General features: G+C 44.8%; 1 protein-coding gene across 3 annotated transcripts; it reads left to right on the top strand.

The window, feature by feature from the left end:
* The first annotated feature begins 26,318 nt into the window (after positions 1-26,318).
* On the top strand, positions 26,319-94,281 carry LOC139394473 (zinc finger protein 516-like). 3 transcript variants are annotated; one of them, XM_071142554.1, is made up of 6 exons: positions 26,319-26,490; positions 57,054-59,404; positions 68,795-70,144; positions 73,606-73,710; positions 76,416-76,483; positions 77,907-81,482. In XM_071142554.1, the coding sequence occupies exons 2-6, from the start codon at positions 57,604-57,606 to the stop codon at positions 77,964-77,966; spliced, it is 3,384 nt and encodes a 1,127-aa protein (XP_070998655.1). In that variant the 5' UTR covers positions 26,319-26,490; positions 57,054-57,603; the 3' UTR covers positions 77,967-81,482. The 3 variants fall into 3 exon arrangements, with proteins under 3 accessions (XP_070998655.1, XP_070998664.1, XP_070998647.1); XM_071142563.1 differs by lacking the exon at positions 77,907-81,482 and adding an exon at positions 94,215-94,281 and having other exon boundaries at positions 26,375-26,490; XM_071142546.1 differs by lacking the exon at positions 76,416-76,483 and having other exon boundaries at positions 26,375-26,490; positions 77,907-79,876.
* Positions 94,282-129,880: the final 35,599 nt, after the last annotated feature.

The following is a 129,880-nucleotide window of genomic DNA, read 5'->3' as shown; positions in this document are numbered from 1 at the left end:
GTGACCACGGCCTCCATACTCTTACAGTTGGTGTTGGGTGACCACGGCCTCCATACTCTTACAGTTGTTGTGGGGTGACAATGGCCTCCATACTCTTACAGTTGGTGTTGGGTGACCACGGCCTCCATACTCTTACAGTTGGTGTTGGGTGACCATTGCCTCCATACTCTTACAGGTGGTGTTGGGTGACCATGGTCTCCATACTCTTACAGTTGGTGTTGGGTGACCATGGCCTCCATACTCTTACAGTTGGTGTTGGGTGACCATGGCCTCCATACTCTTACAGTGGTGTTGGGTGACCATGGCCTCCATACTCTTACAGTTGGTGTTGGGTGACCACGGCCTCCATACTCTTACAGTTGGTGTTGGGTGACCACGGCCTCCATACTCTTACAGTTGGTGTTGGGTGACCACGTCCTCCATACTCTTACAGTTGGTGTTGGGTGACCACGGCCTCCATACTCTTACAGTTGTTGTGGGGTGACCACGGCCTCCATACTCTTACAGTTGTTGTTGGGTGACCACGGCCTCCATACTCTTACAGTTGGTGTTGGGTGACCACGGCCTCCATACTCTTACAGTTGGTGTTGGGTGACCACGGCCTCCATACTCTTACAGTTGGTGTTGGGTGACCACGGCCTCCATACTCTTACAGTTGGTGTTGGGTGACCACGACCTCCATACTCTTACAGTTGTTGTGGGGTGACAATGGCCTCCATACTCTTACAGTTGGTGTTGGGTGACCATGGCCTCCATACTCTTACAGTTGGTGTTGGGTGACCATGGCCTTCATACTCTTACAGTTGGTGTTGGGTGACCATGGCCTTCATACTCTTACAGTCGGTGTTGGGTGACCACGGCCTCCATACTCTTACAGTTGGTGTTGGGTGACCATGGCCTCCATACTCTTACAGTTGGTGTTGGGTGACCACGGCCTCCATACTCTTACAGTTGGTGTTGGGTGACCACGGCCTCAATACACTTACAGTTGTTGTGGGGTGACAATGGCCTCCATACTCTTACAGTTGGTGTTGGGTGACCACGGCCTTCATACTCTTACAGTTGGTGTTGGGTGACCATGGCCTTCATACTCTTACAGTTGGTGTTGGGTGACCACGGCCTCCATACTCTTACAGTTGGTGTTGGGTGACCACGGCCTCCATACTCTTACAGTTGGTGTTGGGTGACCACGGCCTCCATACTCTTACAGTTGGTGTTGGGTGACCACGGCCTCCATACTCTTACAGTTGGTGTTGGGTGACCACGGCCTCCATACTCTTACAGTTGGTGTTGGGTGACCACGGCCTCCATACTCTTACAGTTGTTGTGGGGTGACCATGGCCTCCATACTCTTACAGTTGGTGTTGGGTGACCATGGTCTCCATACTCTTACAGTTGGTGTTGGGTGACCATGGCCTCCATACTCTTACAGTTGGTGTTGGGTGACAATGGCCTTCATACTCTTACAGTTGGTGTTGGGTGACCACGGCCTTCATACTCTTACAGTTGGTGTTGGGTGACCACGGCCTCCATACTCTTACAGTTGGTGTTGGGTGACCATGTCCTCCATACTCTTACAGTTGGTGTTGGGTGACCACGGCCTCCATACTCTTACAGTTGGTGTTGGGTGACCACAGCCTCCATACTCTTACAGTTGGTGTTGGGTGACCACGGCCTCCATACTCTAACAGTTGGTGTTGGGTGACCATGGCCTCCATACTCTTACAGTTGGTGTTGGGTGACCACGGCCTCCATACTCTTACAGTTGGTGTTGGGTGACCATGGCCTCCATACTCTTACAGTTGGTGTTGGGTGACCATGGCCTCCATACTCTTACAGTTGGTGTTGGGTGACCACGGCCTCCATACTCTTACAGTTGGTGTTGGGTGACCATGGCCTCCATACTCTTACAGTTGGTGTTGGGTGACCACGGCCTCCATACTCTTACAGTTGGTGTTGGGTGACCATGGCCTCCATACTCTTACAGTTGGTGTTGGGTGACCACGGCCTCCATACTCTTACAGTTGGTGTTGGGTGACCATGGCCTCCATACTCTTACAGTTGGTGTTGGGTGACCATGGCCTCCATACTCTTACAGTTGGTGTTGGGTGACCACGGCCTCCATACTCTTACAGTTGGTGTTGGGTGACCACGGCCTCCATACTCTTACAGTTGGTGTTGGGTGACCACGGCCTCCATACTCTTACAGTTGGTGTTGGGTGACCACGGCCTCCATACTCTTACAGTTGGTGTTGGGTGACCACGGCCTCCATACTCTTACAGTTGGTGTTGGGTGACCACGGCCTCCATACTCTTACAGTTGGTGTTGGGTGACCACGGCCTCCATACTCTTACAGTTGGTGTTGGGTGACCATGGCCTCCATACTCTTACAGTTGGTGTTGGGTGACCATGGCCTTCATACTCTTACAGTTGGTGTTGGGTGACCATGGCCTCCATACTCTTACAGTTGGTGTTGGGTGACCATGGCCTCCATACTCTTACAGTTGGTGTTGGGTGACCACGGCCTCCATACTCTTACAGGTGTTGTGGGGTGACCATGGCCTCCATACTCTTACAGTTGGTGTTGGGTGACCATGGCCTCCATACTCTTACAGTTGGTGTTGGGTGACCATGGCCTCCATACTCTTACAGTTGGTGTTGGGTGACCATGGCCTCCATACTCTTACAGTTGGTGTTGGGTGACCATGGCCTCCATACTCTTACAGTTGGTGTTGGGTGACCATGGCCTCCATACTCTTACAGTGGTGTTGGGTGACCATGGCCTCCATACTCTTACAGTTGGTGTTGGGTGACCATGGCCTCCATACTCTTACAGTTGGTGTTGGGTGACCATGGCCTTCATACTCTTACAGTTGGTGTTGGGTGACCATGGCCTCCATACTCTTACAAGTGTTGTGGGGTGACCATGGCCTCCATACTCTTACAGTTGGTGTTGGGTGACTATGGCCTCCATACTCTTACAGTTCGTGTTGGGTGACCATGGCCTCCATACTCTTACAGGTGGTGTTGGGTGACCATGGTCTCCATACTCTTACAGTTGGTGTTGGGTGACCATGGCCTCCATACTCTTACAGTTGGTGTTGGGTGACCACGGCCTCCATACTCTTACAGTTGGTGTTGGATGACCACGGCCTCCATACTCTTACAGTTGGTGTTGGGTGACCACGGCCTCCATACTCTTACAGTTGGTGTTGGGTGACCACGGCCTCCATACTCTTACAGTTGTTGTGGGGTGACAATGGCCTCCATACTCTTACAGTTGGTGTTGGGTGACCATGGCCTCCATACTCTTACAGTTGGTGTTGGGTGACCATGGCCTTCATACTCTTACAGTTGGTGTTGGGTGACCATGGCCTTCATACTCTTACAGTCGGTGTTGGGTGACCACGGCCTCCATACTCTTACAGTTGGTGTTGGGTGACCATGGCCTCCATACTCTTACAGTTGGTGTTGGGTGACCACGGCCTCCATTCTCTTACAGTTGGTGTTGGTTGACCAAGGCCTCCATACTCTTACAGTTGGTGTTGGGTGACCACGGCCTCAATACTCTTACAGTTGTTGTGGGGTGACAATGGCCTCCATACTCTTACAGTTGGTGTTGGGTGACCACGGCCTTCATACTCTTACAGTTGGTGTTGGGTGACCATGGCCTTCATACTCTTACAGTTGGTGTTGGGTGACCACGGCCTCCATACTCTTACAGTTGGTGTTGGGTGACCACGGCCTCCATACTCTTACAGTTGGTGTTGGGTGACCACGGCCTCCATACTCTTACAGTTGGTGTTGGGTGACCACGGCCTCCATACTCTTACAGTTGGTGTTGGGTGACCATGGCCTCCATACTCTTACAGTTGGTGTTGGGTGACCATGGCCTCCATACTCTTACAGTTGGTGTTGGGTGACCATGGCCTCCATACTCTTACAGTGGTGTTGGGTGACCATGGCCTCCATACTCTTACAGTTGGTGTTGGGTGACCATGGCCTCCATACTCTTACAGTTGGTGTTGGGTGACCACGGCCTCCATACTCTTACAGTTGGTGTTGGGTGACCACGGCCTCCATACTCTTACAGTTGGTGTTGGGTGACCACGGCCTCCATACTCTTACAGTTGGTGTTGGGTGACCACGGCCTCCATACTCTTACAGTTGGTGTTGGGTGACCACGGCCTCCATACTCTTACAGTTGTTGTGGGGTGACAATGGCCTCCATACTCTTACAGTTGGTGTTGGGTGACCATGGCCTCCATACTCTTACAGTTGGTGTTGGGTGACCATGGCCTTCATACTCTTACAGTTGGTGTTGGGTGACCATGGCCTTCATACTCTTACAGTCGGTGTTGGGTGACCACGGCCTCCATACTCTTACAGTTGGTGTTGGGTGACCATGGCCTCCATACTCTTACAGTTGGTGTTGGGTGACCACGGCCTCCATTCTCTTACAGTTGGTGTTGGTTGACCAAGGCCTCCATACTCTTACAGTTGGTGTTGGGTGACCACGGCCTCAATACTCTTACAGTTGTTGTGGGGTGACAATGGCCTCCATACTCTTACAGTTGGTGTTGGGTGACCACGGCCTTCATACTCTTACAGTTGGTGTTGGGTGACCATGGCCTTCATACTCTTACAGTTGGTGTTGGGTGACCACGGCCTCCATACTCTTACAGTTGGTGTTGGGTGACCACGGCCTCCATACTCTTACAGTTGGTGTTGGGTGACCACGGCCTCCATACTCTTACAGTTGGTGTTGGGTGACCACGGCCTCCATACTCTTACAGTTGGTGTTGGGTGACCACGGCCTCCATACTCTTACAGTTGGTGTTGGGTGACCACGGCCTCCATACTCTTACAGTTGTTGTGGGGTGACCATGGCCTCCATACTCTTACAGTTGGTGTTGGGTGACCATGGTCTCCATACTCTTACAGTTGGTGTTGGGTGACCATGGCCTCCATACTCTTACAGTTGGTGTTGGGTGACCACGGCCTCCATACTCTTACAGTTGGTGTTGGGTGACCACGGCCTCCATACTCTTACAGTTGGTGTTGGGTGACCACGGCCTCCATACTCTTACAGTTGGTGTTGGGTGACCATGGCCTCCATACTCTTACAGTTGGTGTTGGGTGACCACGGCCTCCATACTCTTACAGTTGGTGTTGGGTGACCACGGCCTCCATACTCTTACAGTTGTTGTTGGGTGACCATGGCCTCCATACTCTTACAGTTGGTGTTGGGTGACCATGGCCTCCATACTCTTACAGTTGGTGTTGGGTGACCATGGCCTCCATACTCTTACAGTTGGTGTTGGGTGACCATGGCCTCCATACTCTTACAGTTGGTGTTGGGTGACCATGGCCTTCATACTCTTACAGTTGGTGTTGGGTGACCATGGCCTCCATACTCTTACAGTTGGTGTTGGGTGACCATGGCCTCCATACTCTTACAGTTGGTGTTGGGTGACCATGGCCTCCAAACTCTTACAGTTTGTGTTGGGTGACAATGGATTCCATACTCTTACAGTTGGTGTTGGGTGACCATGGCCTCCATACTCTTACAGTTGGTGTTGGGTGACCATGGCCTCCATACTCTTACAGTTGGTGTTGGGTGACCATGGCCTCCATACTCTTACAGTTGGTGTTGGGTGACCATGGCCTCCATACTCTTACAGTTGGTGTTGGGTGACCATGGCCTCCATACTCTTACAGTTGGTGTTGGGTGACCATGGCCTCCATACTCTTACAGTTGGTGTTGGGTGACCATGGCCTCCATACTCTTACAGTTGGTGTTGGGTGACCATGGCCTCCATACTCTTACAGTTGGTGTTGGGTGACCACGGCCTCCATACTCTTACAGTTGGTGTTGGGTGACCATGGCCTCCATACTCTTACAGTTGGTGTTGGGTGACCATGGCCTCCATACTCTTACAGTTGGTGTTGGGTGACCACGGCCTCCATACTCTTACAGCTGTTTTGGGGTGACCACGGCCTCCATACTCTTACAGTTGGTGTTGGTTGACCACGGCCTCCATACTCTTACAGTTGGTGTTGGGTGACCACGGCCTCCATACTCTTACAGTTGGTGTTGGGTGACCACGGCCTCCATACTCTTACAGTTGGTGTTGGGTGACCACGGCCTCCATACTCTTACAGTTGGTGTTGGGTGACCACGGCCTCCATACTCTTACAGTTGTTGTGGGGTGACAATGGCCATACTCTTACAGTTGGTGTTGGGTGACCATGGCCTTCATACTCTTACAGTTGGTGTTGGGTGACCATGGCCTCCATACTCTTACAGTTGGTGTTGGGTGACCATGGCCTCCATACTCTTACAGTTGGTGTTGGGTGACCACGGCCTCCATACTCTTACAGTTGGTGTTGGGTGACCATGGCCTCCATACTCTTACAGTTGTTGTGGGGTGACCATGGCCTCCATACTCTTACAGTTGGTGTTGGGTGACCACGGCCTCCATACTCTTACAGTTGGTGTTGGGTGACCACGGCCTCCATACTCTTACAGTTGGTGTTGGGTGACCACGGCCTCCATACTCTTACAGTTGGTGTTGGGTGACCACGGCCTCCATACTCTTACAGTTGGTGTTGGGTGACCACGGCCTCCATACTCTTACAGTTGTTGTGGGGTGACAATGGCCTCCATACTCTTACAGTTGGTGTTGGGTGACCATGGCCTCCATACTCTTACAGTTGGTGTTGGGTGACCATGGCCTTCATACTCTTACAGTTGGTGTTGGGTGACCACGGCCTCCATACTCTTACAGTTGGTGTTGGGTGACCATGGCCTCCATACTCTTACAGTTGGTGTTGGGTGACCACGGCCTCCATACTCTTACAGTTGGTGTTGGTTGACCACGGCCTCCATACTCTTACAGTTGGTGTTGGGTGACCACGGCCTCAATACTCTTACAGTTGTTGTGGGGTGACAATGGCCTCCATACTCTTACAGTTGGTGTTGGGTGACCATGGCCTTCATACTCTTACAGTTGGTGTTGGGTGACCATGGCCTTCATACTCTTACAGTTGGTGTTGGGTGACCACGGCCTCCATACTCTTACAGTTGGTGTTGGGTGACCACGGCCTCCATACTCTTACAGTTGGTGTTGGGTGACCACGGCCTCCATACTCTTACAGTTGGTGTTGGGTGACCACGGCCTCCATACTCTTACAGTTGGTGTTGGGTGACCACGGCCTCCATACTCTTACAGTTGGTGTTGGGTGACCACGGCCTCCATACTCTTACAGTTGTTGTGGGGTGACCATGGCCTCCATACTCTTACAGTTGGTGTTGGGTGACCATGGTCTCCATACTCTTACAGTTGGTGTTGGGTGACCATGGCCTCCATACTCTTACAGTTGGTGTTGGGTGACAATGGTCTTCATACTCTTACAGTTGGTGTTGGGTGACCACGGCCTTCATACTCTTACAGTTGGTGTTGGGTGACCATGGCCTCCATACTCTTACAGTTGGTGTTGGGTGACCATGGCCTTCATACTCTTACAGTTGGTGTTGGGTGACCATGGCCTCCATACTCTTACAGTTGGTGTTGGGTGACCACGGCCTCCATACTCTTACAGTTGGTGTTGGGTGACCATGGCCTCCATACTCTTACAGTTGGTGTTGGGTGACCATGGCCTCCATACTCTTACAGTTGGTGTTGGGTGACCATGGCCTTCATACTCTTACAGTTGGTGTTGGGTGACCATGGCCTCCATACTCTTACAGTTGGTGTTGGGTGACCATGGCTTCCATACTCTTACAGTTGGTGTTGGGTGACCATGGCCTCCATACTCTTACAGTTGGTGTTGGGTGACCATGGCCTTCATACTCTTACAGTTGGTGTTGGGTGACCATGGCCTCCATACTCTTACAGTTGTTGTGGGGTGACCATGGTCTCTATACTCTTACAGTTGGTGTTGGGTGACCATGGCCTCCATACTCTTACAGTTGGTGTTGGGTGACCATGGCCTCCATACTCTTACAGTTGGTGTTGGTTGTCCATGGCCTCCATACTCTTACAGTTGGTGATGGGTGACCATGGCCTCCATACTCTTACAGTTGGTGTTGGGTGACCATGGCCTCCATACTCTTACAGTTGGTGTTGGGTGACCATGGCCTTCATACTCTTACAGTTGTTGTTGGGTGACCATGGCTTCCATACTCTTACAGTTGGTGTTGGGTGACCATGGCCTCCATACTCTTACAGTTGGTGTTGGGTGACCACGGCCTCCATACTCTTACAGTTGGTGTTGGGTGACCACGGCCTCCATACTCTTACAGTTGTTGTGGGGTGACAATGGCCTCCATACTCTTACAGTTGGTGTTGGGTGACCATGGCCTTCATACTCTTACAGTTGGTGTTGGGTGACCATGGCCTTCATACTCTTACAGTTGGTGTTGGGTGACCATGGCCTCCATACTCTTACAGTTGGTGTTGGGTGACCATGGCCTCCATACTCTTACAGTTGGTGTTGGGTGACCACGGCCTCCATACTCTTACAGTTGGTGTTGGGTGACCACGGTCTCCATACTCTTACAGTTGGTGTTGGGTGACCACTGCCTCCATACTCTTACAGTTGGTGTTGGGTGACCACGGCCTCCATACTCTTACAGTTGTTGTGGGGTGACCATGGCCTCCATACTTTTACAGTTGGTGTTGGGTGACCATGGTCTCCATACTCTTACAGTTGGTGTTGGGTGACCATGGCCTCCATACTCTTACAGTTGGTGTTGGGTGACCATGGCCTCCATACTCTTACAGTTGGTGTTGGGTGACCATGGCCTTCATACTCTTACAGTTGGTGTTGGGTGACCATGGCCTCCATACTCTTACAGTTGGTGTTGGGTGACCACGGCCTCCATACTCTTACAGTTGGTGTTGGGTGACCATGGCCTCCATACTCTTACAGTTGGTGTTGGGTGACCATGGCCTCCATACTCTTACAGTTGGTGTTGGGTGACCATGGCCTTCATACTCTTACAGTTGGTGTTGGGTGACCATGGCCTCCATACTCTTACAGTTGGTGTTGGGTGACCATGGCTTCCATACTCTTACAGTTGGTGTTGGGTGACCATGGCCTCCATACTCTTACAGTTGGTGTTGAGTGACCATGGCCTTCATACTCTTACAGTTGGTGTTGGGTGACCATGGCCTCCATACTCTTACAGTTGTTGTGGGGTGACCATGGTCTCTATACTCTTACAGTTGGTGTTGGGTGACCATGGCCTCCATACTCTTACAGTTGGTGTTGGGTGACCATGGCCTCCATACTCTTACAGTTGGTGTTGGTTGTCCATGGCCTCCATACTCTTACAGTTGGTGATGGGTGACCATGGCCTCCATACTCTTACAGTTGGTGTTGGGTGACCATGGCCTCCATACTCTTACAGTTGGTGTTGGGTGACCATGGCCTCCATACTCTTACAGTTGGTGTTGGGTGACCACGGCCTCCATACTCTTACAGTTGGTGTTGGGTGACCACGGCCTCCATACTCTTACAGTTGTTGTGGGGTGACAATGGCCTCCATACTCTTACAGTTGGTGTTGGGTGACCATGGCCTTCATACTCTTACAGTTGGTGTTGGGTGACCATGGCCTTCATACTCTTACAGTTGGTGTTGGGTGACCATGGCCTCCATACTCTTACAGTTGGTGTTGGGTGACCATGGCCTCCATACTCTTGCAGTTGGTGTTGGGTGACCACGGCCTCCATACTCTTACAGTTGGTGTTTGGTGACCACTGCCTCCATACTCTTACAGTTGGTGTTGGGTGACCACGGCCTCCATACTCTTACAGTTGTTGTGGGGTGACCATGGCCTCCATACTTTTACAGTTGGTGTTGGGTGACCATGGTCTCCATACTCTTACAGTTGGTGTTGGGTGACCATGGCCTCCATACTCTTACAGTTGGTGTTGGGTGACCATGGCCTCCATACTCTTACAGTTGGTGTTGGGTGACCATGGCCTTCATACTCTTACAGTTGGTGTTGGGTGACCATGGCCTCCATACTCTTACAGTTGGTGTTGGGTGACCATGGCTTCCATACTCTTACAGTTGGTGTTGGGTGACCATGGCCTCCATACTCTTACAGTTGGTGTTGGGTGACCATGGCCTTCATACTCTTACAGTTGGTGTTGGGTGACCATGGCCTCCATACTCTTACAGTTGGTGTTGGGTGACCATGGCCTCCATACTCTTACAGTTGGTGTTGGTTGTCCATGGCCTCCATACTCTTACAGTTGGTGATGGGTGACCATGGCCTCCATACTCTTATAGTTGGTGTTGGGTGACCATGGCCTTCATACTCTTACAGTTGGTGTTGGGTGACCATGGCCTCCATACTCTTACAGTTGGTGTTGGGTGACCATGGCTTTCATACTCTTACAGTTGGTGTTGGGTGACCATGGCCACCATACTCTTACAGTTGGTGTTGGGTGACCATGGCCTCCATACTCTTACAGTTGGTCTTGGGTGACCATGGCCTCCATACTCTTACAGTTGGTGTTGGGTGACCATGGCCTTCATACTCTTGCAGGTCTTAGCAAGTATTTCTGCTGCCCAGGTATTTGAATGACGGGACTATTGCCAGTGATTTGTGTTCAATAGTGAAGACAGGCATGGTGGGTGGAGGGCTGGACAGACAAATTTGAGTAGACACACACACACACACACACACACTCGCTTAGTTAAATAAAGGTAATAAAATAAAAAACACACAGCAAGTTCATGTTTAGCTTACGTTGATTGGACTAAATTTATTTTGGTACTGTATCTTTTAGTTTTGTCCGTGTCTTAAACTAAGCGTAGGTGATTTTGATGATGTTGAAATGTTGAAGTTGAAGTGATGCTGGAATAGTGGAGGCAGCTCCTGTTTTCTTTGTGACTTGCAGTAACTCTCTGTGATTCTAAATCAAGAGTTGTTTAGTAGTCTGAAAATGTCAGAAACATTACCTTGCTTGACCATGCTGTAGGTCATGTTTGTTATATGTAAAAATGCTTTGTGGATTTCACCAGACAGATGTTGACTCTCTGGTTTTGTGATGAACCAGAGCTGTGGCTGAATTTATTCTGCCACTGTGTCTTCTCATTGTCTCGACATTTGGGCCTGTATACCACGGTCGGCAAGGAATATGAATTAACAAGCCATAGAGCAAACAACCTAAAATGTATTTTTCTCCCCTGGCTTTACCCATGCACAGCTACTGTTTAGGCTAACACCAGAAAGAGCAGTAGTGGTTCGGCCGACATAATGTTGTGATGACCTGAATGTCCATGAATTTTGTAAATAATAAGAAAACAAAAAGATGAGTTTGGTCAAAATGAATCTTGTTTGCTGAGGGGGTATTGTTCATCATGGGGTGACGTACAATTTGCCCAGCATCGTCCGGGTTAGGGGAGGGTTTGGCCGGCAGAGATGTCCTTGTCCCATCGCGCACTAGCGACTCCTGTGGCGGGTCGGGCGGGTCGGGCGCTGACACGGTCGCCAGGTACACGGTGTGTCCGCCGACACATTGGTGCGGCTGGCTTCCGGGTTTTCAAGCCGGCTGGCTTCCGGGTGTCAAGAAGCAGTGCGGCTTGGTTGGGTTGTGTTTCGGAGGACGCATGGCTCTCGACCTTAGCCTCTCCCGAGTCCGTACGGGAGTTGAAGCGATGAGACAAGACTGCAACTACCAATTGGATACCGCGAAATTGGGGAGAAAACGGGGTAATACAATTTTTAAAAATATATATATATTATCAAACCTACTCTGCGTTTTGTCCATTAGTGAGACTTGGCATAATTATATGGTTTATACGTGATGTGTGACAGGTATAGGGATGAGTCGACGACATCTGGTATGACCTTGTACTGACTACGTTTACCATCCTGCCCATACATCATGTCCCAGGTGTGGTAACCACGGTGATGTGTCCTCTCTGCTGTCAGAGAGGGGCAATTGGATCTATGAACTCAATCATTCTTAGGCATCATGGAAATAACATCTGACAGGGTGGCTCAGTTCTCGCTATGGGCATTCCTCCCCTGTGGCCCCTCGACAGGGGACAAAGGAAGCACAGCCATGCGCTCTCAGCGCCTCTCAGCGTCTCTATCTACCTCCCCTGTGAAATGGTACAATAAAGTATTTAAACTCAGGGATTCTTGAGTGCATTACTGTGAACTGGACATTCCAAATACGCATCACATTTTCCCACAGGGCATGTATGATTACCAATATTATTGCAATCAATAAATAGTTATTTATTTTGAATTTAAATTGAATTGATATATGTAGGCTGATAAATGTGGGTATTAGGTCAAATATTAGATAATAGGTCAACTAAACAAAAGGACTCAATGTGTTCACTGTTAGAATCAATGTTGCTTGTTTTAAAAAATGGTTTTATTGTATCTTCATATTTCTACATTGTCTTGTATTTTTTAATTAATATTAAGTTAGGTTATTCCACTTAGTATGCAGCAACTTGTGAGTCAATGCACGAGATATCTATTCTACGTGACACTTGGGAGCCCTTTCCTGTGTCTGACAACTTAGACCTCACTTTCTCTCTCTCTATCTCTCTTTCTGTCTTTCTTTCTTTCTTTCTCTCTTCCTCTCTCTCCACATCTCTCTCTCTCACACACACACCCATGGACACACACGTCTTGTTTTTTCATTTCTCATCTCTTATTTGGCTGATATCAAATCGTGTCTGCCAGCTTGCATAGCAGGGTATATAGAGTCCATTTGTATGTGCCATTAAAGGTCTGCTCTACCTGCCTTGAAGAAAAGACACATCTGTCAATAGGCAAATAGGTTTCATACTGTGCGAAAAGGGCATTGCATTGCTCTCTCCTGTAGAAGGATGTGGATTTATTTGACAAATAGACTGGTATTACAAACTACTTGGGCACTTTCAACATGTTTCCAAATGCTTGCAATGAGCTTCAGACTATGACTGCATGTTGAACATAGCCAGTAGAGGAAAACAAGCTAGCAGAAAGGAAATGGCCCTCTTTTTCAATGTAGATGAGGTGGAGTTGTTATGGAAGGGACCGTCGCCTTGTGAACAACAGAACAGAGAGGAGAGGTAAGGGAGTTGTCCCTGCAGTTCTACCATCCAGCCTCCCTGTGGGTTTTCAAACGAGAAGGGGTCGGGAGAGAGACCGTGGGGAAGAGCGATAACAACGAACAAACAAACAAACCGACGCAACCAGTTAACACCATTTCATCACACGCCTTATAGCAGAAAAAACGTGAATTGCTACGACATGTTCTCTCAAATGTGCTTCCATAGGCGACACAGTATATAGCACTGTTGAAGTGTTTTGTGATCAATAATGCTCGGCTGTCCATCTTGGGAGAGGAGACACACCAGTAACACACCGGAGGCATCATCCTTGGTTTTCATATCATCCTGAAGGTCACTGAAGCGATGTGTGTGTCTGCAGTACAGCTGCACCAGAGACAGGAAGTAAATAGAGATGCTGGATTCACTCCTATTTTATAGAGCATTTGGATAATAGATTTTAATGGTCCTCTTTCAGATAATGTGTTGTATGCCAGACTTTTAGGTTGAAGGCTACTATGTTAATTCATTCATGTTTTCCTGATTCACTCATATCTCATCTGGAAGGCAATTATAGCAACCCCATGATGCCACCCATTACCCACAACCAGACAGACAGACAGACAGACAGACAGACAGACAGACAGACAGACAGACAAACAAAAAGACAGACAGACAGACAGACAGACAGACAGACAGACAGACAGACACAGACAGACAGACAGACACAGACAGACAGACAGACAGACGCACTACTAATGCTAATCCTCTCAGGATGACACATATAGATAACTGCCCCCCCCCGACCGCATGAAGCCATGGCCACATGACAGACCAGGTCAATTAGACACCCATTAAGGGCTGGTCCTAGAACAGCGGTAAGGACTTCCTGATGTCTTGTTTTTCTCTGCATGGTGCTGCAAACCAAATCCATCTTCTCCCTCACCCAAACCTAATTACAGGTATAGATAGTCTGGGCGAGATGAAAAGCTGGAAGACGCTTTGATGGATGGTAAGGCCTCTGCAAAGAGAACAAACAGGTCATTAACATGACAATAGGGATGATGCAATGGCCTCATACAAAAGACACTGGAGAGCAGAGGTGGGGGAGAGAAGAAAGAGAGCGAAAAGCAAACTAGCCGGCGTCGTGAGAGACCAGCAGTGAATAAACTTTGAAGCCAAGGGGGAAACAGAAATACATCATTTCAATAGAACGGTAGTGGAGTGGTGGTAGTGTGGAGTGAGAGAGAACACCTCAACTCCCTCCTCACATAGGTTCTCCCAGCCCTGTTATCTATAAGGGATTTGAGCGTGAGCGCTGGCTTAATGGGGATGTTGGAAGCAGGCAGTAGGGGAGTAAATGATCTATCCTTCGACAAAGTATACCTCGTTAATATTGCATGAGACCGTATTTTAAGGTAAATCACGAAAGCACAGGGCTGTTGCATGACAGTTGTATCAGTTTCAAATGTCAAATCTGGAGCAGCAGATGCAGCGCTCTTCCTACACAGAAGGTTCAGTTCAGTTTGTGCCTTGGAGTGTGAACAGTGTCAAGACGCAGTGTGGGTATCTGGTAAATACATATAGGGGTCTTTTTGCCCCTCCTCTCTCTCTCTCTCCCTCTCTTCCTCTCTTCCTCTCTTCCTCTCTTCCTCTCTCTCTCTCTCTCTCTCTCTCTCTCTCTCTCTCTCTCTCTCTCTCTCTCTCTCTCTCTCTCTCTCTCTCTCTCTCTCCTTTCATAAACTAAGTGCTAAACAGCTTCCTGTATGCAATGGAAAAGTACAATTCTGACTGATTTCTGACTGTTGTTTGTGTTTGTGTTGATGGAAGATTAAATCAATGCATCCAAAGACATTAAAACTAAAATAAGGAGTCATACAATAAAATGTCGGAATTCTTACAATTCAAACACAACATTGTAAAACATGTTGAATATTGATTAATATTATCATTATGATGATAACGTGACACATTGCAAATCTCTATTCTCCAATTGGCAATCGCCTTGGTTGTATTCAGAGCCCAAACATGTCATGGTTCAACACACTAAGTGAAAGCATGCCTTAAACCCAGTTTGATAACACCGTCACATGACTGAAAGCCTCCAGTAATTCCAATTCTACAACAGAAATATTCCTGTGGGATTATTCTGTTGACAAGACGCCTTTGTTTTGGATTTTAATCCACTAAACTCTCTGGTCTCTAATTATTTCACAGCTTTGGTAGCCATAGTAATGTAAGTGTAACCCCTAAAAGACAACAATTACTTTTATATCTGATCTCAATTTCCCCTCCCGTGCATTTTCACAGAAGTACTGTTTTTATTATTTGGTTCAAATGAAAAATATGGTTAGGAAACCACGTTGATTGGTGTTTAGCTAAGATCAAAATCGGTTTGGTTACCATTGACAACATGTTTAGGCTACACGCACACATGTTATCTACTTTGAATACGCTCTCGCTGAATTAGGCTAGATCGACAGGTAGCCAAGTGGTTAGAGCGTTGGGCCACTAACCGAAAGGTTACTAGATCAAATCCCCGAGCTGACAAGGTAAAGATCTGTCGTTCAGCCCCTGAACAAGGCAGTTAAGCCATTATTGTAAATAAGAATTGGTTCTTAACTGACTTGCCTCGTTAAATAAAATAAAAGATTGACTACCATCAATATTTAATACGACTCATATTATGAATGGCGTTTGCCACAAGCTTTGGGAAAACCAGAGAATCTATGAAGAGGCCCGTGTCATAATTCTAAAAAGGGATTTACAGATGACAGGCATGCGGGGCAGTTCTTGGAAGACGGGAGGGAGGTTTTGAGACAGAGCAGACAAGACCCAGATCAAGGCTATTGTTGTGTGTCCCCAGCCCAGAGAGAAGGAGGAGGATGAGACACCCTGCTGTGACCAATCCCTCCTCATTAGATAAGGACTTATTATAAACCAGAGGAAGTGATCGTTCCTTTGTAAAATACCGTCTCAAAGCATAGCATAGGACTGACCCCGGGCGGCGGGGGTGATGACGATGACGATGGATGTGAACTGTAAAAACATCAAAGGTTTTTAAACGAAGGTGTCATTTCCAATATCCATTACGTGTCAACTGTGTTGCATCCTATTGTTAACATGCATTTCCTTTCATTTAAAATGAGTATAAATCTATTCCACTGTCCCATGCTTTGAAATGTCCTCTAAATGTAACCAAAGGTGGATATTGACTCCATGCCCAAATAACCACACGCTGACACAAGTACTTTTGACAGAGTGCGTTTACTTTGTTTTCTCTCCTGTTGAAGTCTGAGATGTGTCGTCCTTCACTTGCTCATTGTGTTTCAGGGTGTGGAGACTGTTTTTCATCAAGCACTCGAACAAAGATGAGAGGAGAAAACAGAGGAAGAGGGAGGAGGGAGAATCTAAAACCACCCACCCCCCCCCCCCCCCCCCCCTTCTCACAAAAAGCAGTAGCTCCATGATTTCCTCCTTTACCTTCTGATGTTTTTCTTCTTTCTTTCTTTCTTTCTTTTTCTGAAATACTTCTGTCTGAGCCTCTCGCACTTTGGGCTATTGCTACTTCAACTACAAGCAAATTGAGTTGCCCTGATGTGAAATAAACTCAGTCCTGTGAAGAATGCGACAGGTTCCCAAAAAATATGTGAACAAAAAAAATAGCATTTTGTTCGTTAATACATATCACACAACATTGTAGATGAAGTCGCTAAATTCTGAAATGTGCTCGTATCTCACTCCTAAAGCTATAAACATTTTCTCATTCACCTGTCGGATGATACTATATATATCTCAAAGTCAGCTGGGCTTCTGTTGGCTTCAGCCATTATTGTCTGGAGTGAGTGAGTTCTTTTGTGTGTGCATGTGTCCGTTTGGGGGAGGGGTAGTGTGTTGAGGAATAGGAGATTGGGGATTCCAGTTCCTCTATTATTTTTTGTCAATCTCACTAAACTGAAGCGTTTGTCTAATTACAAGACGGGTTGAGCACTCAGCCCTACACAAACAACAGCTGTCTCTGACACACACACGCACACACACACAGTAGTTACTTAGACGTAATTAGTGTGATCAAGATGAGTGAAGAGACAAAGAGATAAGCAATAGATCTACATTGAGCCTGTGAATTTCCTAGTATTTGTTATACTGGTCTTGCAATATAATTGTACTTTGAAACCTCAATTCTATAGTCACCGACAAGCAAGGCATTGGATTTACATTATTTTGGGACACATTTGTGTTAAAGAATGAGTGCTTAGGTTGCGTTGTGTGTCTACCAGCCAGCAACTTGCTGGCTGGTAGAGCCCAGTCAATAGGGCTAATAGAACCCTAATGCCAGACGGTGGTGTGCATCAAGTCCTTCAGGGCAAGGAGCTGCCGAGATGGTCGAGTGAAAAGGTGATCAAATCAAATCAAAAATCAAATCAAACGTTATTTGTCACACGCTTCTTTAACAGCAGGTGTAGACTAACAGTGAAATGCGTACTTATTCCCAACAATGCAGAGAGAAAGAAAATAGAGAAATAATAGAAAAGTAATAACATACAATAATAAATACACAATGAGTAACGATGACTTGGCTATATACACGGGGTACCAGTACCGAGTCGATGTGCAGGGGTCAGAGGTAATTGAGGTTGTTATGTACAATACATATAACTAGGAATAGAGTGACTAGCTATTTACGTGGACTAACTATTTAACAGTTATGGCTTGGGGGTAGAAGCTGTTCAAGGTCCTGTTGGTTCCAGACATGGTGAATCGGTACCGCTTGCCGTGCGGTAACAGAGAGAACAGTCTATGACTTGGGTGACTGGAGTCTTTGACAATTTTTAGGGCATTCCTCAGACACTGCCTGGTATAGAGGTCCTGGATGGCAGGGAGCTTGGCCCCAGTGATGCACTGTGTCGTACGCACTACCCTTTGTAGCACTTTGTGGTCGGATGCCAAGTAGTGATGCAGCCAGTGCTCTCAACGGTGCACCTGTAGAACTTTGTCTACAGGTGCATGCCAAATATTTTCAGCATCCTGAGGGCGAAGAGGCATTGTTCTGCCTTTACTTCACGACTGTGTTGGTGTGTGTGGACCATGATTGGTCCTTAGCGATGTGGACACAGAGGAACTTGAAGCTCTCGACCCGCTCCACTACAGCCCCGGCGATATGAATGGGGGTGTACTCGGCCCTCCGTTTCCTGTAGTCTACAATCAGCTCTTTTGTCTTGCTGATGTTGAGGGAGAGGTTGTTGTCCTGGAACCACACTGCCAGGTTTCTGACCTCCCTATACTTTAGGCTGATCAGCTCTGATCAGGTCTACCACCGTAGTGTCGTCAGAAAACTTAATGATGGTGTTAGAGTCTTGCGTGCCACGCAGTTGTGGGTGGTGTGGCCACTCAGTACAGGAAGGGACTAAGTACACACCCCTGAGGGGAACCCATGTTGAGGGTCAGCATGGCGCAGCGGTCTAAGGCACTGCGTCTCAGTGCTAGAGGTGTCACTACAGACACCCTGGTTCGAATCTAGGCTGTATCACAACCGGCCGAGGTTGGGAGCCCCATAAGGCGGCGCACAATTGGCCCAGCGTCGTCCGGGTTTGGCCGGTGTAGGCCGTCATTGTAAATAAGAATTTGTTCTTGATTGACTTGCCTAGTCAGGAAGTCCAGGATCCAGTTGCAGAGGGAGATGTTAGGTCCCAGTGTCCTTAGCTTAGTGATGAGTTTGGAGGGCACTATGGTGTTGAATGCTGAGCTATAGTCAAAGAACAGCATTCTCACATGGCTGCTCCTCTTGTCCAGGTGAGAGAGGGCAGTGTGAAGTGCAATAGAGATTTCGTCATCTGTGGATCTGTTGGGTGGAATGCGAATTAGAGTGGGTCTGGGATGATGGTGTTGGTGTCATTGATCACCCTAAGCAGCAGCAAGTGCAACCAACTAGCTTCAGTGACATTATAATACAATAGTAGACTTCTTCTATTGGAGTGTGTCCATGCAAAATGAGCTTGATAATCAGACATTTTCACGAGCTGAGCTGTCACTCACACAGGCACAGAGTCACACCCATACACACAGTGTATTCAACATGATTCAAGGGATAGTTCACCCAATTTACAAAACATTGGCTTCCTTGCCCTGTAAGAGGTCTATGGACAAGGTAAGACATTAATCCATGCTTTGGCTTTGTTTACCTGGCCACTATCCTTAAAAGCTAACTTCTTAGCATTTCAAAACCAATACAACTCAATATCCCCCACGTTAGCATTCTTTGAGCTTCATATCCCAATCATCTTAAAGTTATTATACACCTAAATGCATAAGTGCATATTATGCATTATTTAGTCACAATGAATAGCATCAAATACACTGTATATACAAAAGTATGTGGACACCCCTTCAAATGAGTGGATTCGGCTATTTCAGCCACACCTGTTGCTGGGGAAGGCCCTTGCCTGTTTCAGCATGACAATGCCCCCGTGCACAAAGCGAGGTCCATACAGAAGAAGTTTGGAAGAACTTGACTGGCCTGCACAGAGGCCTGACCTCAACCCCATCGGACACCTTTGAGATGAATTGGAACACTGACTGCGAGCCAGGCCTAATCGCCCAACATCAGTGCCCGACCTCACTAATGCTCTTGCGGCTGAATGGAAGCAAGTCCCCGCAGCAATATTCATCAAGTGGAAAGCCTTCCCAGAAGAGCGGAGCCTGTTATAGCAGCAAAGGGGGGACCAACTCCATATTAATGCCCGTGATTTTGGAACGAGATGTTCGACAAGCTGTCTATGGTCTATTCAACTATTTGTCAACAAATAAAAGTTGTTTTAATGCATTCAAACAGCTAAAAATGACCCTGCTAGAGCCAAGCCTGGGGCTAGCGACTGGAAGGTTGCAAGTTCAAACCCCCGAGCTGACAAGGTACAAATCTGTCGTTCTGCCCCTGAACAGGCAGTTGACCCACTGTTCCTAGGCCGTCATTGAAAATAAGAATTAGTTCTTAACTGACTTGCCTAGTTAAATAAAGGTAAAATAAAAAGCGCAGCCCTGTACTTAAAAGACACTGATGAAAGGGGAAAGTGTATCCTTCCTTTCTCCTCAGTTACATATGATGAGGCGATCATTGAAAGAGAAACCATGCATGGCAAAGAATGAGAAAGTACTTCCTGCCTCTGTGCTCTCGAAACAGGATATGTGTACAATGTAAGCTGTAAAGGTAGGTTACGATGACAATGTGCAGTTCAACCCCCTCAGCTCAGGAATCATATTATCTTCTCAAGTTGTATTGAGAGGATGGCAGCTTACTGTATAAAACACATAAATTCACGGACTCTTGATGTTTTGTGTTTGTTCTTTGTTCTCACAGCACCTTGGACTATGTGCATGCTTCCCTTGCTTTGAATGATCTCGTTCTTCTACTTGTGGCAGCCGGGATTGTATGTGTGAGTGAGGTGGAGCGGGGCACAGTGGCCTTGATGAAGGGAGTATATTGTGTGCATGTGTGCGTGTGCCTGCGTACGTGCATGTGTGTGTGCCTGCATGCGTGCATGCGTGTCTATCTGCATGAGTGAGTGTGTGCCTGCGTGCAAGTTGGCGTGCATGTGCATGTCGAGGAGAATGGGTTTCAGACCGTGGTAATTCTGGTGAAGAGAGGCAGAGGAGGGGTGGGTGGAGGAAGGCGAGCTGAAGAAGACAATCTCAGTGCTGCAGCAGCATCACTGTGTGCTGTATCCATCAGGCTCCCTCCTCCTCCTCCTCCTTCTGCAGTCACTGCTGTTTAAAATGCACTGCCAGAGACACACACACACAGCCCCCACAGGAAATGGGTTCACTTCCTGGGTTGGCTGCTGGCTGCGCAGGAGTCCACTTTCTCATCCAAGATAGGATTAGCATGATATTACATGATTACACCACATGATTATATTAGCGTAGGAGGATGCAACCTGGGACTTCCCAATCAATTGCCTTATTCCCTATCTGACTTGTCAACACAATCACACACCCAATAAACAATTAATTTTCCACAGCAACATGGACCTGTATCAATATCCACTTCAATGGTCAAATGCAGATGAGACCAATGTGTAATGCCTAGATGTCATGTCCCATTTTATTAATGGTGCATTTCACATCTCAACACATTTTTACAGAAGAACAGCATTTTGATGTTTGTGTGACGCCGCGTGGTGTTCACGACCAACTCGGGTTGGTTACCTGTTCTGTTGCCATTGATAGCAGGGGTTGTTGGGATGTAATGCCTCGTGTTGCACGGCCAAGGCCTGTGGTCGGATATATTTCCCGGTCCTCAACGACGTGGCTAAAATAGCATGATCAATGGTGGGGGCGGATCCCCTCTCTAAGGCCACAGTGGAACTTGATAAGAGGGAAAATCAAACAGTGCTTTTAAAAAGACAGCGAGGGGGAGGACAGAAACAGCAAGAGAGAGAGAGAGAGAGAGAGAGAGAGAGATAGGGAGGGAGGCAGGGGAGAGAGACAGAGAGAGAGAGAGAGAGAGAGAGAGAGAGAGAGAGAGAGAGAGAGAGGGAGGGGAGAGAGACAGAGAGAGAGAGAGGAGGGAGGGAAGAGCACATTAAGGCAACTGATAAAAAATGACAAAGGATAGAGGATAGAAAACAGAGGGTAAATAAAGTGTTAGTTATTTGCCTCTTATTCAAAACAAGTAATCTGACACATCACATTAATAGTTGATATTGTATAGCATTATGGTGGGGATTGCGTGTGCTCATGATGTGGTCATTGGCCGTGAGGTAACAAAGCACTCCCCTTCAATCCCTGTGGTAAGGCAGTAAGGTTCTCGGTGCACACCAAACAGCTGACAATTAGCAAGGAGTCAATAATGTACTGGGAGCTAATTGAGCACAAGGGGTTGTGGTGTCAGTCAGTTGTGTAACACACCTTCACTGTTACGGCAAGCTAGCCCAACTACAGGACTTTTATAAATATAGTCTCTGTCGCGTTCCTGTATGAGTGGAATATTACAAAGTGTAAGGCATTGTGGTGAATACAAGTAGAATAGCTATTAAAAGCCCGCCCTGACTTTAGGACCAGCGTGTGTGTGTGTGTGTGTGTGTGTGCATGTGTGTTTTTGTGTTTCTGTTTTTGTGTGTGTATGTGTGTGTGAGTGCGTGTGTGTGTTTTGTGTGTGTGTGTGCACTACATTAGTTACTTGTGTATGAGTATGAATGAAGCCTAGAGGGTGACATTGATTCAAATGATTCATTGAAGTTCTGCTACAACCCTGAAGCAGTTATTGCAGTGTGAATAAAGAACCGCAATAGGACGTTTGACAAATGACAGAGAAGCCTCTTGAATGACTGGCTTACAGAGGACACCTTGTCTCTTGACCCTCCCTGCCTCTCAGATGGTAGAGATGGAGGGAGTATTGAGTATGACCCCTCTATTGTGACAAGAAGCATCTCAGAGCACTAGTCTAAGACACTGCAGAGAAGCTTAAAGAGGAAGGGGGCTCTATGGCCATGTCGTTGTCATATGGCGTTGTGTGTACTATACACATGTTCAATGCATATGCACTTTTAAATGTCTAACTATCTCTCCCAAAATAATGATTTAGTTGCTTGTCTTTTTTATGTGTGTGTGTGTGTGTGTGTGTGTGTGTGTGTGTGTGTGTGTGTGTGTGTGTGTGTGTGTGTGTGTGTGTGTGTGTGGTGTGTGGTGTGTGGTGTGTGGTGTGTGTGTGTATACAGTGCCTTCTATTTTGTGAAGTGCACCAGTTCCTCCTGCAGCAAAGCACCCCCACAACATGATGCTGCCACCCCTGTGCTTCACGGTTGGGATGGTGTTCTTCGGCTTGCAAGCCTCCCCCTTTTTCCTCCAAACATAACAATGGTCATTATGGCCAAACAGTTATATTTTTGTTTCATCAGACTGGAGGACATTTCTCCAAAAAGTATGATCTATGTCCCCATGTGCAGTTGCAAACCTTAGTCTGGCTTTTTTATGGCGGTTTTGGAGCAGAGGCTTCTTCCTTGCTGAGAGGCCTTTCAGGTTATGTCGATATAGGACTCGTTTTACTGTGGATATAGACACTTTCCTTTGCTGTTGTTCTGGGATTGGTTTGCACTTTTCGCACCAAAGTACGTTCATCTCTAGGAGACAGAATGCGTCTCCTTCCTGAGCGGTATGACAGCTGCATCGTCCCATGGTGTATATACTTGCGTACTATTGTTTGTACAGATGAACGTGGTACCTTCAGGTGTTTGGAAATTGCTCCCAAGGATGATCCAGACTTGTGGAGGTCTAAAATGTTTTTCCTAAGGTCTTGGCTGATTTCTTTTGATTTTCCAATGATGTTAAGTAAAGAGGCACTGAGTTTGAAGGTAGGCCTTGAAATACATCCACAGGTACACCTCCAATTGACTCAAATGATGTCAATTAGCCTCAGAAGCTTCTGAAGCCATGACATAATTTTCTGTAATTCTGAAACAAGTTTTAATGACTCCAACATAAGTGTATGTAAACTTCTGACTTCAAATGTGTATGTATATATATATATATCACATTTACATAAGTATTCAGACCCTTTGCTCAGTACTTTGTTGAAGTACCTTGTTGAAGTACCTTGGGCAGTCATTACAGCCTCGTGTTTTTTTTAGGTATGATGCTACAAGCTTGGCACACCTGGATTTGGGGAGTTTCTCCCATTCTTCTCTGCAGATCCTCTCAAGCTCTGTCAGGTTGGATGGGGAGCGTTGCTGCACAGCTATTTTCAGGCCTCTCCAGAGATGTTTGATCGGGCTCTGGCTGGGCCACTCAAGTACATTCAGAGACTTGTCCCGAAGCCACTTCTGAGTTGTCTTGGCTGTGTGCTTAGGGTCGTTGTCCTGTTGGAAGGTGAACCTTCACCCCAGTCTGAGGTCCTGAGAGCTCTGGAGCAGATTTTTAAAAAGTTTTTTATGATCTCTCTGTACTTTGCTTTGTTATTCTCTGCCTCGGTCCTGACTATTCTCCCAATCCTGGAAGCTGAAGAACATCCCCACAGCATGATGCTACCACCACCATGCTTCACAGTAGGGATGGTGCCTTCTGACTAACTCCAAGAGGGCTGCCTTTTACTGAGGAGTGGCTTCTGTCTGGCCACTCTACCATAAAGGCCTGATTGGTTTAGTGCTGCAGAGAAGGTTGTCCTTCAGGAAGGCTCCCCCCCCTGAGCTCTGTCAGAGTGACCATAGGGTTCTTGGTCACCTCCCTGACCAAGGCCTGATTGCTCAGTTTAGCTGGGCGGCCAGCTCTAGGAAGAGTCTTGGTGGTTCTAAACGTCTTTCATTTAAGAATGATGGAGGCCACTGTGTTCTTCGGGACCTTCAATGCTTCAGAAATGTTTTGGTACCATTCCCCAGATCTGTGCCTCGACACAATCCTGTCTCGGCGCTCTGCGGACAATTCCTTTGACCTCATCGCTTGGTCTTTGATCTGACATCCACTGTCAACTGTGGGACCTTACATAGACATGTGTGTGCCTTTCCAAATTATGTCCAATCAATTGAATTTACCACAGGTGGACTCCAATCAAGTTGCAGACACATCTCAAGGATGATCAATGGAAACAGGATGCACCTAAGCTCAATTTCGAAGTCTCACAGCAAAGGGTCTGAATTGTTGTGTAAAATAAGGTATTTATTTTGTCATTATCGGGTATTGTGTGTAGATTGCTGAAAAAAATACATATTGAATCAATTTTCGAACAAGGCTGTAACCTAACAAAATGTGGAAAAAGTCAAGGGGTCTGAATACTTTCTGAAGGCAGTGTGTATGTGTATGCTCAGGGAATCCATTGTGAGCTGGAGTGTGGTGTATCAGTGGGTACCGATTCAAGGCTTGTGGTTGATAAGACTCGGTGGCTTAAATCACTGGTACATCAGAAGTTAGGAAGAAGGCTTCTTCCCTATGCATGCAAAGCAAACACCCTCCCTATATCTAGGGCTTACTCACTGCAATGCAGATATGAATCTACCCACAACATAAATTGAATTCAAAGTGGCACAATTTAAAAGTAGTCTCATATTATCTAGGCCTCTTCGTTTAAATTCAACCTACCATAGTCTAAAGTCAATTTAGGCGGATCAAGAGATAACCCTAAATGTATCTTTCAAATCGGTGTGCTTATACAGCCTTCCTATGCTAGTGAGTCTACAAAAATAGGCCAACCTACCACGCAGATATTTTCTTTCACTGAAACAATATATTACTATTTTACCTTTAACACCACAAGTGAATTCCACTGTATCAAAAACAATAGAGTAGGTTACAAACATATCCTGTATTAATGCAACTAACAAATTAATACACTTTGCTTTTACCAATCATTACAGAATAAAAACGTAATTACACCTTCGTAAAGATTTTAATATAGCTAATACATGTTTAATTAATGATTTAAAAAAGTTTAAATGCCATGGTGTTGTAGCGAACGTATGGAACGGGAAGCTAACTGGGTCTCTGGAAAGGCAAAAAACACCGTATGCATCGCAACAATGGGGTAAACTCACTTTGTGGAATTTTAATATGGCTCATTAAACGAGGGCTACACTGCCCCATTCGAAAAGGAAGGTACGTCCCCGTGCTTCAACTAACTTCAGCCTCACCGTGCAATCCCATGGCCCCACTTCTGACACCGATATAGCTAATTTAGAGCGTGGGAAGCGAACCCGGGTCTCTGTGAAAGGTATACACCCTACGCATCTTGTCAATATGTTAACTCGGTGGGAATCGTATAGCGTGGGTCGCTACAGTAAATTACTTATAATTACGTTGGCCAATTAGAAGTTAGACTAGTTCATCTAGGCTATTTGTTTGGGATTTATCTGATTCCTCTGTCTGTAACTGCATGCATTCCAAACGGCTTCTATCTACGACGTGCGTAAGCAGGTTTGAGAACCTGTCTGAATTGAAATCCAAATGATAACACATTGATAGTCAATATGTTGGCGAATATACAAGCGTTGGGCCAACATGTCATGTCGTCGTGTATGTCAACCGAATATTTGATTTAGTATAGTATCAAGAACTTTGTGCTGATGGAGACAATAGTAAATAGTTCATTTAATGCGGGAGAGACCATCCACAGGCACTGAAAGGTGTATCCATGAAACGACCGAGGTGCAAACGTCTTGGTTTTGCTCCTAATGGAACACAGTCCAGGAAATAGGCTCTACTTAGGAGTTAAAGAAGCAATTGGAGGCTTTGCTTATCGTCATCGCTCGAGAGGAATCAAGCTCTTAGTGCATTGAATACTTGGTAGACCGATGACTATCCCTGTGTCACAGTGGTTTCGACTCACTCAATCATATGCACTTCAACATACAGCGCATGCTTTCACCTTTTGCGTTCGCCTATTCTTCGGGAGTGCTTCCAGGATATGTTTTGATCACACACTTGCACACAGGTACGTAACAATATTAGATTACATTGATGTTTCGCTTCCGTGTGTTTGGTGAGGGTTCGGAATGGCAGCCGAGTCGAAGAGTAGGAGTTGGAGCAAATACGAACCTATTAATTTAACCTACGTGAGACTATATCAAACAAACACAACAAACATTCCATTATCAATAGTCTGGATCTATAACAACATGCGTACGTGGTTTATATCATATGGGTTGGATAGAGCTGCCCTAATATAGGCTACCTTTGCTTTGTCATATTCTTGAAATGTGAAGTTGAAAAGGTTGCTCTGTAATCATGCAACATCAAAACCCCAAAGGGATTAATCCGATTGGAGGAACGTTATTGGAAGTGCATGGTTGACTAGATTCATGTTTGTTGTTTTTATAATCGTAGTCAATTATTAAATGGATATTTAATCGACTTTGTTGTTTGTTCCTTAAAACAGGCAGAGACAGATGAAAGCACATCCATATTAGGAAGTCCAATGTCCTACACATAGGTCTAATGGACATGCCATAGCTGTCATTTAGTTAGAGGAACATGACACACATTTCGTGCGTTCATAATAACTGATTTTGAGCTCGCCGACTCTAAAGTCGCCAACATGTTAAATAGCCTACCAACAAAATTAGTTGGAGCTCATTACAAATTCGACTCTGTGGTGGGGGGGATGCAAAACATGTGGCGGGGGTGTGGAGTCGAAAGATGCTGGGTGGGGGGTGTCGGAATCAGATGGAGCACAACTTTTGAACTACGTGTCTTATTGTCCTTTATAAACTTCAATGCGCCATTGTAGACGGAGGTCCTATGCTCTATATGGGGAAGCCTAAACAAACAACTATTCTCCCGTTCTCCTATGCAATGGAGATGTGTGTGACATTGTGGAAGGAAAGAAAGCAGGAGGGCTGTGACGTCACAATCACAAAGTAGTGTCCACGTAGGGCAAGGGAGCAAATCACACGTCTGCGCACAGATGTCTGGTAGAAACAATTAGGCTACGCTTAGCCTATTCAAACCTCATATATTTTTTAAAAATATATATATTTTTTTAACATGTATTTACTTATTTGACTGGTTTTATTTACTAGCAGACTACAAAGATTAACATTCGGTAAAGGCTATAGGCACAATACCCAAATAAATTGCCGTACAGGCTAACAAATGAAATATGAAGTTCCAAGCTATTTAAGCCAGCTGTAGGTTAGTATGCGACGCATAACGTTGCAGGGACGTCACGCCGGTGCTCTACATTCTTAGCGCAAGTCACACGAGAGGGGAAGAGAGCCGGTGACAGAGGGTGACAGACAGGGACAGAGAGCATTGAACCTGTACAGTCCTACGGCAACGAGACCACCGCGAGTAAAATACGCCAGAAACGTGCCGTGCAATGTAAATAAGTCATTAATAGAATCAAAAGATGAGTGGAACCGGCACTCTCAAAATATAGTGCCCCAAGTAGCCTTAGGCCTATCTGGAGTAATTCCCTCATATTGCATAACCATACCTCTCCTAAGGGGAAAACGGTTGTCTACTGTCTTACTGGGAAAGGAAGTCGTTAAATACATATTATTGTTGCTGGTTGCAGGTCGGAATGGTATTATAGCCTCAGACAAACGTATTTGACTCCGTGTGAATACAGTGTTACTTGATGAGGAATGGGAGTGGCCATTCAATTAGGCTACTATTTTGTTTTATTTGCCTGTGCCCTGATTTGAAGAATGTCATAATATCAAAACATGGCTGTTTTGTTTCGAGGACATTGCAACAACGTATAAGTAAGTATAAGTATAGCAGTGAATTACATTACTACATTTCGTTGGCAATGTAGCGTAAAATCAGAGTTGAGTGTTTTGAATGACCCTGCGTGCTGAAAAAAAAGTTACGATATAGTTAGAAACTTGAAAGGTGGAAAATAACTTGACGTATTTGATACAAAGCAGGCCAATAACGGTGCAGAATGAAGCATTGGGGACAGTGTCCTTAGACTTCCCACGTGTTTTACAGGATGCAGTTGTTGTTGTCTCTGGCGGCGTCAGGTTTCAGACGTATAGGAAAATTGTATTCACCTTTCAAAAGTCCGCTGATGAAAATAGTTTTTTTTCTTTTAGATACACAAAATCATCCGTGACATTTGGACATGATCGTAACACACGACGTAGCCTAATTGTATTCTCCCTCAGAATTGAGTAGCCAACGAAATTAGAATGATAATCCACTGGAGCGCCACCTGTCGTAATAGGCCTACATATTATTTTCAAATTCATTACAGTTAAAAACGTTTCAATCCAACCTTTTAATGCGAGTAAATTACATGTTGCATAAAAACATGTCATGACAGGCCTGATGGAAACATCACATTTGTTGGTAAGCTTTCTAAATGTTAACTAAACAAATACACTAAGGCATGGTGGGATCTTTTTGTGTTGGCACAATTAATGATGCGAGTAATGGCTCTGGGAACGCTTTTGTGCGCAAATATTGGTATAATAACCTTTATATCGAAGTACATTTGGAGTCACGAAATGACATGTTATTTGATGCTCCCACTACGATTCGGCAACGCATGCAGTTTCTTAGGCTACAGATGAAATAACAGGTTGGTGAAAGTGCAAGGTGGCAAGCTTGATGCACTTTTCCAATAAATATCGAGGGTCTTATTCTGGTGACAGGATGATCAATACTTGGCTGCAGTTTGACAAATAAAACTATTCGTTAAACTCGCTCTTTTGTCTGTACTAATCTCATCATGTGGACCATACGTGCCCTCTTGACTTTTTTTTTTAAGTAAGGAGGTCAGTTAAAGAACGAATTCCTATTTTCAATGAAGGTTTAAGAACAAGGAACACAGCAGCAGAACGACAGATTTTTGCTATGTCAGCTCGGGCCTTCGATCTTGCAACCTTTCGGTTACTAGTCCAACGCTCTAACCACTAGGATACCTGCCACCCCTACACGCAAGATGTTGGCTAGAGCACATGTGAGTGTGCCAATACCGGAGTGGGCACATTAGCTAAATAAAGCAAAAACAAAGAATGTGACAAAACCATCAGTAGAGTTGAAAATGCGATGGAAACCCATTTCATTTGTATTTTTTATTAGGTACATGGGAATTTAACTGCAAAAGTTATTTTTATGTGCACTACTTTTATGTGCACAAACACTTTTATGGTTACTACATGATTCCATGTGTGTTATTTCACAGTTTTGATGTCTTCGCTATTATTCTGCAACGTAGAAAATAATAACAACATAAAGAAAAACCCCTTGAATGAGTAGGTGTGTCCAAACCCCTGACTGGTACTGTATATAAATGTTCAGAGTCTTGTGATGACATGCATGTGCATGTGGCATCTCCAAATCTCACAAATATAAGTTTAAATATATGAAAATAGGAACACGGTGGCCATGTTTAACATGCTTTCTACATCTTGATTAAATATCTATTTATTTAAAGATCCACATTGTAGCAACATACTGTACCATGATCCACAGCTGATCATGTTGGGGCAACAAAAATGCACAGCTTCACAGAAGAAAGCCACTGGTGGAAAAGCCCTGTTGCAATGAAGTCACACAGTAGCACATACATGACCCAACAGAGTTTGTATTTGATTGGGAAAGAGGGATACCTAGTCAGTTGCTCAACTGAATGCGTTCAACCGAAATGTGTCTTCCGCATTTAACCCAAACCCTCATAATCAGAGATGTGCGGGGGGCTGCCTTTAAAAACAACCACGTCATGGGCATCCAGGGAGCAGTTGTTAATGTCTTGCTCAAGGGCAGAATGGCAGATTTGTCCAACTCGCTGGCTCAGGGAGTTACTGGCCCAATGCTTTTAACCACCAGGCTACCTGCCTTTTACCATCATGCTTTAAAAAAAAAATCTTGACTCCAAATGAATAAATTGAAATGTTAGTCTTCCTTAAGTAGATTGTGTGCTTACTTTACTTTCCATCTCTTGGCCTATCACACTTAAACTTTACACACTGTACCATGAAATGTCTTTCAAAGACGTTTTGTCATAGTTCCCCCTCCCGTTCTCTATCTGTAGGAGTCAAATTAGTGATTTCATTTTTTGAGCCGAATGTGTTCTATGTGAAACAATGAGGACAAGGCAGGCCTTTGTGGTGGCTGCAATGCATTTTTTACCCATGTGAATGGTGCCTCACATTCCACAGCAGCAGGCCCTAGCTGAATCGCACCAGGCCCTAGCTGAATGGCACCAGTAACTCCCTCTGCTGTTTTCATTACTGATTACTCCTATTGGGCTTTTTGAACAACACACACACACACACACACACACACACACACACACACACACACACACACACACAGGGGTCATACACATCTTACTATATTTTATATCATCACATTATGGAAGATCCATAGAACCCCATTTGGTTATGCATCTTAATTTCCTGTGTATCCTGTCTCTTTGTCCGGATAACCTGAGGTGCAACACTCAACAGTTGTGTGTCTTTTGTTTCCTCAATTTTTGTCTACCCTGGCAACACCTTAATGGGCTAGGCTGATGTGGTAAACACACCACACCTCTACTACATTCTAGGAGATTTAAGATACGTAATGTTGTTGCATAACCTGTATCCAGAGTAGAAAATACTTCCTATAGTCTTTTATCCATACACACAGTGTTGACTCGTTTTTTTGTGTGGCTCACTTGGTTTGGGTAAAACAGCTAAAACAGCTATTTGTTTTTATTAAATTAATTTACTCTAATGGAATCTGTACCTGGCGGCTGTCTACAGACAATCCCATAATTAGTTTATCGGCAGACTGATAGGTAGTGGTACCTGGCTGTGTTAGTTTGTGGCCATGGCATTGATTTAAGCTGCACAGTAAGACTCCTCCTGTGAAAGGGCAGTCTCTCTCTGCCAGTTCAGAAAGACTGTGGCTCCTGGATTAAATTATAAATGAGCCCCTCCATAGGAAACTCATTGCTTATGTCCTCAGTATAATCAAAAGGAATGTATTTGGCAAAAAGACTGACTGCAGACCCTTTTAAGGCACTGCTGTATCTTCTCTCATCATCACTACACACACACACACACACACACACATGTGTTTTCTCCTAATTCTGAGCAAAGGGTAACAGGTGGGTGTGTAATCCCCATATTTGGGTCACACCTGCAACCCCATGGCTGGATCAATGAAATGCCATGCTACGTAAGCATGGGCTTGATAGTAAGCTATCTAGCAAGATATCTGGCCAAATTAGACCCGAAGAAAATGATTTAGTCATCGTGGGATTAGGGGTTAGAGGAGAGGAGCGGGGTTGGAATGAGGTCGGGGGGAGGCTGGGGCCCGAGGGATTTAACATGGCACATTTGAGACTGCATGGTTAGCTAGTCAAGAGGCTGTGCTATTGTGATGGGGTAACATGTAATAGGGTGTATTGGTAACACTTGATAACACACCTTCATGAATAAGCATAAAAAATAACATTTTCATTATTTGTTAGAAGCATTGTCAAAAAGTTGTGTTTCAGGGACTGTTGTAGTGAGACTGATTTTGGAATGCTGAATCTGAGATTGAATGAGGAGTTTCAACGGAACATTTGATTGGGTGATTTCGAGACTACATAGTGTGTGTTTAGTGTCCTTCTGACACATAAATGCTTCCCTTCCAATTAACACATCATGCCTATTATTGGCCATTCGTCTCACATGAGAGAGTGAGAGAGAATGCTTGAACAACACCATGTTGATTATGCATCTGCCCCACTCCTGGCGAGTCAATAACTTAACCCCCACAGCAGATTTTTTTTATTTTTTTATTTATTTTTTTTTTACCTTTATTTAACCAGGCAAGTCAGTTAAGAACAAATTCTTATTTTCGATGACGGCCTAGGAACAGTGGGTTAACTGCCTGTTCAGGGGCAGAACGACAGATATGTACCTTGTCAGCTCGGGGGTTTGAACTTGCAACCTTCCGGTTACTAGTCCAACGCTCTAACCACTAGGCTACCCTGCCGCCCCAGATCACAAATACATTCATAAAACACTCCTTTGATTAATACTCACAGTCATTATTTGAATCCCCATCGGTTGTGGTATGCTGTAGTAAAGGAACATATGTCTAATAGATTTTTTTGCCTGCTCTGTGAACCAATGGTGGCATTGTTGCTCTGATTGCTAAGGGATTAAAGAAGAGAAATACGATTAGGGAGAAGTAGCCCTGAGTCACGTGGATGCAATCAGGGATTGGAAAGATACTCTCTGTGTGTGTGTGTGTGTGTGTGCGCTGGGGCGAGCTCATTGTCCAGCCCAGATGTCACTAGCGACTAGCTCACTGGTATTATCGATCCCCTTTTTTTATAGACCCACTGCTCAATAGAATAATGGCATTATAAGCAGACGTTGAGTTGAATAAGACCAACATGATACAGTTAAAAAATGACTGTGATGAAACGCTCGCTAATAGAATCATATTTTGTCTTTGATCAGTTACCTTCTTCCATTGCCTTTTTTAATTCAAATGACAAAGGTCATCAAATGAAATTGATTGAATTAGGCCTTTAGCTTTTGAACATTACTTTTCCATCAACAAAGAAAACCTTTTGGTAAAAAGTCCCGGTTGATCAAATGATAATCATTAAATCAATAATAAGTGGGATATGAACGAGGTCATTGCTCCTGTTTTGTCTACATTAACAGGTAATATGTCCTCGATATGTTTGTTTTAGCCTTTGGTATCTCTCTATGCAGATACAGATAAAAACATAGGTTGTCTATCATCCCATCTGGTAGTGACTGTCTTGACCGCATCCAATCGATGTACAGAAGCTAGCCAAGCTAGCAACTTAGGCTAATTGACGCTATTCTGTTGCACTTCCCCTTCCTTGTCCACAACAACTCCATTCAGATGAAATAACAGCCTACCCGGTGGCTGCTCGTTGTAGCCTACTCCTTCTCATTTAACTAACTTAATTCTGTCCTTTTAATTCCATTTTTGCATTGATTAGAGATCTCTCACGTCGGCTGCTACACATGGAGCCACTGACGGTACCACTTTGATTTGCCAACAATAACAACAAACGTGTGACATCTCTGTAGGTTTCGCAAGTGTTCAAACACTAATGTCCGTTCGGGTGTTCAAATAACCGTGCCCATCTCTACCTAACACTAGTAGTGGCCTGACACTATTCATCCTGACACTGCCTTCCACTGGCCATGCCTCTGCATCTGTCTCTGCTGTGTGACGGAGGCTGTGGCCTTCCTCACGACCTTGTTCATATTTGATGAGCCACCGCGAGTCGCTAAGCCCCAGCCAGCTCTAAACACCCAACCGTAAGGTCTGAAGAGAGGAGAGGTGGAGGGTGGGAGGGGTAGAGAGGTGGAGGGATAGAAGGGTGAAGGGGTGGAGAGATGAGGACACTACGAACTTAATCCAAACCCTGTGTTCTGAAGGTCAACAAAGTGGGGTGGGGGGGGGGTCGGGGCAACGATGGCTTCAGCCTATATCTCATTCGAATCTCGAGAGGCGACCCCCTTTTTTAAAAACAACGCTGGTTTAAAAACACATGCTACTGTTTTTCTGCCACAAAAGTGGTGCTTTGATTTTCCTTCGAATCCCAGTCGGGTACTAGAGCTCGTATACTTGTAAGCAAACACGTTTTTTAGCTGAGATTTATGTACAGTGGGACAACTAGCTGGCATGTTATTTCTGCTGGTCCATGAAGTGAACAGCAGGAGACGTGGTCCTGCTGTGAGTGAGGCTGCTTCGTGGTGGTTAGTGAATGCTCTTATTAGATTAGATTAGCACGGCATCGTAGGCTGGACAGGCTCACACAAAGACCACACCCAATAGTCACAGTCACACATACAAACAGCCCAGCAGACTCATTGAAGCATATTTAAAGTGGCTATACAGAACTTTTGCCTCTGGGTTGCTCTTGAGCCAAAAGGGGTCACGTAAAACAGACGGAAATATTGTCAAGAAAATACCTAATTGGAAAGAAAGGGGCATATATTTCCACACCAGTGAGCCAAAACATATGTTGTTTACCGAAAACAAAGGATCTGCTTCGTCATCCCTAATAATTGTGGATGACAAGTAACTCGAAATAGAACAGAGTTATGTCTCTGCTTTCCACTTAACTTGAGTTCTACGAGGATGATCTAGTTTCTAGACGAGGACCCTGGGTAGATGTGTGCTTTAAGAGTGGAACAGGATGGATGTAGGCCTAGTTATTGTGCTCTTTGAAGCCTGGTGATGTTCGATGTCTGAATGACTTAGGGAAACAAGCTGGAAATGTCTCTGGGCTACAGCTGATCATTCACTAAAGAGGACCTGATCGTTAGCCACTGATGTCAACCCAACCTTGCATGACGGAGGGCGATATTTATGTTCCTATTTGTATGGGTGTGTATTGGGTTGTGTGTGTGTGTACATGCGTGTGTGTGTGCGTCCGTGCTTGCTTGTGTGTGTGTGTGAGGGAGGGGTCCCCCAGTAGCCAGGCCCAGCTGTGTTTAAACACATTGCTTCACTAGAAGTGTGTTTCTGTGTTCCTACGTACGCAAGTGTGTAATAAAGTAATAAAGTGATAATTAATGTTGCTTTCATGCACATTATAGTATTCCCCCCCCCCCCCCCAAAAGAAAACCTGAAATATGTGTTATGGTTGTGTTCTCTCTTAGTAAGCATCTCTCTCACAAAGCTACTCATGTGGAAAAGCCAGACGGAGGGAGAGATAGTCTAGGATGGTTATTTGATTTCTCTGTCTCTGTCAGCAGCTGTGTCTGCATTCTCAGAATGAGGGAGAGAGATGGAGGCAAGGAAAGGGAGAGAGAGGGAGAGAGAGAGAGAGAATCCATATTTATGCTTATTTATTTTAACTTTTGTACTTGAACTATTTCTACATCGTTACAGCACTATATATAGACATATGACACTTTTATTGTTTATTTCACTTTTGTTAATTATCTATTTAGCTAAACATATGTTTCCCATGCCAATAAACCCCCTTAAATTGAAATTCAGAGAGAGAGCGAGCTGTGGAGAAGGGAGACAGGGGCAGACTGGTTTTGAGGTCACTGAGGATGGTGGTGAGGATGATGACTGCCAGGGGCTAATGAACTTGCCCCATAGCCATGTGTGGAGCTGAATGTAAAGCTGGACAGAGGTAGCTACCACATGATCCACTGCCTTTGCTGGCCTCTCTCCACTACATCAGCCAAGGCAATGAAACAAAATTAAAGATCGCTGCTTCCTGAGTGGCTGTTCTCTTCCACCCCCCCATCCTCTCTCTTTGTCTCTGTCCCTGTCCCTCCCTTTCTCTCTCTCTCTCATTGCTGAAAGGCTGCACTATTGTCCCAAACTAGGCTTAATCTGAGTCTGGGAAACGGACCCTCAATGTTTTCCACCTTCCTCTAGTCCAGATTCTGTCTTCTACCCTCTGCCTTCCATGGGCTACTGCTGCCAGCGGCCAGTGTTATCCACTGGGAATGCACGTTTCCCAGCTGCTGCCTCTATACCTCTTGCCCTGGGTGTAGCTTGTTGGTGTAGTAGCGGTTCAGAGAGGGGAAACCAAAGTCAGGGAGCTCTTAGCAATGACCCCCAACCCCCCCACTCGCCCCTCCTCATTGGTCCTTGGTGTTTTGTAAAGACCTAGATCTCCTTGCACTCCCCCATACGCTCCCCTACCCCGCTGACCTCGGTGTCCTGTTCCCACATTATATCCAGATGTGTGTGTGTGTGTGTGTGTGTGTGTGTGTGTGTGTGTGTGTTTGGGAGGGAGGGAGGGGCCCCCCAGTAGCCAGGCCCAGACTCAGATTATCTGAAGCTGCTATTAAACACACTCATTCACTAGACTTCTCTGTTGACCCTACTACTGAGAGAACGGAAGTCAGATGTCATCATGGTGAACTGACTACCATGCCCTCTTACACCACTTTCAATTTCCATGTATTTCCATGGATTTCCATTTAAATAAACACTTTACATTTTCCAGGGTCAAGAAGGAACCTGCCAGTAAGCATTTCGTTGGAAGTTGTATAGTTGTATACCATGTATGTGTGTGTGTGTGTGTATATATATATATATATATATATATATATATATATATATATATATATACCAATAAACTACCCAGAGTATTTGCAGTGACCCTTTTTTGCACTAATCTCTTTTGACTCATCAAATATGCTGCTGTTACTGTTTATTATCTATCCCAATGCCTAGTAACTTTATCCCTACCTATATGTACATATCTACCTCAATTATATATATATATATATATATATATATACTGTATATAAAAGCGTACTTCCTTCCTCCCTTCATTGTAGTAATCACTTATCTGGCATGACAAGTGGTGAATGGAACTCTTGCTGTCACAATTAATGTCAGACCAGTGATAACTTCAAGGGTGGGAGAAAGGGTATATATTTTTTTAAGTATTCAAACAGGGCCCTGGAGATATCTAACCTAGCTTCTCTTAGCTCTACTGGGTTATAACACTTTAGGAATCACAATAAACACTTTGTAGTGATCTTGTTTTGTTTCTGTGATGCACTGTAACTGAACTAACTTCAAATAACATAATAATAATTATATATTTTTTATATAGAAAAATAATAAATGAGGTATAAATAGAAGTATAACAACACATGGAATAAACACACAATGAATAACTTGGCTATATACATAGGTTACCAGTACTGAGTTGATGTGTGGGGGTACGAGGTAATTGAGGTAGATATGTACATATAGGTAGGGATAAAGTTACTAGGCATTGGGATAGATAATAAACAGTAACAGCAGCATATTTGACGAGTCAAAGAGATTAGTGCAAAAAAGGGTCACTGCAAATACTCTGGGTAGTTTATTGGTTAACTATTTAACCAACTATTTAGCAGTCTTATAGCTTGGGTGTAGACGCTCTTCGGGGTCCTGTTGGTTCCAGACTTGGTGCATCGGTACCACTTTCCGTGCGGTAGCAGAGAGAACAGTCTATGACTTGGGTGGCTGGATTCTTTGACAATTTTTAGGGCCTTCCTCTGACACTGCCTGGTATAGAGGTCCTGGATGGCAGGAAGCTTGGTCCCAGTGATGTACTGGGCCGCACGCACTACCTTCTGCAGCACCTTGCAGTCAGATGCCAAACAGTTGCCCTACCAAGTGGCGATGCAGCCAGTCAAGATGCTCTCAATGGTACAGCTGTAGAACTTTTTGAGGATCTGAGGGCCTGTGCTGAATCTTTTCAGGCTTCTGAGGGGGAAGAGTCTTTGTCGTGGCCTCTTCACGACTGTGTTGATGTGTGTGGACCATGATAGTTCCTTAGTAATGTGGACACAAGAAATTGAAGCTCTCGACCTGTTCCACAAAATCCCCATCGATGTGGATGGGGTGTGTTCGGCCCTCTGATTCCACATCCGACGAGTCGGTGTAGTATGACTCGATCTTGGCCCTGTATTGACACTTTGCCTTTTTGATGGTTTGTCGGAGGGCGTAGCAGGATTTCTTATAAGAGTCTGGATTAGTGTCCTGCTCATTGAAAGTGGCAGCTCTAGCCTTTATCTCAGTGCGGATGTTGCCTGTAATCCAAGGCTTCTGGTTGGGATATGTACTGTATCTATGGTCACTGTGGGAACAACGTCGTTGATACAGTAATTAATGAAGCCGGTGACTGATGTGGTGAACTCCTCAATGCCATCGGATGAATCCCAGAACATATTCCAGTCTGTGCTAGCGAAACAGTCCTGTAGCTTAGTATCCGCTTCATCAGACCACTTTCGTATTGAGCGGGTCACTTGTACTTCTTGTTTCAGTTTTTGCATGTAAGCAGGTATCAGGAGGATAGTTATGATCAGATTTGCCAAAAGGAGGGCGAGGGAGAGCTTGTATGCGTCTTTGTGTGTACAGTGAAGGTGATCTAGAGTTTTTTTCGCCTCCAGTTGGACAGGTCATGTGCTGGTAAAAATGAGGTAAAACGTATTTCAGTTTTCCTGCATTAAAGTCACCGGCCACTAGGAGCACCGCCTCTGGGTGAGCATTTTCTTGTTTGCTTATGGCCCTATGCAGCTCGTTGAGTGTGGTCTTAGTGCCAGCATCGGTTTGGTGGTAAATATATTATATATAATAATATAATTATATATAATAATACAAATATTTCCATGAGAATCGTAGAAATTCAGTTGTTTGGTCTCCAGCATTGCTTCAAGTTGGACCTATGTCACCACAGGAAAACCGTGCCATGCAAAAAAACGACATTTTGTTTTTGCTGAGCCCACATATGAATGGAATCTAATAGACTTCGGAGAATCAGGGCTCGTTGTCAGAATATTATTGATTAGAGGTGACACACACACACACACACACACACAGACAGACTCTCTCTAATACCACTATCTTGCTCGGGAATGATTGTTGTCATGGTATTCCCATAACAAAGTCAACGAGACAGAGGCTCTTTGCTCTTGAGGCTCCTGGCCGTGATAATCTAATCCCTGGCCACAGAACTCTATTTAAAGAGCAAACTAATCTCATCAGATTATACCTTGCCGACTAGCACAAAATCACCCAATTCATGCCCCATGACCGTGGGTGGAGAAATCTGTTCACCGCCATAACCGAGGGAAGCTACAAGAGGGCCGTGTTCATTTGAGCATGAAGCATAAAATGTTTTAAAACATTCAGTAACAGAAAACAAAAAATGTCTGTTTCTTATTGGACAAGTCGAGGTAGTCCCTCCCTGGTTCAGTCTGTCTTCTCCTGTTCGGTGCCTAATGAACACGACCCTCGCTGTTAAGGCAGAAAGGGAGTCAGTTTACAGGGGGCTGCAGACAGGTGTCATTGGCCCAGATAATGCTAGCGGACAATTGTGATGTGAACACTTGTACTGTCTGCAGCCTGTTCTGTTGTGCTGCTGTTAGAGTGCTTCTTTGTCTCTGTGGATCTTTATAGTCAGTGTACCACCACTACCTTATACTGTATGTCTTCAGCTGTGCCAATATGTTATTCTCTCCTCTCCTCGGTGCTCGTCTATTCTGGTATAAATCACCTAATTCTGTGCAGTGCAGACATCACTGACATGAGTTCTGTGTAGGCTAGTGTATTGCTCTGTGCAGGGTGCTGTAGCACAGAGCTGCTCTGTGTGTTGTGTTTCACTGTGCAGTCCCATGCTGCTGATTTACACAGAATACACACCCACACTACGCCCTTCTCTGTGCTTATGGACGCACACACTACCGGTCAAAAGTTTTAGAACACCTACTCATTCCAGGGTTTTTCTTATTTTTTTACGATTTTCTACACTGTAGAATAGTAGTGAAGACATCAACACAATGAAATAACACCTATGGAATCATGTAGTAACCAAAAAAGTGTTCAACAAATCTAAATGTATCTTATATTTGATATTCTTCAAATAGCCAGAAGATAGCCCTATTTGGTCTTCACTATTATTCTACAATGTAGAAAATAGTATAACATTAAGAAAAACCTTTTGAATGAGTAGGTGTTCTAAAACTTTTGACCAGTAGTGTACGTGTATATAAGACAAACACACAGACATACAGATGTTTCTCACAGCAGAAAAATAATCCTGCAGCAACAGGCAATGTGAATTATTGTGTGGATTATAATAAATTGACATTTTTGTAGGGGTTGATACATTTTTTGTTAAGAGATATCAAGTCTGACATTATATATATATATATATATATATACAGTGGGGCAAAAAAGTATTTAGTCAGCCACCAATTGGGCAAGGTCTCCCACTTAAAACGATGAGAGAGGCCTGTAATTTTCATCATAGGTACACTTCAAATATGACAGACAAAATGAGGGAAAAAAATCCAGAAAATCCCATTGTAGAATTTATGAATTTATTTACAAATTATGGTGGAAAATAAGTATTTGGTCACCTACAAACAAGCAAGATTTCTGGCTCTCACAGACCTGTAACTTCTTCTTTAAGAGGCTCCTCTGTCCTCCATTCGTTACCTGTATTAATGGCACCTGTTTGAACTTGTTATCAGTATAAAAGACACCTGTCCACAACCTCAAACAGTCACACTCCAAACTCCACTGTGGCCAAGACCAAAGAGCTGTCAAAGGACACCAGAAACAAAATTGTAGACTTGCACCAGGCTGTGAAGACTGAATCTGCAATAGGTAAGCAGCTTGGTTTGAAGAAATCAACTGTGGGAGCAATTATTAGGAAATGGAAGACATACAAGACCACTGATAATCTCCCTCGATCTGGGGCTCCACGCAAGATCTCACCCCGTAGGGTCAAAATGATCACAAGAACGGTGAGCAAAAATCCCAGAACCACACGGGGTACCTAGTGAATGACCTGCAGAGAGCTGGGACCAAAGTAACAAAGCCTACCATCAGTAACACACTACGCCGCCAGGGACTCAAATCCTGCAGTGCCAAACGTGTCCCCCTGCTTAAGCCAGTACATGTCCAGGCCCGTCTGAAGTTTGCTAGAGAGCATTTGGATTATCCAGAAGATTGGGAGAATGTCATATGGTCAGCTGAAACCAAAATATTACTTTTTGGTAAAAACTCAACTCGTCGTGTTTGGAGGAATGGAAGAATGCTGAGTTGCATCCAAAGAACACCATACCTACTGTGAAGCATGGGGGTGGAAACATCATGCTTTGGGGCTGTTTTTCTGCACACCCAATTTTTCAGTTTTTGATTTGTTAAAAAAGTTTGAAATATCCAATAAATGTCGTTCCACTTTATGATTGTGTCCCACTTGTTGTTGATTCTTCACAAAATAATACAGTTTTATATCTTTATGTTTGAAGCCTGAAATGTGGCAAAAGGTCGCAAAGTTCAAGGGGGCCGAATACTTTCACAAGGCACTGTAATTGTACCTTTTGATTCAACAGGGAGTCCCATTGAGACCGAGGTCTTTTTCACAAGGGAGGCCCAACATTTTATAATTTCTACACATTTTAGAAAATAAAAGAGAATTTAAAAAATACAAGTGCACAGGGCACAGGACATAGGTTGATTTTTGGATTGGGCGACAGTATTCCAGAAGCACTGGTAGTCGCTGTAGGATACACTATGGCTCTAGTGTACTCTGGCGCAGGAAGGTTGTGGCTCCTAGTCAACAGTAACTAATAAGCAGACCAGCCCAGGTTCCTCTCTCTCTCTCTCTCTCTTAGAGAACAAAGCAAGGTGGAGACCTCGAGGGGCTCGAGGCAGACCAATGTATCGTGCTGGTCATTCTGGATCAGACACGTCCTCTGAAACCACCTGTGACAGACATCACTACGTCCTTACTTCTGCTTGTTTTTAACCTCGTATATCTGAACGTTGACCTTTTAGCATTTCAAGTGGAAGGGGCCTCCAAATCAAACCATTTGAATGTATCTGTATTAGCAAATCCCACGCAACATGAGGAGACATTTGGGTAGATGCAGTATCAAACTATGCAGAGTCATGATGTTAGATACTAACACACAGTGACTCTGGTGTTATTCTGTGTTGCCTTTGGGATGCAGAAAGAGACTCCTGTCTTCAACATGCATGTAGCACCCATAAGCCATAAGCTGACAGAAAGAGGAAGCCTCTGAAATTCTAATCCTATCAGATTCTCCCCCATAGGAGCTTTCTGGGCTAGGAGTATTTGGCGATTGGAGAGCATGTAGCATTTCCTTGCTGTGGTTGGAGCCTGCGGTTCACCCTCTCTCTATCTCTCTTGCTCAACCATTCACATAATCTCTTGTTTTGTCTTTATCTCGTTTCTCATACTATTTTTATCTATATATATATATAACTATTTTTATCTATATATATATATATATATATCTATCTATCTCACTCGCTCACGCTCTCTCTCTTTTCAGAGGGAGCTTTCATTCTTAGTTTATACTTTCCACTTGGGGAGTTAACAACCAAGGCTGATGTTCACCAGCGGGAATCAGTCAGCCCTGTAAAGACATGACACAGATGTCCATGGTTCTGCTATCAATCACATCATTGTAATGTCTCAGAGGCAGTTTGAAGGAACTATTTTACATGTTGATTCCTTGTAAACAGACCTGGGTTCAAATACTATTTTAAATCATTTCAAATACTTTATCTGAGCTTGATTGATCTTGGCTGCCTCAATCAACCAATAGAATAGTTCCAAAACTCCTATCCTTGCCAATCTGGCACTCCTGGAAGGCTAGAGCAAACACTCAAGGTAGTTGAAAGATTTCAAGTAATATTTTAACCCAGGTCTGCTTGTGAACTCCTTGTAAAGTCCTGTGTGAAACTGTGAAATATCAAACACCTAAAGTAGTGGTTTTCCTGTGTGCTGGTTCTGAGGCCCCGGGCAGATGTTTCTCTCTGTTCCCAGAACAATAGTGAAGTGGACTCTGTGTCACAGTAACAAGGTGTTTGTTGCGAAGAAATTGGATTTCACCCACTGGTTATTTTATTTAGGTTGCACCTCGTTGTGCTATTGTATTTGTTTTCAACAGTTTGAACCAAGTTAGTGTTTGAGCATCCACAGTCTCCATTGAGCTGAGAAGTTCTCTGTGAAACCACGCCCATATGTGTGTGTGTGTGTGTGTGTGTGTGTGTGTGTGTGTGTGTGTGTGTGTGTGTGTGTGTGTGTGTGTGTGTGTGCGAGAGAGAGAGACTCTTCATCCCTATCTCTTCACCTCATCTTCCTTTGCACTTCTTTTTCTATAATGTGTACATGCTATGTTATCGTCAGGCTTTGACTTTCACGCTAGACTAAGATTAAAAAGGATTAGAAGGGACTAGACAACAACGAAAAGATAGGAGAAACCATGGCACAGCTATACATTGATAATGTCCTTCTTTCCGTCCATTCTTTTTGTTCCTGTTTTGCTTGTGGCCACGTGTGTGTGTGTTGCTGTGGGGCTGGCTGGAAGTGTCTCTCGTGGGCCTGCGCTGCGGAGGGGGAATGCATGGGGAGTTCAGTGACCTAATTGCATTCCAGAGAGGCTCATTTAAGTTGCTGTTCCAGGGGTTATTCTGGGCTGCCTACACAGGGGGTCGTAGGGAGAGAAGACCCTGGGACAGACCCTGGGATGGAGGTTCCATATGGGAGTCTCATCGCAGCCTACTACGCTCTCGCTCGCCTCAGTCACAACTAGTCCACAAGAAACCTGTTAGAACTGGTTTGGCAAAGAGCTCAACACGAAATGACCAAAACAAACAAATGCATCTTATCAACTGTCCAAGTGTGTTTCCAGTTCCAACATCTTCTATTTTTGTTTTCATTTATCTGTAAAACCAGATGTCTTGTCTTGGGAGCTTAAACCTTGTCTCTGGAATTGCCAGGGACCTCGCAATACAATATTATCACGATACATAGGTGCTGATACGATATGTATTGCGATTCTCACGATTGCAAGTCGATATTGTGTTTTATTGCGATTTGATGTCCCGAACGAATTGTTCACTGTATCTGCTGCACAGAGACAAAAGATAGAATGAGAAAACTAGTTTTGATCAGTCAAAGTACTGAAAACATGTTGGCTCACTATTCTTTAAGGAAGATGGTGAACAAGCTATGGGATGGACCAGAGTTTGGCTCAAGAGCAGTCGACTAGCGCTAGCTAACAATAGCAAAAACAAAAAAAAAGAATAACCATCCGAATAGCAAAAAAATAAATATAGATACAAATGTTCTCCTCTGCTCCTGACTGCATGTGTTGCCATTCAAGTCAGTGATGGCATAATGGGTGGACTGGCGGCCATTGTGAGTGTATCTATAGGGGCAAAGCAGGAAATAAAAGCAGGAAGTGTACCCACCAATATTTGTTGATTCAACTCAACTGACGTTACAAAAAATACATTCCATTACATGAGCCATATCAGTTTACGGGTGCGTACGTACATTTGCTCTGGCTATCTACTCCGATTTCAGAGCACTCTCATCTGAGTGAGGTGTTCTCTCATTTGTGTCTGGAAGTAGCTAGAAAGATAGCCAACGTTAGCTTGGGTGCTTGACTGCCATTGTGTGATCAGAACACTCTGATCAACCCTACTCCTCGGCCAGAGGGTCCACTCTGAGCACTCCGAGAGCAAAACACTCTGAATTTCCGAAACAGACAACCTGACAACGCTCTGAGTTTACCAACGCCCGGAGCGCACTCGGGCACTCCAGAGTGAGAGAGAGAAAGAACCCTACATCAGTTGAATGAACATTCTAAATGATTGCATCACAATACCAGGCAGCTATTGCGAGTGTACCCATGGGTTTACCATTCTAGATTACCATGGAAATGATTGCGTCACGATACCAGGGTGCCATGGGTGTACCATTAAAATGTCCACGGTTATCGGTTCCATGTCTGTTCTATTTATTCTAATTCTAAGTGTGCTGCTGCTGCATTGTGGATGTCGTTGCCATGTCAACCAAAGGCTTGTTTGCTACAGCGCCTCGCTTGTTTCAGCAAGGAACAACAACGTTTCATCACATTGCTAAGAGTCCATGTTACCGCAGAAACTGACTTAATTGCCCGGCCGTCCTTTCTTCAGTCAGCTGTTAGTTGATGCAATAATTTCCATGGTGATGTAGAAGTTTCACTCAAACGATGTGAGCTGATGTGGCCATAACAATTACCAAACAAATCAACTTAAAACAACGGTAGTGGATACTTCTTGCCTGTATGTTGGGCTGTCTAATCCAAATGTGAGAAGGATCTGAAAAAAAGGGAAGCACACTAAGGCTGCCCACTTATGAAAGACAGTCCCTTAACCCTGCAGATGTGAGGTTGCAGTTAACTCCAGAGGGCCGTGTGTGTCTGTGTGTGTGTGTGCTTTCCTCTTCCACCCTCCCCCCACCCCCCCTGTCTGTTTTTCTCACACCACTCGTCAACCCCCAGCTGCTCTCCCCAAAAATGTAATAAATATATATATATATATGTATGTATGTATGTACAGTATGTACATATATATGTGTGTGTGTGTGTGTGTGTGTATGTGTATATATATATATATGTATATGTGTGTATATATATATGTGTATATATATATATATATATATACAGTGCCTTGCGAAAGTATCCGGCCCCCTTGAACTTTGCGACCTTTTGCCACATTTCAGGCTTCAAACATAAAGATATAAAACTGTATTTTTTTGTGAAGAATCAACAACAAGTGGGACACAATCATGAAGTGGAACGACATTTATTGGATATTTCAAACTTTTTTAACAAATCAAAAACTGAAAAATTGGGCGTGCAAAATTATTCAGCCCCCTTAAGTTAATACTTTGTAGCGCCACCTTTTGCTGCGATTACAGCTGTAAGTCGCTTGGGGTATGTCTCTATCAGTTTTGCACATCGAGAGACTGAAATTTTTTCCCATTCCTCCTTGCAAAACAGCTCGAGCTCAGTGAGGTTGGATGGAGAGCATTTGTGAACAGCAGTTTTCAGTTCTTTCCACAGATTCTCGATTGGATTCAGGTCTGGACTTTGACTTGGCCATTCTAACACCTGGATATGTTTATTTTTTAACCATTCCATTGTAGATTTTGCTTTATGTTTTGGATCATTGTCTTGTTGGAAGACAAATCTCCGTCCCAGTCTCAGGTTTTCTTCCAGAATGGTCCTGTATTTGGCTCCATCCATCTTCCCATCAATTTTAACCATCTTCCCTGTCCCTGCTGAAGAAAAGCAGGCCCAAACCATGATGCTGCCACCACCATGTTTGACAGTGGGGATGGTGTGTTCAGTGTGATGAGCTGTGTTGCTTTTACGCCAAACATAACGTAACGTTTTGCATTGTTCAAAAAGTTCAATTTTGGTTTCATCTGACCAGAGCACCTTCTTCCACATGTTTGGTGTGTCTCCCAGGTGGCTTGTGGCAAACTTTAAACAACACTTTTTATGGATATCTTTAAGAAATGGCTTTCTTCTTGCCACTCTTCCATAAAGGCCAGATTTGTGCAATATACGACTGATTGTTGTCCTATGGACAGAGTCTCCCACCTCAGCTGTAGATCTCTGCAGTTCATCCAGAGTGATCATGGGCCTCTTGGCTGCATCTCTGATCAGTCTTCTCCTTGTATGAGCTGAAAGTTTAGAGGGACGGCCAGGTCTTGGTAGATTTGCAGTGGTCTGATACTCCTTCCATTTCAATATTATTGCTTGCACAGTGCTCCTTGGGATGTTTAAAGCTTGGGAAATCTTTTTGTATCCAAATCCGGCTTTAAACTTCTTCACAACAGTATCTCGAACCTGCCTGGTGTGTTCCTTGTTCTTCATGATGCTCTCTGCGCTTTTGACGGACCTCTGAGACTATCACAGTGCAGGTGCATTTATACGGAGACTTGATTACACACAGGTGGATTGTATTTATCATCATTAGTCATTTAGGTCAACATTGGATCATTCAGAGATCCTCACTGAACTTCTGGAGAGAGTTTGCTGCTCTGAAAGTAAAGGGGCTGAATAATTTTGCACGCCCAATTTTTCAGTTTTTGATTTGTTAAAAAGTTTGAAATATCCAATAAATGTCGTTCCACTTCATGATTGTGTCCCACTTGTTGTTGATTCTTCACAAAAAAATACATATAATTATATCTTTATGTTTGAAGAATGAAATGTGGCAAAAGGTCGCAAAGTTCAAGGGGGCCGAATACTTTCGCAAGGCACTGTATATGTGTATATATGTGTATATATATATATATATATATATATATATGTGTATATATATATATATATATATATATATATGTGTGTTGTGTGTCAATGTGTGTGTTCATGTGATTTAGGCAGTTTCTGCGGACTCTTAACATGATAAAACGTTGTAGCAAACTAGTCTTCAGTTGCCTTGGCAATTCCCCCCACAATGCAGCAGCATACATTGAAGTATAATTATTACAACAAACTTGGAAATTTGAATGGTAAAAAAAAAAGGTTTGCATTTTATTTTCATCCATAACTGTCAGTTGATCGGTTATGTACATTGTGCCGGCCCGAATCACTTTCAATGTCAAGTCGCTGCTGTATCTCTCAATCTCTCTGGGTGGTTTAGCTCAGCAGTAGTTAGTCTCTGGTTTAGTTAGGTGGTCAACTCTGCATCTTTGTGCGGAATGCTGTCATGAGTAGAGGTCACACAGATTTATACAAACAGGGCGTTCCTGTGGGAGCAGCTAGGGCTAACGAGTGGTGTGAGAAAAACAGACAGGGGTGAGGGGGAGCAAACACACACACACACACACACACACACAGCCCTCTGGAGTTAACCATGCAGATGTGTGGGCCATTCGGGGGACTGTTTTTCCACCAAGGGGGCAGCCTTGGACTAGACAGCGCAACATACAGGCAACAAGTATACAGTACACTACACTCTTAGAAAAAAACGGTTCCAATAGGGTTATTGGGTTCTATGTAGAACCTTCTGTGGGAAGGGTTCTACATCAAACCCAAGAGGGTTCTACCTCAAATCAAAAAGGAGTTCTTCAAAGGGTTGTCCTTTAGGTTCTAGATTGCACCTTTTTTCTCTAAGAGAGTACTGTTGTTTTAAGTTGGTGTGTTTGGTAATTGTAGTAAAATGCTGGGGTGTAGTAAAATGCTGGGGTGTAGTAAAATGCTGGGGTGTAGTAAAATGCTGGGGTGTAGTAAAATGCTGGGGTGTAGTAAAATGCTGAGGTGTAGTAAAATGCTGGGGTGTAGTAAAATGCTGGGGTGTAGTAAAATGCTGAGGTGTAGTAAAATGCTGGGGTGTAGTAAAATGCTGAGGTGTAGTAAAATGCTGGGGTGTAGTAAAATGCTGAGGTGTAGTAAAATGCTGGGGTGTAGTAATGAGCAAAATAGAGCAATGAGCAAAGTAGACAATGATTCCCTAAGCAAAATAGAAAAATGTGAGAACAACTCAAACAGATTCCAAAGTGTCCAGAACAATTCAATTTAAGGGGCTTTATTGGCATGGGAAACATATGTTTACATCGCCAAAACAAGTGAAATAGATCATAAACAAAAGGGAAATAAACAATAATGGGAAACATTACACTCACACACGTTCCAAAAGAATGAATGACTTTTCAAGTGTCATTTTATGTCGATATACAGTGTTGTAATGATGTGCAAATGATGTACAAAAGGGAAAATAATAAATCATAAATATAGGTTGTATTTACAACGGTGTTTGTTCTTCACGGGTTGCCCTTTTCTTGTGGCAACAGGTCACAAATCTTGCTGCTGTGATGGCACACTGTGGTATTTCACCCAATAGATATGAGAGTTTATTAAAATTGGATTTGTCTTTCGATTTCTTTGTGGATCTGTGTAATCTGAGGGAAATATGTGCCTCTAATATGGTCATACATTTGGCAGAAGGTTAGGAAGTGCAGCTCAGTTTCCACCTAATTTTGTGGGCAGTGTGCACATAGCCTGTCTTCTCTTGAGAGTCAGGTCTGCCTTTGGTGGCCTTTTTTAATAGCAAGGCTATGCTCACTGAGTCTGTACTTAGTCAAAGATGTCCTTAATTTTTGGTGAGTCACAGTAGTCAGGTATTCTGCCACTGTACACTCTGTTTAGAGCCAAAGCATTCTAGTATGCTCTGTTTTTTTGTAAATTCTTTCCAATGTGTCAAGTAATTCTCTTTTAGTTTTCTCATGATTTTGTTTTGTCTAATTGTGTTGCTGTCCTGGGGCTCTGTGGGGTCTGTTTGGGATTGTGAACAGAGCCCCAGGACCAGCTTGCGGGTTTATTTCTCTGTAGGTGATGGCTTTGTTATGGAAGGTTTGGGAATCGCTTCCTTTTAGGTGGTTGTAGAATTTAATGGCTCTTTTCTGGATTTTGATAATTAGCGGGCATCGCCCATGCATTATTTGGTGTTTTACATTGTACACAGAGGATATATTTGCAGAATTCTGCATGCAGAGTCTCAATTTGGTGTTTGTCCCATTTTGTGAATTCTTGGTTGGTGAACGAACCCCAGACCTCATAACCGTAAAGGGCGATGGGTTCTATAACTGATTCAAGTGTTTTTAGCCAAATCCTAATTGCCAAATTTTATGTTTCTTTTAATGGCATAGAAGGCCCTTCTTGCCTTGACTGTCAGATTGTTCACAGCTTTGTGGAAGTTACCTGTGGCGCTGATGTTTAGGCCGAGGTATGTATAGTTTTTTTTGTGCGCTCTAGGGCAACGGTGTCTAGATGGAATTTGTATTTGTGGTCCTGGGAACTGGACCTTTTTTGGAACACCATTATTTTTGTCTTACTGAGATTTACTGTCAGGGCCCAGGTCTGACAGAATCTGTGCAGAAGATCTAGGTGCTGCTGTAGGCCCTCCTTGGTTGGGGACAGAAGCACCAGATCATCAGCAAACAGTAGACATTTGACTTCAGATTCTAGTGGTGGGAGGCCGGGTACTGCAGAACAACTGTTTTTTTGTTGTTGAAAACCCCTCTCTCCTTTCTTTGACCATGCGGTCACCCCAGCAGCATGGCCCACTCCGAAATCTAACATGACATTGTTGACCCAAACACATGCTCTGGTCCCCGTAGCCTCCTACAGCCCTCGAACACACACCCAAGCAGTGGGTGCTTTTCATTTGTAAGACCCTTCTCACATAAATAGAGAGACCCCCCCCCCCCTCTCCTCTTCCATCCACCACCCTCCTCCCACCTCACTCTCCAATGTCTGGAGACAACCATTCGAGAGAGGGGGGGGGATCCCTCCATTGTTTTGTCTCTGCTGACACATTCATGGTGGGTTTCTGTTGGGGCTGTGGCTGGGGTTGGGTGGGGGGGTATGGTTGGGGTGGGTATAGGGGACGGAGAATGGGGGGGGGGGTCCCCCCTGGACAATGGACGCCGTGAGCCCCCCGCTGGTCTCCCGGTCTGTGAGTGTGACCTGCTTTGACAGTCCCAGGCCAGTCCACAGGGTGCTGGGCTGTGGGACTTCTCTGCTGCCCTCCACCCAAACACTAAATGGGCCTGTCCCACCCACACACAGTGCAGGGCTCACAAATGCATGCAGTGCTCACAAATGCATGCATACACTCGCACACACACACACACACACACACACACACACACACACACACACACACACACACACACACACACACACACACACACAGCAGGACTGGGACTACACTAGAACGCAAAGCCTCATTATTGTCATTCAAGCTAGTACATTCAGCTATATAAACAGGGAGCATGACAAGAAAAGTTAAACAACAAAGTAAGCTACAGAGAATCAAATTGATTCGATTTGTGTTTGTATGCTACAGGCGACACCAATTGGTCATTCATACATGTACATTAACATGCACTGCATACATACATACAAAAGTCATCAGATACCATAACTCCACTGTCTAAAAAGTTGCATGCAGAAGTAATAGCCTGTGCTTTCCCTGTCTTCTTGTCGTTATTTATCCCTCTCTTCTTCTCGTTCTCTGGTTCTCTCCATCACACGGCTTACAGCAGGGCTCTTTGTCTGCATGCCGGGAATGGGGAGGCGAAGCACAGTTTGTTCATAATGGATTATTGATTGGTCTGAGAATCCGCTGGCTTGGGGGTTGATGGAGGGAGAGGCGAGGGGACGGGGGCTCTGTCAACACCACTGCTGTCCCGCCCTGAGCACTGAATGTGTCCACTTTATGAGCCCCTGTCTCTATAACGTGTGTGTGTGTGTGTGATTTTAAAGAGTTCTCTGTGTTTAATGCCCAAAGCACACATGTGACTGACTGTGAAGCTCTCAGTATGTACCAGTCGCTTTCAAAGCTTACTCTCTCTCTCTGTATGGAGCAGTGTTAAAATCTCACAGTGTGCATGGGACCTCATAGAAATCTGTGTGGATAACTTTTGTAAAAGCACCCCTCTGTTTGGCAATTACATTTTTTTTGTGCGTGTGCAGGCATGTGTGCATGCGTGTGTCTGTGCGTGTTTTGTGCATTTGTTCACGCGCGTGTGTGTGTGAATAAGCAGACCACTTTTCATTTTCTATCCGTATATGTTCTTCTTAAATGCTGTGCTCTGTGTCCCAATGAGGCTACAACAGACAGCAGGGCTGACGATGCCCCACACTGAAATGGCCCTGAGCCATTTGTTTTAATAAAGCGTATAGTGGTTTGGAAGGAGTGTGTTTTTTAACGGCCATATCACTCCACCTCCTTCCTCTGTGTTTGGAGATGTGTGTGTTGCACATCTCCGTCTCTCTTCACGGTGTTTGTTGTGATTGAGAGCCCTCCCTCTGGCTGACGGTGTCGTCCATCACAACGACGAGAGTGCAGCTACAGCCCTCCGCTCTCCTCACCCTCTTGCCCTCCTTCCTCGCCTCTCTCCCTGCCTGACACACAGAAGAATGTGCTGCAAGACCAGCTCCAGATGTCCCAAGATCCTCCCTGAGATCTGAGATGGAAATAGGCCTCCTTTCTTTGAAGGGCTCCGGATCGATGGGGGGAAAAAAATAGGAGCGGATTTCCTCGTTTCGCACAGCAGCTAGACCTTCAGCTGCCTGAGTTCAACATTTTTGCGGGGGGAAATGTGTTTTTGTCTTCCTCCCCACTAACAGCCCCTTTTATCTCAGCTGAGAAGGTTTATGTGGGTTTTAAACTCATGGTACGACATGTTAAAAGTGCATCGGTATATCTGACACATTTATAGAGCTATTATAGAGCTACGGTATAATAGACTTAGCCCTTCTCAAACCATGCATCTGTATCAGGGTTGGGATCAACGCTAGCAAGATGGAGTGGGCTACATGACAGCCAAGGCATTCAATTCAAGGTTGGGCTTATCATAGGCTATGAGGAGCTTTTTGGGTCAGCGGGGTGGGGGGAATGGGGGTGGACATGTTGAAATCGAGTCTTTGACAAGAAACCCGTGGTGGGTGTAGTTTTTGCATTACTGTAACACTCATCACAGAAGTCCTAATAATGAATGGTAACATTGTTCCTCTGGACACACACACACGCGCGCACACACACACACACAACATCTTATACAGCTAACCTTGTGGAGACACACAATTTAGTCCCATTCAAAATCCTATTTTCCCTAACCCCTAAACCTAACCCTAACCTGTACTCTTACCCTAACCTTAACCCAAAAACCTAACCCTAGCTTCTAACCCTTAACCTAATTCTAACCCTAACACTAATTCTTACCTTAACCCTAAACCCCCTAGAAATAGCATTTGAACTTGTGGGGATGAACAAAATGTCCTCAGTTTGTCAAATTTTTGTTTGTTTACTAAAAAAGTCCCCACAAGAATAGTTAAACACATCCACAGAGACACACATAGACACTATTAGCCAATTTGTCATTTTTTTTCTTACTTTGTGTTGAGAGGGAAGCACATTGTTTCTCCTTCAGCTAGGCTAATCTCATTACAGTTTAATTTGGACATGTGACCGTCTGGTGGATGACAGGCTTAATGCTCGCTGAAAACTTACCCAATCAGCAAACCCCATTTAATAACAAATAAGATCATTATCCTCTTTTTTTAACACTTAAACAAGAAGAAATAAACCAGGAAGTATTAAAGGGGCAATCTGCAGGTCGAACAATAACAAATTGAACACCGCCGCAACACATATTTGGTAAACAGCTGAGGAATGGGGCTGGAGAAATAGTAACCACTCTCAGACTAAATGGGGAAAGAGACAGACAGGAGGGATATTAAGGAAGAAAAAGGGGGAGAATGAAGATCTGTTCAGATCTAGGGGTTTACTTGTCAGTCCTTTCCAGCAATGTGAATTCCTTCTGGGCGATTCCAAGGTATTGACGCTTTGACATTAAAACGGATGCCAAACAAAAACCATTGATTTCAAAGTACAACTCTATGCACAAGGAATACTTTTAACAATTGCTACAGACAATTCAACTAAAACGAATTTATTGGAAGAACTGTGCAGATGCAAACTTGGGTAACAGAGTTGGGGTAAAATCTCCCTCGGGTTTTTATGTGACCATGTTTTCCAAAAGCTCTGTTAAATATCTGCCCCGAATTAAAATTCAAAGATGTCTGCAGAGAGAGTGGGGTGTCAGCAGAGAGAGTGGGGTGTCAGCTATGACATGGTACCTTGAATTTGAAAAAAAAAAAAAACTCTCAGTTATTGAACTACAGTAACTGAAGTGGATATACACCCGGTAACGGAATTACGGTAACGGAATTACATGACCTGTACTGCACAGAAATGTATAGTTATGTATCTGAATCTCATTCTCCTCATGTTTCACAAGTTTGGACATCACAGCGCAGCACAGCAGAGCACAGTAGAGTGCAGTGCAGTTCAAAACAGCACAGCAGAGCACAGTAGAGTGCAGTGCAGTTCAAAACAGCACAGCAGGGCAGTAGAGTAGAATAGATTAGAGTAGGGTAGAGTAATGCAGGGTTGAGTTCAGTAAAGTGCAGTAGAGCACAGTAGAGTTCCGTACAATACAGTAGAGTGTAGTTCTCGTATAAAAAAAGAATACTCTACTGTACTATCCAAACTTGTCAATCATACGTCTATAATAGGTTCGGATTTGGTCCAGTCCCGTCTGTCTGTGGACGTTAACATCAACTCCAGTGGGGACTGACCACATTTCAACTACTTTTCAATGTCCATGCACGTCCAGTGCTTAGTGGGTGAAAATGCTGGTTACATTAAATGGAAAGAGAGGTGCCTTATGGGTAGGTGTCAGTAAGTGCTGGGAGAGGTGACATTAACTGGAGAGAGAGGCTGAGAGAGAGGGAGGGGTTGTTATCAACTGAACATAACAGTGTGCCAGTGGAAGGGAGGACAGAGAGCTAGTTTGTGACTACTCTGATTTCCCGTTGTAGCCAATTCAGTTGCAGTAATTCCGTTACTGATTTTTGGGTAATTTCGTTACCAATTTGGTAAAGGAATTATGAGTTTGAATCACTTAATACTTCATAAACCAATGGAAATGCCCTTATGTAATTTGCTTAAGGCTTGTTTTAGTGTGATTTAGTCAAGTTTATAGTCTCTTAGTTTTTTTTGTGTGATTGCTAATATATTTTCTTTCAGGCTCAATGCTTTGCCAGTAAAATCATTCTGTCTTAGACTTGACTTTAATCAAATCAAATCAAAGTCTATTGGTTGCGAACACAGATTTGTAGATGTTGTCGCAGGTGCAGCGAAATTCTTACGTTGCACTAATATCTAGCAATACAATAACAGTCCACACATAATCCAAAAAGTAAAAAAAGGATAACAAGAAATGAAGAAATATCAAATCAAATCAAATTTATTTATATAGCCCTTCGTACATCAGCTGATATCTCAAAGTGCTGTACAGAAACCCAGCCTAAAACCCCAAACAGCAAGCAATGCAGGTGTAGAAGCACGGTGGCTAGGAAAAACTCCCTAGAGTTTTTCCTAGATCAGAACACTGAGCGCACAAAACATTAGGTACACCTGCTCTTTCCATGAAAAGGTGAATTCAGGTGAAAGCGATGATCCATTATTCATGTCACCTTTTTTAAATCCACTTCAATCAGTGTAGATGAAGAGGCGGAGACAAGTTAAGGGAAGCATTTAAAGCCCTGAGACAATTCTGACATGCTTTGTTGGTTTGTGCCATTCAGTGTGAATAGGCGAGGCAAAATATTGAAGTGCCTTTGAACGGGGTATGGAAGCCGGCGCTAGGCACACCGGTTTGTATCAAGAAGTGCAACACTCGGAACAGTCTCCCGTGTGTATCAAGAATGGTCCACCATCCAAAGGACATCCAGACAACTTGACACAACTGTGGGAAGCATTGGAGTCAACATGGGCCAGCATCCCTGTGGAAGGCTTTCAACACCTTGTAGAGTCCATGCCTCAACGGATTTAGGGTGCTCTGAGAGCAAAAGGGTGCAACTCAGTAATAGGTGTTCCTAATGTTTTGTACATTCAGAGTATATAAATGGTGTGTATAGACAGTGTGGACAGGATATGAATAGAAAAGTTGTGTACAGCACTAGGTATATAGAATAAGCCATAACTACAATACAGTATATACTTATAAAGTTAGTAAAAACAGTATGTAAACATTATTTAAGTGTCCAGTGTTCAATGGCTGTGTACATAGGGCAGCAGTCTCTTAAGGGGAAGGGTAGAGTGCTTTGATGCACCTGTACTGTCTCACTTATTTAACAGTGAGTGTTTAGCATTTTAGGCTGTGCCTGGCATTCAGACCTTGAATCTTTCAGTAACCCTCAATGAAACATACTGTCTTCAGCACCTTTGAGAACACCACCACTAGCGCTTTGTTTTTTTTTTGGATGGGGGTGGGGGGGTAGAATAGAGGTGAAACCAAAGTCTTCAACCGGTTTTAACTTTAAGCGGCTTATGTTTGTAACATGTGGACCAGTGAAATCTTGCGTCTGAGATACTCTCTCTCTCTGATACAAGTACAATGGGCTTTCCTCAATACGTATCGCATTCATGCCTGACTTGCTGTTGACATATTGCTCAATCCGTATGATGTCCATGTGCAGCAGATGAGAACAGCTTTGTGATAACTTGCACAGGCACAGTTAAACTGACATATGGTGTTGTACTCTCCCCGTGTTAAAGCAACACCATTTACTCACTGTGATGGCAGTTTGTGTGTGTGTGTGTGTGTGTGTGTGTTTTGATAGCCCGTCATTTCCCACCTCATCCTCGATTATACACTTATAATGATAGTCAGTCACTCAGCCCGATGAGCTGTGGATGATGTAATAACCTGTAATCATACTGTCAATCATCCTTCCTCATAACTCCAACTCACTCCTCTGTCATTCTCCCTTTCTATATATGTATTATTCCTTTTAGTCTCTTCTGGTATCTTTTCAAATTGAAATGAATCTGAATACAGTAAGGGGCTTTTCGAGGTAAAAAAGTTCACATTAATTGGTGCCTTTGTCCTTTGTTGGTATGTGTCCTGCACTTCAATTGGGCTTTTGTTGAGTCCACATTCAGAATTGTGGAACTTGCAACAGTGAGATTGAGACATGAGAGAGAGTGTAAAGCAACTCATAAATGATATCTCTCTCTCTCTCTCTCTCTCTCTCTCTCTCTCACTCTCTCTCTTTACTCTGGAAGAGTAGAAAGAGCCACTTCCTGTTGTGTGCTTAAGATCCCTGCCATGTGATAGTGTCAGTTGAAGCGGGCGTGGGGAATATGGTGGCTAGGCTCAGGCTGCTGGCGCTGATCCTGCTGATGTGAATGAACGTTGCACTGCGGTGCGATTGTGTGCAAAGTGTCAACTCAGCTGGAGTGGCGTCAGTGGCAGCGCCATGCACAATCACACACAGTGTGGCCCTCTCTGTCTGACACTTCAACAGACCTACATATGATATCACCCCAAACACACGCTACTAACATAGAAACGTACGCACGTGCGGCATGCTCTGACACATACCTGGAGTTATGAATATGCAAATGTGTAACGGATCACTGTGGGTGAAGTGGCATGCTTTGGCTATGCTAACGCTGTCTCTTTCTCTCTCTCTCTCTCTCTCTCTCTCTCTCTCTCTCTCTCTCTCTCTCTCTCTCTCTCTCTCTCTCTCTCTCTCTCTCTCTCTCTCTCTCTCTCTCTCTCTCTCTCTCTCTCTCTCTCTCTCTCTCTCTCTCTCTCTCTCTCTCTCTCTCTCTCTCTCTCTCTCTCTCTCTCAGGGTGAGGACCTGCACAGGCTGTGCAGAGAGCTCACAGAGAGTGATGCAACCTGGAAGCTGCTGATATGCTGAAAAATAAAGCCAAAGAAAGGCCAGCCAGTGAACTGAACAGGAGAGGAGACATGGAGTAACAGTGTCAGCCAGAGATAGAGCTTGTTAATGTGTTGCCATATACCATGACTGATTCCTTCTGACACAGTGTACGGTACCCAGAGATGTACGATTCCCGATAGTGCTGTGTAAGCTATTTTACAAAGGGCCGTGTAGCAGGTACAGAGACATTGACAGTGTTGGATTCACTGACTGTCAGGGCATGGATGAAGACAGATAGATGGCATACTGAAGATAGATGGCAAAAGACTGTTGAACACGGGCTAAATAACACTGGATGCACCCTTACAGTTGGCAGTGGATGAGCACGGACAGATAGAATTGGGATTGGCTGATAGACGGAGAACGCTAGAGCTAGATGAGCTACTGCAGATAGCAGTGCAGATCCACTGTTAGCGAGCTAGCGCAGGCAGGGAGTGGGAGTGGGAGGCTTAGCACCATGAACCCCAGAGAGAGCGGAGGAGGAGGAGTGGAGGCCATGGAGACTCAGGCAGGAGGGCTGGAGGTGGGGGAGGAGGGAGGCCAAGCCAGCCACGGAGGAGATGGAGAAGAGGGGGAAGAAGACAAGGCCTCAGCCTACGACTGCAACGTGTGTGGCCGCAGCTTCCCCTTCCAGAGCTCTCTGTCGCAGCACATGCGGCGCCACACAGGCGCACGTCCCTACAAGTGCCCCTACTGCAACCACCGCGCCTCCCAGAAGGGCAACCTCAAGGTCCACATCCGCAGCCACAAGCTGCGCACGCTCACTAGCCACCACCCCGAGGAGGAGGAGGGGCCAGAGGAGGAAGAGGACGGGTCAGTTGAAGTGGGTGTGTCTGAGGGCCTGGACGGTGGAACCAGTCCGACGAAGAGCAGCTCGGCCTGTAACAGGGTCGTCAACGGAGACGCTAACACAGAAGAGGGCATAGGGAAGACGGCGGTGAGGAGTGTCAAAAGGGAGAAGTCGAGCTCTGAGCAGCGGCCATATTGCTGCCGTCTGTGCGGGTACCAGACCCAGCGCGAGGACCAACTCCTCAGTCACATCGAGAAGGTCCACATCACAGCCGACATGGAGGACGAGACTAACCCAGTGAGTCAGGAGGCAGTGGCAACGGAGGGAGAAGCAGGGACTCAGGTCACTGATGGTGCCTTCCCCTGTGAGACGTGTGGCCAGGTGTTCACACAGGCCTGGTTCCTTAAGTCCCACATGAAGAAACACGCAGGCCTCCTTGAGCATTGTTGTCGGGTGTGCGGCCGCCGCTTCAGGGAAGCCTGGTTCCTCAAGAGCCACATGAAGACCCACAATGGCTCCAAGGCCTCCGGCCGGGGGAAACCCAGGGCAGACTCCCAAGAGGCCGCGGCCACCATCAACGACGTGGCCCAAGACCCAGAGACCAATGTGACCTCCACAAGCCTTTACCAGGTTTGCTCCAAGTGTGGAAACCTGTTCCATGACCGAGAGAGTCTGAAGGCCCACGAGAAGATCCACAGCCAGGCTAAGCAGCTGACACAGGGCCAGAGAAGACCTAGCGATAACGGGGACTCTCTCGGTGCCAAAAGGCGCCTCCTGGACTACCTCAGCCTCCAGCCAGCTGTCGAAGTAAAACCCCAGGAAGAGAAGAGACGCTTAGGCCAGAGGATCCCCGAGCTGGACCCAGTTTGTAGCTACCAGGCCTGGCAGCTGGCTACGCGGGGCAGGGTTCTTGAGCCTGTGGAGGCATACAGTATAAAGGCAGGTGGAGAAGGGGATGAGGTCCTGGCTGGAGGGACTGTGGTGTATGAGAAGGAGAGCAGCCACTACATCCTGGAGGGCCAGCAGAGGGAGCGACGTTCAGGGAGACGCAGCAGCGCCAGCGGGGGAGGGGGTAGTAGCCACCACACCTCCCCTGGGGAGCACACTCCCGAGAGCCTGAGCGACTCAGAGTACCGTCCCTCCTCCCGCCAGGGCCGACGTTCCTCCTCATCCCAGCAGAGCCAGTCCAAGTCCACCGAGTGCTTTGAGTGCGGAAAGGTGTTCCGCAGCCGCCACCAGATGATTGTGCACCAGCGGGTCCACCAGAGGCGAGACGGGGGCAGGGGTTCCGGGTCCGGAGGGGACAACAGGGCAGGGCAAGGAGGGGACCGCTGGGGATCCACCAGTGATCCCGAATCAGGCTCCCCTAGCAGGCCCAGCACCCCAGGGTACGGGAACTCACCACCAGCCTCCACCCTGGGAGAGGATGCCCCTGAGATGGGCACCGCCAACGCAGTCCCACTGACAGGTTAGTGAACATACCTCGATTGTTATTTAAGTAGTTACTGACCCTAATTTAAGCCCTCTGTCGTGTGACCGTAGTTGGATCAGTGAGGGGGGAATTGGGCAATATTTGAGAGGAAATAGAATGTGAACAAACCCTTTCTCTGACAACAGCAAGATATTTAGCTCTGTTCTCAACAGATCCAAGAGATAAGCTTCAATGTAAGGACTATGTTAAGCATGCTGTAGGAGCTCATTCCTTTTCAAGCTCTTTCAAGGCCCCTGTTCCTGACAGTCTCCCATTAGCAAACATCTGTTGGTGAGATCCCTATCATTGCGATTCCATCTCGTCAACTCAGCCCCACATGGAGTGGGGACATGAGCCACCCTGTGGCGATAGTCGGAACTGCTCAGGATCTGTTTTTGAGTGTGCTTTACATAAAACAAGATGATAGACTGTATCATGTCAGGTCATTATATTCTCATTTGTGTTCAAGCCACTGTTGAAAACAACAAGACGGTTGACAAAAGCAGACCAAGATGAAAAGTCAGTGGGTGGTTTGATGAAAGCTTATGCTTTGAAAGTGGCTTTACAATGGAGATGGAATTTTTGGAATGCCTATCATTTCTTCACCCCTTTGAGCAATAAACACTGGGAACAAAAAAATGATAAACATATAGATCTTGGTTGATTTAAGATTCAAGACGGCTTGGTATGTATGTTCTTCAGTAGGGTACAGACAGGTATTTGAGTGGGTGTCAGTGTTGGCACTAACTTGTTGAAAATATGTCTCTGCTTATCATGTTTTCATACACAGTTAAGAATCAGAGCTTACTCTTTCACTCTCTTCCCTGGCGGTTTAGAATGTCAGAAATAGAAGTAGCTTTTCTTCGTGCTCGAGCAGTGTGCTATTTCAGCTTTTCCTGTCTCAGGAAACCCCCCCCCCTTTTATCTGTGTGAATATGTTTTTGCTCTCCTTTTTCTTTTCTTTTTTTACAGTAAAAGAAATCTGTCCCTTTTCTCCCCCCTCGGCTTTCAACGCGAGAGTGTTTGAAAATGGAGCAGAGAGAAATAGAGAAATAGCACGAGAACACGCAACTTCACTAGACTAAAGAAAGAAAAGAGAACGTTTTTTGTTCTCCGTACTGTCCACACACAAGAAAAAAAAGAAAACACCTTTTCATGTCTGTTGTGAACTTCCTGTTTTGTCATTCATGTACTGAATCCTCAGACAGGAACATTTACTTTAGTCAGTTAGTATGCAGAGAATGGATCTTACTTATCATGTCCCTTAGGCTACTGCACATAACATCCTATGTATGAGAACATTTAAGACTATTAACTCAGTCAGAGCCATGGGTTCCTGGTTCCAGAACTGTTAGTGCAGTATAGACAACTCAACATGTTTGTCATCACAATGACCATAGGAGTTGGCAAGACAGCACCAACAGATCTGGGACCAGGCTAATGAGAGATTGCGGAGATTTTAAGATCACAGCAATGGATTCTGAGTGAGCATGGTTTTTTTCCTCCCTCATTGCAGTTTGTTTAAACAGAACTCAGGGTCATGTTCATTAGGTTACACAATGAAATACATTCTTAAACGTTCTACAACTGAAAATGAAAATGAGCATTTCTTATTGGACAAGGACAGGTAGGCCCTCCTTGTTTCAGTCAGTCTTTTTCCCATTTGATGCCAAATGAACAGGACGTAGGCCGTGGCAGTTATGGCCACATTTTTACATTTTAGTAATTTAGCAGATGCTCTTATCCAGAGCAACTTACAGTTAGTGCATTCATCTTAAGATCGCTAGGTGGGACAACCACATATCACATAGTAAGTACATTTTTCTTCAATAAAATAGCTATCAGCAAACTCTCCTTCCAGACCCACATTAAACATCTCCAATCCAAAGTTAAATCTAGAATTAGCTTCCTATTTCGCAACAAAGCATCCTTCACTCATGCTGCCAAACATACCCTTGTAAAACTGACCATCCTACCAATCCTCGACTTCAGCGATGTCATTTACAAAATAGCCTCCAATACCCTACTCAACAAATTGGATGCAGTCTATCACAGTGCCATCCGTTTTGTCACCAAAGCCCCATATACTTCCCACCATTGCGACCTGTACGCTCTCGTTGTCTGGCCCTCGCTTCATACTCGTCGCCAAACCCACTGGCTCCATGTCATCTACAAGACCCTGCTAGGTAAAGTCCCCCCTTATCTCAGCTCGCTGGTCACCATAGCATCACCCACCTGTAGCACGCGCTCCAGCAGGTATATCTCTCTGGTCACCCCCAAAACCAATTCTTTCTTTGGCCGCCTCTCCTTCCAGTTCTCTGCTGCCAATGACTGGAACGAACTACAAAAATCTCTGAAACTGGAAACACTTATCTCCCTCACTAGCTTTAAGCACCAACTGTCAGAGCAGCTCACAGATTACTGCACCTGTACATAGCCCACCTATAATTTAGCCAAAACAACTACCTCTTTCCCTACTGTATTTATTTATTTATTTTGCTCTTTGCACCCCATTATTTGTATTTCTACTTTGCACATTCTTCCACTGCAAATGTACCATTCCAGTGTTTTACTTGCTATATTGTATTTACTTTGCCACCATGGCCTTTTTTTTTGCCTTTACCTCCCTTATCTCACCTCATTTGCTCACATCGTATATAGACTTGTTTATACTGTATTATTGACTGTATGTTTGTTTTACTCCATGTGTAACTCTGTGTCGTTGTATGTGTCGAACTTCTTTGCTTTATCTTGGCCAGGTCGCAATTGTAAATGAGAACTTGTTCTCAACTTGCCTACCTGGTTAAATAAAGGTGAAATAAAAAAAATAGTAAGGGAGGGTGCTGCGAGAGGGGAGTGCTGTGGGATTATTTAAGATACTCTTTGAAGAGGTAGGGTTTCAGATGTTTTCGGGAAGATGGGCAGGGACTCTGCTGTCCTAGTCAAGGCACCTGAGGTGGCAGAATGGAGTGCTCGGGTTGGAGGTGTAAGGTTTGAGTACAGCCTGAAGGTAGAGAGGGGCAGTTCCTCTTGCTGCTCTGTAGGCAAGTACCATGGTATTGTAGTGGATGCAAGCTTCGACAGGAAACCAGTGGAGTGTGCAGAGGAGCGGAGTGACACGGGAAAACTTGGTAAGTTTGAACACCAGGCGGGCTGCAGCATTCTGGATAAGTTTCAGGGGTTTGAAGGCGCAAGCAGGGTCCTAGCCAACAGCATAGTCCAGACAGGAGATGACAAGTGCCTGGATTAGGACCTGTGCCACTTCCCATGTGAGGTAGGGTCGTACTCTACGGATGTTGTAGAGTATGAACCTGCAGGAGCGAGTCACTGCTTTGACGTTTCCAGAGAACGACAGGGTGTTGTCCAGGGTCTTGCTAATGTTCTTTATATTCTCGGGGCGGGGGGCACCGTGGAGTTGTCAACTGTGATGGAGAGGTCTTGGAGCGGGAAGGCCTTCCCCGGGAGGAAGAGCAGCCACACCTTGTCGATGTTGAGCTTGAGGTGGTGGGCTGACATCCAAGCTAAGATATCTGCCAGGCACGCAGTGATGCGTTTCGCCACCTGGGTGTCAGAAGGGGGAAGGATAAAAGTAGTTGAGTAGTTGAATGATAGGAGAGACCATGAGAGGATATGATGGAGCTGAGTGACTTGGTATATAGAGAGAAGAGGGCCTAGAACCGAGCCCTGGGGGACACCAGTAGTGAGAGTACTTGCAGATACAGATCCTCTCCACGTCACCTGGTAGGAGCGGCTTGCCAGGTAAGATGCAATCCAAGCGTGTGTAGAGCCTGAGACACCCAGCCCTAAGAGCGTGGAGAGGAGGATCTGATGGTTCAGAGTTGAAGGCAGTGGATAGATCTAGGAGGATGAGAACAGAGGAGAGAGTGTCAGCTTTGGCAGTGCGGAGAGCCTCCATGACACAGAGAAGAGCAGTCTCGGTTGAGTGAACCGTCGTAAAGTCTGACTGGTTGGTGTCAAGACGATCGTTCTGAGATAGATGGTGAGAGAGTTGGTTAGAGACAGCACACTCAAGTGTTTTGGAAAGAAAATAAAGAAGGGATACTGTTCTGTAGATTTTGATGTCAGAGGAGTGTTGATTTCTTGAGGAGGGGAGCGACTTGGGCCCTTTTGAAGTCAGAGGGGACGCAACCAGTGGTCAGGCATGAGTTGATGAGGGAAGTGAAGAATGGTAGAAGGCCTCCAGAGATGATCTAGAGGAGGGGATGGGGTCAAGTGGGCAGGTTGTTGGGCAGCCGGACCTCACTAGTTGCAGGGTTTCATCTGGAGAGAGAGGGAAGAACGCAGTCAAGGCATAGGGTAGTTCTGTGGGACCACTGGACTCAATAGGCTGAGTGAATGAGAAGCGGATGACAGTCTTCTTTTCAAAGTGGTTGACAAAGTTATCTGCAGAGAGGGAGAGAGGGGAGGGGGTGGAGGATTAAGGAGGGAGGAGAAGGTGGAAAGAGCTACCTCAGATCCCTTGTCAGACAGTCAGGTAACAGGGCCTGGTAGGGCGTCCTCTGCCCTATCTATACCCTCTATGTTCCACTGGCTAGTTACCTAATCCCCGCTGACGCCATCCAGCCACCCTGATGCCTCTCCTGCTCCCCCACTTCTCAGGGATTTGTTATTTATAGAGACACTACTAATGGACACACATACTCTCAGAGGACACACACACCTAGCATGCACCAGCAGCATACCACCCTGCATCCCACTGCTGACTTGCCCCTGAACCAGATGCTGCTGGAAGTGGTATTGGAGGCCCAGTAGGAGGCACTCTTTCCTCTGGTCTAAAACAAAAAGTCTCCCACTGCCCCAGGGCAGTGATTGGGGACATTGCTCTGTGTTGGGTGCTGTCTTTCAGATGGGATGTTAAAAGGGTGTTCTGACTCTTTGGTGTCACTAAGGATCCCATGGCACTTATCATAAGAGTAGGGGTGTCAACCCCAGTGTCCTGGCTCAATTCCCAATCTGGCCCTCATACCATCATGGCCACGTAATCTTCCCCAGCTTCCAATATTGGCTCATTCATCCCATTCCTCTGCTCAGTAACTCTTCCCCAGGTTGTTGCTGTAAATGAGAATGTATCGTGAGTCAAACATACCTGGTCAAATAACCGTCAAATAAATGCATGTGCACACACAAACACATACACACTCCCAGACTTCACTTGAGTGTACTGACACAGGTGATCTGGTGGGAAGGTGAGCAAAGGCCTAGATTCAATCAGATCAAGTGTTAGCCGGCGATAACCGCATAGCTGATGTTTTGGAGGTGTCCAAGGTGGAACCGCGTTGTCGCTGTCAAATGTGACCGTTGTCACGAAGCCACACCAGTCCCACTCGCAATAGAAGTTCACAGCGAGACAGTTGTATTGAAATAATGAGGCTCAAAATTAAAATCATTCAACAAAATAATAATGATTTATATCAGCCTAATGAGGGTGTAGATTACATCTCACATTCCAGTTAACAAGGCTGCATGGCTGCAAGATTTCTCTTAATGCGACTCCGTGCAACCAATGGCCTTGTCCGCTTTAGGTATACCGTGAGCCTCTTGTGGATTTGACAGCTCGTACGCCGTTCCAACTCAGACACCGTCAAAACATCAGATAGGCGGATGTTGCTTAAAGCGGATTGGATTGAATCGGTCCCTAAGTCGCTCAAATCGGGGGTTCATTCAAGGTTTGCGGTGTTGACAGTGTTGTTTATAGTTTGGAAGTGCCAAGGAACATGACTGAATGGCTGCGGGAGTGTGCTACTCGGGTGATCAGGTCCATGGAGGTGAGGTGACAGAGACGGTATCTCAAGGCCTTGTTTTTAACCTATTTACTATCTACAGTATATACTGTACAGGAGAACATGATCATTTTCAGGCCGTTACCTATGAAGTGTGGATCGGCTTTCTAAATGGCTGAGTAATGTACGTTTAGAATGTTTGTATGGTTACTGTAGGCGCTGGATATCTAGTCTCCTAGTCCCACCCAATTGTTAGCCTCTTGCAACAGACTGGTGAGCGCAAGGAAGATTTGGTTTCTGGGTTCCAGGATCACTTGTATGCCTGCAGTACATGTGGAGGAGAGGAGAGGAGCTACAGTGTCAGTCTCGATTGCCTTGACTGCTGAGTGGGAGGGAGGGAGAGAGCAAGCGAAGGAGGGAGGGAGGAGTGCAGTTAACGGCGGATATCCCAGCCAGTGTTTGTTTATGTCAGATGGATGTTATCCCCCCCCCCCCCCCTCGTGGTTTCCCCTTGGCAGCAAAGCAGGTTTTGGCACCGACAGCTCTATGGGAACCAGGTTCTTTCCCCTTCTCCAACACTGACATGCACACCACCTACTGGAACTGACTTATGTGATGGTACATTTTTCCTCAGTAAAGAAGCCAACTATGTATGACTGAGATATGTGGTTGTCTCACCTAGCTATCTTGAGATGAACGCACTAACTATAAGTAGCTCTGGATAAGAGCGTCTGCTAAATGTCTGCTAAATGACTAAATGACTAAAATGTCAAATGTAAAACACACACATACACACACAGGGATTAGCCTCCAGCTCAACCCTGGCTGGGTGTTAGCCACTGCAGTATGTGGACAATAGGGAAGCCAAATGAAAAGCAGATGGCAGTGGCATGTTCTAATTACAAAGTGTGTGTGTGTGTGTGCGTCCATTTGTTTCGGTGGGCAAGGGAGGTCTTGTACATCAGAAGGCACTGAGTGTGTGGACACATCCTTCTTAATTAAAGGGGGCAATCTGGAGTTGCTACATCCATTTTTGTAATGATATTTGAAGGATGTGTGCCCATTTTGATTCTTGAAGGATATAACTTATAAATGCCCCATGAGCTTAGTTCAACTCCGGTACCCCAGCATAACCCAGAATATAAGCTTGCTTGACTCTAATGTTTGTAAAGAAAATAAACTTAAATACACACTATAGCGCCAAAACATGGTTAAAACTATAATTTTGATGTCCTGGATGGTCAGTCCTTGCATCCATTGCTCTGTCTATGAATTTGAGAGTGGTTACATATCTCCAGTCCCATCTCGAGGGGCGAGGAGCACGCGTTGTTATTGTTTCAACTGCTGATTGCCGCCTTAAGGGGCCTCAGGAAGTATTACTGAACATTTGTGTGTGTGTTTGTGTTTCTTCCTGTATGAGGGAGAGAGAGTGAGAGGTGGGGGATCAATTCTCTGGAGTAGTGTGGGTGTGTGAGTGTTTTTGTATTCATGTTTGTGTGTGACAGATTGTGGGGTTCTGTTTATGTGTGTTCAGGGGGGGACTCGGTGTATATATGCCACCGTGTGGTGAACAATGACTACTGCACTCTACAAACCAGTAGAAATATACACTGAACTAAAATTTAAACGCAACATGCAACAATTTCAACGATTTCACTTACAGTTCAGATAAGGAAATCAGTCAATTGAAATAGACCCTAATCTAAGTATTTTACATGACTGAGAATACAGATATGTTGATCACAAATAACTTTAAAAAGTAGGGGTGTGGATCAGAAAACCAGTCAGTATCTGGTGTGACCACCATTTTGCCTCATGCAGCGTGACCGGGCCATCGAAGGTGAGCATTTGCCGACTGAAGTAGGTTGCAATGCTGAACTGCAGTCAGGTCAAGACCCTGGTAAGGATGACGAGCAGAAATTCTTCGGTTGTGCAAACCCTCAGTTTCATCAGCTGTCTGGGTGACCTCGTGCTCCAATTGGTTTTGAGAAGGAGGCAAGGAGAGGTGAGGTATCAATTCAGATTTTCTCCATATATTCTTACTGTTTGGTATTTAGGCCAACACTGCCACCAATTGGTCATGAGGAAGCACAACAGCCCCTTTTTCATGGAACATGACTCAATTCAACTTGTCAGTTACTATTTCAAGCAAATCTCTAGGCAGATTTTAACTTTTTTTATACCTTTATTTAACTAGGCAAGTCAGTTAAGAACAAATTGTTATTTTCAATGACGGCCTAGGAACAGTGGGTTAACTGCCTGTTCAGGGGCAGAACGACAGATTTGTACCTTGTCAGCTCGGGGATTTGAACTTGCAACCTTCCGGTTACTAGTCCAACGCTCTAACCACTAGGCTACCCCGCCGCTCAAAGTTTTGCTTTTCACAATTTATGTAAGAATGGATAACGCAAGTCTTGCCGATATAGACTCTGCTCCTTCAGTGTAGCTCGCTGCCCAAGCAAAGCGTCAACATATAAAATGACCTGTAAGCAGTGAGCGCTGTAAGCTATAACCCCCCCCCCAGCAGGAAAAACAGAACCTAACAGGTGGCGGCTGGGGTGGTGGTGGTGGGAGCAAAAGAAGCAAAAGCATACTAGCAGTAGCAGCAAGTGGTAGCAGGATATGTGAGTAGAACTGGTCAGCTTAAATAGACCGCCAAATAAGGAAGGTGTGATTGTTCCTAGCATCTAATTGGTGCAATCGCTGAGGCAGGCTCTCGGGTTCTGGCTTCGCTTTATTCATTTTTTTTTGGGGGGGGGGGGGTATCTGTACTTTACTTTACTACTTGTTTTTGTTGTTGACAACTTTTCCTTTTGCTCCACTACATTCCTAAAGAAAATATGTACTCTCTACTCATACCGTACATTTTCCCTGACATCCAAAAGTGCTCGTCACATTTTGAGTGCTCAGGCGGGGGGAGCGATATGGTCCAATTCACGCACCTATCAATATAAAGTTTTGTCATCCCTACTACCTCTGATCTGGACGGACTCACTAAACACAACCGCTGGATTCATTAGGATCAACATTAGCTGCTGGCCGGGCAGCCTGTCCTCTTCCTGGCGTCCAAACAGGAATAATAACACAACAGATGGCAACAAAAAACATTGTCTACATCATTAATATAACAACACATCACACGGGACATTGTGCGCTATACAAATGTACACTGCTCCACCATCACATTTACAATGTATAACGGTGTGTCTCTTTGTGCCACAAGGTGTTGTTTTATATGTTTTTAAAAATGGGATTTTATTGCTAACTTGAGCTACCTGATGTGAAAGAGAGTTTGTTGTAGTCATGGCTCTATTAGCTACTTTTTGTAATACGTTGGAGTGTGGCCCTGACTGTCCGTAAGAAAATGTAAATAAAATATCTTTGTGCCATCTGGTTTGCTTAATAAAATATAAAGAATTTGATGCATTTACTTTTTACTCAAAATGTACTACTTTTTCCACAAGATACTTTGACTTTTACTCAAGTAATATATTTCTGGGTGACTTTCACTTTTACCTTATTTATAGAAAATGACTCAAGTATCTTTACTTTTACTCAGGTATGACAATTGAGTGCTTTTCCCACCACTTGTTGAATGTTTCAGAGAAGTGACCAAACCATCTCTGTTCTGTTTTGCCTTCCACAGATGAGAAGCCTTATGTCTGCAGCCTGTGTGACTTTGTCAGCACAGAGTCCTCTGCCTTCCTGTCCCATCTACGTCTCCAGCACACCAGTGACGGCCGACCTATTCCCGACCCCAGCTCCAGCTCTGAGAGAGGCACCCCCAGTAGCTTCCCCAAGCTGAAGAGGGCTCTCCTCCACGGGCTTGCTCAATCCTCTGCCCCCCACCCTTACCTCTCTGCCCGACCGTCGAGAGACAAATGCACCGCCGAGAGCAGTTCACCCACTGACTCTCACCGTGTTGCTCCTCTGGACCTGTGTGTGAGAGCCGAGGGCCACAGGGGCCCGGCCTCCTCAGCTCTTCAGCAGAAGGGCCTGCCCAGGCATAAGTGCTCCTACTGCTCCCACTCCACCCACTACCTGGAGGTGCTGTGGATGCACCAGACCGTCGCCCATCGCATCAACAGCAGCGCCCTGGCCCCCAAATGGGCCCTCCTGAAGAATAGCTTCAAGGGCCCCCGAGAGGGCTCGTCCTCCAGGAGACGCACGGGCCCTCCTCCCGCTCTGGATGGGAGGGAGTGTCCCCCGTTGCCCCCTGTGGTGCGCACCCCCCGGACACGCCCCCCATCGTTGAATGGGGGCCAGAAGAAAGACAGCAGGGACAGGGCAGCCAGTCAACCCAGCACCTCTTCCTCCTCCTCCTCTGCCTCAGGCCCCCAGAGTGTGCGGCCTCCCAGGGCAGGCAACAGCAGACAGAGAGGCGAGGCTGTGCCGGATCAGGGCCAGCGCTCTCGCTCCAACTCTAGGCCCAGGGTGGAGATCTACCCACGGGGAGGCTGCTCGACCGGCTCCCTGGAGAAGAGCACTGCATCCGGGGCTCCCCAGCGACCCTCAGCCCCTAGCCCCAGTGTCGGAGGAACCACCAGGCTGGTGGAAAGGTACATGTTGCCTCGGGAAGGCCTGGGATTCATGCTGTCCAGCAAACATGGCCTTGCAGAGTACAGCAGAGCCAGGAGCTCGCCTCAGCCCCAGCCCAAGCCCAAGCCTAGGAGCTCCCAGTCCCACACCCAGTCTCACCCACAGTCCCAGGGCAGACCCAGGGCAGAGCGCCCAGCCCACAACACCACCACGGCAGGCCAGGGCTATGGAGCCTCCCACTCCCAGACACATGGGAGCGCCGTCCAGGTATCCTCCACCTCCTCCTTCTCCTCCTCCTCAGCCCAGCGTGTTGAGGTGAAACAGGAGGAGGCACGGGGTGTGGAGACACCAGAGCTGCCCATGGACATCCTCAGCTTCCTGAAGAGCTGCAACTCCAATGACCTGGCGACACTCTACCACCGCTGGGGCGCCTCCAACCCCCTACTGGACCCCACAGGTAAGAGCCAGGGCAGAGCTGTCAAACAACCGTAGGTCTTTAAATAGATAGGAAAGTATGTTTAGCGAACTTGGCACATGACCTGGACACAAAATAACATCAAGAAAACAGAGGGAACGTCCACTCATTGTTTGCCACTCTGACAAGATATCTTTAATGACTGTAAAGTCACCCTCTGGCACCCTCTGGCATAAAAGTCACCCTTTTCACACACAGTCTATTTCTTTCTATCTTTAGGCCTACTATAATATTCAGATATGTTTCTAGTCGGTGTTTTGTGAGTAGCCTGTCAGTGCTGTGACGAGAAGGGGAGACAGTCAGAAGGGCAGTAGGGATGATGATAAACACGCCTCGGGATCATGTGTTTAGAGGAAAGGCCAGATGCCAGGAGATGTTGAGCAGCCCTTTTTTGGCTCGCTGATTGACAGCTCATATCACGTGTGGTGGGCTGGCGTCACTGGACTGGATCTACCAGAGGGACTGGCCCCTGAGGTGGTCAGTACGAACACGTAGGCTCAGTTGTACGCACGCGCACACACACACGCACGCACGCCTACACACACACACACCATCTGGCAGAAGATGATTGATAGACAGGACGACTGGCCAGACTGACAGGGGAATAAATAACGAAAGGGAGATGCATTAAAGTAGCTGTGTGTGTGTGTGTGTGTGTGTGTGTGTGTGTGTGTGTGTGCTGACCGTGTCAGAATGTGTGTGTGTGCTGACCGTGTCAGAATGTGTGTGCTGACCGTGTCAGAATGTGTGTGTGTGTACGAGCACAAGAGGTACTTTATATTGTAAAAAAGCTGTATCTGGGGCAGTGTGTGTTCTATATGTAGGGAGATGTGGCGGCTGGTGGGAGGAGCTATGGGAGGACGGGCTTGTTGTAATGGCGGCAATGGAATGGTATGAAACACATCAAACATATGGGAACCACATATTTGAATCCGCTCCATTGATTCCATTCTATTACAATGAGCCAGTCCTCCTTATAGCTCCTCCCACCAGCCTCCACGGGTAGGGAGTGATGTTATAACAGTGAAAGATGTGGCAGGACCTTCGTGGGTCTCTGTTCTGCAAGGCATATCTCCACTCTCCCGTTGACCTGTCGCCAACTGTTTGGATCAGGGCTCCGGCTGATGATACTCTCACAGACGGGGGAGAGAGAGAGGGGGAGACAGAGAGATATGTGAAAAGGGAGAAAGAAAGAGAGCTACAGATATATATATATATATATATATATATATATATGGAGAGAGAGAGCGAGCGAGAGAAGGGCAGGGAGAGAGAGAAAGAGAGGGAGAAAGATTGAAAGAGAGAGGCAAAGAGCGAGAGACGTGACATAATAATTAACCCAGCAGCAGCTGCTTTAGAAATGGTGATTACCAAAACATCCTATATTTCCCCCGTATTCTGCTGCTACTTTCCTAAGGTCAAGTGGGCCTCTGCTTAAGACACCCAGCTGGCAGGCTTCTATTCCTCCCCATGTTCCAGAGAGAGAAAACAGCCTGGGAGGCAGACGTATGACATCGCTGTCACCCGTCCAGGCCGATACCGTCACGCTCCGCCTTAGCCCTTTGAGTCAGATGCTATAAAGTGACCTTTTTTGAGAAAGCCAGGATGTGTGTGTGTGTTGTGTGTGTGTGTGGCGAGGGGGGGGTGTATGTGTGCATTAGTGTGTTTAGTCCAGCTCACTTGTCTTTCATTAGTGTCTCGGCGAGAGCGAGAGAGGCTTGTGAGTCTGGCTGGATGTTTCCAGGGGCCAGGCAGGGTTAGGCCTGCCAGAGACACTCTCAGTCACCTCCACTCCCTTGTCACCATACCACCAGCGGGCACCACGAGCCCAGGTACATGCCAAGGCAGGGCTGGGAACTCACCCCCTCACTCACTGCACACACCCCCGGGGCTTTTTGGCTGGCAGGGGAAGAGGTCATAGGAGGGGTTTGGTAGTGGCGGTGGTTGGGAGGAAAGGGAGTTATGTGACGATGGATGGACCAAGTTGGTCTCTCTTGTCTTCCTGCTGTCTCCCTGCATCCTGCATCACCGGATGACACGCCGAAGATCTTTTATATTCCCCTTCTGCACATGTACACACGTACAAATTAACAGAACACACACACACTCTCTCTCTCTCTCTCTCTCTCTCTCTCTCTCTCTCTCTCTCTCTCTCTCTCTCTCTCTCTCTCTCAAACACGCACACACACCTGACATGTGATGACACGCGGGCTGGTCGGCGGAGCGGGCACATCACAGCCGGGGCGTTTTAATTGGCTGTAATTTATGCGGCGGCCGTGTAGCTGTGTGTGTCTGCCTGTCAGAGCCTGAGATGATGCTGTGTGACAGCTGCAGTCCAACCCCTGGAGCTAGCCTCCCATAATGACACATTAGACATACTAATGATGCTTCCCTCTCTATACTCTACTCTTCTCTACTAGAGTTGAGGCTAGCTCTCTCCAGCCAGAGACGAGAGACTAGTCTGACCATGTCTGTCGGTGGCCCTATGTTCCATTCATTTACATCCATCCATCCAATCAATCCATCAATCAATTACATGTATTTCCAAAGTCATTTTTACATCAGCAGATGTCACGAAGTGCTTACACAGAAACCCAGCCTGAAACTCTAAAGAGCAAGCAATGCAGATGTAGAAGCACGGTTGCTAGGAAAAACTCCTTTAGAAAGGCAAGAAATCTAGAGAGGAACCAGGTTCTGAGGGGGAGCCAGTCCTCTTCTGGCTGTGTAGGGATTATAACAGTACATAGTTTACGTCATTTTATGTGTTGTTCCCTCATATTGAATCCCTCCCAAATGAAACCGCTCAAGGGGAGAGTTCTGCCACCACCTGTCCTCTCTGGAAGGTCACGCCATCTCTGCCTTGACCGGTGGATATTATAACAGTACATGGCCATTTAAAGGCGAGATCGTTCTTCAAGATGTTCAAATGTTCATAGATGACCAGCCTGGTCAAATAATAAGCACAGTGGTTATAGAGGGTGCAACAGGTCAGCATCTCAGGAGTAAATGCCAGTTGGCTTTTCATAGCCGAGCATTCAGAGGTCGAGGCAGCAGGTGCGGACCGTGTGCACTTCATCTAGTTCTTCCCGGCTTTTCTCCCTCTTGTTTTCCATCCTCCCATCCCATCTCTACATCTTCATTTTGGTCATCAGGTCTTTTGTGTGGATTTTCATTTTTTTCTCTCTATCTCACAATTCCCAATTTACCCTTACTCTTATTTTATCACCCTGTCCCTGTTACCTCTCTCGCTTCCCATATCCTTCTCTCGGTGTCGTCCCGGATGACGTGCGTTTTAAGAGGACGTTTTAATCCGTGTTCCTCTCTCTCTCTCTCTCTCTCTCTCTCTCTCTCTCTCTCTCTCTCTCTCTCTCTCTCTCTCTCTCTCTCTCTCTCTCTCTCTCTCTCTCTCTCTCTCTCTCTCTCTCTCTCTCTCTCTGTTGTAGGGATGCTGAGGCCTCTGGTTCGACAAGGGGAATACGGCTGCCAAGAGTGCGGGAAGAGCTTCAGTCAGCCCAGTCACCTCCGCACACACATGAGATCCCACACAGGTAAATGGGGATTAACACACACACACACACACACACACACACACACACACACACACACACACACACAAGCAGGTGTGAATACAAATGCACATGTGTATATGTATGTGCGCACAAACACATATGCCCGTACACACACACGTGTACACACACATACAAATACACACATACAGTGCCTTGCGAAGGTATTCGGCCCCCTTGAACTTTGCGACCTTTTGCCACATTTCAGGCTTCAAACATAAAGATTGAAAACTGTATTTTTTGTGAAGAATCAACAAGTGGGACACAATCATGAAGTGGAATGACATTTATTGGATATTTCAGACTTTTTTAACAAATCAAAAACTGAAAAATTGGGCGTGCAAAATTATTCAGCCCCCTTAAGTTAATACTTTGTAGCGCCACCTTTTGCTGCGATTACAGCTGTAAGTCGCTTGGGGTATGTCTCTATCAGTTTTGCACATCGAGAGACTGACATTTTTTCCCATTCCTCCTTGCAAAACAGCTCGAGCTCAGTGAGGTTGGATGGAGAGCATTTGTGAACAGCAGTTTTCAGTTCTTTCCACAGATTCTCGATTGGATTCAGGTCTGGACTTTGACTTGGCCATTCTAACACCTGGATATGTTTATTTTTGAACCATTCCATTGTAGATTTTGCTTTATGTTTTGGATCATTGTCTTGTTGGAAGACAAATCTCCGTCCCAGTCTCAGGTGTTTTGCAGACTCCATCAGGTTTTCTTCCAGAATGGTCCTGTATTTAGCTCCATCCATCTTCCCATCAATTTTAACCATCTTCCCTGTCCCTGCTTAAGAAAAGCAGGGCCAAACCATGATGCTGCCACCACCATGTTTGACAGTGGGGATGGTGTGTTCAGGGTGATGAGCTGTGTTGCTTTTACGCCAAACATAACGTTTTGCATTGTTGCCAAAAAGTTCAATTTTGGTTTCATCTGACCAGTCACCTTCTTCCACATGTTTGGTGTGTCTCCCAGGTGGCTTGTGGCAAACTTTAAACTACACTTTTTATGGATATCTTTAAGAAATGGCTTTCTTCTTGCCACTCTTCCATAAAGGCCAGATTTGTGCAATATACGACTGATTGTTGTCCTATGGACAGAGTCTCCCACCTCAGCTGTAGATCTCTGCAGTTCATCCAGAGTGATCATGGGCCTCTTGGCTGTATCTCTGATCAGTCTTCTCCTTGTATGAGCTGAAAGTTTAGAGGGACGGCCAGGTCTTGGTAGATTTGCAGTGGTCTGATACTCCTTCCATTTCAATATTATCGCTTGCACAGTGCTCCTTGGGATGTTTAAAGCTTGGGAAATCTTTTTGTATCCAAATCCGGCTTTAAACTTCTTCACAACAGTATCTCGGACCTGCCTGGTGTGTTCCTTGTTCTTCATGATGCTCTCTGCGCTTTTAATGGACCTCTGAGACTATCACAGTGCAGGTGCATTTATACGGAGACTTGATTACACACAGGTGGATTGTATTTATCATCATTAGTCATTTAGGTCAACATTGGATCATTCAGAGATCATTCAGAGATCCTCACTGAACTTCTGGAGAGAGTTTGCTGCACTGAAAGTAAAGGGGCTCAATTTTTCAGTTTTTGATTTGTTAAAAAAGTTTGAAATATCCAATAAATGTCCACTTCATGATTGTGTCCCACTTGTTGTTGATTCTTCACAAAAAAATACTGTTTTATATCTTTATGTTTGAAGCCTGAAATGTGGCAAAAGGTCGCAAAGTTCAAGGGGGCCGAATACTTTCACAAGGCACTGTACATATACAATGCATACAATCACATATCCAATACTGAACATCAGTAACATTCAACTACATTATTTGTTCATTTGCGCTCCTCAGCCTGTGGGTCCATTCTTTGCCCTTGACCAGGATAGCTGTTTATAGCTTTTTAAACTAATATGATTTGCTGACCTGTGACAAATAGTGTACGTTATTAATCACGTGCCAGATAGAGAGAAGGAATTGTGCACGCTAGTGAACTATAGCATTTGTCCATCATGCCAACGTATGTCTCCATTATCACGCATCCTTGTTCAGCCGGCCAAACCAGTTATTGTGCCTCCTTGCTCTCCTTTGTCCTCGTTCTCCTCTCCTCTCTGGTCATGTCCATCAGTGGGGGGCAGCTGTAATAGTGGTAGACAGTGAGATAAGTAACTTCTTTATGGAGAGTGTGAATGATATGCGGCACAGCCAGTGATGCTAAGTGACAGGAGCCAAACGACAAGGGATGCAGAGGGAGTCCTCCTCTCCCCCAGCATCCACTGTAAACACACACACCCTACACACACACACCGCACAAACACACACACCACACAAACACACACACACACAGAGAGTGAGCTGTAATTAATGTTGTCACCGATGGTTTTCTTCAGCATGGATGTCATCCCTCACGCGAAAGGCCAGTCACCCCGAAGCCTCCCATTAGCATGTCTGTGTCATATTAAATCACTGGCTTCACTCCACCAGGTCTCATCATCATCATCACCATCATCATCATCTAGTTCCACTCTGCTCTGCTGTTGTTGTGTTTTCTCTCTCTAACTATCTGGTTGTTGCTGTGGTTGACGGTAGCGTTTGCTAATGGTGATGCAGGTGAATGGAGACTTATTTTTTAACAAGTACCCAACCCCCCCACCCCCACCCCCCCACCCCTCACCCTCCTTTTTCCCCACAGTCGTGTTTGATTATAACGGACTCCGAGGTGCTGACGCTCAAACCAACTCCTCGGAAGCTCCCAAACAAGTATGTTGCTCCCCTAGATTCACATTGGACTGCTGCTTCCTGTTTCCTCATGCCCGTCAGTTTAGTGTGCATGTGTGTTTTCCTGTGTATGTTTGCATGCCTGCATGTTTGCTGGCGCTCCTGTCCTTATTGTTTTTACTCATTCTGTCATTTTCACTATGAGTTATGTGTCTTTCCGGAATCATCCGCTTTCAGACTCCACATATTTCTTGATGTCACCAAGTCACTAGAACCATAGGCGGCAACAAGACAGTTTGGGTAGTCTGTCCCTGTGTGAAGGATTGGCCCTGAGAACACACAAAATGTCTCTTTTCTCTCTGCATCAGATGAACGTTTTCTGAGAGAAAGAGAGGGGGGGGGGGGGAGAGAACGAGAGAGGGTTGGGTGAGGTAAATCTCCTCTGCTTTGACATTCGGAGAGAGCCAGGTCCGCAAGCCGCACCTCCATCTTAATGAATCACCCATCCGCAAATGTATCGCAACGCTATGAATGATGGGAGCAGAAACAGCGTCGGGGTCCAATTAGATGTAGTGTTGGCGGTGCTTTACGGTGACGATAACCTTTAGTGTAATTTAGTGCACCACTCCCATCCAGCCTCCCTCCCCGCCTCGCTTCCTAACAGGACGACGGTGTCCTAGAGGTGCTCGCTTTCCGCTCACGTCTCAACCTGCCCGCCTGATCGCCTGGCTCTGCTTTTAGATTATTTTTTGATTAATTGTGTATTTTGGGTTTTTTATTTCCCTCATGATAATGATGTATGATAACACACATATTTTTCTGCCTCTTCTTCAGGTAAGAGAGAGGGAATGAGAGGTTGAGGGCAGAAGGAGTCATTTGTTTCCCCCCATTTTATATCCTTCCATTTATCATTATGATAATTAGGCGCAATTAAACAGCATTTTCATTTGTTTAGTTCAGGTGTGCCGTTGCTTATTTATGTGATTGGCGCCAGAGCCCGTTTGTGGGTCAGTCTAATTCGCAAAGCGAGTGGGTGGAGCTGGCTGACTTGAGGGAAAGAGAGAGAGAGAAATGAATGGTCACAGGAGAGGAGGGCAGGTTCATGTAGGTTAGAAAAGAGGAAAGTTAACGTGTTGTTTTTGGAATCAGGTGCAGTATATTTTAATGGTTAGACTGTTGCGATGAAGTTTCATGATTTGGGGTTAAATTAGTTTTTGTGCCTGTTTGTGTTATAACTGTGTGTATGTATACAGGTCTTATTCATTGTGCTGTTTTACCTACAGTCAGTCCCAGCATGGTTTACATCATTCTATGTATTGTTCCTCGTATTAAATCCCTCCCAAATGAAATCGTTCCAGGGGAGAGTTCTGCCACCACCCGTACTCTATGAAAGGTCATGCCATATCTGCCCTCTGTGTGACCTCTGACCTCTGTGTGTGTGTGTGTTGCTGTGTGTGTCCCAAAGGGGAGAGACCGTTCCGATGCCGCCTCTGCCCATACCGAGCCTCTCAGAAAGGGAACCTGAAGACCCACGTCCAGAGTGTCCACCACGTACATTTCGACAACGCCCAGTACCCTGATTACAGACCACCGGGACTGGACCACGATCAGGAGGAGGAGCCGGGAGACTGGTTCTCACCCAACACCACCGACCCACCGCGACCTAATAACAGACCCACCAACGTGACATCCCCAGGGCCTAAGATAGAGCTGGAGACTCCATCCATATTCCCAGCCCCTCCCCACAGACAGCAGAGAGAACTGAGAGCTGTGTCAGAGACACCACCTGACAGAGTGACATCAGCGTGAACTCACCCCCGTTGCCGTTTTGGTTTGAAATATTACCTGGGTTATTTGAAATGTGTTTAAAAAAGAAAGAAAAGGGTTTCTTGGAAAGAGAAGAAAAATCGGACACTGTGCAAACAAATGCTGTTTTTTCCCTCTGCGGACCCATGGGCAAGGACGGCATGGCGGCGTCCCTATAGCTTTCCGTTTTCCTATTTTTCCCCATTTGATTTAGATTGTGATGAAATGGTTTTGTGCATTCCTCAGGACACTGATCCCTTAAAAACACACGGCAGAAGGGAGCAGCCAAGTTGGCGATGCTTACACTGACTGAACTGAACACACTTGGCTAACCCCCCGATTGCAGCTAACTTAAGACTGTGTGTGTGTGTGTGTGTGTGTGTGTGTGTGTGTGTGTGTGTTCTATCCTCTCGAGGACCACTATAATGAGTCCAGTATGATTGGCTGAAGTGGAGTGACCACTACACGATCTGACTCCGAGGCTGTTTGGCCGGTCATTAAGGAGAGAGAACGAGAGAGAGAGGGAAGGAGAGAGGGCTAATGACAGTGTGAGAGGAGGTGCCTGCTTTACTGCTCATTAAAAAGAGTGTGCGCTTTTAATGGGGGGTATAAACGAGCGTGCGGTTTTAACGGTCGTTCAATTATTGTGGAGGAGAAGAAGAGGAGGCCGTTTTTTTCTGATCCCTCTGATCCGAGCGTAGTCCTCCTCCCACACCCACACCTCCAACCTCAAATTAGACCCACTTACTGAAACCTCTTAGCAGGAACAAAGTGGTCGGACTGTTTGGTTCAAGTTGCCCTTGCTCTCCTTTCTACTTGAATAAGACTAAACTCCTAAAAGCTAGTCCTCACAACAGTGGCTTTTGAGAGGTCAGGCGTCTAGAGCTTTCAGGGAGCTTTGATGAAGACAGTGTTTTGCTTCTGATGGCTGCAGCGCCGTCGTAGGGTTGCTGTGTGTGTGTGTGTGTGTGTGTGTGTGCGCGTGTTTTGCCCCTTCTTGATTACCTCTGCGTATTAGACTCCCTTTAGACGCTTTGCATACTACCTCCTTTGCAATAAAAGCTTGTTTTGGTTTTTGTACAGCCAGGTGTGAAGTGAGGACCAAAGCCATGCTTGCATACTGTATATGCGATATAAGGAGAGGCTTCACTGTAACCATATGTGTGATGTATTTTTTTCTCAAAGTTGCATTCACCCTCATAAAACGCCTCCTGGATTCATAGCCATGCCTATGACTATTGGATTACATTGAAATGTAAGTACCTGGGTCCTGTTTGTTAGGGCAGACACCAAAAAAACATTTTGCAACGGGAAACAAAAATGAGGGTTTCTGATTGGACAAAACCAGATGGGCCCTCCCTGTTTCAGTCCACTTTCTTCCGTTTGGTGCCTAATGAACACAGCCCAGGTGAGGTGACGCTCTAATAAGTTAGCCATTCTTGTTTTGGTGCATGGACGTCAACATGTTCGTTCAGACAAGCAGACGATTGGTCAGACGGTCTTTTTGAGCAAACGTTGTATGCGCGCAAGGCCACGTGCACTGTACATGACACTGCAAATGTCCAAGTGTGAGACAGAGAGCCAGAGATAGATAGGAAAATAATGAATAATTATCAGCTGTTTAGAATAATATTTTTGTGTGTGTGTTTGTGTGGGGGGGGGGGGGGGGGGGTGTCAAAGATATGGAATTATTGTCATGGGATATAATACTGTCTACTTTGAGACCTCAGTAGTAGTTTTTACATGAACACAAGATGAAAGGATTTCTGTGTCGGTTACTTGGTGTGGTTGGTTGAATATGTATACAGCTGTGTGCTTGAATATAGCTACACTTACTGTATGTGCATATTAACGATGAGGATAGTCAAATACTTGAAGCGGATAATATAGCCTATCAAGTAGTGTCCTTAATAATTAGTGCCCTTCAATACCGGTGTACAGAATGGCCCTTTTTAAGATGAACTCCTAAAATACACATTTTGTACTCCTAAGTGTGACTTAGCAGATATGAGCAGACCACGCGGGAGTGAGAGAGTGAGTATTTGTGCGTGCATATGTAAGTGTGTCTGTCTGTATTTTAATCTTACCAAACCCGGTAAACAGCGTTAGATACCAAATGGCATTTCCGGTGCACTTAGACTAGGTTACCGCTTTAACACGTTTAACTGTCTTCATTTCATTCAGTCATTCAGACTGGTTAAGGTGCTCCAGTTCAATGTCACCTCTGGTTTTTAACGATTATTATTCTATTATTATAGATATCAATTATTTAATTTCATTTGCTATGTGTTTTTGCTTCTTTTTTTTTGGCGTTTGGGTTTGTATTACACTGCTTAGTTCAGTTTTCTAATGGGGAAATGATAGGCGCAGAAATATGTTTCATAAAGAGTGTGTTTTTAGTCTCTCTCTCTCTTTGCTTAAAAAAATGAGGACTTGTTCAGTAGATTATCCAAGGGTGCCCTCCCAAAGAACTTGGTGGAAGTCGTTATTTCTATTTGGTTGGGGTTTTAACAAATCCTCCGTGTGTGTCTGTTGGCTTTTTATTTGTAAGGAACTACATTGTCATTTTCCCGTAGATGACACTGTTTGAAACGTATCTGGTTGACAACTGTATTTATTAGTTACAAGGATCAGAGCAGAAGCAGACAGGAGTTGATTTATTTGATTCTTTTCTGATTTGTTTTTACACTTTGTTTTCACTGTCCCCGATGTGAAAGCTCTACCTCGTCTGAGGCCTTCTCAGTTCTGTTAAAGTTTTGCACATCGTTGCAGAAAATGTCATGTCACCATGTCCACATTAAATACACAAAACATGGCACCATTCAACCGGTCTCCCTTCCTCGCATGTGACAGAATGAGCAGCATCCTGTAGGGCAAAGAAGTGTAAGTTGTGTCATTTTTTTTTTTTTTTTACATTAAGGATCTCTCCGTCAAGGGAAATATAGTTTTCTTTCTAACAAAGGTATCTACATATATTTCAGGATGTTGTGTATCCCTGGAAATAATCGGAATTCATCTAAACATTACAGTTTTGAAAATATAGCTTGTCCAATAAAGTGGTCCCTTGGCACAACTTACCCTGGGTATGGGTTAAGATGCCTACAAATTATTAGACTGAATGAAATATTCCCACTACCTTTTTAAAACCATGTCTACGTTTTTCCCCAAATTCAATTCGACATCACTTTTTTGTCTTGTAATCATTTTAAGCATAATTTAACACAGGCTTAACACCTAACAGGCACTATTTAAATACACTTTGAACATCATTCCAGTGATAACGCCTTGCATTACACCTGGGGAGAAAAAAAACACACTTCAATTTGCTCAACTTGCCATTGGCTCAACCGTTGGCTAAATTTAGCCCTTGGCCACTTACCACAAGGCAAACATTTAGACTATATTAGCCCACACAGCTACAAGGATGGACAAGTAACCGGAAGGGTTGCTGGATCAAATCCCCGAGCTGACAAGGTAAACATCTGTCGTTCTGCCCCCTGAACGAGGCAGTTAACCCACTGTTCCTAGGCCGTCGTTGTAAATAAGAATTTTTTCTTAACTGACTTGCCTAGTTAAACAAAGGTTTTTTTTTTTAAAAAAAAGAATAAATTCGTTTTTGAACCTGACTTGCTTACCACTTTCTCCATGTGGTTGCTTCCTTCACCAATTCCATGACATGATTACCTGTTCCTAACGTTTTTGTCAAATCATTCATTTTGTGTGTGGTTCCTTAGAAACAAGGGTTGTTCAACTTACCCCTTTATCTCAACTTATCCCACTATCCCCTACAGGTCCAGAGAGGTACTGGGTCATGTTCATTAGTCACCAAATGGAAGAAAATAGGGAAGAACTACCTGAACTTGTCCAATAACAAACACTCGTTTGCATAAGGTTCTAAAACGTTTTTGTTTTGTTTCGTGCCTTAATGAACACGACTAGTCTACTAATTCTTATAATACAGAGAACTGACTTTCGACTTAGTAACATTAGGCAGAAACCATTTTCAGATGCAAGTATGGTAGTAGACTAAGAAGAAACAAAAATACCTTTTCAGGGGTTGACCATATTTTTTTATGAACACTTTTATGTGACACTTGAAATTAGATGTTTTCTGACACGTGTGATGAAAGGCCCAGTCCAGTCAAAATTAATTTTCCCTGTGTTTGATCAGTGTTATTTCCTGATAGTTGCTGTTTGAAAATACAATCTACACAGGGCCTTCTTAAACAGAAGGTTTGCTTGGGCGGACGTTTCGGCTTGCCTGGTGGCATCACCAGGTGGTAAATTGGTGTTCCAAACCTCTCTGCAAGTAACAGCTAGTTTTTCCCTCCCCACTTAGACCACTCCCAGACACACCTAGCAAAATTCTTGCTTGAGCATTTCTTGTTGTTGCTAAAAAGCTATTTCTGCCAATTTTAATTAAAAACGAATACAGTAGAGGTACTTAATACTCAGAATGATTTGATTAATAAAATGGCTGCATTTGGCCTTTAACGTGGAAAAATAGCTTGAGCTTGTTTCTATTTCTGATGTTTTGCCTAGTTAAGGCCAAAGTCCATTTGAGGCGATGTTCAAAAATGGACTCCCAGTCTCCCACCCACCTATTGCAGAGACACACTGACTGCCCTAGGACTTGACAGACCTGCTCCTCACTATTACCAGTCCTTTTCATGTACTAGCCTGTGACTGTGTGCTTTGAGACCTAACTGACTGAAGGACTGACTGACTGAGTGGTGAGTGACAGGTTTTCCCAGAGAACATGGCACATGACGTTAATGCCAGTGAGGCCTGCAGGCCGGTGGAAAGACAGAGAGACAGCAGCTGCCTGTCGCTCTCCCCCCTCCTCAGTAACATGACGGCCACGCAGGCAGCACTCACTGAGAAACCTGTTCCCTGACATCTCTGCTTTCTGTCTCACTGACGGGGAGAGAGAGAGAGAGAGAGAGAGAGAGATCAACCTTCAGGCAGCAGACTCCATTTTGATGACTGATATGATATGTGCCTTCTGAATAGATTTATACATTTGAACGTGAATAAAACGTTTTTGCAGGGTAGAGTACTACAGGGATTATCAACTTGATTCAGCCGCTGGCGGATTTTCTCTTGAGCGGATAGTCGGGGGGCCGGAACATCATTACAAATCATTTGTAGACTGCAAATTGACCTCAAGAAGCTCAAACATATCATATTTGACTAAAACATAATCATTTCAAACCTTGCTTACATTTGTTTACGATCACGTGTCTATATCATGTGTTAAAAGTTAAATCACTTGGAGCTGATTTCTTGGGAGTTTTTACAGGCTTTTAAGTCAAACCATGAAAAATAAAGACAAATTGCCAATTAAAACCACCTATGGAAAGAACTCATTAGGCCTATATTTTATAAATGTTTGTGATCATACAGTCTGTTTTCACCCCACAGACAGACACAAAAGATCCCGTTTCCCTTTACAATACACAGCTCGGACCTTAGTGGGAGTATTGCTGTATGTACAGTATACCTCACAGCTCACACTCACAGCCATATCTTCAGTGCTCTTTGCTGTTGTTCTACTATGTAAACATGTCTGCACCGTCTCTTCAGACTAGCTCTCCTATGTGTCTCTTGTCTCTGTTGTGGCTGTGTCCGGGGGCTTGATCTGAGCCTGCCACCAGAGGGCAGCATTCTGCTCTAATGGTCACTAAACTACCATCTTCAGGAGGACAAGGGCCACATCGAACACCAACCCAGACCAAATGACACTTGTACCATGTGAGGGTGTGTGAGTGGGTGGGGGGTCTAAATAAACTTAAAACACACACTCACATACACAGAACAGTAGAGCTCTGCTCGGGAATCCAGGCAAAAGGCCAAACACAATTTACAACACTTCAAGTGTCGGCGACACGAGAATGCCCTCTCCACCGAGAAATATGTAAATATTGCACTAATCAAAGGGTTCCGGAATCGCCAAATGCCACAGAAAAGGTTATGACCTGGAGCCTGTGGTAATAGGAGAGTGAAGGCGCGTTGAGGGGGGGAGGTCGGGAGGGAGAGGGGGTCAGAGTGACAGCTTCCACAGGCACCCCTCCTGCCTGAGGAGGACCTTCACACGGTGACCTCTGCCCCCTGTGCCTCCCTGCGCCTCCTGCAACTCCACCGACGTTGACAGTAACGAATAGAAAGGGGATATATATGTACCACAAGCAGAAAGAGAAAAGAGAGAGGAAGAGAGAGACAGAGAGAGAGAGAGAGAGAGAAATGGAGAGAGAGAGAGAGAGAGAAGAGAGAGAGAAATGGAGAGAGAGAGAGATGGAGAGGAGAGAGAGAGGGGGGGAGAGAGAGCCAGAGAGAGAGGGGGAGAGAGAGAGGAGAGAGAAAGGGGGGAGAGAGAGAGAGAGAGGGGGGGGGGAGACAGGGGGAGAGAGAGAGAGAGAGAGAGGGAGGGAGAGAGACAGGGGGAGAGAGAGAGAGAGAGAGAGGGAGGGAGAGAGAGAGAGAGAGAAGAGAGAGAGAGGGGGGAAGAGAGAGAGAGGGGGGAAGAGAGAGAGGGGGGGAGAGAGAGAGAGAGAGCGATGCAGAGCCCTCTGTGCACTATGCATAGGATTTGCTGTGCGTTTTGTTGCCAACCTGTTTTGCTACCTGACAAATTTACGGTTTTTACTTTTTAATTACCGTTTATATTTTTGTTTTTTCCTCCTCAACTTTTTCACTCCGGACGCTTTATCTGGACACGGTTCGTCAGGACCTCCAACAGCCGAAGCTAAGTAATAACATTAACATGATGCCTTCTAATTGCAGTCGCTGTACTCGCTTTACGGCGAGGATAGCTGTGCTACAAGCCCAGCTTCAGACGCAATCGCTAGGCAAGAGTAATTTCAGTGTAGGAAAGGATGAAACAGCGTCTGTGCCACCAGTAAGTACAGATAGTAGTATAAATCCCCTGGCACAGTCCCCGCAGCCGGACAACTTTCTCACGGTTTCTGGAAGGAAATGCTGTAGGAACGCTCAACCGGTGTCGCTCATTCAGCCGACAGAAACTTTCAACCGGTTTTCCCCATTAAGCAGCGGGGTCGGAGTCAGAGGCCGAGTCTTCTCTGGTCTCTACTCCTCCCGTTACGGGGTCTGAGACGCCGAAGTTTCCCACCATTAGCTCTGACAAATTGAAAACTCTAGTCATTGGCGACTCCATTACCCGCAGTATTAGACTTAAAACGAATCATCCAGCGATCATACACTGTTTACCGGGGGGCAGGGCTACCGACGTTAAGGCTAATCTGAAGATGGTGCTGGCTAAAGCTAAAACTGGCGAGTATAGAGATATTGTTATCCACGTCGGCACCAACGATGTTAGGATGAAACAGTCAGAGATCACCAAGCGCAACATAGCTTCTGCGTGTAAATCAGCTAGAAAGATGTGTCGGCATCGAGTAATTGTCTCTGGCCCCCTCCCAGTTAGGGGGAGTGATGAGCTCTACAGCAGAGTCTCACAACTCAATCGCTGGTTGAAAACTGTTTTCTGCCCCTCCCAAAAGATAGAATTTGTAGATAATTGGCCCTCTTTCTGGGACTCACCCACAAACAGGACCAAGCCTGACCTGCTGAGGAGTGACGGACTCCATCCTAGCTGGAGGGGTGCTCTCATTTTATCTACCAACATAGACAGGGCTCTAACTCCTCTAGCTCCACAATGAAATAGGGTGCAGGCCAGGCAGCAGGCTGTTAGCCAGCCTGCCAGCATAGTGGAGTCTGCCACTAGCACAGTCAGTGTAGTCAGCTCAGCTATCACCATTGAGACCGTGTCTGTGCCTCGACCTAGGTTGGGCAAAACTAAACATGGCGATGTTCGCCTTAGCAATCTCACTAGGATAAAGACCACCTCCATTCCTGTCATTATTGAAAGAGATCAGGATACCTCACATCTCTAAATAGGGCTACTTAATGTTAGATCCCTTACTTCAAAGACAATTATAGTCAATGAACTAATCACTGATCATAATCTTGATGTGATTGGCCTGACTGAAACATGGCTTAAGCCTGATGAATTTACTGTGTTAAATGAGGCCTCACCTCCTGGCTACACTAGTGACCATATCCCCCGTGCATCCCGCAAAGGCGGAGGTGTTGCTAACATTTACGATAGCAAATTTCAATTTACAAAAAAAAAAATGACGTTTTCGTCTTTTGAGCTTCTAGTCATGAAATCTATGCAGCCTACTCAATCACTTTTTATAGCTACTGTTTACAGGCCTCCTGGGCCATATACAGCGTTCCTCACTGAGTTCCCTGAATTCCTATCGGACCTTGTAGTCATAGCGGATAATATTCTAATCTTTGGTGACTTTAATATTCACATGGAAAAGTCCACAGACCCACTCCAAAAGGCTTTCGGAGCCATCATCGACTCAGTGGGTTTTGTCCAACATGTCTCTGGACCCACTCACTGTCACAGTCATACGCTGGACCTAGTTTTGTCCCATGGAATAAATGTTGTGGATCTTAATGTTTTTCCTCATAATCCTGGACTATCGGACCACCATTTTATTACGTTTGCAATTGCAACAAATAATCTGCTCAGACCCCAACCAAGGATCATCAAAAGTCGTACTATAAATTCACAGACAGCACAAAGATTCCTTGATGTCCTTCCAGATTCCCTCTGTCTACCCAAGGACGCCAGAGGACAAAAATCAGTTAACCACCTAACTGAGGAACTCAATTTAACCTCGCGCAATACCCTAGATGCAGTTGCACCCCTAAAAACAAAAAACATTTCTCATAAGAAACTAGCTCCCTGGTACACAGAAAATACCCGAGCTCTGAAGCAAGCTTCCAGAAAATTGGAACGGAAATGGCGCCACACCAAACTGGAAGTCTTCCGACTAGCTTGGAAAGACAGTACCGTGCAGTACCGAAGAGCCCTTACTGCTGCTCGATCATCCTATTTTTCTAACTTAATTGAGGAAAATAAGAACAATCCGAAATTCCTTTTTGATACTGTCGCAAAGCTAACTAAAAAGCAGCATTCCCCAAGAGAGGATGACTTTCACTTTAGCAGTGATAAATTCATGAACTTCTTTGAGGAAAAGATTATGATTATTAGAAAGCAAATTTCGGACTCCTCCTTAAATCTGCGTATTCCTTCAAAGCTCAGTTGTCCTGAGTCTGCACAACTCTGCCAGGACCTAGGATCAAGAGAGACGCTCAAGTGTTTTAGTACTATATCTCTTGACACAATGATTAAAATAATCATGGCCTCTAAACCTTCAAGCTGCATACTGGACCCTATTCCAACTAAACTACTGAAAGAGCTGCTTCCTGTGCTTGGCCCTCCTATGTTGAACATAATAAACGGCTCTCTATCTACCGGATGTGTACCAAACTCACTAAACGTGGCAGTAATAAAGCCTCTCTTGAAAAAGCCAAACCTTGACCCATAAAATATAAAAAACTATCGGCCTATATCGAATCTTCCATTCCTCTCAAAAATTTTAGAAAAGGCTGTTGCGCAACAACTCACTGCCTTCCTGAAGACAAACAATGTATACGAAATGCTTCAGTCTGGTTTTAGACCCCATCATAGCACTGAGACGGCACTTGTGAAGGTGGTAAATGACATTTTAATGGCATCGGACCGAGGCTCTGCATCTGTCCTCGTGCTCCTAGACCTTAGTGCTGCTTTTGATACCATCGATCACCACATTCTTTTGGAGAGATTGGAAGCCCAAATTGGTCTACATGGACAAGTTCTGGCCTGGTTTAGATCTTATCTGTCAGAAAGATATCAGTTTGTCTCTGTGAATGGTTTGTCCTCTGACAAATCAACTGTAAATTTCGGTGTTCCTCAAGGTTCCGTTTTAGGACCACTATTGTTTTCACTATATATTTTACCTCTTGGGGATGTTATTCGAAAACATAATGTTAACTTTCACTGCTATGCGGATGACACACAGCTGTACATTTCAATGAAACATGGTGAAGCCCCAAAATTGCCCTTGCTAGAAGAATGTGTTTCAGACATAAGGAAGTGGATGGCTGCAAACTTTCTACTTTTAAACTCGGACAAAACAGAGATGCTTGTTCTAGGTCCCAAGAAACAAAGAGATCTTCTGTTGAATCTGACAATTAATCTTAATGGTTGTACAGTCGTCTCAAATAAAACTGTGAAGGACCTCGGCGTTACTCTGGACCCTGATCTCTCTTTTGAAGAACATATCAAGACCATTTCAAGGACAGCTTTTTTCCATCTACGTAACATTGCAAAAATCAGAAACTTTCTGTCCAAAAATGATGCAGAAAAATTAATCCATGCTTTTGTCACTTCTAGGTTAGACTACTGCAATGCTCTACTTTCCGGCTACCCGGATAAAGCACTAAATAAACTTCAGTTAGTGCTAAATACGGCTGCTAGAATCCTGACTAGAACCAAAAAATTTGATCATATTACTCCAGTGCTAGCCTCTCTACACTGGCTTCCTGTCAAAGCAAGGGCTGATTTCAAGGTTTTACTGCTAACCTACAAAGCATTACATGGGCTTGCTCCTACCTATCTCTCTGATTTGGTCCTGCCGTACATACCTACACGTACGCTACGGTCACAAGACGCAGGCCTCCTAATTGTCCCTAGAATTTCTAAGCAAACAGCTGGAGGCAGGGCTTTCTCCTATAGAGCTCAATTTACCTGAAAAAACAGCTTCTATCTCAAGGCCATCAGACTGTTAAACAGCCACCACTAACACTGAGTGGCTGCTGCCAACACACTGACACTGACTCAACTCCAGCCACTTTAATAATGGGAATTGATGGGAAATGATGTAAATATATCACTAGCCACTTTAAACAATGCTTCCTTATATAAATGTTACTTACCCTACATTATTCATCTCATACGCATACGTATATACTGTACTCTATATCATCGACGGTATCCTTATGTAATACATGTATCACTAGCCACTTTATACTATACTATGCCACTTTGTTTACATACTCATCTCATTTGTACATACTGTACCCGATACCATCTACTGTATCTTGCCTATGCTGCTCTGTACCATCACTCATTCATATATCCTTATGTACATATTCTTTATCCCCTTACACTGTGTACAAGACAGTAGTTTTGGAATTGTTAGTTAGATTACTTGTTATTACTGCATTGTCGGAACTAGAAGCACAAGCATTTCGCTACACTCGCATTAACATCTGCTAACCATGTGTATGTGACAAATAAAATTTGATTTGATTTGATTTGATTTGATTTGAATTTTTATGGAACTGTCTGCCTACCCATGTCAGAGACGCAAACTCGGTCTCAACCTTTAAGTCTCTACTGAAGACTCATCTCTTCAGTGGGTCATATGATTGAGTGTAGTCTGGCCCAGGAGTGGGAGGGTGAACGGAAAGGCTCTGGAGCAACGAACCGCCCTTGCTGTCTCTGCCTGGCCGGTTCCCCTCTTTCCACTGGGATTCTCTGCCTCTAACCCTATTACGGGGGCTGAGTCACTGGCTTACTGGGGCTCTCTCATTCCGTCCCTGGAGGGGGTGCGTCACCTGAGGGGGTTGAGTCACTGATGTGGTCATCCTGTCTGGGTTGGCTCCCCCCCCCCCCCCCCCCCCTTGGGTTGTGCCGTGGCGGAGGTCTTTGTGGGCTATACTCAACCTTGTCTCAGGATGGTAAGTTGGTGGTTGAAGATATCCCTCTAGTGGTGTGGGGGCTGTGCTTTGGCAAAGTGGGTGGGGTTATATCCTTCCTGTTTGGCCCTGTCCGGGGGTGTCCTCGGATGGGGCCACAGTGTCTCCTGACCCCTCCTGTCTCAGCCTCCAGTATTTATGCTGCAGTAGTTTATGTGTCGGGGGGCTAGGGTCAGTTTGTTATATCTGGAGTACTTCTTCTGTCCTATTCGGTGTCCTGTGAATCTAAGTGTGCGTTCTCTAATTCTCTCTTTCTCTCTCTCGGAGGACCTGAGCCCTAGGACCATGCCCCAGGACTACCTGACATGATGACTCCTTGCTGTCACCAGTCCACCTGGCCGTGCTGCTGCTCCAGTTTCTTTCAACTGTTCTGCCTTATTATTATTCGACCATGCTGGTCATTTATGAACATTTGAACATCTTGGCCATGTTCTGTTATAATCTCCACCCGGCACAGCCAGAAGAGGACTGGCCATCCCACATATGCTCTCTCTAATTCTCTCTTTCTTTCTCTCTCTCGGAGGACCTGAGCCCTAGGACCATGCCCCAGGAATACCTGACATGATGACTCCTTGCTGTCCCCAGTCCACCTGACTGTGCTGCTGCTCCAGTTTCAACTGTTCTGCCTTATTATTATTCGACCATGCTGGTCATTTATGAACATTTGAACATCTTGACCATGTTCTGTTATAATCTCCACCCGGCACAGCCAGAAGAGGACTGGCCACCCCACATAGCCTGGTTTCTCTCTAGGTTTCTTCCTAGGTTTTGGCCTTTCTAGGGAGTTTTTCCTAGCCACCGTGCTTCTACACCTGCATTGCTTGCTGTTTGGGGTTTTAGGCTGGGTTTCTGTACAGCACTTTGAGATATCAGCTGATGTACGAAGGGCTATATAAATACATTTGATTTGATTTGATTTGACTGTGTGGACTTCGCTTTGGTGATCTGTCAAATAAAATGTCATGTTTGTTGTTTTATTTTTCATGGATGGATGTTTCAGACTTTGTTCATAAAACTCACAAATACGGAATTGTGAATAGTGATTATTTCTTAAAGATATATCAGTCTGTTTAATAGTTTTACCCCAAACCAAAGCCATATATAAGCAACTATATACAGCCCTGTCCTAAAACACTGCAGGGTACTAAATTCTGAGACAGAATCAGGAAATACATTCATTCCAGTCATGTAATTTTTTCTTAGGCGGGATGAATTATTTTTTACACTGACGTGATTGGTCTTAAATACCCCTGGAACCTTAAAGCCAAAAAAAAAAGGAAGAGAAGCCTGAGTGGAATTATTCAAGGGAATGACATTCTCGTGATGACAAGCTCAAGAAAATAACCTTGAGCCAGCGAACAATGAGCAATCAGCCGCCAAAGAACGTATGTGTTTTTTAACACCACGTGTCAACATCATCGGTTTAGCGCTCTGGTTCGTTTTATATCAATCCTGACAAGAATTCGGTTGGATCTTCAGTATGCAAATTAGAACCTATTCTGTCCCCCCCCCCACACCCTCTGCATGATTCCCTGGACAGACCATGACATTTAACATCGCCTTCACTAATTTGCGCTTAATAGCCAAAAAGTGATTAGAATGAACATTAATGACATTTCATATGTCTTCCCCCCCACATTCATTTCCCCCTTTTCTACTGATACTTAACCAGCTAATGCTTGTGGCTGCTTCTTCCTACAGCTTAAATTTAATGGAACACTTTTGGCTGAAATCCTTCAGTCGCTTTAACTTTCTCTCTCCCCCCAACAGCCACCCTGCTTCTTTTGAGGAGTAGCAACAAGGAAGGAGAAGTGAAAGACTTAAAGCGAGAGATTGTGGATTGTAGTAAAACCCCTTTTAAGTTTCGAATCTATTCTGTAGGTCGCAAACTCTTCACCAATTGGCATCAGCGTCGCCAGAGATTAAGAGCGGGGTCTCGCTTTCTCTTGTCTCTTCTGTGCACATCTCTAATTTTAGCTCTCCGCTCCCCCTCTTTAAACAAATGCTGTCCGATACCCTTCGTCTTCAAACTCCAACCCTGCGGCATGCCTATAGTCTTCCTCTCAAAGCCAAATCACACAATGGATATAATATCAGCGGAGGAATGCTGCCGTGTGTTCCTACTCATTCTTAGGACTGCACAGAAAGAAGAGAAACATGGACATTGAGCACTGAGCAGCCAATCCCTTCCTGTGTCTTGGCAGTACCATGTGTTCTTTGTGCGTAAACCAAACGTGCAGATGAACACATCAGCATTGCCCGGTGACTGAGTGTCAGAGCAGGAGACAGCGAGGACAGCAGCTGAGCACATCTCCTCTTGTTACATCTAATCGCTCTAACTGGTCACTCTCCCCTGGGGGGGGTGCTCTCAGGAGAGGTGGAGGGGTGATACAGGGGAGGGAGGGGGACGTGGGAGAGGTGGTGGTGGGTGCTCATGGGTAATGGCAGGGGAACTGGCGCTGATGGACAGCCCAATCTCCCGCCTGGACAGGCTCAAGAGAGACGTGTCACTCTCCTCAGGCACCCGGGCTGGCCGAGCCGCTACAGTGCTAAATGTATATTGGCAAACTGTCCGTGCCAATGCCATTAGCCAGCAGACTTAAATTCCCCTGTAATTTTCCATGGGCCCCTCGTTATTGGCACCTCTGACGGGTTAAGTATTTGAGTCCAGGTTCAGCTTTAATGGATGACTGCATGGTGGTGGGGAGCAGGGGAGAGACTCACGATTTCCCAACCAACCACTCTCTGTCTGCACGTCCCAATGAGACAATCACTGACACTACCCAGCATCCCTCATTACACCAACAGAAGAGATCTAATGGAGGAAACCAAGGGAGAAACAGAGGAGATCCGGATTGGACAACCCCCTGTTTCTTCTTGACTTACTGGAACCAACTGTCTCCTCTCAAAACTAACTAAACTGAACAAAAATATAAACGCACAATTTAAAGTGATCATCCCATGTTTCTTGAGCTAAAATAAAAGATCCAAGAAATGTTCCATAAGCACAACAATTGTTTTTCTCTCAAATGTTGTGCGCAAATTTGTTTACATCCCTGTTAGTGAACATTTCTCCTTTGCCAAGATAATCCAACCACCTGACAGGTGTGGCATATGAAGAAGCTGATTAAACAGCCTGATCATTACACAGGTGCACCTTGTGCTGGGGACAATAAAAGGCCACTCTAAAATGTGCAGTTTTTTCAAACAACACAATGCCACAGATGTCTCAAGTTTTTAGGGAGTGTGCAATTAGCATGCTGACTGCAGGAATGTCAATCAGAGCTGTTGTCAGAGAATTGAATGTTAATTTCTCTACCATAAGCCACCTCCAACGTCGTTTTAGAGAATTTGGCAATACGTCCAACCGGCATCACATCCACAGACCACATGTATGGTGTCGTGTGGGTGAGTAGTTTGCTGATGTCAACACTGTGAACAGAGTGTCCCATTGTGGCGTTGGGGTTATGGTATGGGCAGGCATAAGCTACGGACACTGAACACAATTACATTTTATCGATAGCAATTTCAATGCAGAGATACTGTGAGGCCCATTGTCGTGCCATTCATCCGCCGCCATCACCTCACGTTTCAGCATGCTAATGCACAGCCCCATGTCGCAAGGATCTGTACACAATTCCTGGAAGCTGAAAATGTCCCAGTTCTTCCATGGCCTGCACGCTCACCAGACATGTCACCCATTGAGCATGTTTGGGATGCTCTGGATCGATGTGTACGACAGCGCGTTCCAGTTCCCGACAATATCCAGCAACTTCGCACAGCCATTGAAGAGGAGTGGGACAACATTCCACAGGTCACAATCAACAGCCTGATCAACTATATGTGAAGGAGATGTGTCGCGCTGCATAAGGCAAACGGTGGTCACACCAGATACGGACTGGTTTTCACATCCACACCCCTACCTTTGTTTTAAGGTATCTGTGACCAACAGATTCACATTTGTATTCCAAGCCATGGGAAATCCATAGATTAGGGCCTGATGAATTTATTTCAATGGACTGATTTCCTTATCTGAACTGTAACTCAGTCAAATCGTTGAAATTGTTGCAATGTTGCGTTTATATTTTTTGTTCAGTATAATACCAATACCAAATAGGCACAACTGGTTGCTAAACCTCAATTTGGTGTATTTTATGACTTTATGGTGAAGTTGTATACTAGTTGTATTAAGAAGGTTTTGTTACCATCTTTTTAGCAACAGGAAAAATCTGTCTTTAGTGAGTTGTAAAATCAGTGGCATTTTTTAACAATGTAATCTTTATTTATACAGGTTCTTCTCATTGGATAAAAACTATTTTTCAAGAGCGATCTGGTCCAACAGCAGTAGAGGGAACAAAGTCTCAGGCAAGAACAACTTACACAGACGAACACAACATTGAACAGAACTATAGACACGCATACAGTACAACGATTACATGAAACGCAAATGTCGTAACTAAAAAGCAGCTGACAAGTACACTCTTCTATGATAGTTGCATCGACCAAGTGTTTAAAACTCCACCAACGTGACGAGATCCTCACCTTTTCAAATGTTCAGGAGAGAATTCCAGGACCACAGAGCTGAATAATTCAAACTATTTCCAACATGACCCGTTCTAATTCTTGGTACTGTCAAAAGCAAATGAGAATGGGACCCGTAATTGATATTTATTTACAGACCTGCTTAAAAAAAGAACAGAGATAAAGTGGCATTTTACCCAATATGGCCTTATAAATATGTGTATTCATGGTGGCCAAGGGAAGCCAGGCTTACCCAAGTACTTGTTGAATAAAAAAATTCAAATGATAAAAAAAATATTAATTCTCCTCTCTGTGTTTTCATAATTTCCCGTACATTTGCAAGTGGCTGAATCTCACTGGAGAAATCATCTGAGCGAAGGAAGCGGCGCCTCTCTGTCTCAGTATGTGTAGCCCATGTGACAGATTCTATGTGGAACAAAATAGTATTTGATTGACGCCAGCAAGCGTTTGGCCTCGCTTGATAAAAAAAAAGTGTAAATAATTAGCCAATCAGCATTGAGCTGAGCTCAAATGTGGGTTGTCCTGGTGCAGCAAAATGCCCCCCAACGGAGGCCAGTTTAGATTTGGCTTCACACCAATCAAATCACATCCTAAGCAAAACTTCATCATTGTCAGATAAACCTGTCTGTTTCCGGTCTGCTTGTGTCGATGTCCTGCAGTATCTAGCTTGCTAAATTAGCCCTTGCCTAAGCCATGGATGGAGATGTGCATTTGGATTTGTGGTTTTGACAATGATGACGACTGCGATTCTGATCTAACCACAAATTCATATGTTGTGCCACTGGCCTAAGACATCTGAAGTGCAATATGTAGCCTAGATGTAGCCTAGATGTAGTCCCCATTTTTTAACAATTTTCATAAGTATGCACACACGCACACACACACAGAGAAATCAGTACCATGGACAGCCAACATTCATTGGACTAAATTGTTTTTGGTATTTTCACATTTGTTTTCAGTGTACTAAACTAAGCATGTACTGTATAGCCTTGTCGATTTGATGATGTTTAAATGTTTAAGTTGAAATGGGTCTGGAATATCGGAGGATTTACTCCTGATGACTTTGTGCTGCATAACAGAGACCGATTGGTTATAATCTGGTTACAAGATGTCTTCATAACCTGAAATCCAATTTACATCCATGTTGCCTGCTGTGTAGAGACTAGGAATAGAACTGTCCCTGGGTTAGTGATTAGTGAAAGATCAAATACACTCCCACCAATGATTGCCTGGCAATAGAGACACTATAAAATCATTATTTACAGAGTCTTATTAAAGGCTACAATAAATGTTAAATGTCATATCATCAACTATAAGACAGGTCTATTGTGAATTGTGGTCCTACAGATGTTTGAAACTAAACAGATGTATCATTCTCTCCCCCTCTCTTTTTTTATTTCTCTCTTTCTCTCACTCTCCCTCCTCTCTCACCCCCCGCCCCCCCCCTTCCCTCCCCTGCCCTGTTCCTATGACATTGCCCACAGTGTGCTGCTTTGCGCCAGGGGAGTAGGCTTTGTCAGGGCTAAGATAAACAATCCACGGAGGTAAATAAATATATAAATAAACAAGAGCAATTTAGGTCTATTGTAATTTGTATAACGTTTGACAACCTTGCTGGAAAGTTTCACCCCAGAAATGCTAAGTACTCCCAGCAGGAGTCAGTCAGGGAGAAGGGGCTCTTTGGTTTTTAATGTATTCCTAGGCTGCCGAGAGGCCTCCAAAACGGCAGAGATGTGGCGATGACATACACAAGCATATCTAAAGCTAGGCACTGAAGGAGTGTTGCTAATGGGCCTGTTTTTAATGAGCCAAGAAAGAGGAAGGGAGGAGTGACCCGACAAAGGTGAATCTCCCTCCCTCCCTCCCTCCCTCTCCCTCTTCTCTCTCTCTCTCTCTCTCTCTCTCTCTTTCTCGCTCCCTCTCTCTCCCTCTCTCTCTCCCTCTCCCTCTCTCTCCCTCTCTCTCTCTCTCCCTCTCTCTCATACACACATACACACACACACTAATACTCAAACATACACACACACACACACACACACACACACACACACACACACACACACACACACACACACACACACACACACACACACAAATGTGCTAACAGACACATATGCACACACATAGATTTATCTCTGATTGTAATTCAACGTATTGTGAAAGAACGTATTTTATTTTAACGCATTCATTCCACGTGGTTACAGGGTTAAAACAGAAACAACTCAAAGGTTAACCGTTTAGGAATTGATTCTGAGTGGTTAAGGTTAGAGCTCTGGTTTGGGGAAGGCTTCAAACGCTATAATAAAAAAACTATGCGCTATTACCATCAAGTATCATCAAGTATTCTAACGGCTTGCTAGAGCACTGTAAAATGTGTTGGAGCAGTGGTCTAACCAGCATGCTCTGAGCATCACGAGTTCTCCCCCAGTGCTGGGCAATCATTTTCCTTTGTTTTTGTGAGAGCTGTATTTTGAAACGTCTGAAATCAAAGTCTATTTCTAGTGATCAGGCTGCATCACAACTCACACTGTTGACACAGCACTACCATTCAAGCTACAAGTTGCAGAAGATGCTTCTATTTCTTTCAATTTACCATTCCCATCAGTCCAACATGCATCCCAAGATGATGACACCCATTTCACTGGTGTTCAGTCATTTTTAGCTCCATTCATTTTCCAGGTAGAAGAGAGATGAGCTCAACATGGTGCAGTTCTCCAGATAACCAAAAGATGGCACACTGTGGTAAGAGAGTAGCCTGTAGCCTACAGTATACTACTGGTAGGACTGAGGCATGTGCTACTGTTGCTGTTACCGCTCTGTAGTTACATGTTTGGAATGGTGCAACACTACAGCACGCTCAGGTAGAAATGCGTCATGTAGAACCAACCCGATTGTCTGCCATGTAGAATACGGGAATCATGTCCGCTCTGGTCATTCCATTTCTATCTGCAACATTCTGACAGAACTTTTGGATGGAAATGTACTGCGTAGAACAAAGCCGATTGTCTGCCATGTGGAATAGGGGGATCATGTTAGTTCTATTCGTTACATTTCTATCTGCAACGTTCTGAATGTTTCACCTTTTTGAACACACCGCTGGTTAGGTTTCATAGAGGAAGAGCAAGAGAAGCACTTGATGTGAACAGATGTAATGTGTACATGTAATATCCTTGCCCCTGTTGTTTAACAAGCTTGGCTGCTTACACAGTGAAGGACTGGAGGTCATTCTACCATGGCATTGAGGGTATTTTCTATCTAGACACCGGCACAGTGGTTAGAGCGTTGGGCCAGTAACTGAAAGGTTGCTAGATCGAAACCCTCACCTGACAATGTAAAAATATGTTTTTCTGCCTTTGAACAAAGCAGTTAACACACTGTTCCCAAGGACATCATTGTAAATTTAAATTTCTTCTTAACTGACTTGCCTAGTTAAATAGTGATATATATACTAGTCCATTTCATCTAGAGAGGAGTTGTAGTTTTGAGTGCACACGTCTTATCTTATTCGTCTTTCATATAAGTGAATTGTCAGTGTCTCTAATTTAGTTATTCTAATCCACCCCAAAGAGAGGAAAATGTCATTCTTTAATCGAAGGTAATATTTTACAGTGCCAGTATCTTGTAATTCTGATGTACTCTTTGTATCACCTGATAAATAACATAGTTTTATTATTATAAAATGTATCAAAAAGCACATTCTCCTTTTAAATGGCTTTTTCTTCCATTGTCCAATTAGTTTTATCTAAGCACAGCTTCTGTTGATTGCAGTTTGTAATTTTTCCTTTTTAGACAGCCAATTGTATTTGCAGATAGGGATGATCGGAATGTCCCCATTAAGTTGGGTTAATTGCATGCGGACTTGGGATTTGGGAATCACTACATTATCACTGGCAGAAATATAATGTGTGGAATGTGCGCTCCTTTTGCTGTGTCGGTTCGTCCACTGTGAAGATTTACAACAGTGACTGTTTACAACAGTCTTCTTAGCACATCAGTTAGAAATAGAACCAAGGCAACAACAAAAAAAAATGTATTTTTATTATATTCCTACAATTCAATCTAATTTCATAATTTGAATGAACCTTCCTTTTTATAATTAACCATTGTCGGCTATATTTATACAGTACTATCCTTTATAAACGTTCGCAAATGAAGCCTCTCTTATTTTGCGTTTTTGAATGCTGTCACAGTGTATCTAAGCAATGGGTTTGTGGTGAGTGCAATGATCGTTTCCCACAGCCTGACTACAGCTATTCTGTCCCCAGTACACCTCCGTAGCTCAGGTCCCTGCCTTAATTTACTCTACTCACACACACACACAAACACGAGACTGCTGAAAATCAATGTGACAGGTTTCAGTCTTCCCTCAGCATACACATCCTCTCCCAGATCCTCTTCTGATATCTGATCCATTACCTCCCCCCTCCACACACTCACATGCACTGGAACACACAAGTGTGCAAACAAACTCACACACGCATGCATGCGCACACGCACAAACACACACATAAACGCACACATATAAACACACACACACAGAGACGCACACATATAAACACACACACACAGAGACGCACACATATAAACACACACAAACACAGAGACGCACACACACCCTCCCCCTGGCCGTTCTAAGCCCCTATGAGCCATATGAAATGTACTCTGTGCAGGAGAAACCAGATACTGCTCGCTGTGTCACATCGTGTTGCCAGAAAGCGTCAGGGCCAGGCTTGTTTGACTGCCAGGCATTCTGACAGTGTCAGTCATCTGCTCAGAGAACCCAGTGTGTACCCACAAGCAGTACAGAGACAGACAGACAGGGAGCTGAGAGCTCTCCACAAGCTACATGGATAATGGAGTGATTGTGTGTGTGTGCGTGTGTGTGCGTGTGTGTGCGTGTGCGTGTGTGTGTGTGTGCCAGTGTTCGTATGTGCATGTACAGTACAAGTCAAAAGTTTGGATTATTTTGACTATTTTCTACATTGTAGAATATTAGTGAAGACATCAAAGCTATGAAATACCACATATGGAATCATGAAGTAACCAAAAAAGTGTTAAACAAATTAAAGTAGCCTTGATGACAGCTTTGCACACTCTTGGCATTTTCTCAACCAGCTTCACCTGGAATGTTCCCACATACGCTGAGCACTTGTTGGCTGCTTTTCCTTCACTCTGCGGTCCAACTCATCCCAAACCATCTCAATTGGGTTGAGATCGGGTGATTGTGGAGGCCAGGTCATCTGATGCAGCACTCCATCACTTTCCTTCTTGGTCAAAGGTGTGTTTTGGGTCATTGTCCTGTTGAATAACAAATTATAGTCCCACTAAGCACAAACCAGATGGGATGGCGGATCGCTGCAGAATGCTGTGGCAGCCATGCTGGTTACGTGTGCCTTGAATTCGAAATAAATCACTGTCACCAGCAAAGCACCCCCACACCATCACACCTCCTCCTCCATGCTTCACGGTGGGAACCACACATGCAGAGATCATCCGTTCACCTACACCGCGTCTCACAAAGACACCATGGTTGGAGCCAAAAATCTCTAATTTGGACTCATCCGACCAAAGGACAGATTTCCACACGTCTAATGTCCATTGCTCGTGTTTCTTGGCCCAAGCAAGTCTCTTCTTTTTATTGGCGTCCTTTAGTAGTGGTTTCTTTGCAGAAATTTGACCATAAAGGCCTGATTCACGCAGTCTCCTCTGAACAGTTGATGTTGAGATGTGTCTGTTACTTGAACTCTGTGAAGCATGAAGCTGCAATCTGAGGCTGGTAACTAATGAACTCATCCTCTGCAGCAGAGTTAACTCTGGGTCTTACTTTCCTGTGGTGGTCCTCATGAATCCTCATGAATCCTCATGAATACTTGAAGAAAAATTCATAGTTCTTGAAATGTTACGCATTGACTGACCTTCATGTCTTAAAGTAATTATGGAATGTTGTTTCTCTTTGCTTATTTGAGCTGTTCTTGCCATAATATGGAGTTGGTCTTTAACCAAATAGGGCTATATTCTGTGTACCACCACAACCTGGCTCAAACGCATTAAGGCACACCTGTTAATTGAAATGCATTCCAGGTGTCTACCTCATGAAGCTGGTTGAGAGAATGCCAAGAGTGTTCAAAGCTGTCATCAAGGCAAAGGTGGCTACTTTGAATAATCTCAAATATATTTTGATTTGTTCAACACTCAGATGGAGAGCGAGTGCAGTATGTTGGTCCAGAGGAGTAGAGAGTATGACACACATACATGCACAAACACACACACACAACACACACACACACACACACACACACACACCAAATGTGATGGCAACCTGGTTTGTCAGTCTTTCCAACAGCACTCAGCAAGGTGAGGTCCCACGTGGCCCTGCAGATATCCGAGACAGGAGGACAGGAGACCTGGATACCAACACCTTCTGGCCTCTATCCTCACTCCTCCCTGCCTTTCCTCACCCCTCACCCCTCACCCCTCTTACACGCAGAACAGCCATCCTCTGAAGGGCCTGGCGGACTGAAGGTGATTGACAGAGAATCTCCAGTGTGAAATCGAGAAGAGAAGAGTGACCCCATGATGTCTCTTTCTCTCTCTTTTTCTCTATCTCTTTCTCTCTCTGGGAATCGCTACATTATCACTGACAGAAATATAATGTGTGGAGTGTGCGCTCCTTTTGCTGTGTCGGTTCGTCCACCGTAAAGATTTACAACAGTGGTGCTGTCTTCTTAGCACATCAGTTAGAAATAGAACCAATGCAAACATCTCATTTTTATTATATTCCTACAATTCAATCTAATTTCACAATTTCATTTTTATTATTAACCGATGTTGGCTATAATTAAACAGTACTATCCTTTATAAACGTTCGCAAATGAAGCCTCTCTTTTCTTGTGTTTTTGAATGCTGTCACGGTGTATCTAAGCATTGGGTTTGAGGTGGGTGGACTGCTCCTTTCCCACAGCCTGACTACAGCTATTCTGTCCCCAGTACACCTCCGTAGCTCAGGTCCCTGCCTTAATTTACTCTACTCAAATACACAGCTCTCCTTTCCAGACTGACACACACGCACGCAAGTAAGCACGGACGCACGCACACGCGCAATACTGCTGAAAATCAATGTAACAGGTTTCAGTCTTCCCTCAGCATACACATCCTCTCCCAGATACTCTCTATCTCTCTCTCAGGGCAAAGTCTGTCTGTCTGTCTGTCTGTCTGTCCGTCCGTCAAAGCGCCAAGAGGGGGGAGTTCTTCGTACTTCTAACTATCTGTTGAAGAAACAGGTCCTAGCTTTTACGAATGATTAATAAACAAATCTGTTAACAATGCAGCAGACATTTTACAGAAAGGTTCATTTTAGGAAACACAATCTCCCTTTTGTTAATAATGTCCATTAATCACGGGAGGATGTCACTTAACGCAAGGTTAATGAAACATTGTTAATGCATCGCTAATCTATTCCGAGTCAGAAAGCCCTTATAACTGTAATTCGTAACCCCTAAAACTATTTCCTGGAGAATTTTAAGTGGCTGATTGATGGGTGTAGGACAGGGGATGTCCATTATTTTTAAGTGGAAACACAAAGGCAGCATGTGGGGGTCAACCTGGGCAGAACTCAGAAAGCTTTACCTGTCCAAGGCCATAATGAACCAATGCAAAGATATATGAGCAACACTTTGGAGAAGAATTTAAGTAGGACATAACAGCTTCGTAATGGATTTACTGTGGCATTCACAACCATTCATTAACAATCAGCGATAATATCCACCGTTGCCTTCCATAATGCTCTGCTTTGAGATGTGTCGTCCTACAGTATATTCCATCATGCTGATAGTCTGTGACTTATACACCACTTACATGACTGAGGCCAGGATTTTATCCAGATGGCGGAAGAACCGCATTGTAGCACAGTTGTATTGCCTTTAAATGGTGAATAGCCGAAAAAGAGCAACCGGATGGATCCTGGGGAAGGACGTGATCAGGTTGGCATGTGATATAGTGTTTAAGTCTCGGAGATATGACAACAGTCATACTCACCTGTGTTTGGGACACATGCCCCTGTCTCCGGGCCATAAATCCTTTACTCCAATAATTGTTCTTCCGCTCCCCGGCCCATATTCACAAAGATTCTCAGAGTATTGCTGATATAGGATCAGTTTAGCATTTTAGATCATATCGATTAGGCTTATATGGATAGGGGTAACCTGATCCTAGATCAGCACTCACTACTAACTTTGAGACGCTCTGTGAATTACGGGCCCTGAGCTCAAACCACTACTTCCACTTAAACAGAGTCATAGTTTGTGCGACAATGGTGTTAGCATGGAGTGCTAACTCCTTAGCGTTACATTAGGGGGGACGTTTGTTGTAGTCTGGCTCGCTGTCTGGTTGCAGCTCAGCTGCTCAGCTCCTAGGTGTTTGGAGAAGCGGATGACTGTTTGATTGATTGTTTGATGACAATGTGAGGCTTGCATCTCTATCCCTTTCGTCGGCGTCTCTGAAGAGCCGTGACATTAGATGTTTGATGTCGGTGTGTCGATCTGATGTGCAAACACAAACCAGACCAGGCAGCTTGTTTTTATCTGTTGTTTTGAGAATCTAGTCAAGTTTTCCCTTCCGTTCTTTGAAAGTTTGCATTGTTTTGGGGTGAATTACTTTTTTGGAATAAATGTTTTCCATTGGAAAATCTCTTGGTTTTCAATAAGATGTTGGTGTGTGATGTTGTGACGCAGTCTGCATGTGTGTGTGTGTGTGTGTGTGTGTGTGTGTGTGTGTGTGTGTGTGTGTGTGTGTGTGTGTGTGTGTGTGTGTGTGTGTGTGTGTGTGTGTGTGTGTGTGTGTGTGTGTGTGTGTATGTGTGTGATACAGAGGGGACGAGGTAGAACAGATTCTGGTCAATAGGAGCTCTACTAAACCAGGAGTTCATTTCCACCTTGCTCTCCCCCTGGCCAGGGGCCACTCCATATACAAGTCAAATCGGCTTTTTGCCTCCCAAAGCTCTGTGATTTATGACCCACTTCCATTGACCAGACCAGCTACTTTTCATTTTTGTTAAATCATGCTGGCCCCTAAATGAAACTATTGATTTACAGTCAACTTACTGAGGATTTAATTTGTATTTGGAAAATTAAAGCAGGTAAAGCTTTATAATTTCACACTACAATGGAAATACCAGTATAATCCCCCACCAGCCCGGCATCCGCATACGCTGAAGCATCACACTGCCACACTGCCTCCCCCTCTCTCCTCTCTTGTTCTCTTTGTGTAGCCATTAATGCATTTTTGGAATGGGAGATGAGGGATTTATGGGCCTGGGAGTCATAGTTGGACTGTCCCAGAGTTCTTGGCCTCGGTCCAGACCTGTGGAGAGCTGTGGCCGCATGAGCACCGGACTGTCGACCCTTTGTCCCTATTTGACCTTGACTTGCACTGCCCCCCCCCCCCCCCCCCTCCGTCCCCCCCGTCCCCGGGAATCTTTCCTGGAATCCCCACCTCTTCCCTGGGATGAGATGGACAGTGTGGCAGCCTCACCTCCCCTCATCCTGGCCCCGCTGAACACTCTCTTCACCAAGCCCTTCATTAACTCCCCACCCCCACCCCTCTCAACCCTCCTCTCACTGGCATTGAAAAGGCACTGTCTGTAAACCTGTCCTCATCCAGCGCCCTAGTGTTGAGGTTTCAATAGGGGCCGTGCGGGGGCGGGAGGGTGGATCGTTCTCTCTCCCCCTCGCTGGCGGCTTATATTATATTTAGTCATAATAATCACAGCTATCTGTGGCCCGGCTCCCCCCTCTCCTCTCCCTTTTTTTGTTTGAGTCTCCCACTTGCAGGCTGGTAGGATGGGAGCGCTGTCTCCGTCGCCTCCTCACCTCAGCAGGGCTGTGTGGTGTCGCTCACAGGCCCATAAAGGAGAGGGAGGAGCGGAAGGGCGTGAAGCTCTAGGGTGTCATTAACTCCTTTCTCCTACCCAGGAGGAAACAGCGGGTTGACTAGCGTGAGCCTGACCCCCCCTCCTCACCCTTTCTCACCCCTCACACAAGCCCCTCGCGACCCCCACCCCCAAGCTCCTCCATAAGTGTTTATTAACACGTCGTTGACTTCCCCAGGGTCTTTAAGCTAAAGCTGCTAATGCTACCCCCTCCCACCATCCTCAGTCACACAGTTGACGCTTGTGCTGTTATCAGGATGGACCTGCAGAATGTCGGACTCTTCACCTTTCCCCCGCTTCTTCTCTTTCTTTTTGCTTTCCATTGTTCAGTGGGGATAACACAGCTGACACCATAGATGTGTAACAACACATTTAAATGGCTAACTTAAAGGCAAATGTCACTGTGCACCATTTAAAAGACCTGTCTCGCTGGCCCTTTTTGAAAAAATGTATCTAAAAAGAGTTTCACCAAACATTTCTGCGAGGTAAACATTTCTAAAATAAACAGCTTTTTTTCTTCTTCTTCGTGACATCAAAAGCTGCAGCAGCCTCGTCCCAAACATGGAATGGAGGGCTCCGGTCGGCGTCTTGAGAAGCGGGGGGGAGGTTTTCTGAGAAATTCTGTAGTGCAGTGTGGACATGAGGCAGCTGGCGGCGAGGGAAGGGCGGATGGATTCTGGATGGTCCGGGACAGTTCAGTCCTTGACTGTGTGTAGATCCCTGAGGGAGGGGCGGAAAGGGTTGGGGGGGGGGGGGGACCGTGGAGGCCCCATGTCTTTCTCCTCCCATAAACATCATGAGGGGTGATGGCTTTAAAAAGCGCTGAATGACGTCTGTGAATGGAGGAACGCCAGTGATTAATCACCACGGTGATTCTCATGGAAATCGAGGGGGGGGGGTCTCAACCGTGTGAAACCCATTTCGGGCAAATACTGGGGAGCCTGATTGCTCACAAGGGGATTTTTATGTTATTAAAAAAAAGAGGTTCTGTGAGCACAATGGGCTCCTCCCCTGCAGACGCACCACAGTTAGGGAGTATTTTAAATCTATAGCTTATAGATTAGAGGGACGATTCTGATCGTTCCGCATATTAATGTCACACTCGGAGCGTGAGCGAAGGACGCGGTTTGGCTCAGTTACTAATCGTACGCCATTCAATCAGCCAACACTATAGCATTAGAAAACCAGAGAAAATGAGTCACGGGCTCATATACTAGTAGCGTGCTGTGGTCCTCAGTTGGTTATAACGTGGGGAAAGCAACGTGAAGGCTGTGGGTTAAATTCCCGCAGGGATCACGTGCTTACACAAGACATTTCGAATTTACTGTATGTGCAAATGTATATTTCAGTGTACTGTAAGTGCCTTTGGATAACTGTATCCGCTAAGGCATATGTTTACTAAATATTAATTTAGTATAGGCAGAAATATGGAACACTTGAGACCCTTAATGTCACTTCCTGTTCCAATCAGGTGAATTAGCTGATGTGTTGTTGCAGTTAGGGGGGGGGGGGGGGGGGGGGGGTACAGGCTGCAGGTGGGAGGGATGGAGGTGTTGGATGGAGTGCCACTGCCTCAGATTTCCCTGTGGGGCGGTTCTGCCTGCTATGCTGCTGGTTCCGTATTGACTTGAGTATTGTCCTCTAACAGGTCATTCAGATCTCAATGATAAATATTGTTTTTCCCACAGACAGAGATGGATCTGTGTGCAGAAATCTTCAAATATATCTCCGGCTGCCATTTCCTGAGCAATGTAGGAATTCATACCGGTACCTCTTCGTTGACAATGCCTCCAAAAGTTACGGCTGACACGGAGAAATGAATGAAAGTTCAATAGAATTTTGAGTGCTTGTCAGAGGTTGCGTTTATGCAGTTCCACGTTACGGCCTTCCTGAACCAATAAGTCTATGCCAGCATTAAAAGCAAATAGCCAAACAGAAAAATATGGTTGGAGGAAATTTGCCAAAGTGAGGAATTGATTTTCTTCTGGCTCTAGAGAGTACTTCATTCTTGGTCACAGCAGTAGGAGGGTGTAGAGACATGTTTTACTAACGGGAAGTGCAAAGGCACTGATGCAAAACCCTTTTCTTTAACGGTGCCTGGGAAAAATCGACTTCTCCTGTACGTCAATATTTTGTGGGGGGTGCGCAGGTGACACAATACTTTCCAGTCACACGTCACCTACAGGAGCACCTCATGGCCACCTTTCTGATTTAAAGCTACGGCAGAGCAACATGCTACCCATGTTATTATCAAAGTAGCATGGGCCACAGAGAGAGATGGTTTAGGGGATGTTGGGTTGGCTGGTACTGTGGTACGTTTACCAAAATAATTCTAACCCCCGTTGAAGTGTCAACAATGCACAGGACCCTAATCCCTAACTATAAACCTAATACTTTTCTGACATGACTAAACATAAACCTACCCTACCCAAACTTACCCTACCAATACTCTTACTCAGAGGATGATGATGACGATGATGTGGAGGAGCAGGGGGAGGAGGAGGAAGGTTATGTTAACAATGACATATGTAACGATGAAGGAGAGGACAATGAAAACGATGAGGGCGGAGGTGTTTGACGCCAATCATAAGGATCAGAATGATTCTGATTAGTATCATGACGTTATCATTTGAGACACGATCACGACGCGCTGGAGAACGATGCTACTTTCACTTTGAGCTGTCATAGTTTCTGTCCACCTCAGCAGCAACCTCGGTTTTATGAGGGAATAAGGAGAGGAAAATGTGAATAAGCGAATTTAGGAAAGCCTGACTCCTCGTCTGTACTAATTTGGTGTGTGAGCTAAGTGGCTGCTTTTTATGTGAACACCATTGTGTTCCTAACTACGCAGCAAACAATCGCTGTTCGGAGGCAAAGAATGACACAATGTGAACAATGGAACAATGAAGGCCTTTTTTCTCTGTTGCTGCCTGGAGGAAAAGATCCCAACAAAACAAAACTGGGCTGGTATAATTGTTTTCTAAGGCTTTTGATTCAGGGATGTTAAATATGGCTGAAAGAACAGACGTGACAAGATAGACAAGCTAGAACATACAAAAGAAGCTAGAACATACAAAAGAATGGTCTGTGTGCCTGTGAAAAGCGTAACGTCTGAAAACAGGCTTCTTAAACCTCAAACAGAGGAGGAATGAATCTGAGTTCACATACATAAGCACAAACATATACATACATCAATGCACGCATACACACACCGACATACACACACACACACACACACACACACACACACACACACACACACACACACACGCACACACACACACACACACACGCACACACACACACACACACACACACACACACACACACACACACACACACACACACACACACACACACACACACACACACACACACACACACACACACACACACACACACACACACACACACAGGGTACCACACATTTCAGACATTCCTGGGTGATGCCATGTGTGTTAGTGTGTATGTTGACAGGGATCAGTGATGTGTGGGAAACCTTTCAGCCCTCTTCCCCATCCACAGCCATGCCATTGGCAGTGTGAGACCTGCCACTGTGCTCCCTAACCACTATCTATCACTGGGAGCATGCAAAAGTCAATGCTACAGTGGACACACACTCAAGCGCAAACACACACACACACGCATGCACAGACACGCACACACTCACACACGTGTGCGTAAACATACACACACTCACACACACAAACGCAGCCATAGAAAGCAGACACACCGTACACAATTAAACAAGCAAATAGTTATTTATGTAGATGATGTGATGTTAATACAAACCAGTGAGCTCACTTTAAACTTCAGAAAGCATTCATGCACCTTGACTTATTCCACATTTGATTGTGAATTCAAAATTGAATAAAACATTTTTTTGGGGTAAACAACTCCAGTGTATATTTGGCCTTGTGTTTTAGGTTATTGTTCTGCTGGAAGGTGAATTTGTCTCCCAGTGTCTGATGGAAAGAAGACTGAACCAGGTTTCCCTCTACGATTTTGCTCCATTTCCGATTTTAACCCTATTCCCCAGGCCTTTATCTGTAAATGAACCGATGATATCAAGCCACACCCGGCCATGACACCTGTGTGTCCTTTGAAACTATATAAACTAGAGACCCGCAGTGTTTGTCATTATACCCCCGATGAAGACCACTTGTCTGTCGAAACGTTGGTTGTTAAATTATTGCATCTGAGCTCCTTGAGTGTGCGGCTCTCCTTTTCTTTTTTAAGTGGTCTACTCCGCTAGCCATCACCTCGCCTAGTACTCAGTAATGTATTGGATTGGATTTGCCCCGAACATAACACTTTGTATTCAGGACAAAAACACTGTTTTGCAAACAGGATGCATGTTTTGAATGTTTTTATTCTGTACAGGCTTTCTTCTTTTTACTCTGTCATTGAAGTTAATATTGTGTAGTATGTACAATATTGTTGATCCATCATCAGTTTTCTCCTATCACAGCCACTAAACTCTGCACAGTAACTCTTTTAAAGTCACCATTGGCCTCATGGTGAAATTCCTAAGCAGTTTCCTTCCTCTCTGGCAACTGAGTTAGGAAGGACACCTGTATATCTTTACAGTGACAGGGTGTATTGATACACCATCCAAAGAGTCCATGCAACTTATTATGTGACTTGTTTAGCAAATTGTTACTTATTTAGGCTTGTCATAATAAACCGATTGAAAACTTAATGACTTAGGCCATTTCAGCTTTACATTTTTTATTAATTTGCAAAAATATAATTCCACTTTGACATTATGGGGAATTGTGTGTAGGCCAGTGAAGCAAAATCTCAATTTAATCAATTTTAAATTCAGGCTGTAACACAACAAAATTAGGAACAAGGCACTGTATATCCTCCATCACGTGTTCATGGTAGATCAAACACAGTTCCTCCCTAGTGTCTGCCCACTATGTATGTACTGGTTGAATCAACGTTGTTTCCTTGTCAATCCAGTGGAATTGCGATGAATTGACATCTGTGCCCAGTGGGAAGGCCTGGTATCCACCTACTAGCATGTCTCTCTCTCTCAGATGATCCTACAATCGCTCTCTCAGCCAATCATAAACAGAGAGCACTCTAGGGTGTTGTTACACATACACATATACACATAATATACATCACACACACACACACACAAACACACACACACACACACACACACCACACACACTCGCTTCCAAACACCATTGCAAAACTATCCTTTAGTTGCTCTTGTCATGTCTATTTGTGATATATAGTACAATACAACACAGTATCTGAGACACACACCCTGACATCCTATACAATAACAGCACACAAAGGAATTGACACCCTGTACTTTTCCATTAGGGTCTTTCTCTAAATGGCCCCACTACCCATTTCAACTCCTGTAACACATACAGCTGATAATAGCAGACATGAATCTGTGTCTCTCTGCACTAAACAGATGCTGGCTGTCCATAAATCACATCACCTCCATTTTGTTTGAGAACAAAAAGCAGTGTGTTTCAGCGGGCCTGGTAGGAATCCCATTGCCTCGCGTTATGTTTTGTCCCTCTCTCTTTCCTCTTCTCTCTTTCCTCTCTTCTCTCTGTCACGCTCCCGCTACTCCAGACGTAGTACAATAGGGGCAGCGAGGTGATGAATATTTGTGTCCGGCCTGGCGTTAAGATTTCATTAATCACGCAAAAGACTACTGAGAAGCAGCATACCTGGTCCTAGCCAGCAGGCCTTGCACCAAGCTCTCGGTATACATAAGCCTTACAGACCACTTGCAGACCAACCATCTTCTTTTTTGTTGTCGTTGTCTTCTCCTCTCTTTCTCTCTCTCACTGGCTTTCTATCTGTCCTTATCTGTCGTGGCATGATGGAGTGACAGAAGAAAAGAGACAGAAAGAAGGGGATGATAAGGAGGTCAAATGTGCAACATTTACTCATTCTTTTCATTATTGTCTTTCGCACTGGGAGAAAAAGGGAAGGAAGGAAGGAAGGAAGGAAGGAAGGAAGGAAGGAAGGAGGGAGGGAGTGAAAACAAACGGGTGGGGTACAAGGACACCTGTGCCGCCAGGGCCTCGTTCACAAACCACTCAGCCTTGATAGGATTCACCAGGTGCCAAGGATACACACCAGTCGTTCACTCTCTCCCTCCCTCTGCCTCTCTCTCTCTCTCTCTCTCTCTCTCTCTCTCTCTCTCTCTCTCTCTCTCTCTCCATTTCTCTCTCTCTCTCCCGCCCTTACTCTCCCTCACACTCACTTTCTGTCTGTCACTCAATTTAGTATCGCTTTCCCTGTCTGTGTGTACCCTCCCTCCCTCTCTTTCTTCCTGTCTGTAGTCCAGAGAGGTGATGGATAGACATGTGCTGGCGTGCAGAAGAACCTATTTGGACTGGTGTGTCAGGCCATCTTTATCAAATGTTGTACAGGTATATTCTCTTGTTATGCTTCATTACTCTGGAATGGTGTGCCGGAAATGTTTGACTGCTCTGTCTTCTTCTCAGACCCCTCTGCCTCACCACTCCCTCTTTCTCTCTCTGTGCTCCTCCTCGCTTCCCCCTTTCTCATTTAGCTGTTGTGGTTCCCTGTGTGTGAGCTACGCTGGTCGAGCTCCAGAGGGACAGGCCGAGCGTTGCCTTCTCTACGCGGTTAGGGGAACATGGCACTGCCTGGGGGACAGATATTGATTCCACTGCCTGGCTAACAATGCTAACAATTCCCCACCCTCCCCTGCCAAACAGCTGCCATGCCACTCTGTCATTGGCTGCTGATCAATGTAGACCCTGCCAATCAGAATTCCTGAGAGGGCCTTGTTCCCTGTCAATGACCTCAGGATGACACACACCCGAGAGACATGTCAGGGCATATTTTAGGACAAAAAGATGTCACCTTACAAGACAGATTCAATGACCATTCAGCTTATGACCGATCAAGTGAGCTAGGTATCTTTTGTTGACCATGTGTCGTTCCAAGATTGTAGAATGTTGCATATATTACTTTTCTCCCAAGATTGAACCTTGGGTCAACTTTTATGAAGCGTGTCTCAGAAAACTACCCTGTGTCTGTCCAGTTCCATTATACCGTATATCTGGGCTGCACACCTTGACTGCAAAGCCCCAGTGTGTATAATGTGGATGAATGTACCAAGCCAGAGGAAGTGGAGATCAATAGTAAATCCTCTTGAGCTGGTGGATATTTCTCCAGATAGGAGGGGAGTAGAGGGGATGGTCTTAACCAATCAATGGGGAGTACAGACACACATCCCTTGGACTTGATGGAAGTTTGAACTGATATGAGATATGACTCAGGCTGGTGCTATACACCAACTGGAGGAAGCAAGAGTGGGTCATCACACACTGTGGATTGAGTCATCGTTTTTTCAGCCTCTATTAAAGACATGCTCTGGAACTTTGGCAACTAGTAAGTATTGTTTGAAGCCTCCCGCTTTGGGATGGATGTGTCAATGTGTAGTTCATACATGCATAATCTATGAGAAGATTAACCACAAAATCCCTAGTTTGAAGGTGAATGTTTACTGGAAGCTGTGCGGTGCCATTTCCCCCTACATTTTCCCTCACGTGGGCCAGCCCTCTAGCAATTCGAGTTCCAGACAATGAGCTTCCCTACAGGACTCCAATAGGACTGCTTCCAAAATCTGATATTATTTGTATATTGGATTCTTGTATTGGAATCCCATAGGAGTCTAATGCATTTCTCTTTCCATTTTGGTGACCCCCCAAATCAAAATGCATCACCCCTAAAAATGTCTTCAGCAGGTTGTCCTTTAATGAGTGATTTAACAATATTTCCAGTTTCCACGTGGTTTTTGAGTTGTCCCTAGTCATAAAAAACAATCCTATTAGAATCCAATAGAAAATCTTATCAGATTTTGGAACCTATCCTATATGATTTTATCCTATAGAATTGGTTCCAGAATCTGATAGGGTTTTTCTATTGGATTCTTGTATTGGAATCTTATCGGATCCTATAGGATACAATACGTTACAAACCCCTAGGAGTCCAACATGACTGACTGACCAACATGACTGACTGACCAACATGACTGACTGACCAACATGACTGACTGACCAACATGACTGACTGACCAACATGACTGACTGACCAACATGACTGACTGACCGACTGACTGACCAACATGACTGACTGACCAACATGACTGACTGACCAACATGACTGACTGACCGACTGACTGACCAACATGACTGACTGACCAACATGACTGACTGACCGACTGACTGACCAACATGACTGACTGACCGACTGACTGACCAACATGACTGACTGACCGACTGACTGACCAACATGACTGACTGACCAACATGACTGACTGACCAACATGACTGACCAACATGACTGACTGACCAACATGACTGACTGACCAACATGACTGACTGACCAACATGACTGACCAACATGACTGACTGACCAACTGACTGACCAACATGACTGACTGACCGACTGACTGACCAACATGACTGACTGACCAACATGACTGACTGACCGACTGACTGACCAACATGACTGACTGACCGACTGACTGACCAACATGACTGACTGACCGACTGACTGACCAACATGACTGACTGACCAACATGACTGACTGACCAACATGACTGACTGACCGACTGACTGACCAACATGACTGACTGACCGACTGACTGACCAACATGACTGACTGACCAACATGACTGACTGACCGACTGACTGACCAACATGACTGACTGACCGACTGACTGACCAACATGACTGACTGACCAACATGACTGACTGACCGACTGACTGACCAACATGACTGACTGACCGACTGACTGACCAACATGACTGACTGACCAACATGACTGACTGACCAACATGACTGACTGACCGACTGACTGACCAACATGACTGACTGACCAACTGACTGACCAACATGACTGACTGACCGACTGACTGACCAACATGACTGACTGACCAACATGACTGACTGACCGACTGACTGACCAACATGACTGACTGACCGACTGACTGACCAACATGACTGACTGACCGACTGACTGACCAACATGACTGACTGACCAACATGACTGACTGACCAACATGACTGACTGACCGACTGACTGACCAACATGACTGACTGACCGACTGACTGACCAACATGACTGACTGACCAACATGACTGACTGACCGACTGACTGACCAACATGACTGACTGACCGACTGACTGACCAACATGACTGACTGACCAACATGACTGACTGACCGACTGACTGACCAACATGACTGACTGACCGACTGACTGACCAACATGACTGACTGACCAACATGACTGACTGACCAACATGACTGACTGACCGACTGACTGACCAACATGACTGACTGACCGACTGACTGACCAACATGACTGACTGACCAACATGACTGACTGACCAACATGACTGACTGACCGACTGACTGACCAACATGACTGACTGACCAACATGACTGACTGACCGACTGACTGACCAACATGACTGACTGACCAACATGACTGACTGACCAACATGACTGACTGACCGACTGACTGACCAACATGACTGACTGACCGACTGACTGACCAACATGACTGACTGACCGACTGACTGACCAACATGACTCACTGACCAACATGACTGACTGACCGACTGACTGACCAACATGACTGACTGACCGACTGACTGACCAACATGACTGACTGACCAACATGACTGACTGACCAACATGCCTGACTGACCAACATGCCTGACTGACCAACATGCCTGTTTCCAAAGTCTAATAGGATGTTGCTATTGGTTTCCAACAAAGCTACTTGTCTAATTTCCCGTAGGTGGACCACGTTGAAATGAGGGTAATTTACGCATCCTTTTCCTACCTCAGATTAGAGATGTTAGTGTAACCGTTTATAGTCATCACAAGGACACAAAATCGATTGCTTCAAACAGACCAGCATCATTGGTTTTGTACTGTTGAGTTTTCTCATACGACCGTCTTCAGCAAATTCCCCCCCAACGAGTGATATACAAATGATTTGAAGTGTGGCCTTCGAACTGTGTTCGTTTAAACGGTGCATGCGTGGTCAAACGTTTTGTCGCCGCTCCAGGGACAAACTTATATCGATATGAGTGCTGAAGAAGATAGTGGTGTATTTAGCTTTCTGTGTTGGCGACCCACTTGAAACACAATGCAAAAAATATAAAATGCAAAAAAAACAAAAATATTGCTGGTTGTCTTCAGTAGGTTGTTCTTTATATGAGTGATGTGACAATATGTCCAGTCTCCACGTGGTTTTAGAGTTGTGTTAGTTTCAACAGCACATACAACCTGATTTCCCCCCTAATCAATACGATGACTAATTTAGTTGTTTTTGTACATTTTATGTTTAGGTTTTCAATATATCACAAACTGTTTATTGATTATTGATTTTGTCAACGGGAAGCAGTAACTGAATCATTTTCAACTTGTGTTTTAGGAATATAAATGGAACCTTCAACATTAATTTCCAATAGTGGTGGTAGTGTGATGGTTTTGGGATGCTTTGCTTCCTCAGGACCTGGACGACTTGCCTTAATAGACGGAACCATGAGTACTGTTCTGTATCAGAGGATTCTACAGGAGAATGTCAGGCCATCAGTCTGTAAGCTGAAGCTGAAGCGCATGAAGCAAGACAATGATCCAAAACACACAATCAAGTCAACATGAGAATGGCGAAAAAGCAACACATTTGACATTTTGGAATGGCCTAGTCAAAGTCCAGACCTAATCCCAATTGAGATGTTGTGGCAGGACTTGAAACGAGCAGTTCATGCTTGAACACCCACAAATGTTGCTGAGATAAAGCAGTTCTGCGTGCAAGAGTGGGCCAAAATTCCTCCACAGTGATGTGAGAGACTGATCAACAACTACAGGAAGCATTTGGTTGCAGTCACTGCAGTTAAAAAGGTGTCACGACCAGATGTTGAGTGTAAGGGGGAAATTACTTTTTCGCACAAGGGAATTGGGTGTTGCATAAACTAAATCAAATAATATTTGTATACTCAGGCTCCCGTTATCAAGTATTAGGTTTTGGTTGAAGATCTGGTTAACATTCCGTATAAAAAAAAATATGCAAAAATAGATCAAAGTTGAAAAGGGACAAATACTTTTCACAGCACTGTATTTAGCAATAACAAACAAGATGTCTCATCTGCTATAACAATACAAAAACAAGACACAGTTGGCTACAATTTAGCTAGCTAGCTAGTCAGCTGACAGGCAAAATGTGGCTAACAGTAGTTTATTGGCCAGTATAGAAACGGGTACATAAAATGCTGCACAATGACAAAATATTGACAACTTATCAGGAAACATAAGGAAACAAATACTGTACTCACAGTTCTTGGATTCACAGTATTTGCATTCACTGAAGGACAAGACAACTAGAATGATAATGTTAGAAAACGTGAGATTCTCTGCACAGACACGGGTGAAAGGGACAGGCTCTCTTACAGTTCAATAAAACGGAAATGAATTGTACTGGACCGCATGACAAAAAAACTAAATCCTACAAGTCAGATAAAAACCTATAGGATTCAATTGGATTACTTTTGATTTCCAATAGGAAAAAAGTAGTCCAATAGGATTCTGATAGAGGTGACACAAAATCCTATAGGATTGTGAGAATACTATAGGATTCTATAAGAAAAATCACTAATCCTCAAGGATATTTAATGGCGCCGGAGGGGATGGTTGCTGTTTTACGGACTCCTAACCAACTGGGCTATTTTGTGTATTTATTTCACATTGTTTGTAACTTATTTTGTACATAAAGTTTCTGCTACCGTCTCTTATGACCGAAAAAAGCTTCTGGACATCAGAACAGCGATTACTCACCTCAAACTGTATGAAAAAAATGTCTTTAATGAGTCCGACGTGAAGGACATGGTGTTGTCTGGAGACCAGGCCCAAATACCTGTCATTTGCGTGAAGAAAAGGCGGAGATACAGAGGGAGAAGGTTGGGGTGCCTTGTGAGTATTCGGAGGCGAGTGAGTTAATCGCCACTACCATTGGCCAACGTGCAATCACTGGAAAGCAAACTCAATGATCTACGGTCGAGACTATCCTACCAACGGGACATTAAAAACTGTAATATCTTATGTTTGAAAGGCTGGTCATGGCTCACATCAACACCATCATCCCGGAAACCCTAGACCCACTCCAATTCGCATACTGCCTCAACAGATCCACAGATGACACAATCTCAATCACACTCCACACTTCCCTTTCCCACCAGGACAAAAGGAACACCTATGTAAGAATGCTGTTCATTGACTACAGCTCAACGTTGAACACCATAGCACCCACAAAGCTCATCACTAAGCTAAGGACCCTGGGACTAAACACCTCCCTCTGCAACTGGATCCTGGACTTCCTGACGGGCCACCCCCAGGTGGTAAGGGTAGGCAACAACACATCTGTCACGCTGATCCTCAACACTGGGACCCCTCAGGGCTGCGTGATTAGTCCCCGCCTGTACTCCTTGTTCACTCATGACTGCATGGCCAGGCACGACTCCAACATCAACATTAAGTTTGATGACAACACAACAGTTGGTAGGCCTGATCACCGACAACGATGAGACAGCGTATAGGGAGGAGATCACAACAATCTCTCACTCAATGTGACTAAGACAAAGGAGATTATCATGGACTACAGGAAAAGGAGGGCCGAACAGCGGGTTGAGAGTTTCACGACAACAGCTTTTCCCACCCAGGAGACTGAAGAGATTTGGCATGTGTCCCCAGATCCTCAAACAGTTCTACAGCTGCACCATCGAGAGCATCCTGATCGGTTGCATCACCGCCTGGTATGGCAACTGCTTGGCATCCAACTGTATGGTGCTACAGAGGGTAGTGCGTACGGCCCAATATATGACTGGGGCCAAGCTTCCTGCCATCCAGGACCTATAAACTAGGCAGTGTCAGAGGAAGGCCCAAAAAATTGTCAAAGACTCCAGTTACCCAAGTCATAGACTGTTCTCTCTGCTACCACATGGCATGCGGTACCAGAGCGCCAAGTCTAGGACCAAAAGGCTCCTTAACAGCTTTTACACCCAAGCTATAAGACTGCTGAAAAATTAATCAAATGGCCACCTGGACTATTTACATAGTCCCGCTGTTTATTATCTGTTCATAGTCACTTTACCCCTACCTACATGTACAAATTACCTCAACTTACATGTACCCCCCCCCCGCACATTGACCCCCTCTATATAGCCTCGTTATCGTTATTTTATTTTATTGTGTTACTTTAAATAACATTTTTTACTGTAGTTATTTGGTAAATATTTTCTTAACTCTATTTCTTGAACTGCATTGTTGGTTAAGTGCTCATAATGAAGCATTTCACGGTATTTGTTGTATTTGGAGCATGTTGACAAATAACATTTCATTTGATTTGATTTCGACAAGGGTTCAGCTCTTTGCCATTTGTGACAGCTAGCAAGATGCACACACAGCAGAGCAAGAGAGAGCGCAATGACTTGTGCACATACAGTGCATTTGGAAAGGAAGTTTAATCCATTTCAGAATAAGGCTGTAACGTAACAAAATGTGGAAATTGTCAAAGGGTCTGAATACTTTCCGAAGGCACTGTATGTGACGTAGTAAGCAAGACCTCCCTGGGAGAATCTCAATTTCAATTCCTTGACTCCTTGCGTCCACTCTCCTCACCTCCTTCTCAAAACTCATATAAGGAGACGGTCAGAGGGGAGGGACCTCTAACTTTTTTTATCCAATGGGTTTTGTCAAGGAAGCGAGGAGAGAGGATGTGAGGAGTCAGGGAAACGGAATTGAGATTCTCCCACTTTTGCGCTCCCCATTCCACTCCATTTGGATCTGTGTGCACGGTAACGTCATGGGCAGTGCCTTTTCAAAAGGAGCCAGAATGGCCCTATAATCTATGACAGAAGGGGGCACTATGAGATTCAAAGCAAAAACATAGAAAACATAGCAGCCATAACTTTCTGGGTTAATTACGTTTGGAGTAAATGTCAGTGCACCCCAGACGTCTGGGACTCATCGGCCTCCTCGTAATACCAGCTTTTGTCATTCTATCAAACAAAATCACATTTGGACCAAAATATTTAGAGAACGAGCATGTTGGGGATTCACTCCATGCTGTGCAGTAAATTAGCAGAGAAATGTAAACTAGGAACTCCTTTATGACATGCGCAGTAAACATGCTCTGAATTGGATTGTCAATGGTTGAATGATTTTTCATGGCTGAGATGCTAACGATGAGTGTAGGGCGTTTAAAGGGAGTGGTTGAGTTGATGGTTGTGGTAGAAGAGTTTCTGAATCGAAGTGAAACAAAAAGGATGGTCCGTGTGTCTGCGATAATTATGATTACGCTCTGTTTTGCATAATCACCAGGAAGATTTTAAAAAAGCGGAAGAATAGAGGACAGAGCTTTATCGAAATGATGCGATCTTCAAGGGTGTTATCAATGTATCTGTTTCACATCCCGATTTCCGTTCCATGTTTAGCACATTTAACCTTCTTTGTCTGTTTCTCAACTGAAATTGCGGCGTGAAGGAAAACAAGACTCGTATTAGCATGAAAAGAGGCCTTTTTTTCTGGAACAATAAGCAGTCCTTGAACTCGACATCATTAAAGGGATCGCCATCATTTCCTTTAACGAGGATGACTGTGTGCAGACACATATTGCGGTTGTAAGGTGCAGCAGCAGCAGCAGCAGCATCAACAGCAGCAGGAGACTCATTTAAAACCTCCCTAATCTACAAGATGATAGCTGTAGCATTTAGAGAGTTTCGACTGACTCCCTCTCTGAAAATGAGTGTTAGGAGGTTTTGTCACTCAGCTATGAGCACAATATTCTGGCAAATAAAAATTTCACACAGAAACTAGCTATTTGGTAACATCACTCCTGAGACATGTCCTGTTCTATCATGCATCCTCTATTTGCCTCAACTAATCTGAAAATGGCCTTGCTATTTTGTAGTGTGTGCCTACTGTATGGAGAGAACATATCTATACTCTGCTCTCCTGTATCCACTGTCCATGGGCAGGAGTCTGAAAGACTATTGTAGGAAGAACGGACATGGACATAAATATCCTCACAAGGTGCTTTGTAATAAAAAAGAACAATGTTATGAAACGCAGTGAGACATAGAGAAAGGGCTGGGAAATATCCATCAAATGAACACGTCAGTGACTTTGATTGTAATCTCTCCGGCCCTGCCGCGGCTCTCTCTGCCACACAGAGAAGCAGCCAAACGTGATTTATCAATGCAAACCTAATAGCATCAATATGAATCTAACTAAAAATCAATATTTCATTACCAAATTGTTAGCGAGAATGAAGAAAAATGGCCACCGTCAGTGCATTCTCCAGGGTAGGAGCATCTGGAGTTCAATGTGACAAGATGAGCGATGCGTGACTCGGGGCTCGAGGAAGGACACCACGAGGACAGGACTCAGTCTGTGCACACTTTGAACTCTCTCTCGCTCTCTTCTTCCTCTCTCTCTCTCTCTCTCTCTCTCTGCATCGTTCTCCTCTCTCTCTCTCTCTCTCTCTCTCTCTCTCTCTCTCTCTCTCTCTCTCTCTATATATATATATATATATACATACATACATATATATATATATATATATTCATATTCCTCCTCCTCTCTCTCTCTCTCTTTGCCCCTTTCTGTTTCTCGCTCTCCCACAGTTTATCACATTACTCTCTGACCAATTTCATTGTTTTCAATGTAACTTTCCATCCTTTCATATCTCTCTCTCCCTCTCTCTCGCCATTTCCTCTGTCAATCTGTGTGCGTCAGTTTGGTGTCAGTTTAGGACCACACAGTTTTTTACCTCTCTTCCTCAATTAATGGCACTCAATCTCACACCACCTATTTCAATAATTTTTTCGCCTTTGAAGACAAGTCAGTAGATTTTATTAAAATCTCTCCCTCTTTCTCTCTCTCCCAGTAGATATTTCTCCCAAGGCTCATCATGCTTTCTCTGAAGCAGCTCGGCATGGCTTCCTCGGTAATGAGAGAGAGAGGGGTTGCTGTGGTGAGGATATATCTACCTGGTCTAGATCACACCTCCCACAGACATTCACTTTATTTGTATTCACTGTGTTTTTTTTCATAACAAGTATTCATTAGCAGGAGTTGTGATTGTGGCACTTCTTCAGGTAAGTAATGATGCACTTGCTTGTGCAGCAGCCTCCATTCGCAATTAAGAACAAACTCTATTTCCCCCTTCTCTGCATCAATGAACATTCTAGCTCCTAGCTACCGTTTCCTTTTTTCTCCTCCCGCTCAACCTGGGCTCACAGTTAGACATAAAACATTGTAAATGTAAACCAAAGCAAATTCAATTTGTATGATATGTTACGAATTGCAATTCCATACAGTATGTAACAAATTGCAATTCGTGGAATTCGTTACACGTTTGCAAATGTATAATATGTTAAGAATTCCAATTTGTTGTAGCTGATGTTAGCTAGGTGGCGAACGTTAACGTTAGCTAGTTGGCTAATGTTAGCTAGGCTAGGGGTTAGGGTTTAGGGTTAAGGTTAGGGTTTGGAATTAGGTTAAGGGGTTACAGTTTGGGAAAGGGTTAAAGGGTTAAAATGCTAAAGTTGTCCGGGATGAGATTCGAACACGCAACCGGAGCATGTTATACGCCCACCCATCCACCCCGACCAACCACCCTACTTTCATTTTTTGCCTTAAATAAACTTGTCTCTTATGTAACCTACCAAACGTAACATTTCATGCTAATGTTACGTCTAGTCTATGAGACTGGGCTGCACCGCTGGACATTTGGTCTCCTCAATGTCACTCTCTCATTTATGTCTCCCCTGGGACGCGGCGGTCATTTCTGAGAAGCTAATATCTCTCGGGCTGAAGTGGATAGGTCCACTCCTCCGAATGAAAAGGAGAAGGGGGGATTGTAAAACGTGTCATTACGGTGTCAAAACAGCACACCACACAATGACTCCATCCTTTGATGATGTTTCGGGGGGAGAAGGGATTCATCCTGTAATTTATGCCTAGCGAGATAAGTATGTTGAGAAGTGTTTTCGTGTGGAAAGATATCATACATGGGGAGAAGAGATCACACTAATATGAATGCTAAGATCACTTGTGACATACAGCAAATCAACCCCGTGTGTGAAACATATGCTGCTCTGGATAAAATGTGCCTGTTTCCTTTGCTTGGAGATTAACCATTTTTTGTATTTTTTTTATCGATGTTTACTTATTCCGGAGCGTGAGTGTGGGAACAAATGAGGGTGGAGGAGATGTTCTCACACAAACACATTGTAACTGGTAACGTGCTACAACCTCTACTCGTGTCAGGTACACCTTTCCCCAGTTCACACGTACAGAAAACTACAAGCAATAGCTAGTCAAGGGTGTGAACAAACAGCATTAATGATTGATAACGTAGTTAACGGGTCACTAAGTTAAAAAAAAAAAAAAAAAAGTTTTACTTGACAATGCTACTATCGCTGTTGAGCTAGTTGACGTTAACTGTGACAGATTGTGTGGTTCCCAACACAAAGCAGATAAAGAAAAAATGTGTGTCTCTGTATTCAGCATAAGCAAAGATTGGGTCTGGAAAATGAGGCTAACAAGACTTTCGTTTTCTCTTGATGAATCAATTAGGCCAGGTAATGCATAATACATAGATAATCCTGTGTTGGATGGAGTGATAGATAATACATATCGTTCATTATTTATTTAATGACATTAACTTGGTTGGAGGTTTTGGAGTCAGGAGTCCACTGTTAAAGGGCATGATGAGAATAGCGATTATCTGGTTGATTCTGTCCAATATGACTGGTGTACTTGTGATGAAAAACAACGACGAGAGAATTGGTATAAAACTGCACTTTCGAGATGTACTGTACGTCAAAGAACTACTTCCTGCGGAGAACAGGCAATCATATCCAATTCATGTATGGTGAAAATGTCTGGTGCACTTATCCGTGGGTCTACTTGAAAAGGGTGAAATATCTTTATCATCTGACCAGCACGTACATATCTACTATGTTGGGGTCGTGATTATTTTTTCCACTTGACACCCTCATCAGGTTGGGTGATCAAACCAAAGAAATCTACATAGCTACTCAGTAAAAATATTATGTTCCAAATCTGGCCCATATCTACAAGGTTACTGCTTTCAACTTGGTCCAGTTACAACTTTTGGTACTCTATGCAGTGCATTTGGAAAGTATTCAGACCCCTCCCCTTTGGCACATTTTGTTACGTTACAGCCTTACTCTAAGATTGAAAGCAAAGCAAAAACAGGTTATTGGAAATAAAAAATAAAGTTAAATATCACATTTACAAAAGGATTCAGACCCTTTACTCAGTACTTTGTTGAAGCACCTTCAAAGCGATTACAACCTGGAGTCTATTTGGCTACAAGCTTGGCACTAATGTATTTGGGGAGTTTCTCCTATTCTTCTCTGCAGATCCTCTCAAGCTCTGTCAGGTTGGATGGGGAGTGTCGCTGCACGGCTATTTTCAGGTCTCTCCAGAGATATTATACTGATATTATACTAAGTCCAGGCTCTGGCTGGTCCACTCAAGGACATTCAGAGACTTGTCCCGAAGCCACTCCTGTGTTGTCTTGGCTGTGGGCTTAGGGTCGTTGTCCTTTTGGAAGGTAAACCTTTGCCCCGGTCTGAGGCAGGTTTTCATCAAGGATCTCTCTGTACTTTGCTCCATTCATCTTTCCCTCGATCCTGACTAGTTTCCCAGTCTCCGCTGAAAAACATCCCCACAGTAGGATGCTGCCACCACCATGCTTCACCGCAGGAATGGTGCCAGGTTTCCTCCAGACGTGATGCTTGGCATTCAGGCCAAAGAGTTCAATCTTGGTTTCATCAGACCAGAGAATCTTTAGGTGCTTTTGGCAAACTCCAAGCGGGCTGTCATGTGTCTTTTACTGAGGACTGGCATCTATCTGGCCACTCTACCATAAAGGAATGATTGACGGAGTGCTGCAAAGATGGTTGTCCTTCTGGAAGGTTCTACCATCTCCACAGCGGAACTCTGTTTTGGTACCCTTTCCTGAGATCTTTGCCTCAACACAATCCTATCTCGGAGTTCAACGGAAATTCCTTCGACCTCATGGCTTTGTTTTTGCTCTGACATGCACTGTCAACTGTGGGACCTTATATAGACAGGTGTGTGCCTTTCTAAATCATGTCCAATCAATTGAATGTACCACAGGTGGACTCCAATCAAGTTGTAGAAACATCTAAAGGATGGTCAATGCAAACAGGATGCACCTGAGCTCAATTCCGAGTCTCATAGCAAAGGGTCTGAATACTTATGCAAATAAGGTGTTTCTGTTTTTCATTTTTTATACATTTGCACACATTTCTAAAAACCTGTTTTCGCTTTCTCATTATGGGGTATTGTGTGTAGATTGATGAGGGAAAAAATGTAATTTAATCCATTTTGGTATAAGGCTGTAACGTAACAAAATGTGACGAATAAATCTGAATATTTTCAGAATTCCCTGTATCCTACACTGTAACGGGAAACAGTCATTTATAAAGTAATTTTTAGGTATTATCAAAGGTAAAAAATGTATATAATACTGCAGCATACTGTAAATTAAGGTTAATTGTAGAAAAAATGCTGTATTTTGAATGGTACTATAATTCCACCCCACAGAATATAGTACCATATCTTTGGAGCACCAAGAACCTTTTAGCCACTAGTGGATGCTATTGCTGTCTCTGGCTCATTAACATATTTTGCGGCATGCCTTATAAGGGGCTATATTTGTTGCACCTGTAAGTGAGAATGCGGTACCAGTGGAACTCTTATGTGGTTATAGTGCCCTATGAATGTATAGGGTAATATAGGGGTCAGATTCAGTGGCAGCAAGTCTTAATCCTTAAACATTTGAGCATTATGCCATGTCCTTTTGGTCTGTTCTGCCCTGTAGTTGCTGCCAGTTAGGAAGCCATTGTTAAGGCTTCTAGAAGTGCAAGTGATATAAAACACCAAATCCATTAATATGCTGTAATGTGAGAAACATTTTACCTAGCAGGCAACCTGCTTGCACCAATCCCTTGTAATTACAGTAAATACTGTGAAATACAAACCCCTCCCCTTAATGAATTTCATTAATTCATCCATTCATCCATCCATTCCTCCATTCGTCCGGTAATTTGCTCCAATTACCGTATCATTTACCTTTTTACATTATAATACAGTAAATTTTACGGTTTTGTACTGTGTGTCATTACACAGTTCTTGCCTTGGTACTGTATTTAGATTACAGTAGGTATACTGCAATATGAAGTACAGGTTGTGACTCGCCACCGAGCTTCCTGTAAGATACTGTCAAATTCATGGCAAACCCTTTACAGTGTACATTCGGAGCAGATAGGGCATATGTGTTGCCGTACCAGCACTGAGCCATATGTGCTGAAAGTACTCATTTACAGTGGACATTTCTTTCTTATGGATTGAAGTGGGATCTGCATTGATATGGGCTTAACAATGTAACAGAAATACTTACACATCCATTATGACTGACACCCTACTAAACTGTTGTGAAAATCAATGCAACATGGAAGCAGTGTAGCTTCACTGGACACGGGAACGTTTAATTGAGTCATTCCACCAGCAGCAGTATCCCCCTCTTCTCATTTCATTTCCCATGTAACCGATTACAGGTTTTAATCGGGCGTACAGCAAGAGACCAATTAATCGTGGAATAAATTAGCGAGCAATAGTCAAGACCTGAACACTCAACAATGGAAATAGCGGCTCAGATCTGGGGACTGATGGCGGACGGTGTGACACGGGTAATGTACTGTACGTGGCTGGAGGGTCCTTCAAATCAAATCAAATGTTATTGGTCACATGCACATATTCAGCAGATGTCATTGCGGGTGTAGCGAAATGCTCGTGTTCCTAGCTACAGCAGTGCTGTAATATCGAGCGATTCACAACAGTACACACAAATCTAAAGTTAAAGAAGATCCATACAGAGGCACTGATCGGTGAAATGTAACCACAATTTGACTTACATGGGTCGGAGTAACCAAACTACCTCCTATGTTAAAGACAGAAATCCTGTTCCTTTTCAAGTGATCGTAGATATTTTGGTATTTAGTTTAGTTCATCTCATTGTAACAATATTCAAACAAATCCATGTCTTTGTTGGCATTTCCCAGTTTCAAGACAGAGCTATCAACCACCATATCACCATAAAACTCATTTAAAATCTCACCGTTTACCTGCGGTGTCCATCCAGTCAAGCACTGGTGTGCCTATACACTTTATGGCACGAGGGGGGTGGGAGTCTCTTAGGCTTTTATCACCAGCACATTCAGAGGGTCTTGGGGGAAAAAGGCGAGGCAGAATTTAGCATAGACTAAGGCAGTATGACTAATGTGGGGAATGGGCTATTTCCATAGTAGAGAGAGGAGAGGCAGACTGCGGTCCCTCCCAAAGGTATGGTTGCCTGACGAAGTGATCTGTTGGCTGGCTGTCCTCAGGGTGCTCTCTCTCTCTCTCTCTCTCTCTCTCTCTCTCTCTCTCTCTCACACACACACACTGCCACTTCATTTCCATGCTCCATTTTAGATCAAGGCCTTTCTAACATTTCCACATTATCCTAGAAGGCAATCTGAGATTGGAATTTGATACACTTTGAGGGACACAATGCTGTACGTATATACCCATCCCCACCCCCTATGGAAATAGTTTTTTTGTATTTCAAGACTGTATCATTTGTATGGTTCAGTCACGTCACACTATGTTGATTGATAATTGTTTCTCAATGGTGTCAACCTATGGCAAGCTTATTGAAGGGGTAGTTCAGCTAAATCACATGCATAGATATTTGTATCCTGAAACCTTGAAAGCAGTCACTCCTTATCCATAGACTCCTTTCAAGGTAAAGGAAACAAATCAGGAGTTGGAAACAAAATCATTTTTCTATTGTTTCGTTCCATCCTTTTTTTGCGTACTGTTCCGACCAGTAAAATAAAGTTCTGAACCGCTTCAAACCCCAAAAATAAAGGTTTATATCTTTCCTTTCGGTTCCTTTTTAAAACTTCTGATATCTGCTTTTTTTGTTACATTTTGCCTGACATTAATTTACTTCACCTATCAGTGCAATAGAGCAACTTGCTATGGAGCGAGCAAGCTATTTACATACATTGGACAGGCAACTGTAGGGCGCAAGATGCGACTGAAATTTTACTGGTGGCAAGAGAGCGAGAGGGCGAGAGAGGGTGGAGCAGGAGGCTTGGTTTGAAGCACGGAACATCTTGTTGTTATGACATGCATTATCTGAATTAGGCCCACATAATTAAAACAGAGGAGCGGCTTCTATGAAGGAACAGTGAATGTCTTTAAACTTCAGAGAGTTGGCTTAACGTTGGACTGGCGCTAGCTAGCTAACAAACTTGTATGTGCATAGCAGCACCAGAATTAAAATAAAAACACATCTTACCTTTTTGTAGTTAATAAATTCAATACTATAGCATCCTTTACTAGCATTTCTGAATCACGCTTATAATGTCAGTAGGATACAGTACACTATGCTTCAGAGAAGAGGGGGGAGGAGGGCAGGTAGCCTACACGCACACATGGGCAAAGATCTTCAGCTGGCAGGCTGACACTGAAATCAATTTATGAGTGACAGACTGGGGGCTTTTGTGGGACTGGAAAAATATGCCTTGAATGTAAAAGAACATTATTATCAGTTCACATGTTTTTCAAATAATGGTTCTGTTCTGGAACAGTATAGATCACTTTCGTTCCCGGTTCTGATTCAGTTCCTCTAAATGTTTTGTTATTTTCCGGTTCTCGGTTCTGTTCCCTGAACTGGTTCTGACCCCTGAAACAAATATCTAAATATGTAATTTCGCTGAACGGGGTGAGTGACTGGTTGACTGGTGACTGGTTGCCGGGAAGTCAGGCACAGGAGAGCAGAGATGGGTGATAACAGGAGAACTTTAATATACACCCTGGCCCAAAGGCACAGGCAAGGCAGCACAAAGCACAACCACGGTAACATTAACCGGATTAAGCAAAACAAACAAACCTAGGTTTGAAACAAACCTAGCGCAAGCCAGCCTGTAGCATAACACCCTACACAAAGAACAATTCCACACATAGACATGGGGGAAACGGAGGGTATTATACATTTAGTCTGATGAGGGAATGTGAACCAGGTGTGCGGGAAAACAAGACAAAACAAATGGAAAATGAAAGGTGGAGCGGCGATGGCTAGAAGACCGGTAATGTCGATCGCCGAACGCCGCCCAAACAAGGAGAGGGACAGACGTTGGCGGAAGTCGTGACAGAACTGTTCCTTTAATAGATCAAAAGAAAAATGTCATGATATAGACTTAAACAGAGGAAATGGACAATCCATTGCAAGGATTATAAAAAAATGAACGAGAACAACAGTAGGTGTTTTGAACACCTCTTGTGACTACCATAACTCATTCTGCAAGAAGTCATTATTAGCTGCAAAGCCTCTCAGCTTGAAGATTATTGGTGCACATTAAATAGCATGCACCTTTGTAATTGTACAAGGGGAAAGCAGCAGGATAGAGAGTAAATTAGCAAAGTAGAGCGAGAGAGAGAGAGAGAGAGAGAGAGAGAGAGAGAGAGAGAGAGAGAGAGAGAGAGAGAGAGAACAAGACAGAGAATGAGAAGCCATTGGAAAACAAGAGGAAGGAACCTCCTCCGCTCTTTGGTGCCATTCTGCTGTTGTTTTAATTTAGACGTGGGTATGGGAGGAAGGGTACAGGTGAAATGGATGAGGAGTGAGATGTACTGTAGGTATGATAGTGTCCCCTGTGTGTATGTGACAGCAGGCAGACAGTAGCTGCAAGCTAAGGGCAGACTGAGGAGCTTATGCAGATCCTTGTGAGTTTGCCAAGTCACACTGAGGAGTGTCGGAAGCCATCTCAAACTGACCAAACTGTACCACTTTCTCACAGCTAGAGGTTGAATTGGAACAGGAAGATGTCCTCGCATTAGCTATCCTTGCAGATAATGACGCAACACTAGAAAAGTCAATACAATACCAGGTAAAAGGCAAAAGAATGACAGTAAAGGAAAGTAGGAACAATCTATCGAATTACATACAGTATATCACAAAAGTGAGTACACCCCTCACAGTTTTGTAAATATTTGAGTATATCTTTTCATGTGACAACACTGAAGAAATGACACTTTGCTACAATGTAAAGTAGTGAGTGTACAGCTTGTATAACAGTGTAACTTTGCTGTCCCCTCAAAATAACTCAACACACAGCCATTAATGTCTAAACTGCTGGCAACCAAAGTGAGTACACCCCTAAGTGAAAATGTCCAAATTGGGCCCAATTAGCCATTTTCCCTCCCCGGTGTCATGTGACTCGTTAGTTTTACAAGGTCTCAGGTGTGAATGGGGAGCAGGTGTGTTAAATATGGTGTCATCGCTCTCACACTCCCTCATACTGACTGGTCACTGGAAGTTCAACATGGCACCTCATGGCAAAGAACTGAGGATCTGAAAAAAAGAATTGTTGCTCTACATAAAGATGGCCTGGGCTATAAGAAGATTGCCAAGACCCTGAAACTGAGCTGCAGCACGGTGGCCAAGACCATACAGCGGTTTAACTGGACAGGTTCCACTCAGAACAGGCCTCGCCATGGTCGACCAAAGAAGTTGAGTGCACGTGCTCAGCGTCATATCCAGAGTTTGTCTTTGGGAAATAGACGTATGAGTGCTGCCAGCATTGCTGCAGAGGTTGAAGGGGTGGGGGGTCAGCTTGTTAGTGCTCAGACCATACGCCGTACACTGCATCAAATTGGTCTTCATGGCTGTCGTCCCAGAAGGAAGCCTCTTCTAAAGATGATGCACAAGAAAACCTGCCAGCATTTTGCTGAAGACAAGCAGACTAAGGACATGGATTACTGGAACCATGTCCTGTGGTTTGATGAGACCAAGATAAACTTATTTGGTTCAGATGGTGTCAAGCGTGTGTGGCGGCAACCAGGTGAGGAGTACAAAGACAAGTGTGTCTTGCCTACAGTCAAGCATGGTGGTGGGAGTGTCATGGTCTGGGGCTGCATGAGTGCTACCGGCACTGGGGAGCTACAGTTCATTGAGGGAACCTTGAATGCCAACATGTACTGTGACATACTGAAGCAGAGCACGATACCCTTCCTTCGGAGACTGGGCCGCAGGGCAGTATTCCAACATGATAACGACCCCAAACACACCTCCAAGACGACCACTGCCTTGCTAAAGAAGCTGAGGATAAAGGTGACGGTCTGGCCAAGCATGTCTCCAGACCTAAACCCTATTGAGCATATGTGGGGCGTCCTCAAATGGAAGGTGGAGGAGTGCAAGGTCTCTAACATCCACCAGCTCCGTGATGTCGTCATGGAGGAGTGGAAGAGGACTCCAGTGACAACCTGTGAAGCTCTGGTGAACTCCA

This window comes from Oncorhynchus clarkii, chromosome 3 (assembly GCF_045791955.1).
Source record: "Oncorhynchus clarkii lewisi isolate Uvic-CL-2024 chromosome 3, UVic_Ocla_1.0, whole genome shotgun sequence".
NCBI classification, from domain to species: domain Eukaryota; kingdom Metazoa; phylum Chordata; class Actinopteri; order Salmoniformes; family Salmonidae; genus Oncorhynchus; species Oncorhynchus clarkii.
The sequence above is the reverse complement of the archived record's forward strand: the minus strand, read 5'-3'. Positions and strand labels throughout refer to the sequence as shown.

Bases quoted from the DNA above. Each gene is read 5' to 3' on its own strand.
- LOC139394473 (XM_071142546.1), top strand. From the start codon at position 57,604: ATGAACCCCAGAGAGAGCGGAGGAGGAGGAGTGGAGGCCATGGAGACT. The intron at 70,145-73,605 runs GTAAGAGCCAGG...TCTCTGTTGTAG, and splicing joins CCCCCTACTGGACCCCACAG to GGATGCTGAGGCCTCTGGTT. The intron at 73,711-77,906 runs GTAAATGGGGAT...TGTGTCCCAAAG, and splicing joins ACACATGAGATCCCACACAG to GGGAGAGACCGTTCCGATGC.